This window comes from Schistocerca gregaria, chromosome 9 (genome assembly GCF_023897955.1).
Source record: "Schistocerca gregaria isolate iqSchGreg1 chromosome 9, iqSchGreg1.2, whole genome shotgun sequence".
Taxonomy (NCBI): Eukaryota; Metazoa; Arthropoda; class Insecta; order Orthoptera; family Acrididae; genus Schistocerca; species Schistocerca gregaria.
This window is the reverse complement of record NC_064928.1, coordinates 196,623,781-196,767,408: the sequence shown is the minus strand read 5'-3', so window position 1 is coordinate 196,767,408 and position 143,628 is coordinate 196,623,781. Positions and strand designations below refer to the sequence as shown.

At 41.1% G+C, this 143,628-nt stretch overlaps 1 protein-coding gene across 4 annotated transcripts; it reads right to left on the bottom strand.

Moving 5' to 3' along the window:
• Positions 1-22,064: 22,064 nt before the first annotated feature.
• On the bottom strand, positions 22,065-99,730 carry LOC126291640 (tubulin-specific chaperone cofactor E-like protein). Of its 4 annotated transcripts, none has more exons than XM_049985209.1 (9): positions 99,575-99,718; positions 98,705-98,957; positions 88,781-88,962; positions 68,827-69,191; positions 60,604-60,818; positions 58,266-58,426; positions 56,961-57,039; positions 33,950-34,146; positions 22,065-28,577 (listed from the first exon to the last, which is right to left on the bottom strand). In XM_049985209.1, exons 2-9 carry the CDS (start codon positions 98,945-98,947, stop codon positions 28,523-28,525), a joined length of 1,497 nt encoding a protein of 498 aa, XP_049841166.1. In that variant the 5' UTR covers positions 98,948-98,957; positions 99,575-99,718; the 3' UTR covers positions 22,065-28,522. The 4 variants fall into 4 exon arrangements, with proteins under 4 accessions (XP_049841166.1, XP_049841165.1, XP_049841168.1 ...); XM_049985208.1 differs by lacking the exon at positions 99,575-99,718 and adding an exon at positions 99,069-99,543; XM_049985211.1 differs by lacking the exons at positions 22,065-28,577; positions 33,950-34,146 and adding an exon at positions 53,167-53,291 and having other exon boundaries at positions 99,575-99,730.
• Positions 99,731-143,628: the final 43,898 nt, after the last annotated feature.

Below are 143,628 nucleotides of genomic sequence, written 5' to 3'. Positions count from 1 at the left end.
ACAGTCGTGTCCATAGACCACACGTTGCATTTTATAAGACATGTTTCCTAGAAACGGAAAAGCTATAAATCTAATAAGTTCCTCCTTGCGCCCATTATAACAGGTAGTGACGGAGGACATACGGTGCCATATGTAATTTTACTTACGTTCGAAACAGGCTTCTGTCTGTTGAAGTTATTTTATTTGGTTTCGACGCCGCCGCTGGGATAAGACATTTTCCAATTATTAGTGTGTAAGTAAATAATATGTTATCACTTACCTAATTTTGAAGTTTATGTGCTAGGTCTTCGACGTGGTAAATTACGTACTTGCCATGTTTGTTTGCTACCGTACAAATTGAACAGGCGATTCCCTGGAATGGAAGAAAAACATTAGCATGGTGAGTACTGCGATGTACTCAAAATAGTTCCAAATTGCTCTACAGGTTAGCAATCTCATTTCTATAGGGGTCCAATAAAGAAGAGACACAAAATAGTTATACCTAAATGGTTTCTTCTACATACTCCCTTCAATGTGGCATACTGTGGAGATACTGAGATATACCAAAACCTGCAATGCACTGAAACAGACACCGAACTTAGTATGTAAACTACATTTAAAATGTCTGAAACTGTATGCGCTTTATATCAGTTTCCTGGGCATGGAGCCTCTCAATATTGTAAATAACTGTTGAAGTCGATTCAGAAAGGGCCCTTCACAAGGACCAACAGAGGCCCCACGAATCGGATGTGTGTAGCTGGTTTTGGAAAAGGTAGGTTGAAATTGTCTTCACACAGTGATGTTCCTTGGTTATCAACATTCTGGATTGTCGGCGAGTGATTACAGTTCGAACTTAGTGTAAATGGATTATAAACAGTGACTGCTGGAAACTGGGGAACTGTCGATGAAAACTAATTGTTGTTGTTGTTGTGGTCTCAGTCCTGAAACTGGTTTGATGCAGCTCTCCATGCTACTCTATCCTGTGCAAGCTTCTTCATCTCCCAGTACCTACTGCAGCCTACATCCTTCTGAATCTGCTTAGTGTAGTCATCTCTTTGTCTCCCTCTACGATTTTTACCCTTCACACTGCCCTCCAATACTAAATTGGTGATCCCTTGATGCCTCAGAACATGTCCTACCAACCGATCCCTTCTTCTGGTCAAGTTGTGCCACAAACTTCTCTTCTCCCCAATCCGATTCAATACTTCCTCATTAGTTATGTGATCTACCCATCTAATCTTCAGCATTCTTCTGTAGCACCACATTTCAAAAGCTTCTATTCTCTTCTTGTCCAAACTATTTATCGTCCATGATTCACTTCCATACATGGCTACACTCCATACAAATACTTTCAGAAATGACTTCCTGACAAATCTATACTCGATGTTAACAAATTTCTCTTCTTCAGAAACGCTTTCCTTGCCATTGCCAGTCTACATTTTATATCCTCTCTACTTCGACCATCATCAGTTATTTTGCTCCCCAAATAGCAAAACTCCTTTACTACTTTAAGAGTCTCATTTCGTAATCTAATTCCCTCAGCATCACCCGACTTAATTCGACTACATTCCATTATCCTCGTTTTGCTTTTGTTGATGTTTATCTTATATACTCCTCTCAAGACACTGTCCATTCCATTCAACTGCTCTTCCAAGTCCTTTGCTGTCTCATACCACAAAAATAATTACTTGTGTTTTTGTGAAGCACGGATAGAAACTATTAGCTACATAAAATAATCGGTTCAAAAAATAACTGGTCTGGTCGCCTTTACGATATTCTTTCCATTGTTAATTAACGTACTATCTTCTTATTGACACATTAATTGTGAAGCTATGACTTGAAACCTGAGGGGCAGGCTATAAATATTAGAGATGAAGAGCGAGCAAGGCAGCTGGAAGTGTATTAATGAGAGCACAAACCGCGTTAATTATTAGGAGGAAATCCTATGTAAAAATTGAGCTGTGTCGTATAAACACTGAGGACGTTTTTGGGAGCTAGGTTATGCAAGACAGGGGCGGATGAGAAGCTCGGAGGCATCAACACTTCTCGCGTCTGACGGCCGTCGTAATTTAATATATTATTATTCTGTTGATTGTTGCCTTCTTACGTGGTGGGCCTTAATGAAACTGATATTTACTTTAATTTTGGTTTACAATTAAATGCTTTTGTGAAGTTCTCCTTTTTAACAATTTAATCTTCAGTATAAATTATTTTTTACGTTAATGAACGGTAGACTCACTGAATCTTAAAGCATGACCATATAAGTCGAACAATGGAATTAACTTTTAATATAAATTTCCTCGGCTAGTCAGTTAACTTTAAAGCAAAAAATCTTCAGTTATTAATTACAATTGCGCCCCACGTACGCGCGAGTTATTTCGTCTTACCTCCGTTAACCATTGCATTATAGTCGGAGTCCTCGCTCTGGTTCTCGGCTGTGGTACTGACGGCGGGGGAGGAGGGGGGGGGGGGGGGGCGGCGGGCGGTTGTTTGGGGAAGGAGACAGCTAGGTCATCGGATTGGGGAAGGAAGGCGGCCGTGCCCTTTCAAAGGAACCATCCCGGCATTTGTCTGGAGCGATTTAGGGAAATCACGGAAAACCTAAATCAGGATGGCCGGACGCGGGATTGAACCGTCGCCCTCCCGAATGCGAGTCCAGTGTTGTGGTACTGAAAATAAGAATCTTAAAGCTACGCATATTCTGCAACGTCGGGTGGCTGTGGAGAAAAATGTATATTATGTTAATAGCGGGCGAGTTTTTCGCTTCCGCTAATTTTTATAAGTTAATATCTCCACGTAATGGCGTCGTCGGCTGCATCGGTCGCTGCGATTGTTGCACTGTAAATTACTCGAATGCAGGTTAATTCAAGGAAGGCGGACATGAAATCGGGATCACCTTTTACAAATTAAAAGTGAACAATAATATTAAATCGATATATTATCTGCTTAATTAGTGGCAGAAACGCCACAATACGCCTCAAGATTCATTGCAGTCGAACTTGGTTGTCCGCTATAAATACTATAAACGACTACTTATTCCGCTCCCAGTGTTTCTTTATATGTTGCCGGAAGTGCATGGATCGAAGCGTTGCTTCTTTCCCCAACATTAATCCAAACTGTTTAATCCTTAGTGCTGTTTTCTCCCGTTCCATTACTGTTACCTTCTAGATTTTCACATTATGTTTCATTTGTTTGATTCATCTGTAATTACAGTCCTGTATGTCACCCTTGCGTTCAAAGTGATTCCTGTAACATGACGCAACAGGCATGAAGAAAAAAAGCATTCACCGCGACAAGTCCCAGAGCCTTCAATAACACACACCTGAGCTTCAGGTGGGATTTCAGGAGGACCTTGAGTCATTCATGTTTCCATTTTCTTAACATCTGCCCATTTTTACTTGCTCGGTCAGTTCTGGTTCGGTTCTCATGGATGGAAACACAATTATCACATAATGATTTTGGATTTTCATCGTCGAGCAGATATGCAAAAAAATTGATAGCATATTTCCTCGAAACTGCTTATTTACAGAAGCGCCATTCGCTCAACTTCGGATTAAGTCATTTGCGATCTCTCCTCTCGTTGCCTTGCCTTATGCTCTGGTTTTTCAAAACTTTTGGTATCCCTTTTAGTTCGCTCTAGTTCCCCGAACATCACTGCATGCTGCTGCGTTTGCTGTTACCACAGTCCATTCAGCAAACAGCCTTATTCTTCACCAGGTTCCTGTCCAGCGGGCCATTTACCAAAAGTTTGGCAGGCACTGAGTCTCCTACTTCCCGAATGCCAGCACCGTTTGTTTCCCAATACTTACGTAATATTTGCACTTCCAATACCTGTTGTAGAACCATCACCTTGTCCTCACTTCACAACTCGCGTTCCTTCACCATCTAGTTTTTAGTCCTGTTGGTCTTGTTCTTCCATTTGTGCAACATGACGGTTGCGAAATATTTCTTCGTTTGGGGTTAGCAGTGGTTGACTTTGACACTGATGGGTTCTGCATATAAGGAAATATGACTTCCTCTACAACCATTTTTGTTGCCATGTGCGTATTCTTTTGTGGGAAATAGGTGTTGCATGTCACTAAATGAAATGTCAATCAAAATTCACTACCCCCTCCCTTTCATTTCCTGACAAGACACTAGCCATAACACATTAGCCGTTTTCCCTTGGTCTTACCGATAAGGCCATTCAGATCTCATGCTCGAACACTATTTCCTGCCAGATATATTGACGAATGCCTGCTCAAAAAGCCTCTTCCTGTTCACTTCCGCATCAAATTGGTAGAGAATAGGCACGATTTTAACTATTACTTCCAGACATAAAGCAATAGCTGTTGCAGTTACAGCTGTACTCAACAGCACTAAAGGAGCATCTGTGGCGCCATATACTGAGATTCGAACGATAGGCCTACTCTTCGCTTAGTTCTAAATAATTGCATGAATCTCTGATGCCTGTCAGGAGATGCTTACCTTTAGTAGCCACGTAACACGAACACTGAAACTTGCTTCACGTGCAGATATCGTCGGTAACTTCACAACAGTTCTGTTTGGTACTACCAGCATAACTCGGTCCATATCTTAGAGGAAGTACAAATAACATTTAATTTTGGGAGTACCTTTGATGAATAACGAGTCTACTTAATAATGTAGCAATATCGACGCCACAGAGTATTAATATAGTAGCTCCAAATCGTCAGTTTTGCAGAACAACAAAAACGAGCCAAAAATGAACAGTTATCGAGATACGGTCCAGTTTCAGTGAAATTTCACAGCTAAACAGACTCAAATAGATTTAAACGTCGTATGCTTATATCCTGTTTTCAGACACTTCCCTCGCTTAACGACGTTTTTCGCTGGAAATGCCTAAAACATATTTCCATGCCACGTTAAGCTACAATAGCTTCGACAAAAACTGACTGGTGTATTATGCTGTTTCTACACACAATATGTAAGAGATCTTCATTGACAAGTATGTTAGGGTGCACCGGTTTGTGTTCAACCAAGGGATTTGGTAAAACTGACAATCAACTGGGGTGCACTTGCTGTCCCATAAAGACGAGTGATCCTTCAGTTTCTGTTCGCTGATCAGCAGGAAATCCTGACACGCTTGTTCGATGATGTAGCAGTGTGACAGGTGCCATTCTCTAGATCGCTTCTGGACAGGCGTACTTCGCTTCTTCCTGGTTAAGTGTACTTGGAGCAAACTTTGCATGGTCGTCCTAAGACAGCTGTTTCCATTACTTGACTCCACCTTATCTTCATTGCCCAACATCCCCCTGTTCCCTCGGCACCGCTTTGTTGAAGTTGTATATCAAGTTCTGACTCATTTTGATAAATATGTGTAGGTTGCCGGTGACTCCTCTCCTTCTTGTTGACGCCACTGATGCGAAATCAACAAAGGGCTGATTCTTCCTTCGATCAGAGTGTGCACTGAGTTACCTTGATCTAGGAAGAGCCCTGTTCTAGCAGGCGGTGTGTGGCTGATACTCTCATATAATAGATGGAATCGCAAACGTAGAATACTGATAGATAACATAGTCTTGAAATTTTTCATCCTGATTAAATCACATTTCGGATCTGTTCCCTGCTAACATTTTTCACAAGTCGACAACCGAATTCTGTGTTATGACGTCCCATTTGCCCAAACAGTTCCAAAATATCGTGCATATTGCTGGGTTAACTTACTACATTTCACTCGGCATCAGTTGGATCACATCCAGGCTTGATTAACCAAGCTCGGTTAATAGAATTCTTTCGGCTTTGGCATATCCTACCTCTGTTGAGGAATTCAGTCACTTACTCACATTGACATGAGGACTGATTCCTGCTCTTTTTATGGGTCACAGTTCATTACTTGCCAATCGCCATGTTGTGTCCGGTGAGGAGCTTGTTCCATTACGTTCCGTTGTGGAGGTCGGTGAAGAACCGTTCATGCATTAAATTGCATGTCAAATGCTATGACAAAATCAGCATCAGCCATAGCCGTTATCATCCAAACATGAGGAACCAATAATTTTCGCGCTCTTTCCTGCTGTCGTCATATCTTACACTGCCTTCATACAACAATGCCCATGAAGTACCTCCGTAATCTGTCATTCTGATACGAAATGCTTTCTTTGGACGTTCATTTGGAAACCAGGTACTACAGCCTCCGGTAGAAATGGGAAACCGTTGCCTCTTATTAAGCTGCCTCTCGTGTAGAACGAAGTAGATGGCTTCAAATTATAATAGATGTGACAAGTTATACACAGTTTAAGAACTTTTTCATAATTTAGTAGCTGCATAGTTCTATCTACAGAATTTAAGTCCTCTTACTACCAATTTGTTTAAAATTCTCTGTACGATATGGTGTATCATCATTGTTAATAAGAGAGAAAATGGGTATTCACGTTAAACATCGTTCACTGGCTTGTGAATAATGCTCACTATTTTTGATGTTGAACTTCACCACATAATTACTTAAGAACTTAATTACTGATACCAATTACAATAGTAGGGAATTCGGAATCCCGGCGGAGGTTCGAGTCCTCCCTCGGGCATGGGTGTGTGTGTATGTTTGTCCTTAGGATAATTTAGGTTAAGTAGTGTGTAAACTTAGGGACTGATGACCTTAGCAGTTAAGTCCCGTAAGATTTCACATATTTGAACATTTTGGAGCTCCGAAACCATGCACACAAAAGTTTATAAATTGTTGTTTCTTAGGGCGGGAAACCACAGCCAAACTTGGACTTTTTTCAAAGACAATTCCGCACTGGCTGCATGAATGGTATTTATTAAATCTGCGACCGGTTTCGCACCACTTATCGGCGCATCCTCGGGCAATCTGTACAAAAAAGAATACAATAAGAGCTCATATAAACTAGTAGATCGCCCAATTCTAAGGTGTAAATTAAACTTTTTAATAGCCAGTTTTCGAATGAAGCAAGAAAGTACTCACATACGCTATTTATAACGTAGTAATCATTCATACAGCCAATGCGGAATTTTCTTTGAAAAAAAAAAAAAAGTTTGTAAATTGTTACTCTACGGTCCAGTTGCAAAACCTCAGGATAAATCCAGGGATAGGTGACAGAGGAGTAGGCGAACTAAGGGTAAACTTGGAGTGTTGGTGTTATTATTTCGTTTTTACTCCTGGAATAGATACCAAGAACTGAAGAAAACATTGGGTCGTTTCGCGTACGTCATTCCATATTTATTTAGTAGTTACCTGCAGAAATAGTTTTTATCGCGAGTGATAAGTGTCCCAGACTGCAAAACTACTCTGTTGAGGATACTTTCAGACTGGTCGATACTATAAGTGAGGTACAAATCGTAGTACAAAGAACGAAAACTGGTGCCGTCTCATGCAGTCAATAGATTACTGCAAAACATTTAACTAAGGTTTTAATGTACTTCAGTGTGTAACTGAGCGATATGTCTTTAAATTGCTTAAAAGGTCAGTTATTTATTGTTTGGCCAGGAAGAGATATTTATAAAGCATACCCAAGTTTGTTCACAGCCAACTTCAGGTACATCAGGTAGAACACATGCAAATGTCCTGCGAGAAATTTACAGATTTGTGGTGGACAGTACGAAGAATTTGTTTCAGATTGTGTACAACAAAATAAAGGATTTGATTAAGGTGTTAATAGGACGCCAGTCACCTCAGTGCAGATTTGTAGACGAAATAATATTCCGAATGTAGCTACGTAGTCGACGATAAATTTTAAACAGGCGCCTAATAAAGCAGGAGCTGTCAAATGTGGTCTGCTTTGTGAAATAGTTAATCATTTTAGTGTCTGCAACAAACTGGACTACAAAGGCATCAGGTCGATCGGTTCGACTGACAGTTGAGAGATGTGTTACTGGCTAGCTTGCTGTTGTATTGACGTCTCGTGACAACACCAATTTGTTTTGTACAGAAAGTACCTTTGCTGAATTACTGAACATCATCATTTGTGTATCCTCTTCTGCAGTTCTTGGACATATATGGATCCTATTGCTATGATGCTACGATTATACTGGGCGCATACATGAGGAATAAGGTGCCAACATTTACAAGGAACAAGCTTAATCCTTTCTATGTTGCTGAAGTAGAAATGTACGTATGCTGCACAGCCAACCTGGAGTAACGTGTTACTGTATCTCACAACAAATGTTTCAGAAATAGTATTTCATACACTATTTTTGATTGTGCAATCATGTAATAGTGGAGCAAAGGGGAAGTTCAAAAAATGGTTCAAATGGCTCTGAGCACTTTGGTACTTAACATCTAAGGTCATCAGTCCCTTAGAACTTAGAACTACTTAAACCTAACCAACCTAAGGACATCACGCACATCCATGCCCGGGGCAGGATTCGAACCTGCGACCGTAGCGGTCGCGCGGTTCCAGACTGAAGTGCCTAGAAGCGCTCGGTCACAACGGCCGGCGCAAAGGGGAAGTAACTGGAGACATGATACCTTCGCTGTGCTCTTTCTTTTTTACAATTATAGCAGCTTAAAACTGCCAATTTTTAGCAGAAAAATAAGTATTCTATAATGAGAAAGAAACAGCAGAGTTGCTAAGGGTGTTGCTTCAAAATTAGCATGACAGGAACCTGAAAAGGGAGGAACTACATCACTAAAAGAGAAGGACATTAACCTCGAACATAGCAGTAGAGAAAATTAAATTAAAACGACTGATATCAGAACAAAATATATTAATATATATACATTTCTTTCCATTACAACAGAAAACAGAAGTAAAAAAACTCTCTTGTCCATGTTGTTCATAATCATACACATGCAGAAATAATCTTGCAGGCATGGTTCGGTTTGGCTACAAAGTCTTTCGAGACAGAGTCAAGTTCTCGGTTTACTTGCCGCGTCAAATTTGGATAAAATCCCAAGCTTTCGATGATTACCACCGTCATCTTCGTCAGGGGTAAAACGACCGTTCTTTTTTTTCCATTGTCATTTCGACACCTTTACAATAAAGGTAGGCTGGCAGTGGCATATCTATGCCGCCCTTTGGCCACACATAACACACAGTATAAAGAGAGACACAAAAGCAAACCAAACACAGGAGATAAAAACGGTGGACAGATATATTAAAACACTCCAGACCCTTCACAGGCGCGCTGTCCTAATAAAAAAACGTTCATCATCGTACACAATTGGAGGAGACAGAAATTACACATGTGTACGAAGAAGCACAAACGGAGACACACTAAAGCACTGATGTGAAGACACACATAAGCACTGGCGATGATCTCCAGCGCACGAAGATTCACTGTTCATGCACAAAGCTGGGGACCTGCCAAATGAAAGAGGTGCAGGTAGGAGGGAGAGGGGGAGGGTGTTGATGCCATTGGCAGAGCAGAATGGAGGGGAAAGTATGGGGGGTAGGAAGCTTGGGGTGGAGGGAGGGAGGGAGGGAGGGAGGGAGGGAGGGAGGGAGGGAGGGAGGGAGGGAGGGAGGGAGGGAGGGAGGGAGGGAGGGAGGGAGGGAGGGAGGGAGGGAGGGAGGGAGGGAGGGAGGGAGGGAGGGAGGGAGGGAGGGAGGGAGGGAGGGAGGGAGGGAGGGAGGGAGGGAGGGAGGGAGGGAGGGAGGGAGGGAGGGAGGGAGGGAGGGAGGGAGGGAGGGAGGGAGGGAGGGAGGGAGGGAGGGAGGGAGGGAGGGAGGGAGGGAGGGAGGGAGGGAGGGAGGGAGGGAGGGAGGGAGGGAGGGAGGGAGGGAGGGAGGGAGGGAGGGAGGGAGGGAGGGAGGGAGGGAGGGAGGGAGGGAGGGAGGGAGGGAGGGAGGGAGGGAGGGAGGGAGGGAGGGAGGGAGGGAGGGAGGGAGGGAGGGAGGGAGGGAGGGAGGGAGGGAGGGAGGGAGGGAGGGAGGGAGGGAGGGAGGGAGGGAGGGAGGGAGGGAGGGAGGGAGGGAGGGAGGGAGGGAGGGAGGGAGGGAGGGAGGGAGGGAGGGAGGGAGGGAGGGAGGGAGGGAGGGAGGGAGGGAGGGAGGGAGGGAGGGAGGGAGGGAGGTGCCCTGGGAGAAAAGCACAGGGGGAGGAAGGGGAGGATCAAAGTTGGTAGGAGAGGTAGGTAGAGGGGATAAGGGCATCATCAGGTAGGGGAGTTGGCGGAAGCTACCTTGAGCAAGGGTATGGAGTGTAAAAATGGGGTGTGGGTGGGATGTGGGAGTACAGGCGTGGCAGCGGACGGGGGTGGGAAAGGATGGGAGAGACAAGCAGGTGAGTGGGATCAAGTCTGCGGGAGGTATAAAGGATCCATATCCATTCGAGGAAAAGGAGGAGGTGCGGGAACAGAATTACGTCATACAGGATCCGTGTAGGGGAGGGGTGACAGATGCGATAAGCGAAGCAGAGCGCATGGTGTTCCTAGATTTGAAGAGATTTGTAGAAGGTAGGAGGGGCGGAGATCCAGGCGGGATGGGCATAGCAGAGGATAGGGTGGATGAGGGATTTGTTGGTGTGGAGGATGGTGGAGGGGTCCAGACCCCATGTGTGGCCAGAAAGGAGCTTGATGAGTGTGCCTTGGCTGGGATCATCCCGAGATGAGGGTTCCAGGAGAGGGGACCATCAAGGGTGACACCAAGGTACTTGAGGGTGGGGGGTGAGGTTGATAGGACGGCCGTAGATGGTGAGATAGAAATTGAGGAGACGGAAGGAAGGGGTGGTTTTTGCTACAATTATCGCATGGGTCTTGGAAGGATTGACCTTGAGCAACCACTGGTTACACCAAGTTGTGAACCGGTCAGGATGGGATTGGAGAAGGTACTGGGAGTGTTGCAGGGTGGGGGCAAGGGCAAGGAAGGCAGTGTCATAAGCGTACGGGAGAAGGTGTAAGGGAGGTGAAGGCAATGGCATGTCTGCCATGTAAAGAAGGTAGAAAAGGGGGTAGAGGACAGAACCTTGGTACACACTGGCAGAGGGGTAGAAGGTGTAGGAATCCGTGTTATGGATGGTGACATAGGAAGGACGTTGGGAAAAAAAGGAGGCAATCAGACGGACATAGTTAACAGGAAGGGTGAAGGTTTGGAGCTTGAAGAGGAGACTGGAATGCCATACACGGTCATAAGCACGTTCGAGGTCGAGGGAGAGGAAGATGGCAGAGGGACAGGAGTTGAGTTGTTTGGAGAGGAGGTGAGTGAGGTGAAGGAGAAGGTCATCGGCAGAGAAGGATGGTCGAAAGCCACATTGGGTAGGGGGACGGAGGCGGTGCTGGCGAAGGTGCTAGTGGATGCATTGGGTGAGGATGGATCCCAAGACCTTGCTGAAGACCGAGGTAAGGCTGATGGGACGGTAGGAGGAGACAGCGGACGGGTTTGAGGAACATCGGAATCTGGGAGGTTTTCCACAGGTCAGGGTAGAAACTGAGGGACATGACCACATCATATTGTCTGGCCAGGGTGGAGAGGAAGGAGGTGGGAGCTTCACAGAGCTGACGATAGGTAACACGGTTGTGACCGGGAGTGGTGTTGCGTTTCATGAAGAGTGTAAATATGATATCCTGAGTAGTGATCGGGGCATTGAGTTCAGTGTGTGTTATATTGTCGCTGGAAGCCAGGAAACCAGTGGAGGGGCAGAGGTGTCAGTTCAATCACGAACATCAGGGAAGAGGGAGTAATCGAACTGGGGTTCGGCAGGGAGGGTAAAGATATTGGAGAGGTTAAAAGCAAAATGATTGGCCTTACTGAGGTTATCAGGAAATGGGTGTTCACCATGAAGGAGAGGGTAGTAGAGGGGGGTTTAGATCCAGTAAGACGGTGGAAGGCTGACCAGTACTAGGACTAGTTGATAGGTAGGGTAGCATTAAGATGGGTACATCTCTGTCGCCATTTGCTGGTGCTGTCGTAGTGTGTCCTGGTCACGCGTGTGAAGGAAGGCATGGTATAGACGGCGGGATTCACGTAGGAGGATGGCCTGTGGGAGTAAAGTGGGATGGTGCAGGTGGGTGGTAGGGATGTGGGCCTCCAAGGCCTCAGACAAAGTCTGCTGGAGTAAGGAGGCAGCATGGGTAACGTCATCAGTGTGGTGGTAGGCGAGGGGGTGGCTATCGGTCCACATCATGAGGATATCTCGGTAGGCATTCCAGTTGGCATGAGAATAATCATGGACATATTTCGGGGGAGGGACAGAGGCGACGACTGTCTGATATGGTGATGAGGACAGGGAGATGATCACTGCCAATCAGGTCAAGGACGTCCACCGCTATGCAGCCGAGGAGATTAGGGGAGGCCAGGATGACATTGGGAGTGGTATTGGATTTGGGGCGGGTGTGCTGTGGAATGGGAACGAGGTCACCTTGGAGGGTGGAAAGGAACCGATGCACCAGGCATATCTGGGTGGAGGAACGACTATGGATGTTGGGGTTGGTGGCAATCGTGTAGGAGGAGAAGGTATGGTCGATATGGTAAAGGAAGTCAAAAGGAATAGGGGCAGAAGGGCGGCCATAGTTGGTGGCTCAGGTAATGGTAAGGTCAGAGAAGAAGGGACTGAGGATCAGGTGTTCCGTGGGGTCGGGAAAGAGAGGTTGGAGCCGAACAGGGATCTGATGGTGGTGGCCAATGGCTACTCCGCCACACGCTATAGGGAGGGGTTATCGGAGTGGTGGAGGTGGTAGGACGATGTGTGGACGGTATGTTGGGGCTGGAGAAAGGTTTTGTGAAGGAGGAAGGCATCCATGCAATGGCACTGTTAGACTTTTTCCTGTTTCCACAGCTGAAGAGCACTTGGCTGGTAAACACCTTACAAATGAAGGCGTGAGAATGCCATCATGACTTGGTTGAATAGCCAGATGGCCACATGGTATGAAGAGGATATACACAAACTGGTGCCAAGGTATGACAAGTGCCTTCATACCAAAGGCAAGTACTTGGTAAAGTAGACATAGTATGTGCCAAAATCTGTGTATTAAGTTTCTGCATTATTCTAATTTTAAAACATTTTGGTTATGTGAAACATTCTTTACTTTCTGTATGGCCCATATAGGTGGGATTCAACAAAGTATTTTAAGGATTAGGAGGAGAAAGTTGGGTGATTGAAATAGACAACACAGTGGTCACAGATGGTACAGAATTAGCAAACATACTTAATAATAACTATAGCAGTGTAGTAGAAAACTTAAAATTGGAAAGAAATAGTCAAAAACAGAACAGTATTAAGGTACCAAAAAGCTCATGCATTACCATGTTATTAGAACCAGTCATGGAAGATGAACTACGGAAAACTATACAGAAAAAATCAGCTGGTGATGACGAAATATCAAATCATGTAATAAAGCTGGTAAGTGAGCAGATAATAACACCACTGCTGAACATAGCAAACTGTTCTTTCAGAGATGGAATTTTTCCAAACAAACTGGAGATAACAAAGGTGGTGCCAGTGTCCAAGAAAGGGGATAAGGACCACCCCAACAACTACAGACCAGTTTTCTCGGAAATCCTAGAAAAGCTTATGTATACCGGATTAGTTAATTATTTGGACAAACATAACATTCTCATACCCTCACAACATGGATGCAGAAAAGGTAAATCTACAGAATCAGCAATTGCCAGTCTAACAGAATACATTTTACAGTCCTTAGATGAAACAAAGGTTGTCTCTGTGATGTTTCTGGATCTTTCAAAAGCATGTGACACCATTGACCATGTAATGCTGATACAAAAATTTGGCAATTATGCCATTCGAAGGCAACCAGGTGAATGGATAAAATCATACTCGTGCAACCGCAAGAAGTATGCATTATTAGGAAACAATAGCAATCAGAAACCAAACCCATCACATATGTAGTGCCACATGGTTCGGTAATGGGGCCATTGTTATTTAATGTGATTGTTAGTGATATAGATGTTGAGGAGGAAGAAAAGAAAATATTGTATGCTGATGACATGACAATACTAAATAGTGAACAAAATACGGAACAACTTGAGAGAAGAGCATACGTATCTGCAAATGTCACAGCTCAATGGCTGTTGGAAAATGAACTGGTTATAAATCTAAAAAAGACTATGAATGCAGTATTTAAAACAAGGAGAAGGCTGTAGACATGGATTTAGAGTGTCTGGAAGAAGTAGAATCTACTAGATTCTGAGGTATTCTTGTGGAAAATGAACTGAAATATATATATAAAAATAAAATAGAAAGAAACTTCCACATGGGAAAAATATATTAAAAACAAAGATTCCAAGACTTACCAAGCGGGAAAGCGCCGGCAGACAGGCACATGAACAAAACACACAAACACACACACACAGAATTACGAGCTTTCGCAACTGGCAGTTGCTTCGTCAGGAAAGAGGGAAGGAGAGGGAAAAAAGAAAGGATGTGGGTTTTAAGGGAGAGGGTAAGGAGTCATTCCAATCCCGGGAGCGGAAAGACTTCCCTTAGGGGAAAAAAAGGACAGGTGTACACTCGCGCACACACACACACACATATCCATCTGCACATACACAGACACAAGCAGACATCAATGCTGTGTCTGTGCTTGTGTCTGTGTATGTGCGGATGGATATGTGTGTGTGTGTGTGTGCGCGAGTGTACACCTGTCCTTTTTTTCCCCTAAGGGAAGTCTTTCCGCTCCCGGGATTGGAATGACTCCTTACCCTCTCCCTTAAAACCCACATCCTTTCTTTTTTCCCTCTCCTTCCCTCTTTCCTGACGAAGCAACTGCCAGTTGCGAAAGCTCGTAATTCTGTGTGTGTGTGTTTGTGTGTTTTGTTCATGTGCCTGTCTGCCGGCGCCGGCAGACAGGCACATGAACAAAACAGACAAACACACACACAGAATTACTAGCTTTCGCAACCGATGGTTGCTTCTTCAGGAAGGCCCTTACTCTTTGCCTTTAAATATGTCTGCTTGTGTCTGTGTATGTGCGGATGGATATATGTGTGTGTATGTGTGTGCGAGTGTACACCTGTCCTTTTTTTCCCCTAAGGGAAGTCTTTCCGCTCCCGGGATTGGAATGACTCCTTACCCTCTCCCTTAAAACCCACATCCTTTCGTCTTTCCCTCTCCTTCCTGAAGAAGCAACCATCGGTTGCGAAAGCTAGTAATTCTGTGTGTGTGTGTTTTGTTCATGTGCCTGTCTGCCGGCGCTTTCCCGCTTGATAAGTCTTGGAATCTTTGTTTTTAATATATTTTTCCCATGTGGAAGTTTCTTTCTATTTTGTATATATATATATATATATATATATATATATATATATATATATATATATATATAAAACACATCCTTTCATTTTTCCCTCTCCTTCCCTCTTTCCTGACGAAGCAACTGCCAGTTGCGAAAGCTCGTAATTCTGTCTGTGTGTTTTGTTCATGTGCCTGTCTGCCGGCGTTTTCCCGCTTGGTAAGTCTTGGAATCTTTGTTTTTAATATATATATATATATATATATATATATATATATATATATATATATAATGTCTGTAAGAAACTGAGCTCTGTCATATTCTTAATGATGCAGCTATCACAGTATTCAGACAAGAACTTTCTGTATACAGTGTATACAGTTGAACCATACTTACAGTATGGTGTGACTGTGGGGAAACTCAAACAAACAAGAGACAAAACGAGTGTTCACATTACAAAAAAACAATTTGGACCATTTTAAGAAGAAAGACCTCTGACATGTGCACAAACTGTTTCAAGAAGTTAGGTATCTTAACTTTTTCATGACTGTATATATACAAAACAATAATGTACATCACAAGAGGTAGTGAGGACTGGATTACAAATGCTAGTGTACACACCCACAATACAAGAAGGAAGTACAGAGCATACCCCACCGACTGTCAATGCTAGAAAAAGGACTCCAGTACTCTGATATCAGACTACTATGAAGTCTGCCCAAAAACCTGCAAGATAGTGTACTTGACAATGACGTTCCAAAGAAACTTAACGACTATCTCATTGAAAAAAAGCTTTACAGTGTTGCAGAATACTTATGCCATTAATTTGTATATATTATTATTCATTTTCAATTATGAAAAATGTAAGCTAAAGGGGTAGAAAAATAAGTAATAATGAATGTTACTATTTTGACATGTCCTATATTACACGTACATGTACTGTACACAATGCAATCTTACAGGATCAAATAAAATTCAGTTCAATTCTATTCAACCTCACAGTGTGCTTGCTTGCATGAATGAATGGCAGGTATTTCTTATTTTCTGACTGAGGCTGTGACTGAAAGCTTTGTGTAAGTGTCTTTTAATTGCACCTGTCTGTAGCTTAATGTGTCATCTTTATGGTAAGCAGCAATCTATCTTTTTCATATGTTGTTGATATTCCTACCTTGATTTTCTATTGTTTGATTTTATCATAGATTTTAGAACATATTTCTTTCCAGGGGAGTAAGGAAGGTTAAAAAGAAAACGCAGGCCACTTAGACCCCATGAGAGGAGGCAATATGTAGTAAACACGAGAGTTGGGTCTTCTTCATAATGGCCACTGAGTGGTCTGCTGAGGAGTAACATTTAATGTAAACTGGCTTTCCTTTACCTTCTATTCTTAGCCATTGTGCCTTTTGGTTTTTGTCAGACTACAGGTCTGCCTGTTAAGAATTGGGACACCACATTTATAATCTTTACCAAATAACTTCCTTTTTAGCATTAATAACTTGTTTATTCTCTTCACAAAACATACAGTACCTTGTTTACAGCTACACCTTCTTGGTTAAATATATAATGTCTGAATTCTGAATCAGAATCAGGAAGAGAGACAAAAGATTATTTAAATGTCTCTTTCCTTAACAAACTCCAATTGTTTCTCCGTACACACTGGAACTCGGCTGGCCGGCGATCCGTGACATGTTTATTTCTGTGTCCCAGCAGGTATTTCCTTCCACAAAGTCACTACCATCGCCATCCCATCTTGAAGACACATCATCCTTTGACAGGGCTTACAGTGTGCAAATAAAAATAACAACCCCCACACAATATCTGCTCTTTTTACGTATGACATATAATTTTATAATTCTCAGTTGTGAGTGTCATTCGTCACTAAGAAGGGATAGAGGGGTATTCATGAACCCTCTCGATTGATACAAATCATCACATTGCACTTCCCTTTTCCCTTTAACATGGAGAGAACCAAACTTCAGATAGCTATTTTAGTGATACGTATTTTTACTTTTATATGTTTGTGTTGGCAGTTCTGAAGATGAATACTGTCCTGTATACTCTCTCTCTCTCTCTCTCTCTCTCTCTCTCTCTCTGCTACTGCTGGAGTACTGGTTATCCTTCATGTTTTACTGTCCTGTTGAAGCATACTGACAACTGAAATACTGCACTAGACTAAAAGGGGACCAATCTGTTGAATGGGCAGAATTCCAAAAAAAAATCTTGGAAACACTAACAGTTCCCATTGAGACACAGCATACACATGAAGCATGCGATGGGTACAAATCGTTTGCACTGAATCCATTGAGATACTGAAAAATGAAACTGCTGATATCTGCCAGAACACCAGAGATAATTTGTCTCAACTCTTCAGAGACTTACTCCATAAATGCAATTCCGCAATATTTCTGTTTCATGGGAACAGGAAGAAACTGAGTAAAAATGTATTTAAATTTACATTTTTTAAAATGTTGTTCAGGGCTTGAGTAACATGCCACATGGAACTTGGCTTTATCTCAACAATAAAATGTTTTGTTGAGATAGGAGGTATCCATTGTCAAATTGTCTTGTGAGGATTTGAATGAAGTACACTAACACCAAATTCATGTAAAGAAGGTGTATTTATGCTGCTCATATACACTGAAGAGCCAAAGAAACTAGTACACCTGCCTAATATCATGTAGAGCCCCCACAAGCACACAGAAGTGCCGCAACACGACATGACATGGACTCGACTAATGTCTAAAGTAGTGCTGGAGGGAACTGACACCATTAATCATTCAGGGCTGTCCATAAATCCATAAGAGTACGAGGGGGTGGAGATCTCTTCTGAACAGCATGTTGCAAGGCATCCCAGATATGCTCAATTACATTCATACCTGGGGAATTTGGTGGCCAGTGAAAGTTTTTAAACTCAGAAGTGTGTTCCTGGAGCCATTATGTAGCCGTTCCAAATGTGCGGGGCGTTGCATTGTCCTGCTGGAATTGCCCAAATCTGTCGAAATGCACAATGGACATGAATGGATGCAGGTGATCAGACAGGATGCTTATGTGTATCACTTGTCCGAGTCATATCTATGTGTATCAGGAGTCCCATATAATTTAAACTGCACATGCTCCACATCATTACAGAGCCTCCACCACCTTGAACAGTCCAGGGTCCATGGATTCATGAGGTTGTCTCCATACCCGTACAAGTCCACGTCCATCCACTCATTACAATTTGAAACGAGACTCGTCCAACCAAGCAACATGTTTCCAGTCCAATGTCGGTGCTGACAGGTCCAGCAAGGTGTAAAGCTTTGTGGTGTGCAGTCATCAAGAGTACACGAGTGGGCCTTCGACTCCGAAAGCCCATATCAATTTTGTTTCATTAAATGGTTCACACGCTGACACTTACTGGTGGTCCAGCACTGAAATCTGCAGCAGTTTGCAGGAGGGTTGTACTTCTGTCAAGTTGAACAATTCTCTTCAGTCGTTGTTGGTCTTTTTCTTGCAGGATCTTTTTCCGGCCGCAGCGATGTCATGGATTTTATGTTTTACCACATTTCTGATATTCACGGTACATTCGTGAAATGGTCAAAGGGGGAAATCCCCACTTCGTCTCTACCATGGAGACGCTGTGTCCCATTGCTTGTGCGCTGACTATAACACCACATTCGAACTCACTTAAATCTTGATAACCTGCCATTGTAGCAGTAGTAACTGATCTAACAACTGCACCAGACACTTGTCTTATACCGGGTGATTCATGAAGATATAGAAATATTTTAATATATTATTCTACAAGTAAAACTGAAAAAAGGTCATTTAAACATAGGTTTGCAAATGTTTAGTTACAGAGTTATGGATAATAAAAGATTTTGCCTGAAATTGACCAACTTCGCTAATATGGAGCCATCGCAAAACTGTACGAGGTAAAAGTAAAGCATGATTCCCATTTATTGTGTTGTTATTGGTCAGCTGAATCTAATAAAACATGGAGCAGACGTGTATCTGCAATAGCTTTCCAGAACACCCAGAGAAGCAAAGATTATTCTAAAAGTAAATTTGTTTACTTTCCTTTAAGAATGTAGAAACATTTATGTCATTGTTGGCAACCATTAGTGAGTAGTTTCAGTTGTTTCCTAACCTGGAAACTATTTAGTTTTCTGTATTGTTCAATGATAGAACATAATAACAACAGTGTATTTAAGTGAAACCACACAGTAACTGTCGTAATTTGTAGATTATTTATGAAATAGGTATGCCTTTCAAATTTACAACAGAGGAATATGCCAATATGGTGTTTATTTATGGCAGATTTGATGGTAATGCTACAGGTGCAATTAACAAATATCACATACATTATCCAACTAGGATGATTCCAAATGCAAGAACCATTAGCTGAGTACTTCGAATGTTACGGGAGACATGTTCTCTACCTAGCATTCATAATCAGTACGAGCTCTCGATACGTGAAGACGATGATAAGGATATTATGAATGCTGCACAATGTAGCCCGGGTATCATTTATTGTGAATGTATTGTGAAATTGTATGTACACTGTACAACTTCCTTAACACTGAGCTTTGTTTTTTCCAGTTTAACATGAATTCACATGTGCTATGGTATTAATAACAGCAGATTATCTGACACATTCATGCAGTTTCAGTTAATGTTATTTCCATCCTTTTTCCAAAATTAAATTCTCTACAACTTCTGTTGAAAACTTTGTGCAGTTGCCTGGAATTAAAAAAAAAAAAAACAATTGCGCAAAGTAGTTAATAAATTAAATTTTTTTACAAAATTATGTCTTTGCTTCTCTGGATGTTCTGGAAAACTACTGTAGATACATGTCTGGGATGCATTTTAATAGATTCACCAGACCAATAACAACAAAATAAATGGAAATCACGTTTAACTTTAACCTTGTACAGTTATGCGATGGCCTCATATTAGTGAAGTCAGTAAAACTTCAGGCAATAGTCTTAACTCCATAACTAAACATTTGTGGACCCTTGTTTATATGAAGTTTTTCTTTAGTTTTACTTGTAGAATAACATATTAAAGTATTTGCATATCTTTGTGACTCACCCTGTATAAGCGTTGCCAACTGTAGCGCTGCCTGTTTCTATATCTCTGTATTTGAATATGCAAGCCTATACCAGTTTCTTCATATGCTTCAGCATATTTACAATGTCAATCTGTAAATGTTAGTTATGTATACAATGATAGTTACTGATTAAGAATTTGATGGTGTGGTACTAACTTACGCAGAATCCTTAAAGAGCAGCAAGACTTGCCACAAATACTATATTGGCACAACGGAGAGGCTGCAATTCCATTTGAAGAAAACAAATTTGATACACCGGTCTCGGCCATGCGGTCTGAGGCGTCTTGCCACAGTTTGCGCCCCCCCCCCCGGTCACAGGTTCAAGTCCTCCCGTGGGCATGGGCGTGTGTGTTATCCTCAGCGTAAGTTTTAAGTAGCGTGTAAGGCTAGGGACCGATGACCTCAGCAGTTTGGTCCCATAGAACGTACCACCACACCAGTCTTGAAACTGCATTGGTCATTTGTTTGTGAATATTTGGTGATAAGTGGGATCTCCACACTTATATATTAGGTAATAAGTAAGATATATGATTTTATTTGTAATTTTTTATTTTATTTTTATGGTAACTAACAACAATAACAAAGACTTCACAGACAGACTAGAATATTTGTTAGTCTACAATTAATGTAACAAGAGTATGGAAAAAAGCTGATTATCACATGACAACATACAGTGAGAGCAGCACTAGGTATCTACCCATCACCATCACATAATCCACTATTGAACTTAGCTTTACTGTATACTACAAGGATGTGAGTTGTGTACTAACTCTATATAAGGTGTTCATAAAATTGAACATATTAAATAAAAGCTGATGATTTAGCATCAGATTTGAAAAATATTAACATACTCATTTATTACTCTTTAAAATCTGAATATGTTAATTTCATTCCAACATTTACTTTCTTATATGTTATCTGCTATTTCTGAAGAAATATACAATTTATACCAACTTTTATTTACAACAATAAAACTGGCACAGTTTCTTCAAGTCTACATTGGCATCTAAACCACCACACTGATCGAAAGACTCTTTGACTAGCACAATCATACTTTCCTGTCTTGGAAAAGCATAATCCACAAGTCACACAAATTTAATATTTTAAACACCTGTTTCTCTCTCCCCATTCGTTACTAATTCAAATTACAATTGCAAAGAGATTTAAGAGTTCTCTCTTCTAAAGAGAGGTGACTAATATGTGCACTATTTTTGTATTTTTATCACATTAATAATTCTCTTTATAAAGCTATACAAATTATTTATTTTATCACAATCTGTCTAAACTTGAAGTCTGGACTTAACAAAAGGCGATTAAATTAGTTAAACACTAAAGGATACTGTCCAACTTATTACATATAAAAGTGTGAATACTGCAAGTACTGAAAATTGTGCTAAACACTTTTCCACTGCTCCAGGATGGAACCTCAATACTAAAATTTTGTGTTTCTTTCAGAACAATGCTTGCCAAAGCACAGCAATGAAAGTAATGCAATAGCAATTTTTCCTTGGTCTCTGAGCATTCCAAGAGCTCAGTTTGACTGAGCACAAACCTTTTTTAATATACAGACATGCCTTGAATGCTCTTTACCTTCAAACATTAGGCAGCAGTGCAGTAATCAGCTGCCATTTCATTACAATTTCAAATGGTTGGAAAAGAACTATATGGAACCTGTCCAACAATGACACTGTGGAATAGATTCAACCTTTGCGTCATTTGACCAGATACAATGTACTGTTGCACTGAGCACAAGGGCCATTTTTCAAATAGTCAACCGTTTTCCCATCGGATAGTAGGTATTAGTCACCAAACAATCCTCATTGGTTCATTTCTGCAATTGAAGCCAATGTGTGCTGACATGTTGCATTGGATAAGACAAAATCATTTTTCCATTCTCTCTCTCTCTCTCTCTCTCTCTCTCTCTCTCTCTCTCTCTCTCTCTCTCTCTGGTGTTTCTCCACATTATGCACTGATGTAACAATGCTTTGATGAACAATTTCTCAAATATTGTATTTATTTGATACTGATAACTGGCGGATTTCCCTGCTAGAAGCTCTAATGTAGATGTTCTTGGTTTTACAAAGCGAAGTGTGGGCAAATTGTTCATCCTAACAGATTGATCACTACTATTGACGAACGAGGTCCAAAAAATACGACAATAGTGATTATCTTCAAGTGTGTATGGTACACAACAGCAAATAAAAGCAAGAGGTTCTTTAAATGTGTTCTCACATTGTCTGCAACTCACTCATATGGGGCACACTGTACATGAATTGTTATGAAACCACAGCTTAATCGATCAGTGCAATGCACGTTTTAAAGCTTAGCGCTGGGTATCAAAATTATCTTCAATAGATGATACAATGTGTCCCAGGAGAAACAGTGAATGTTCTAGAAGGATTTTTTTATTTTTTATTTATTTTGGAGGTGGGGGGTAGGGGGGCGGGGTGGGTGGGAGGAGGAGGGTGAAAGGATATACACACATTTACTGTTATGAACTCCTTGTGAAGTACAACATATTGGGGGTCATACTGAAAGTCATGAGCAACCCTTTTTTACAACTGCAATTCCAATAAAAGAGGCTTCATTATCATAACCTATGAACTTTATGCTATGTGTTGGCACATTCTGGCATCATAACTTGTATTGCGAGATCACAGGCTGCAATTTCAAAGCGAACAACATTGATGATTTGTTTTAACAGTATGCTATCACCGAATTCCTTGAAACGTGTTCCTCGAAGGAAAACTTGTTGGTGAAACTCATCACAGACTTCCATTTGCATAAGGAGATGTATGCAGAGGTGCTGACAATATCAGAAGGTGTAAACTCGAGTATCCTTTGCGCTGCCTCCACAGTACGCAGTGAGGAAAGAGTGAGTTCACTGGAAAAGACAGGTGTGTTACTGTGAATCAACTTGCAGTATGACAGTGTAATGCAGGAAGCGATTCAAAACTTGAGTAATAAAAAAATTAGTAATTTATGTTTAAAGACCACAAAATTCAAATAACAATCACATCTAAAGCCTTCTTCAGAGACTTTGAAATGAAAGCTGCTTCCCTATTCACGAGCCTGAAACGAAAAGTCAGAGTTTTGAATTTGGATTTGCCACTGAGAAACCTATGAGCCACAGTTTTCTGGGATGCGGAGGGCCGTATCTGATCAATTTTCTTTGAAGCTCTGCCATGCATTGCACAATATATGCCCTGAGGGGTAGATAATCCTCCACTACGATAACAGCCACCCTGATATGAACAGGGAGATTGAGAGCCAATACAGCTGACATTATGGCACTTCTCACTGGAGGTGTATGTGGTGAGGTTTCTGGCTGACATTACAGGTTGGGTTCCACATCTTATGTCTTACAGAATACTTGCACACTAATACTTCTGCTGAATCCTTAAGTTCATGGCACAGTTCTCCTGCGAGGATACTTCTTTTGTTGGACACATGCGGAATGCAAAATTAGTATGCAGCATTTTTACATTTTAGAAGTAGAAGAGCTGCAAAGGAGGTGGCATGGCAAAGTGCACGAATGAAATTTATTACGCTCCACAAGTACTTAGAGACAAAGATTTATTCTAAATAGTAATTGCTCATTGCTTCTGGTCTTTAGGGAAGAAAGCACTGTGATGGGGCACCCGACAGAAGTCTCTGTATAGGAGTGCTCAGCAGAAAAAATACAAAGCTGCTAGTTATTTTGGAGCTAGTTTCATGAGCCCTAGGGAAGCTGCTATACTATTCTGGAGTTCTATCACAACGTATTACACCGACAGCATTGTCAGTGAAGAATTTCAGCAGCTGATGTAATACCAGCCCTCAGTCCACACTGCTTCAAAACTTGTCTTAACACACAAGTCTTTGACGAGCTACCACTTACTGTTTGCCTCTTTCTGACTATAGTACTTAAATGGGTGATAGCTGCTGGATTGCAAAAAATAATTTTCTGCTAAAAGTGCTCAATATTTGGTGAGGTTTTACGAGACGTGAATCAATATAAGACCCGTATGGGAGAATCTAGATTGTAGTTAGCAGTACCTTATTTTGTCCAGGGCTCCCAAGATACACAAAATTTATGCCAACTGGACACATGTCAGGGATTATTTGCATTGGTTTGGGTCTGTCTGCTTTGGTGCCAGGCACAAGGGTAACTGATGAAGTGCTTTCTTCTTATGTACCATTTTAGGAAGCTACTGATCTTCTAAGTAAATAGTGTTGATTTTTAAAACTACTTTGATTGGTCCATCAGTAAAAATCCTTTAGTAACAAAAGCACCTACTTCCCTTATTTCACATGTGTAATGGAGATAGCGGCAAACAATAACAGATAGGTGTTGCAGAGCTCTAACCCTCAAGTCAGTGGTGTGATATGTAATTTCAAAGTAAGTGTGTTTAAGAAGAAGGTGGGGATAGGCGTTTTATTCAGTATACCTCACAGGAAGGGCACAGTCCCAACACTACACTCTCTGATTACCATTTTAAAAGTAAAGTTGTTGGTATGCTCATCCAGGAGACCTGAAGGGGTAGGTTCGGATGCTGTCTTGGATAGAGCTCTTGTTGTGGACAATGGCCTCCTCCTTTGAGAATATGTGGTAGTGTCGCATGTGTAACAGTAGGTGACCATATAGTGTGAAGCCCAATGCCGACACACACAGACTACTCCCCTTCAACAGCAACGTGGAGGCAACGAAGCATAAAATAGCCACCTGACGAACAGATCACCATCGACAGTGTCACATGCCCTCACTTGATGAGAGACAGTGTGGAGCGGTTTGGAATTTAATCTGTGACCACAGTGCAAAGACCGGCGAGCAGGAACTGTACACCACCACCTTTACTCCCTTCGTCAGCTAAATCCTGACAATGAATATATCACCCACTGCGAGGACTCAAACTGGCTAACCTCAGAGTCAAGTACCACTCAGGCACTCATTAACAAACTCAGTTAAGGAGGCAGGTACCATCTTATAGAACAGCAGTGGAAGGACTGCTAAAATTAATCACTGTCTACTGGCATGCAAAACAACTTTACCACAAGGGAATTTTCTGGACAGTGCAAAAATTGTATGTGAAAAAATGGAGACTGCTAGAAAAGTCTGTAGATTAAAATTTATGTACATATTTTGTTTTAAAGAATTAAAATCAATATTCATAACAATGGGTTGCTCGTGACTTTCAGTTATTATTATAGAATTATTCAAAATTACTGCCAATGCAAAGAAGTGCACACATGGCAACACAAAGAATCCAAATAAATGTCTCTCTCATTTGTGCCATGTGGTAAGCGAAATACTGTTTGTGCCACTCTACAAGTTAAGTGTTGAAGTTGCCACTGGGAGAACATCCCAATTGAAGACTTGAAATAAAAAAGGGCTCCAAATGCCATAATAAAGAAATTTGAAGTTTTGTGTAAAATGGGATCTATATGCCATGATGAAAATGTACCAAAAGCAATCAACAGATGGCATGAAGTTTAACAGCCACTGTTGTTAAAATGCGAATGGCATTATGTTCCACGCTCTTACTCCTCCCTGTTAGATAAAATAGAAGAGGTTTGTAATGTTTTCAGTGGAAAGATATGATGAATTAAAAGCAAGGTACTGTGGCTGCAATGAGGAAAAAGCTGAAAAATGGAGGGAATAATAAATGTATTCCTTTAAAAGCTCATCCGGCGGAGGTGGTTAAGTCTCATTACTGTTCGCTAACCTGCACTGTACCTGGACAAAACTTTTATTCTTGTTCTTGCAACAGTAAGGTCTAACTAAATTATAAATTATGTTGATTGAGGGGGAGTAGGAAAAAAAAAACAAAGGTTGTGAGGTGTATTTCACAGGGTTCTCCTCTTTGAGCATGCATGTATAAATGCGAGAACCTCAGCTGTGAACTAGTCTGTTTGAAGATTTTTATGCCCTGGAAGATACTGAAAGGCAGGGGAGTTACTTGAAGGGGTTGATGCAAGTATCATGTTAAGAGAAGACATGATGGTACCTACGATGGCACTTCACAGAGTGGGAAACAGCAACTGTTCATTAAACTGTTCCACATTCGCAAACTCACTTAGTCCAAGTAGGCAGAGGAACATTAGCTAAAACATTTTTGCTAACTAAGAAGAAAATCTGGGTACTAACTGAAAAGAAGAATAAAAGCCTTACCACTTAGAAGAGGCAATAAGACAACACAGAAAATTCTGTGTCGAAACAGAATATCAACTGTTACAGAATATACAATCTTTTCCACGAGAGCAAAACCATTACAGCAGATGCAAAACTGAAAAGGAATATCTATGCCCTGATCTCACTGTACATCAAATGTTGAGTGCCTTCAAGAACATCAACCATGATTCACACAACATTTTTGTTAAGATACTTTTAGGAAACATTTCCCTAAGCTCCTTTTTCATCATCCTTGTTCAGACACATGTGGCAAGTGTCACCAGTTACATGCACGGATTCTCATTAATCATCATGAGGAAAAGAACTGACAGCTTATCTAGAGTTACATCAACACACGGCCAAAAATGCTATGACTACGATGAAACAGAACAAGTCTGAGAAACCTAGTAGTGTAATTTGTACAACATCCAATGATTTGCAACAAGAGCTGTTCGTTCCATCTTTGACACATAGTCAAATGTTTTACCTCATGCACAACTTTGGTGTGCAAATTCCTGATAATGATGATGTATACATGACTCTGTGGCACAAGGGTTTGACAGAGTGTGGTGCTAATGAAATTGCTGCATGTTCTCTCTCTCTGGATGTACCTAGTTATAATCAGTGTTTGTGAAGAAATAAACCATAAGTTCAAGGATCATGTCACTTCTTAGTGGAAAAGAAAAATAGGTACTAAATGTATTGTTCCATAAGATGTAAAGTACACAACACCGTAATAAAGACAAAGCCATTTATGGTCAGTAACATGAATGCATCTGACTTAATAAAGTTCAAGAAAGCAGCAGACTGTAGTATAAACACAACAAAACTAAACATTTCCAAAGTACAGTAGTTATGGCTGGACAAACATAGGCCTCATGTAGTTGAATCCAAATGTAAACGAGTGCACAAGATGAAAATTCAACTATTTGCTTTGGATATTACAAGCCACGTCTCTGAAGAAAAATGAAAAATTTGGCTAAAATATCCACAGACAGTTTTACAAAAGTATTGCAGAATGAACTTTTAGTGTATGAACAAAGGACATTTTTGTTTCAGTTGTTTGTCCTCTTTACTAGCCTTCTGCTGAGTATTGAACTAGTGCACTCAGAGCTCCCCATAACATTTCCACATTCAGTCAGTTTTTTTATACAATTACATCATAATGTTTGTAATTTCTTTTTGAAACTAGATCCATACTATGCCTAACTTTCATATAACACACATTAATACTGCAATCAAATGAACATTAGTCAGCATACTCAAAATTCATTTTCCTCAAATTCACGATTTCAGCCCTTAGAGGCTTTTTTTATTTCAAGTCTTCAATTGCACCTACAGGTATAAATAAATAAAAATATCTCTGTAACCATTCTGAATAGAACATATGTCTATATGAACTTTTTAGCTTCAAATTCCTATTCTGTCATCTTCCAAATAGTTGGTCATTTCTACAAGAACATCCTCTGTAAATGGAAACACCCACAGTATGATTGTGGCAAACTATGCATCTACTGTTGGAGACACTGTATTTTTTCCAAAATATCTATCAAAGCTTTGTTACTTTATGTAAAATGTCCTGAGTGGGCCAAACTAAACCAATCCTGATACAGGAGATGATGTTCAATGTAGCTACACTTTTTGTCATCCACTCAGGGAACTAAGAACAAAGCTCAAGTTGTACAAGTGATTTCCATCTTTGCTCATATATTCATTACTTTGGTTAGACTTATCTTGTACATGTGGACACAGGAAAAGTCTCTACTGTTGCCTCTGGCGATGCCAAAGAACTAATATAGTCCATTAATTCTCACTTTTTCACATACTGTATGACTGGATTCCCGTCTGAGATCATATTTTTCAGGAGGTAACATAATGCTGACAGCATAATGAAGCAGAAGTGCTGCACAGCCCACAGAGGACAGAGTGACACCAAAGCAATGCTACATGTTTATTTATGTGCCCACAGGCTGGGTCTCCACTGTAGTTTACATCGGTGACCTGCACCCTGTTAAGTAACCTAGTATTGTAACCTTTCAGTACCCACAGCCATTCATTACATGCTCACAGAATATAAACAATCAAACATGAACAAGCTGATGCCAGAGGGACAGCACGGGAGCTCTGAACAGGGACTGTGTGAGCCCCGGAGCGTGACCTCCTGGGAGACTGGAAGATCGCCGGAAGAGGTGTGAGCTACTTCATAGCTCTATTTGCTGAGCTGCATCTGAAGTTTGGCATCAATGAGTATCTCATCCCCTGACCTGGAAAAAAGTCAAAGAATTGCATACTGTCATATTTCTAGTTTCTCCATTGTTTTGAGTGTTGCTGTTCTGCAACTGTGTAATGAACTGATGGATATTTACTCCTGTGGCTAAAAAATAAATAAATAAATAAAAGTTAAAAAATCTTTATTTTACTCTGTGACCAATATTAGATTTTATATTGAAGCCATTTTGTAGTGAGATCTGAAGCTGGCATTATAAATGCCAGCAATGGTTGAACATAATTATACAACGAATATTTAATTAATTCCCATTACAGGAATCCAGGAGCAGCGCACGCTACTACAAAACATCAGTTTTCCAGATGTATGCCACTCCAAACTTATAGCTTCGCTTAAAGGCAATAGACGTTTTATGGCTGCATTTAGTTGTTAGTGAACATGACCTTATATTGTATGCAGTCCATGTTGCAACCATGAAATTCCAGCAGTCTTTACAGTTTCCTGTGTTCTAACTTTCTCTCTCACACACTAGACGATGTAAAATTATGCTTGCAGTGGTTGGTACAACCAGACCAACAACTTTAAAATTTAATTAAATCTGAACAACAGCTACCTTTATCTTCTCACTGATAAAGCCTGTAATTTAAAATTTATAAGATTTCAAAATACACTGTTTCTATAACCAAGGAATGACCATTTTTTTCTACAATGTTATTGGGCACGTCACTTTTAAATCTATCTGACTGTTTCACCCAAGCACAAGGTAAGCTGTATTTTTCTGCACTTATTCTGCACATGCATAAACTTAGTTTTTTCGTGTAGAAACTTTTATACTATTGTTACACAAATAATTATTCACTTACAATGTCGCTTTCAGATTCCACTAGAAAATGGCTTAAGCAGTAATGCCGAAACTGGTCATGGAGTACAGTAAAGAACTTTTAATCAACTACGATATTTTTACTCACGCATGTGTCCCTATAAATAATTGGGATGCGAACACAATTACAGAGGAATATCACTACTAGAAGTCAGCTACAAGATCCTGGTGTATCTCCTCCTGAAGAGAAGAACAGATAGAAAAGTACTCTTGCAAACCATCAAGTGAGCTTTAGGAAGGGAAGAGAAGGTTATAGAATAGATTTTTATCCTCAAAGAATAGCTGGAACGCAGCTCTGTAAGATCCTAACAGATGATATTAGCCTTTGTGTACTCCACAGAAGGCATATAATTTCACTTGCAGACAGACTCTTGGAAAAACCAAGAAGAATGGAGGACTAGACTGCATTACATGAGTACTGTTAACAGAAATTGTCGGAAGAATGTGAAATCACGACTAGTGTCAAACAGGGTAACATACTGTCACCAGCTTCACTCAAAATAGCACTGGATGAACATATGGAATAATCAAAGTGCATTCACAATGCATCTTAAACAACAAACATACATCCAAGAACATTAATGATAAGCTCCAAATCCTTCACCATGCAAAGAAATGGAAGAAAATGAATATGTTAGAAGACAGAAAGTTTTTTTGTTATTTTAAAATCAGCTCGGTACTCTTATCAATGAAAAAAGTATCTCAATAACTTTACTCTAAGTCTGCTTATAGCTAATCAAAATCAAATCAGCAATTACATTTGTATTTTTCACACTGACAAGTAGGAGCATTTAATTTGCTATATTACAAGTGAAATTTTTATTACTTTTTTTCTGAGAATACATGCATACATCTGAAGCACAATGTGTGAACACACTACAATTTTCACACGTTTGGTCCTAAAGACATCAGACAGGTATAAAATCCAAATAGTTCAAGCATATGCAGCTACTTGCAGTCATTCTGATGAAGAGACAGAGTCCTTCTATGGATGCCCAATAGAAACCCGTGAAAAAGCAAGGCATTGTTTACATAAATTCATAATTGGTGACAAATGCCAAAGTTGGAACACACAAGGAACGTGATTCAGTTATTGGCAAATATGGAATAAATGACAGAAATGACAGGTGAGAAAGAGGTCAATTTGCAGAATGAGTGAGAAAGAAAATATATGTCAAAAATCTCAAAGAATGGAAAAAGGAATTTCAAGAAAGAATTATGGGAAAATTAAAAGAAAGGGAAGAAGAAGCGGTAACAAAGGTACTAATCATAACAGCTGAAACAGTGGGAGGTTTATGTAGATCTCAAAATCAACCAAATAAAATGATACGGTTGATGGACAAGAAATGAAAAATGAAAGGAGAAGCTACGATAAGGCAGAATACACAAAACTGTGGAAGACTCTGAGAAACAGCATGAAGAAATACACAATTATGAAAAAGATATGCTGAAAAAGCCAGTTATGAAAATAAATCTAGTTTAAAGACAGTCAAGCAAAAGCTTACCATTTGAAAGAGACAACTAATAGCTATAGACACAAATCAAGGCTGAATTAGAGAAAATGCAGAAGTACTCAACTATATCGGAAATTTTTATAGTAACCTGTACAGCCAAGTCAGTGATGATACCTTAATCTTAGAACAACTGGGTGCATCTGCAAAATCCCAGAAATACTCCCCTCAGAAGTAAAACATGCTACAGGCAAGATGAAAAAAGGAACTGCCTCAGGTAGTGATGAGCTGTCAGCTGAAGTTTTAAAGCTGATGAATGAACAATCTATGAAGAATTTAGTTAAAATATTTTCAGGCTATTCACACACTGGAACACTGCCAAGAAATTAGAATAAACCCAAAATAATCATAATACTTAGGAAAGCACGCCGTACAACATTTTCATGAGAATTTTGAATACCAGAATTGATACTACGCTTGACACGACTCAGTCCACTGAACAAGATGGGTTTAGCACGAGATTTAGTTACACTGTGATGTCTCAGCTTTATTGCAAAGTGTGGTTACCTCAACATTAGGATTTTAACTGTGGCAAAGCAGACACAGTACATTGTACCTAATCTGAAATGGTATGAGGATGGCTGTAAGACACCAAAATTGTTGACCGACTGAACTGAATCAAAGCTGTGATGGAAATAAATAAATACATAAATAATTAGCAACAAATCTTACAAAGGGATGTTAGAAACTGCTTTGCCCTGTTTGATTTTCTTCGCACTTACAGGATTGAGGGTCAATGTCTGGACATCAGTTTCCTAAAGCAATACAATGAAGTTCTCAGAAAACGTTGAAAATATAACCTCTAAAGACGATTTCAGTGTGCTGTTAAGTAGAAAACATTTCTAGCTTATAAATCTATTCATTGGTAGCTCAGTGCATAATATCATAGATTTGTAATTTCAAGTTCCCTGTTCAAATCTCACTAGTAGCAAACACTTTTATTTAAATTTTATATTAATTAACAAATAGAAATCTTGATCAACAAGTACTGAATTATAATTTCTTAATATTAATATAACATATTTACTATATTTTTATTTTTAATTACTGGTTGTATGAAAATAAATTAAAATTTGATGTGGACATGCAAAATGCCTTTTGAACAATGGCAACTCCAGATAGGAATATCAACAATGTATGCAAAGAGAGTGCTGTGTACTGTAAAGATAACATGTTAAGTTGCAGATAAGCACAATTAAAAGACACTTACACATAAGCTTTCAGCCACAGCCTTTGTCGGAAAAAGAGAAATGTGCACCATTCATTCACACAAACAAGAGCACCTCACACACATATGACTGTGAGCTCCAGCAACTCAGGCCACAATGATAATGGCAGTCTGTGTGCGTGAGGTGTGCTTGCTTGTGTGAATGAATGGTGTGTGTGTGTCCGTCCCTCTTTTCCAATGTAGGCTGTGGCTGAAAGATTATGTGTAAGTGTCTTTTAATTGTGCCTGTCTGCAGCTTATCATGTTATTTTTACAGTAAGTAGCAATTTACCTTTTCCTACAGTGTTGATATTTTATTTTCTGGTTACGTGACATTTAACAACCATTAAGTAGTAGGAGAAAAAAGTGGCACACTTTAATACCTGACACACACACACACACACACACACACACACACACACACACACACACCTGATATTTATTTGAATCTCTAGAAATTAAAAGTATTTTATTTTCTATTTGATGTTTTGCATTTATATGGCAACATTACATGTATTGTGAATGCTTGCATTCCCACGTAAACAGTAAAAATTCAAAGATTTCATTTTTGCTAAAAATTATAATTCTATATCCATGACTTAACATTTTTGTTTGTTAGTAAATACGGACTTTAACATAAAAGTGAAAAAGTATGCTACTGTGAGATTCGAACTAACAATTTTATGATTACAATCATATTATGCTATGCATCCATGTACTGGCAAACACATTAATAATCCAAAAATGTCTTTTGATTGTGCCTATTTGCAACTTAACATGTGTTCTTTAAGGTAAGTAGCAATGTGTCTTTTCCTACATTGTCGATATTCCTACCTGGAGTTTCCATTAAATATAAATGTAGGCTTCCACAGCCATTGTCACATTAAATAAAAAATTTCCGGGATTTGTGACCACAATGTGAATATATATAAAACTACCAACGTTTCGGTCCCTGTTGCAAGCGAGCTCCTTCAGGGTGTTTTTGTTTACTGCTGAATGCGAAAACTTTCTTTCTTATATACTGCAGACATGGCTGTTACCTAATTCTGATAGGTTGTTACGGATGAGGGAAAGGAATGTTAGAAGTCTTTATTGGTGTTTTTATTATTTCTTTTCATTGGTGGAAACCCAACTGTTTGATTGGTGATTGCATTACTGCTCATGATTGGTGGAAATCGGCAAATGGAAAACCAGGCGGCAGCTGTGATGTGGCGTTGTTTTCCTTCTTCCTAGCACTGGCCGAGGCGCGCCAGTACTCTATGTACCAGTGGCTGCTGCAGTCGCCCACGTGCCTGTATGTGTTGCTTCACATGAGCTATTGTCACTTAGTGCTGTTATTGCTGGCCGCCACACTGTCAGAAGTCGGTACCCATCCTCTCCGTTTAAAGGCTTCTAACACCCCTCCCCTTCATCCTGAACAACCTATCAGAATTAGATAACAGCCATGTCTGCAGGTATATAAGAAACAGTTTTCTCATTCCGTAGTAAACAAAAACACTCTGAAGTAGGTCGCTAGTAACAGGGACAGAAACGTCGGTAGTTTTATATATATTGAGAATGCGGTCACAAACCCAGAAAAATTTTATTGAATGGAGTTCCCATTGTTCGATTTTATCTTCAAAGATGATTTTCTTGAGGTTTTTTGAGAATTACACTGTTCTGCTTTCAAAAGTTGACATCTGTTATCAAAGAGGACGGATCCACAAGGTCCCCGATTTAGCTTTTGTCAGTAGAGTTGATACACGGCCCGCACAAGCGAAATAACTCTAATGTCAGAGTTGTTCGTACAGTGAGGTCCACCCAGTGCTTACCTGATATTGTAGGAGTACAACCGCTTATTGGGGTAGATCATCTCCTCAGGGGTGCCAATGTCTTGGTCGATGTAGAAGAGCCGCATGCGGCCTGGCGTCAGCCCGCAGAAGGAGGTGAGCTTTTGCTTGAGCTCGCACACCGTCTGGGTGACCAGCATGCTGCGCACCTCGCTGCTCTCGCCGTGGGTCACTCGCACCTGTCAACAGTTGCAAAAGTTCTCTTTCAGATGCAATCCGAGAGAAGACGGTGGCCAATTCCCAGCTAAACAGAATTCTGGAATAAACTAGGGTCCTCCAAATGGTTTGACACAGTTTGCAACTATTTCCTCTCCTGTGCCAACCTCTTCAATTCAGAGCAGCCCTTACCCTTATCATAGTGTTACACAACACTATGTGATCAAAAGTATCCAGACACTCCCAAAACATAAGTTTTTCATATTAGATGCATTGTGCTGCTACCTACAGCCCGGTACTCCAAAGCAGCAACCTCAGTAATCATTAGACATTGTGAGAGAGCAGAATGAGGCACTCCGTGGAACTCGTGGACTTCAAACGTGGTCAGGTGATTGGGTGTATGTATGAGAGATTTCCACCCTACTAAACATCCCTACATCCACTGTTTCCGATGTGGTAGTGAAGTGGAAACATGAAGGGATGGGTACAGCACAAAAGCATTTAGGCCAACCTCGTCTGTTGACTGACAGAGACCGCCAACAGTTGAAGAGGTTGTAACGTGTAACAGACAGATCCTCACAAAGGAATGCCAAAGTGCATCAGTATCCACTGCAAGTACTATGACAGTTAGGCAGGAGGTGAGAAAACTTGGATTTCATGGTCAGGTGGCTGCTCATAAGCCACACATCATGCCGGTAAATGCCAAAAGATGTCTCGCTTGTGTAAGGAGCATAAACATTGGATGATTGAACAGTGGGAAAATGTTGTGTGGAGTGAGGAATCATGGTAAACAAAGTGGTGATTTTATGGCAGGGTGTGGTTATGGCGAGTGTCTGGTGAAAGTCACCTGCCAGCGTGTGTAGTGCCAATAGTAAAATTTGCAGGTGGAGGTGTTACGGTGTGGTCGTGTTCTTCATGGAGGGGGCTTGCACTCCTTGTTGTTTTGCGTAACAGTAACACAGCACAGGCCTACATTGATGTTTTAAGCATCTTCTTGCTACCCACTGTTGAGGAGAAATTCTGGGATGGCGAATGCACCTTTCAAAACAGATCTAGGACCTGTTCACATGCAGGGCCTGTGGCAGAGTGGTTACATGACAATAACATCCCTGTAATGGACCGGCCTGCAGAGTGTCTGACCTGAATCCTACAGAACACATTTAGGATGTTTTGGAACACCGACTTCGTGCCAGGCCTCACTGACTGACATCGACACCTCTCCTCAGTGCAACACTCTGTGAAGAAGAATGGGCTGTCATTCTCCAAGAAACTTTCCAGCACTTGATTGAACGTATGCCTGTGAGCAACAGTGCGGTTTCGGACTGAAGCGCCTAGAACCGCTCGGCCACAGTGGTCAGCTGATCTGTTTGGTTACGGCCCCCTATTGCGCTTAAGAAAATGCTACAAGCAGAAGGATAGAAACACATTTTACAGCTCGTGCACTGCACACAGCAATGGAACAGTTTGGAGTCTGTATTAGTACAACAACGCACCCAGTCATACAGCACCATGTGTGAGGAAATGGTTTGTGGACAGCAATATTCCTGAAATGGACAGATCTGCCTAAAGTCTAACCTGAACCCAATGGAACACCTTTGGGTTGAGTTAGACCATTGACTTCATTCCAGACCCCAGTGTCCAACATCACCACTTTCTCTAGTTTTGGCTTTTCAGGAAGAATGGGCTGCCATTCCTCCACAGACATTAAACACCTCACTGAAAGTATCCCCAGCAGAATTCAAGTTGTCATAAAATAAATAAATAAATAAAAAGTTGGACAACCCCCCCCCCCCCCCCCATATTAATGACCACTGAGAGTGGATATGTATCTGGATACTTTTGATGAGATACACTATTTATTATATGTGCGGCTGATGAGTAGGGTTGTTTCTTTTGGGGGGGGGGGGGGAGACCAGACAGCTAGGTCACTGGTCTCATCGGATTAGGAAAGGATGGGGAAGGAAGTTGGTGAAGACCTTTCAAAGGAAACATCATGGCATTTGCCTTGAATGATTGAATGATTTAGGAAAATCACAGAAAACCTAAACCAGGATGGCCGGACACAGGATTGAACCGTCATCTTCCCAAATGCAAGTCCAGTGTGCTAACCACTGTGCCACCTCGCTCAGTTTATTATATGTATTTTTATCTCTATCTTCTCCTCCAATTTTTGCCTTTTATAGCTCTCTCTGGTAACAAGAAAGTCATTCCCTGATCTACTTTTATGTTCATACTTAGCAAATCACTTAAGCACATGACAGCGTATTCCTCATTGCACAAGTTTCTCATTTCATTTACATATGAAGTGGTTAAATGCCTCTGTAAGCTGTCTAATCATATGCTCGCGATTCTTATAGGGAGCAATAGGTGGTAGGTGGTAGTATATTCCTAGATTCATCACTAAAGCTAGTTCTTGAAACTTACTAAGTGGGCTTTCGTGGGATGTTTCACACCTATCTTGAAGCCTTAACTAGTCCAGCTCTTTCAGCATCTCCAAGATGCTCTCCTAAGGGTCAATAACACTGACAACAGAAAACAGTGTCTCACATTGTGTGGGAATCACAGTAATACAATGTGAGTATAAGGGAGAGCAGACACCAGGGCAAATAGAGATTTGGGCTCCTCCTGGAAGTGTACTCAGATAGCCGAAGTGGTTAAGGTGACTGCTCGCGATAATCAGGAAATCTGGCTTCTAGTCCCATTCCAGGCACAAATTTTCTACAGCTTCATTTTTAAACCTGGTACCATTTGTGCTGCCCTTTTCTGCATATGTTCAATATGCTATTAGTGCAATTTGGTATGGGGCCCCACACATAATAAATATTCTAAGATGGGTCACATGAGTGCTTTGTAAGCAATCTTCTTTGTAGACTGCGTGCATTCCTGTAGTATGTTACTGTGGGGATAGACACACTAGTCTATCAATGGACTGACGTCTGCCCCCTGCCTTAACTACGACTGAACCTATGAGTGTTCCATTTCATATCCTTGCAACTTGTTACACCCAGATATTTATGTGAACTGATGAATTCTAACTGTGACTTATTTACATTATAAGATAATACTATTTTCTAGTTTTCTGAAGTGCCAAATTTATATTCCAGTCCCGTTCCAACACAATTTCAGAGTTTAATAGACAGATGTTTTTCCATGATATCTTTTCACCCTGAATCTAAATCCCATTCCTCAAACTGTCTTTTCTTGATTCTTTAATTTGCAGATTGAATAGCAGATGAAAAAGACTGCATCCGTACCTTAGCCCTTATTATTTCCAGGCACTTCTTCCTGTGTCTTACATTAGTATTGTTCTCTGTTCATTCTTGTACTGTAGTACTTTACCTGTCTTTCCTACACTGTTTTCTAAGGATCTCAACACTTTTTGAAGGTCAGCAAATCTTATGAAAGAACCTTGTTTGTTCTTCCAGCCATGCTTCCCCTCTTAAGAGTATTGCTGGATTGACTCTCTGGTGCTTTTACCATAAATGCACGATGCGCCTGACACAATTAAATAAAAACCTTTCATAAAGTGTACCTTCTTTGCCATCTAACATATCATCAACTGAATGTTTGGCAGTCATTTATGGGGTGATGATCTTTTAGGATGTATACTCACTATATTAGTTAATCTGAGTAATTAAGTTATGTTTGCATTGAGTTATGACCTTGTGCACTTGCTTATTAATCAGCCATTTGCGGAATTATGAAAGGAGACTTGTGAATTTTAGTTACACAACCCGCAGAATATTTAGTTTATTGACCTTTGTAGTTAACACTATGCAATTCATTGCAAAGCAAGTCGATCATCAATAGTACTTAACAAAAATAAACACACACGAAGAGAAAATTACTCTCAATGTTGTCACGCACTTGACAATTGTTTAGAGTAATTAGTAAACACCAAAACAAGACTGTTGAGGAAGAAAAATCTACAAGACTTATGAAGCACAAAACAAGCTGATAGGCTTACAAATGTAACTGGTAATGGCAATACACACTTTACATAATAGTAGCTAAGGTGGTTATTTACTAGTTTATTTCAGATTTAAACATGCCACTACTTGCTCCACTGTCTACATTGAGTGAGCACTGCACTCCAACTGCCTCATCTTCTGTTCCCTACTGGCAAGCATCACATCGTGTGTAATAAATATAAAAACCGCCATAAACTCCAATTTATTTTATAGGCTATCAGTTTCGGCAATATAATGCAGTCATCAGGCCCTCTATTCTAGATAGTGGCCAAATTTTTGAGTGACAAAATGTATGTACATCATACACAGAAAATAACCAGTCTTCGCACCAGTTTACGTGTGCATGACTGTAGCAATCAGCTAGCTGTTGAAGTGTGCTAAAGTTGTGCTTACATAAAGTGGTGCGAAAGTTGGTTATTTTTCACATATGACGTACATACCATTTGTCATTCGAGAATTCAGCCACTATCTAGAACAGAGGGCCTGATGACTGTGCATTATACTGCTGAAACTGATAGCTTATAAAATAGGTTGAAATGAACTTACAGCTGATGGCTTTTTTGATATTTGGTACCTACATATCAGCTGTTGTCCTGCCATTCAACATAGCAAGAATGGATGCACATATCACATCATGTGTTTCATCTCCACCCAACCAGCAGCTCACTGACATATCCCCACATTCCCTGTGCACCTCAGTAGGAGGAAGACTGTAGAAAGGTAGTGGCCTCCATCACATGACAATCACTTTCCAAAGCTTGAACAAGTGCTACTGATATTGCTTAGGAGTTTCATTTTCTTTCTCGTTGTGGCCACGAAAATCGTCAGCACCCAGTGATATCTACCCCACAGCTCTATCAGTTGTGTCATTTTAGGTGAACCAACCTACCGACGCTAGATTATGTGTAAAATGGGTTAAAGACTGAACTGACCTATTTTTAATTGATCCCATAAAGTAATGGTGGGAGGCTGGTTGGCTGACTATGTGTAAACAACTCTGTGACCAATGTGATGCCACAGATATGTACAAGTGACTGAGGATTGGAAAATATAGCATTAATTGTTGGTGAAATCAGCATTTTTTTGTAAAAATGATTATATTTACATATTCAAAAGATTGTCACACAACTTTCCCAAAGACAAAATTGTTCGTAAAGGAAAGTGGATATTGGAAATAAAATAATAATAAAAAGAGAAAAAATACTTCTTATTAAGAGCTTGTCAAGTGGAATTTTTTTTCTTTTCTTTCTTTCTTTTTTTTTTTTCTTCAAAAAGTTCAACAGTTTTTTCCCGAAATGGTATTAGCTTATTTTTTTATTTTGGCAATATTTAAGCTTGTAAGGAGAACCAATATCTTTGACGTTGTAATGTATTGCGCTCCTTTCTTACTGCTGACATCTGGAACTTTTGAAGTTGAGCACACCTTTTATCTGCGTGAACACTGTCTTGCTGTATAATGGCAACAATGCAGTAGTGGTCAAGGGCTGTCTTGGTGGAGGCAGGAGAATCACCGTTGGGCTTCAGCATGGAGTGGTCGAGCACAGCCACATTGTATATAAGTAGTGTGATGAATTTGCTAGACAGTGTAATTAAGAATTGAAAGTGTTATGTCTCTTTATATACGAAAAGTGTTTCAGTAATTCAGTCATTTCGTGGAAATGTGTGCTGCAATAATGACGGATTCATGGAGAGGCATCCTGATATAAGAATTTAAATCAGAAGACTTCCATAACCAATGATTACCGGTTCCATTAATGTGGAAAAACAACATATACCAATGATTACTTCAGAATGATTGCAAAACAAGCTTAACTGTTGACATAAGACTAGGCGAGTTTAGACAATGTTAGGGAAGTGTTTTACGTGGTAAAGGAACAACAAAACGAAGTACTCTGACTTGTACTGTTATTAATTCAAAGTGACTTTCTTCAATATTTGAAAAGTATAAGGGACACGTATTTGTATTAGGCACACGGTCAGGTTTATTCTGGACTGAAGCGTGTTCTCTACTAAATTTGCCATACTTGAGTCTGATAACTGCAAAGATTAATCTAAAATTAACAGAAGACACTGAGGAGCTTTACAAGCCTTTAACAAATGATTCTGTTGAGAAGTAGCAGCATTTTCTTGCCTGTGAACAGGGCGATTCTCTGATTTTTTCTTGACATTATATTCCTTTTCCCACTCAATTTGGTAGGTACAAAATCTGCACAACTCTGATTTTGAATCTGCAGCATATGAACCCAGATTAGCATACTGCAGAGTGCTGAAGATACAACTGGAAAGATAATTAAGAGCAGAAGTTGAACCGAAACAAGTGCTGCTTCACTCTCGTAGGGCAGCCAGCCTGTACCCTTGTTCTACATTTCTGCTTAAGCAGAACTGACACACGATCAGATCACAGGGATTATTGATCCCTTCTGGTGAAATGAGAGTTGTGCTCTTACCCGACAGACTGAGGATAACTTCCTGGCAGATCAAAACTGTGTGCCAGACCGAGACTTGAACTTGGGACTTTTGCCTTTCGCGGGCAAGCACTCTACCATCTGAGCTACCCAAGCAGGGCTCACACCCCGTCCTCACAGCCTTACTTCTGCCAGTACCTCGTCTCCTACCTTCCAAACTTCACAGAAGCTCTCCTGCGAACCTGTAAAGTTTGGAAGGTAGGAGACGAGGTACTGGCAAAAGTAAGGCTGTGAGGACAGGGTGTGAGTCGTGCTTGGGTAGCTCAGATGGTAGAGCACTTGCCCGCAAAAGGCACAAGTCCCGAGTTTGTGAGTCTTGGTCTGGCACACAGTTTTGATCTGCCAGGAAGTTTCATATCACCACACACTCCGCTGCAGAGTGAAACTCTCATTCTGGAGACGGAAGATAGTCTCTCCACTCATTTCACGAGAGGTAAAGGAAACAGTGAGCAATGCACACCCCAAAACAAAGAAGTGCACAATGCACTCAGCAATGCTTACAGTGCAATTGCTTGCTGAGGTTGGTGGTAGCTCAGCCTGACTTCTACCGGTATCCAATGTAACCATAGGTCAAAATTCCACTGCCACCGAAATCTATCACATTAAATGTCTGCATAATACTAACTTGGGCTAGCATACAAATGTGTGTGTTTTTTGGTTCTCAGACACTAGGTCTCATAGCTGTGTCCTATGTTGCCATACATGACGTTTATCTTATAGAAACCATTCAATCCCCCGCAGCTGACACTGAAGCGGAGCAGGACTTGCGAGCGCAGTGACGCGTTGCTGCATTCGTAAGTAGGTGTGCTCTTCATTTTGCAAATGCAGTCTTAGGCACATTCTCTTCCCAAACTGGCTTCATCACTTGATGGGCAACATCACCTATATTTATATGCAATAAATAAAGCTATTTCAAACTATCTTTGATAAAATAGTTCATCTGGATTCAGTTCACTACGATATAACATTTATTATGTAAATTCACATTTTGAGACAGAATTCTCATCAACAGGGTGATGCAGAGCTAACGTTCACATTTCAAATGTAAACAGCATGCTGACAAGGTGCCACAATAGCTAGTCATAATTGGGGACGGGAAGGGGGGAGGGGGGGGGGGGACGACGACAATGCATGGTAGAGGAGTGGGGAGATTACGTTTCGTGACTTGTGCTACCACGGTATATCAGTTGCAGTGGAACGCTGGAATGTGCCACGCCTTTCTACCTTCCGTTATAGAAGTGCAGAGTGTCTATCAACAGCAGTTAAGATATTGGTCAACACAGACATGCACTGTCTCACAGTACCATATTGGCTTGGGTAAAGAAATTTGAAGAATTTGATAGCATGGTAGATATGAAATATTGAGCTCCAGAACAGTGTGGATGCCACAGAACCTGCAGACAGTGAGGGAAGCTTCTGTACAGTCTTTGCTGTTCGGCATGCCAGCCATCTCACATTTTAGGCATCAGTAGTAGTAGTAGTTTAAATATAATGCTAAAAGTAATAAAATTTCAGCCTTTCGAACTCCAAGTTGTGCAACATGTTAACAAAAGAGACAAGGAAGTGAGACTTCCTTCTCATGATGAGTAGTTTTTTAAAGGAAAACCCATACATTCTGAATAATTTGCCAATGACTGACAAATGCACATTTTCATGTTTCTGGCTGGGTAACCAAACAGAACGTGTGGTGCTGGTCACCAGTGAACCCTAAGGGACACCATGATGACCCCTTGCACTCTCTTAAAGAGGAGGTTTGGTTTGGTGTTGGTGCTTTGGAAACTGTAGGCCCGTATAACAAACAGTGATGGTTGATTCACGTAAGTCACTATGTTGGGAAGCTTTGTTGACAAAAAGTCACAACAGCTTGGCAATAAAACCTATATTTCCAGCAGGATTGAGCAACAGCACATGCCATGCAAAACAGTATGCCTCTGGTTTGTAAAATGTCAGGAACTGTTCTCTCTCATTTTAGAGACATCGCTTGGCCAGCTCAGTTGCCTGACATCAGTGTGCCAGACTTTTTCCTGTGGAGGTTCCCGAAGACACTATGTTCCAGAATGCATATCATGAGTATTCAAGAACTTAAGCGAGCCACTGTTTGCAGCCACTGATGCAGAGCTATGGAGCTGCATGTATGACAACTTCAAGAAATGTTTGCAACAACAATCCACTGATGTAAATGGAGGGCATCTGGCTGATTTAGTTTTCAAAACATAACCTTGTAATTGGTAGCAAAGAAAGGGTATACATGGTCATATTTACAGACAATTTTATTTTTCCCCTGCTTCCATATGAAGTACATGAGTTTAAAAACGTCAGTTGGATCTGCACCACACTACATATTCGCATTTATTGCGAATGCAAATTTTTCAGGTACCTGTTGATGAGGGATTATACCACTGGCCATGAGGGATATGTAGCTGTTCTCTCCTAAGAGTAAACCCCCCACCCCCACCCCTGATTCTTGAAAAAATCAAATTCTCATGTTTATAACAGCTGTTATGAAATCATATACCCTAAACTATGTGTCATACAGTGATATAATTTTGCACATACATTCAATGGTATTTGTGAATACAGTCTGAAAAATGTGTTGCGAATAGTAGTATTAGTAGTAGTAATGTAGGCCACTTTTACAAGGATATTGGACATGCCTTGGTATTACAATTAAGATCAAATACCATCATATAATATTTGTCCAGGATGGGTGGAAACAGTATGAAAAAAATGAAATGAAATGTGCATGTGGCTAGGGCCCACAGGTGGATGGACCGTTCCCTTAGTAACACTTCAGTGACTTGCATGTCGATGAGGATGAAATGACGAAGAAGACAACAAAACACTCAGTCCCCAAGTAAAGAAAATCCCCAACCTGACCAGTAATCAAACCCGGACCTCTCGCACAGCATTCTGCCAACCTGAGCACTCAGCTAAGGAGATGGACATAGTCTGAAATGCTTGTAAGAATGTTGCATTGTAGGGGTTGCACTGAGAAATAATTGTTAAGAAAAAATATATATGATATGTTGTGCTGTTTCTGAGTTAATTAGCATTGAAGTTAGCCTATCAGGCTGTTGTGTATGCAAATTAAAGTGCTGTTTATTATGAAAACTGTATTCATTTAGTTATGTTCTAAGGTACTTTGCTCACTGTTTACGCATTTTGTAATGAAACAAAGGTGCCAGTGTGTACTACAGTGCCCTCCACTTTACCATTTTAATTTTACTTGTCGATACTTTATTTCAATAGATGGATTTCTCCATATACAAATGTATCATACATGGTTGCTTCTCTTTCTCCATGTAATATAACACATTATTGCTGCACTGCTTAGCCTTCACCTGTGTTATCCCTTATCTTTTACCTTAGGTTTGGTTTTTATGCATCATTATTTTCTAGATTCAGAATTTTGTAATGATGTATTTATGGTTTTTGCTGTATAATTTGACATTACTGTCAAACATTTTCGCACCTTTATCTAGCTTGTCATGTGTTCAAAAATGTTGATTGATTTTTAACTTTTGTCAATTTTATTTTTTTGCTTTAAATAAACTGGTTCTTCACGGCTTTTTTATCCTTTCTGCAGAAGATCAGTTTACTCGAAACACATAAATAAAACTGAATTACTGAACGTCAAGTGACTAAAATTTTTTTTCTCCAGTGACCATAATAGCTGCATTTAAAATCTGTAATTTCATAAAATGGTCACAGCGTTTCATGTGACTGCATGTCACACCTTAAATTTGGTTCAACGTGTTGTGGAATTACCATATTTAATATAAACATGAACATTGGGAAGGAAAGAAAGTGGAAATGATAGGTGAGAAAGGGTGATGGCTAGCCACTCTGGACATTGTGGTAATGCAATGGCAATGGCAATAAACATGAACAAACGAGGCAGTGCTGACCCTACAACTTCTCTTATAAAATAAGTTAAGGAGAAGCAAACTCATATTTATAGCATTTGTAGACTTAGAGAAAACTTTTGACAATGTTGACTGGAATATTCTCTTTGAAACTCCGAAGGTAGCAGGGGTAAAATAGAGGGGGTGAAAGGCTATTTACAAGTTGTACAGCAATCATAAGAGTCAAGAGGCATGAAAGGGGCACAGTGATTGAGAATGGAGTGAGACAGGGTTGTAACCTATCCCCCAAAGTCATTCAATCTGAACACTGAGCAAGTAGTAGAGGAAACCTAAGAAAAATTTGGAGCAGAAATTAAAGTTCAGGGAGAAGAAACCAAAACTATGAGGTTTGCCAATGACGTAATTCTGTCAGACACATTGAATGACTCTGAAGAGCAGTTGAACGGAATTGACAAAGTCTTGCAAGAAGGATAGAAGATGAACATCAACAAAAGCAAAACAAGAATAATGGAATGTAGTTGAATTAAATCAGGTAATGCTGAGGAATTAGATTTGGAAACAGACGAGTTTTGCTACTTGGGCATCAAAATAAGTGATGATTTCTGAAGTAGAGAAATTCCCTAACAGCGAATATAGATTTTACACTTTGGGTTGCAATTTATGGAAGTGTAACATAGATGAAAAATAGTTTAAACATGAAGAGAACAGAAGCTTTTGAAATGGGGCGCAACAGAAGAATGTTGAAGATTATATCAGTAGATCATGTAATAATGAGGAGATTCTGAATAGAATATAGGAGACAATAAATTTTTGGCACAACCTGAGTAGAAGAAGGCATCAGTTGATAGGACACATTCTGAGACACCGAGAGATCACCACTTGAATATTGGAGGGAAGTGCAGGCGGTAAAAACAGTACAGGGAGACCAAGAGATGAATACAGTAAGCAGATTCAGAAGGAAGTAGGTTTCAGTTGTTATTCGGAGATGAAGAGGCTTCCACAGGATAGAGTAGCATGGAGAGCTGCATCAAACCAATCTTCAGACTGAAGATCACAACAACAACATCTAACCAGACACTTTTATATTTTATTTAATAGCTAGTCTTGATCAATAATGATCCATAGGTCAGTCTCTTTTAATAGAATGGTACTGCCATTAGCCAGTGGTAAAAGCAGTGTGGCGTAGTAGTCAGAATTGTTGCCTGGTTTGCTGCAGGTTGCCAGTACAAACTCGATCACCAGCAGTTGTTAATTAGTACTTATCATTTCTGGAAGAGTCTTTAAATATCTAATGTTTGTAATGTTTGTATGAATATACAAATATACAAATATGAATATACAATATCTGATTATCGTCAAACAGCAGCACTCTTCTTCCCAAAGTTCAGTTTTGTTCTGGCTGTACACTACTGACCCTGCTTTTGGCTTTGGTCTTGATTCTGGTTCCAATGTGACAATATGAAAAAACATGCTAAGATTGGCAGTGTCAAAAAATATAATACATGATAAAACTGTAGGGCAAACACTGTATGTGAGTAATGCAGTGTGGGCAGCATATGCAACATGAACAGAAGCATGTTTTATGCTCATGTATTGTGATCTATCTGGAGACCACAAATGTCTTCTGTTCAACTTGGATTCCACAAAAAAATGATGTTGACCAAAACTCTCTTTGCTCTGTTAGTCCATAAGACCCAAAAAGGCTGTATATTTCAGCACTTGGGTTGATACTGCACTCCTTGGCTTCTAACAGGTGTTCGATATGTTTGCACCTACACTGATGCCTAATGAACAAACTACCAGTGTACGGAATATAAGGGCAGTTTTGTGACTGGATTGAAGAGTTCCTAACAGATTGGCCACATCATGTTGTTCTTAATGGATAAAATTTTCTTGCATATCATAGCTTTGGGCATATGCCCAGGAAGTGTTATAGGTTTATCACAGTTCACAATATTGGATAACATAGGAAGCTTCACGAGGCTGTTTTTGGATGACATTTTTGTACACATAGAAGTCATGGCCCTTCCATACGATCAATGCTTAACAGAGGGATGAGTAATTTAACCACAACATTATAGTGTAAGATGTGATTCTTCAGAATGACATGTTCCTCTCTCATCATCTTAGACTGACAAAAGATATTTGTGAGAGCTGAAAACTTAGTTTAGATAGTTGGAAAGGGTAAAATATCCCAATTTGTGGGCAGATAAAGCATAAGTCACATCAGCTCTGGACATGAGAAAGCGTGACAGTGGATAAACCTCTCCACCTGCTGTGACAGTGTGTGTGCTCATTGGATGTCAAGAAACAGATATATACGCTCAACAATGTAACCGAGTGGAATCAAATGAAGTATGTTCCATCACTTACATTTGATTGCTAATCTCATAGTAATACACATGTCTGTTTCAAGTAGTCTGTCATGGGCTACAAGATCTGTACACCAATCATTGTAACTGAAGCTGGGGGCATAAATTACAGAAGAATTACTACCAAGCTGTTTACATCATTTAGTAACTTTGACGGATTACAGCATTCTTCCAGTAACAATGCATCAGTCCGAGAGAACAGTCAGATAGCAAAGAACAGCAGGACCGCATAGGTAATTAACCTTGAGAACGGTGCCTGGAAATTACTTAAGAAGTAAATTGGCATACACTTACGTAAAGTGCAATGTAGAGAGTACTTATCATTGTACCAGTTCTTAAGTCTCCTCCTCATTCTATTCTTATCGAGATCCAGTTCAGTATTGGTGCACAGCATTCTTCAGTTAGTACTTAACTGTCTCATCTGTGAAAAGTCTGAGGTTACTAAAAATATTGCCTGGAAGATCATTAATATATGAGTAAAACAGCGAGGGCTCCAATACACTTCTCTTGGGCACATCGAAAGTTACTTCTAGATCTGGCAATGACTCTCCATCCAAATTAACATGCTGTATCCTTGCTATCAAGAAATCCTCAATCCAATTACAAATTTTGATTGATACCTATGTGATAGTACTTTTCATAAGAAGATTAGGTAGTGTAATGAGTCACGTGCTTTTTGGAAATTGAGATATACTGCATCTACATGACCGTCCTGATGCATGACTTTTGAGATATCATGTGAGAAAAGTGCCAGTTTGGTTTCACATGATCTATGTTTTTGGAATCCATGCTGCATGGCCTGTGCTTTGGAATCACTGGGACCTGTTCTTTGTTTGGAGGATCTTCAAAATATTGTCGTTAAAAGAAGGGCTAACTCAGCTGCCAATTCACTATAGAATCTGGTAGAGATTCCATCTGATCCTGGAGATTTCTTCAATTTTAACAGTTTTAGCTGTTTTATATATGAAGATGGTATCTCTTCTTTCGGACATGTCCAAAAGAACAGATACCATTGGTGATATTGCACCTCTTGAAGAATGAAATTACAATGAAATCCAGACTATTAGCTGCTTACAGGCATTAGAACATATCAACGGGGCAGTTGAAAATGTGTGCCCTGACCGGGACTTGAACCCGGGATCTCCTGCTTACTAGTGTGATCGCAGAGACTTATCTCTGGCATGCTCCCCGTGAGACCCACATTTCCAACTTATACTCATTACTTGCGACAGTCAATCTACTGATTCCCTTAAGAGTTTGAGCAAGAAGATCATTGGCTGGTAAGCCTTATCTATATGAAGATGGTAGCTGTTATTTCAGACATGTCTGAAAGAACAGATACCATTGGTGATCTTGCAGCTCTCAAAGAATGAAATTGCAATGAAATCCAGACCATTAACTGATTAGAGGGGTTGATGAATATCAACTGGGACAGTTGAAAATGTGTACTTTGACCGGGACTCAAACCCGGGATCTTCTGCTTACATCGCAGACGCTCAATCTGACTGAGCCATCAAGGACACAGAGGATGGTGCACAACTACAGGGACTTATCTCTGGCATGCTCCTCATGAGACCCACATTTCCAACTTTCTGTCCACACACTACATTTGTAGTGCCCCTATACTCATTACTGGCAGCAGTCAATCTACTAAATCCCGTAAGTATAGTGGGCGGGGGATAGAGTGTCTGTCATGTAAGCAGGAGATCCCAGGTTCGAGTCCCGGTCAGGCCGCACATTTTCAGCTGTCCCCATTGATATTTATCAACACCTGTAAGCAGCTAATTGTCTGGATTTCACATTTCAGCTGTTGGTCAACACTACTGATGCTAATATCGTCATTGCCCATCTTTGTAGTGATACAAGAATTGAATTAGTGTAATACTACTGATTTTTAATTTTTAAAGAAACATTTGAAAACAGATTTTAGGATTTCTGCTCATCATGAGTGTCTGGACACTAACTTGGGTACCACTGATAGCCTTTACCTAGGACCATAATTTTTTGTGGTTTTTAGAAAGAGATCTTTCATTAATATTCCACCTATTGAAGGCTTCATGCACTGCTGTATCGACAGGCGAATGAGTGAGTTTCATTTAGCATCTATAGCCCTATATTCTGTTTTACACAAATTATGTAATAATCTCTGCTTCTTTAGATGTTTCTTTCAGTGCATTTTTAGAGTGTCCCTCCCATTATGAACTGTTCTATTAGGTACATCAAGTTTATAATCAACTAATCTTCTAAACCTGTGCCACTGTTCTTCTACACACCCATCTCCAAAGCTAAATGTTTCAACTTCTTTATATGGTCATACTACTTTTTTATCTGATTTTCTAAACATGTCAGCCTTCCTACTTTTTTTGGTTTTCTTTTTGACTTCTGTAATTACTGTTGCTACAACTGCCTTGTGGTCACTGATACTAGTTTCTATGTGGACATCCTCACAGAGGTCGGGCCTATTTGGCGCTGTTAGATCCAACATATTTCCATCAAGAGTGGGTTTCTGCAAAATCTGTTCTAGGTACTGTTGAACTTTGTTCTTCTCTTAAGTTTTTGGTTTAACGTGGAGGTGAGTGTGGAAGGTAATATATTGATCCTATTATCAGTTTATTTCCACCCTCGATACTGGCTCTTCCCTATATAAATATGGCATGCAGGTCAAATTCTATCTCGGCAGATTTGAGTTTCTCATTTACTGTGACAAATACACCACGTCTGTTTACAACTACCCTATCATTTTGAAACATGCTGAAATATTCCCCCAAAAAAATCTCACTGCTACCAATTTTGGATTTTATCCAGCTTATTGTATCTAATATTATGTGAACTTCACTGCATTTTTAGGAGTGCTTCAAATTCTGGCATTTTGCTGAGAATGCTCTTACAGTTAACCACTAGGATTTTTTAAATGCTCTCACCTGTTAGAGACATTTCTTTGAATCTTTTACTGATATCTCTCGGTCCCTTATGCCATCTTTATCTGCAGCTTATAGAGAAGAATCTATAAAAAAAACCTTATGTGCAACCCATAAATTGCCAGCTATATGTCTACCAGCTTCTAATGTATAGTACACATCTGACCCATTTTGGGGGATTTATAGTTCTCAACCCTACAACATAATTACAGGAAGTTGATGTCCACTTACCCACAGAATTTTGGAAATCTCTTGTTCAGTCCTTCCACTTGACACAGAAACAGGGCCACAATCAGCTCTGGTAGTAATGCTGCAAATTGTAAATTTCACTGAAACTCTCTTCTCAACCCCCTCTGCCAGAAGTTGGAATGATCCCAAGAGTGACCTCAGAGTACACAAGGAGAGGTTCCCAGGGGTCAGACTGGCTTTTGAAACTATCTGGTATAATGATGTAAGTTAGGATCCCAGGTATCTCACACTGCAGCAAATCACTCTGTTGAACCCACATTTGCAACAAATTTTTTGTTTTGTAATTATGTGTGAAGTTCTAGAGTCTTAAATTTGACAATAATACAATTAGTGATATCGTAGTGTAGTGGTAAGCCTATGAGAGTGACATGCAGGTTCAACTCTCATCAGGTGCCCCAACTTTTTTTTATTTTGAAATAGTTATCATAATGACTTTGGTCACTATTTTTAGTCAATTGATTGGTTTAAATGTAATTTTTTAAAATTTCTAATCCTCTGTTATGTCATTTTAATCCACTTAAAAAAAGTTTTTCACTTGCTCTTTTTTTCTTCATATCATTTTGTTTTCATGTGGTATCTTTGTGCATGTGATTTTAATATTTTCTTTATAATTTCCGTTAAATTGTCTTATACTTTTGTATGTGTTATTGCATTCACTATTTCTATTCCTCAATTTGCACATTTATTTATAATCTCTTCTTTTGCTTAAATCTTCATTTTGTCCATAGTGCATCGGGAATGTGTGTTTTAAATGTTTGTGTGACAATCACCATCCAAAATTTTTTACATGAAAAATACATTTTGGACAGAGTTGTGCATTCAACATAAGCAGATTATTTTGTTATTTGTTTTTTAACCAACAGATTGGGATTTTCAAATGTTTAAATATTGTGATAGATAAATAAAGCCAGTTAAAAATCACATAATGTTTGAAAGGAAAAAAATAAAAGAAATGAAAAAAGTAATATGATGGTTAAAATGGCATGAAAGGATCAAAAATTTAAAAAAATACATTAAACCAAATGACTGAATAAAAATAATGATCAGTCATTTTAATGAAAAAGAAAACAGAAGTACCTGACAACACTTGAACCCTCAACCTTCTGCAAGTGTATGTCAGTCTTTTATGCCAATCGCTGTGCTACAACACCACTGAACATAATGGTCAATATTAAGGGTCTAAAATATCATACTTTTTTAACATTACTTGAAAATGAGGGCCAACCAAGGTGACTGGCTGGGACCCAAATTTATTTCACAGTTTACATGGTTTCAAAGAGACGATTGTACCCCTGGGGCCATCTCCTAGTCAGATGACACACACCGTTTATTCTAACATGCATCACAATCAGCAGATGATTGTACCCTGTTTCCTCAATGGCCACCAGATCAACCTCTTCAACATGCTGAATGAAACCTCTAGACCGACAACAAATGCATCTGATGTTCCTTACCATCAATGGCTGTTGTTTGCCAAAAGGGGAACCATTATTATTTGTACATTTGAGCTGATGATCATTACTAGACCCCTAACATTTTGCATTTGCTTCCTCTTGACACAGGAGACAGTAGGTTTCCCAACACATGAAGTGAGTCTCACTGGTCAGTTTCAGTTTGAGTGGAAGCCGTCACCTCAAAATTGTTGGTTAGGGCAATAGGCATAACACCCTAACTTCTTCCTTGTATCTGTCTCCCCTGTGCAGGATGCCTAGACCTACCACTGACATGGCACTCACAGTCAAGTGGAAGGAATAGATCATGTACCTCCTGTAGAGGAGACAGGTTCCATGGGACAGAATGGTACTTCAGGTACCTTAGCTACACGACTCTTAGGAACCCCTCCAACACATTGACCAACCATATTTGTGTTGGATGCATGGCAGAATCTCACAGACAATGAGACATATTTCCTGAGGCTGAACGCCATGTCAAATAACAAATTCTCTTGCTGTGGTGTCGACACCTTTCCTATGCTGACCTTCAAAGCCAAACAGTATCCCCTGTGTCACATGCCACCACTTTATCCATTTCAGCCACTTTTCAGCATCTCGTCAAATGAGGCAGGTAATTAAGGCAATCCAATTCAAGAACGAGACCAGTTTCTCTGGATATCTGAAAACTGTTCACAACTGCTTACAGGATGCTGGCCTTAGAGCCTATGGGCTGCCAATAAACAGGCCCTCTGTGAAGATCACAAACTTCAAAGGTTTGCCTTCACTGTATCAAATGTAGAATTTTGGGTCACAAATTTTCAATGGCATTCAAATCCAGCCCTCTAACAGGCCAGGTGATCAGGTCGACATCAGACTATTGCAAAAATTGATATCAGTTTGTTGCAAAAATGTTTACTGAATAATATGACTCATGTGAATTGGTGAACGGCCACCTGGAAACAAATTACTGCAGTGGGATAGTGGGTCCTCACATTCGACACTAAGGTATGTTTCATGGTGCCCACAAACTGATTTGCAGCAAGATGACCACAAATTTGATGAAGTGCCCTTGCCCCATCATACTGAACAAATGACAGTATGTGTTATAATCAGTGTTGAGATGATATATTACTTTGTACAGTGTTTAGTAGGTATTAATTTCTAGTTTGTGCATAGAACATCTCACTGGTATGATAATATGTTGCCACTGTAATCCAACATGAGCATGAACAGGGTGAAAGTGTTACCACGATTTGTGATGTGGCTGTACAAGAGAGGCATTATGCATCTCCGTGTGGATTACGGTCGAAATTCTGGGAACTGAAAAAAATGGACTTTGAAGAGCAGACGATTTCTGGGTGTGCTGTTAAGAACAAAATAATTTCCTCCATTTCTCAGGACTTGCTGGTAGCTGCACATGCCGACAATACCTAATGTGGGACATAGCCATTTTCCACTGGAACAGTTTTGTTTTGTCAACTGTGTTTTCTGCATGTTATTCATGCACACAAGTCATATTTGATTTCAATTTGCCTCTTAAGGTGAGTAGCTTATTTCAACATATTTCAGAGGTAACTATTTTTCCATATTTACACATACCAATTCCTAGAGGAAAATTGAGGTGGATCCCATCTGAAAGGTATCCCAGAACCTCATTAATGGTGATGATCAAACAAACAATAAGCATTTCTAACATTCTAACTAATCCCTAAACAACAATAATAAAATGTCTGTGACACAAATAGGTCACTTAAAAATAAGAAAAGACATGCTTTTAACTGTTTTGGTTTTTATTATCATTTTATAGTGCCACAAAGTAGTCCATATTTCTGTATCCTTCTTCCACGAAGCTTAATGGTTTATCAACAACTGTTCTTCTGTGACAGATTTGTTCCTACAAGGAAAAGAAATTAGTTAGCAACACGAATAAACAACTTTGTTAGCTACCAGTGTGCAGAGGTATGTTTCTTCTCTGCCACATCCAACTCATGAGATATATATATATATATATAGACACACACACACACACACACACACACACACACACAGATTTAAATTTGTACATGCTTTCACAGTTAGTGGCTCCTCCTCATGGCAGAAGTAAATCTCCCATGACCCGTGGTTCTGGGTGACTTTCCTGAACTGTACCCCTTTCCCTAAACCTCCCCAATCCTTTTCCTTCACCACTCTGCCTTCTTCAACCCTTTTGCGAGGAGGAAGAGCCTCTGGGTACAAAAGCTTGTAAAAATTTAAATCCTTTTGTGTGTGTTACTCTGCCGCCAATTGGTGAGTAGAATTTTACCTATCCGATTTTATTACATTATCAATAATATATTATTTTCATTATTTTTACACACACACACACACACACACACACACACACACACACACACACACACACACACACACACACCAGAAGCGAGTGTATACATTACTTAACTTTAAATTAAATAAAGAAGAATGAGTATAAGAGCCACATTTGAATTATTTGTACTTCACAGTATCTCTTCCTTGACTGTTTGCTTCATTGTTAGGGTCAAAGAATCATAAATGAAATTCTTAATTTTTAGAGGTCACAGTTTGCTTCCATTAGTGCTTTGCTCAGTTCTCACTTTGTTTAACTTGTTTAGAGAAACAACTTGTTTCTCTTGTTTAGAACAAATACATCAGAAAGGAGACCGACAAAACTATGGAAAGTATCACTGGTATTTTTAAAGACTGAATTGGGCCACTTTATACCGTACAGCTGTGACGAAAGTACTATTACCTTATTTGTTAACAATTTTTATCTATCTATATTGATCAAATTTGTTGCAGAAATTCTTTTGTGTATAATTTTAGCCATAGCCAATTGCGATCTGATGGATAACTAGCATTAAAGAGTGAACTTTCATACTTATTTCTCTCACCACTTGATATAATACTGTTAAGGCATGACAGCCTTCTTATTAGCTTATCACTTGTACAAAATATTTTGTTTATCTTGATGGTATTAGCAAATGTGCATTTGGTTGTTATAATCCTAAATCAATACTGATCATCATATCATCATCACTGACTCACAAGTCGCTGAAGTGGCGTCAAATAAAAAGGATTTGTAATACGGCAGCCGAACTTCCCCGCATGGGACCTCCCGGCCAACAGTGCCATATGATCATTTCCTTTCATTTCAATACTGATAGTTTCAAAAATTAAAATCCTTATGCCGACAGTGTTTTGGGAATCATGTGGCCTGGGAGTATGGTTTATAGACTTTACACTAGAAACTCCAGATTGGAATATAAACAATATTAGGGAAAGAACAGATTGTAACTCTATGTAAAGATGACCCATTGAGTTGCACAAAGGCAAAGGCTATTACATATTACAGCTTTCAGCCAGCCAGTGCATTTTTCAGTTGGAGCAGCCAGTGGTAGCCGTCATGTGCGTTGGACTGTGTGATTTGTGAATTTGTATGTTTTCTTTGCCGTATAAAGCTTTGGCTGATAGCTATAATGTGTAACTGTCTTTTCATTGTGCCTGTCTGCAGTTCAATATGTCATCTTTAGGCTGAGTAGCATCCTTTTCCTAATACTGTAGGCTTTACACTGGCTTTGGAGCCTCATACTTCTATAGCAGATACCCCAAATACACTTTCAGTGTACAGAGATTTAGATATGATAAGGGTAGTAAATTTTGTTTTAAGATCATTACTGACTGAGGAAGCAATAAAGAAATGAATGCACACTCTACTTTGGCTGTGTTTATTTTGACCTTTTCTTCGTTTCACAACTAATACCAATTTTTAAAGTTATTATCAAGTGTTTAGTTAGAAAAAAAGGCTGTATTTATTGAAATGGCAGCATATTCACATAATTTGCTTCCATCTGTTTTGTTTTACAGGATACATTGCTATTCAACAACTATCCGGCAAACAATCAAGATCAGTGAACATTTTAAACCAAAACAAAGCACATTATGTGAGTATAATGCCATTTCCATAAGTGTGGACTTTTCTCTAGCTAAACATAAGATATATTAATTTATTCCCCATAAATAAATACAAATTTTTTGGGACTGCTCCCATAACTTTAGAGGAACAATAAAAAATGCTGTATATCTCTATTATTAGCACTGAAAAATACTACTGGCACAAATGAAAGTATTCTACTCTTCTGAAAGGAATTCCTTAATACTGTAAAAACATTCATTGGTAAGAAACTCCTTCAAGGCCATTTCAATGCAGCTTCTACTTGCACTTTTTAAATTCTTTCGAAATTTGTTATAAAATTGTGACAGAGCCTGATGTTTGCACATTTTCTGTTATGCCTTTTCAGACGATAGTCACTCCCAGTACTATACAAGTGTGCATCTCTATTTGGTATTTTAAAAGTAATTAATCAGTTTTCTAACCATGTACTGATAGCAATTTTAGTAAAGTTTTACTTTTGAACACCTCTTCACATAACTCCCTATAGCCAAGCTTGCACAGAAGCCTTACAGCCTCTTCTGATGGATAACCGACCTATTTGTATGCCTGGCAGCAGCAAATTCCATGCTTCAATTCCATAAGTGAGGTATGGGTGTACTAATTTGCTCATAATTTAGCAATTGCCACAATGCTCTCATTTTGTACATTGATTTTCTTAATTTTTGGCATAAATGATCATTGTGATGCCTATCTGATCATCATCAGGGCATTTGCATCATGCAGTTTTTTTTTTCTGTACCGTCATCAGACACAACATTCCATTGTACTCCATCAGATGTTTGGTGTATTTGAAAGTCCATTACACTTTATTTACTGGAATTTAAGCTTGAGCAATTGTTTTGTTGGTAATTTCTCAAGTCAAGTAAGCCCCAGAACAATTCAGGGCCAGATCATTCTCAATGGGCACCCACTTAATGACTGGTGTATCATCTGAATAGTTAAGTAGCTTGCTATTATGCACTGCGGGTAGAACAGTAAAGGCCCCAGAACTGACCCTTGAGGCACACCACACTTGACTACAGCTGGAATGGAGCTGCACTTCTTCATGATGTGACTCACTTTAAGTGTAACTCGTGTAACCTGATATTGGCCTTGTAAGTTTGATAGCATAAGTTTCAGTTTATAAAATAATAGCTCATAAGACACTGTGCCAAGTGCACATGACAAATCTAGGAACATACATGCCATGGTATGAAAATTCTAACTAATACTGTCAAGTGGAAAGAAAGCCACATTCATTTCATAAAATTATGGTTGTAGTGCCTACTATGAGAAACGTGTGTGACAAGCACTAAATATGTGTTGCACTAAATATATGTTACTGGTCAGTCCGATTAATGAGAGAACGTTAGAAAAATGCTTGGTGAACATTAAAAGGGTGTCCTTGGAGGGTAGAAGACACATTTTGATGAATTTTAGAGACTCAGAATTTGTGCAGTTCAGAACCAATACCAAACAACATCTCTTTCCATTAACATTTTAAGGAAGCATACAGTTTATGGCTCAGATAACATGTGAGGTAGATTGCTACATCCACTTCATATTTCACAACAGGGAAGCACCATAAAGGAATAGATTTTTTTCAGTTCTTACCTTCACTTTTTTCTCTGGACTGAGATCAATTTGGACAAGAGGGTCAAGTTTCCCATGGACTGCTACTAAGTCATTGTACCTGGAAGAAACAGAAGGGCAATTAATTACATCTAATTAACAATCAATTTTTGAACAAAAAAAATTAAATGCACTGTAACAGAGATAATTATCACAAGATTGCTAGAGTGGGTTCATCTGTTTCTGTTCTGAAGTCAACAGTCTCAATTAGCAAAGTTTCTTGGAAAGTTCAAAGTAATTATTGTTGAAGTAACACAAAAGATTTACAAATGCTGAAAAGGAGAAACAGCTTAAGAGCCTAAGGCAATGCTGTATGGTGGAGTGAAATAGAGATAGTATCAAGGTGTGGAGCTGCTATAAAAACAAATTAAAAATGGCAGAGACTTAATTATTAACTGGGGTCAACTCTTGGCCATGTTAAGCTCTGTTGTTTTTGGCAGTGGGTTTTTGTTCTGAAGCTCCCCCCCCACACCCCTCCCAAACACACTGAATAAATTTCTTCCTTCTTCGTGAGTTTTGTTTGTAGTCTTCTGTCCATGGGATAATGCATCTTGGTTTTGGTTGTTTGTCTCAATTTATTCCATGTGCTGCTACCTTTTTATGGGTGAGCTGACTATAAAACTGACCCCATCTTTCACAGATCATTTCCGTGAGTTTTCCTACTTTATAAATGAAAGTTTTAATGAATGGTATTCTTGTAATTGGATTCATATTAACTCCTGAAATTTCTATTTTGAAATCTAAGGAATGTATGAGACACACTAGGAATTCCACCTTGAATTTTGTATGTCACTGTGGCTAATTATGACCAGCATTTTGCTGCCAACCCTCAATTCATTATGGATATTTAACATGATTTCACAGTCTGTCGAGCTGAACACTTTCTTATAGTTTGCTCTAAATTGGGTCAAATCTAAATTGTCACAGAAGAGATCAAATTCACAATTCACATAACAACATAAGACTTGAGTATTGCAAACCCTATTTGAATAAATTGTTCGGTTTATGTTTGAAAATCTGAGATTATTAAAAAATCTCACTTTTTCCAGTCTGAAAAGCGAACCTGTATAATAGCGTTTCTGCACAGTAGTTAAGGAAATGTTACCCAACAGTATATTGTTTCCTGCTGAGGTTCACTGAGTGAATGCTGTAGTTCCCTTTGGAATGAGTCCACATAATCAACTTTAAATCTCACATGTAAATATATGTGCCAGGATGGCAACTTGACACTTCTGAGGTGTTTGGGAGAGATTACTTTAGGACAGTGGTTGCTGATACAACATGTACCGTTCAGGTCTGTCTGCTTCGGGCTTGTCCATGTAGTAACGGATGAATGCCCGTTCAGAGTCTTCTCTCTCCTCGTAGCTGATGACTCCTCCACCGTTCAGCGTCTGGACATTTGGTAACCGGGCGATGAGCAGCTGCCGCCGCTCATGTTCCGTGTAGTCCTGTAAATTATAGCATTTTTAGAAATATTAATTCTGTCAGTTAACGAGAAAAATGGCATCACAATAGGCAATTTACAATGGCGAACTCAATTCTTTGGGAATATCCACTACATGTAAGTAACAGACATTGTACTAGAGCCCTAGCTGTTCTTGTGCAAAAAGACCCTACTGCTAAATACTGCTGTTTGTTTAGTCTTATTCACTAGTGATATATCTGCCTTAATTGAAAATCATGCCTCACGAAAAATTCCAGGCAGTGTGAACAAGTTTTAGAAAAGCTTGAAATGTGGTTTCTTCTAGACTGTCTATAACTGAGGGTCTCTCAGACTCACATGAATCAGCATAGAAATAAATCTTCAGGGCTCTGTTTAAAACCAGAAACAAGTTTGTGAGATTCCACGTATCATATGCAGTAACTGGTTTAATGAAGCACACGACATAGGCACCACCTCAATTTTTATGTTTGTTAAGCTTATGGCAGTTTTCATATTTACACTTGCATGTTATGAAAATATGCAGTTTAATTGTGCAGTCTAGAACAGATCTCTCCCAAACATGTCTTTTAGTACATGTTCTGCAAAAGTGTCAGGAAATGCGACACTGATGGAAGTTAAAACAGCCTGAAGATGGGTGCACTGTTGTCAAAAAGGAATTTGTGAACTGAAACCAACCAGCTTCGAAAAACACGATGAAACACTGAGACAAACTGGGTTGCACCTTTGAAGTGGGTTGCCAACCTTATGGGCACAGATCCAGGCAAATCTTGTGTTCACAGCTCTAGGTTCTTGTTTCAAACCTTTCATGATAATAATAAACTATATAAATGCTGACATGTTAAAGAGGTATATGCATACCTGAAATGACAGGTCACTGCACTATAGATGTCCTTAAGAGATACAAATAAATTCGTTCAGTGTATTGAAAAATGGAAAATCAATTTTTCCTAACAGCGGGAAACGCCTACCCTGTCAAATTTCTGCAGGCCACATATCATTATAATCCACTATTTACTACCGTGTCCGTTGCTCGTGGTAGCGTTCTTGCTTCCCGAACATGGTGTCCCAAGTTAGATTCCCAGTGGGGTCAGGGATTTTCAACTGCCCCGAGATGACTGGGTGTTTTTGTGTCATCTTCATTATAATTATTCATCCCCATTACGTTTGGAGGAACGCAATGGCAAACCACCTCCATTAGGACCATGCCTAGTACAGGGGTGCAAGTCTCCCGCATCGTTCCCCTACACGCTGTCAAGAAGCATGGGACTTCATTTCCATTTACTACTGTGGTGCCGAAGGCAATTTGGTTTCCATGTCCAATACAGACTCAGAGTGGCTATTTTTTCTCTGTAACAAAGCTTAGAGAGAACAGTTGCATAATCTTTCTGAAGAGAACTGCTTAGTTTTGACAATTTTTCTTTTTTTTTATTGGGGGGGGGGGGGGGGGGGAGGATTCAACAATGATTAGATACAAGTTACTTTTCCTGTAATCAATTACATTTAAAAGTTTTAACATAAACATTTCTTTTTTCAAATAACCTAACATTAAACAATATCCAAACAGGCTTTGGGAGGACTAACATTACCAACTGACAGCCGTGTCATCTGCAGACTATAGGTACCACTACAGATTTGGAAGGACACATGGTCAGCACATGACTTGCTAAGTTCTCATGACTGGAGTCACTACTTCTTAGTCATGTAATTACTCAACTGACCTCATGTCAGCTGACTGGATCTTGCTTGCCATCAGCACTGGGCAGACCCAGACTGTTACCCATCCAAGTGCTAGCCATGTCTGACAATGCTTACATTGGTGATCTGACAGGAACCAGTGTTACCACATCAACAAGGTCATTGGCTCTTTTTTCCAATAATGGGTATAAATGTGATGTGTTACTTTAATAAATATAATGTAATTGATAATTATATTTCCATTTTCAACACAACACTGAAAAATAAGTCACCAGGAAATAACATCAAAATTGGCAATAAAAGATTTTTTCTTATCTCTGACCAATAAGAAAACTCATGAATAACAAATAAGAAAATGAGATGCTCTTTACCAGATGTAGGCAAACAAAACTTGGCACATAGACTGAGGGAATTCTGAATACAAAAAAAGAGGAAAAATGGAATAATAAATCTCAGAATTTCATTTGACAGCAGTAGCACAATTACCTCGAACAGTGGGCAGCCAGAGATGCGGAGGGACTGAAGCTGGGGGAACCGGCTGACCCGGTCAATGTCGCGCCACGAGCGAAGGTGCGTGCCCGTCAGGTTGAGAAAGCGCAGCTGTCGGAAAAAGGTGTGCGGCTGTTCACCCACTCCAACTTTGCTGCCACACGATTCGCATTCGCTCTCCTCTGACGAGCCGCTGTCTGAGCCGAAGTTTGCTGCAGGCACAGACATTGCAGTGAATACTCAGTGACAAATTCTCAATATTCTCTAGTTAACAAATTGCATGCATAATTATTTAACACAGAAGAATGAGGAGATGCAACCAGTTCTCTATAGGCAACTGCTGGCTGGCACACAGACACACACAACAGCATGGAGACTTTTCTAGATTTTTAGCTAATGATGGTTTTCTAGTGTAAGTACGCGCACGACCCCCCCCCCCCCCCCCCCCCCCCACACACACACTACTCTTCCCTTCACCCCCCCCCCCCCCCCCATTTTTTCCACATCAGTACAATTAAAACTGTTGAAACATTACAAAAATCATAGGTTTCTCCCTTTAAAAGTATACCAGTTTTGCCAAATTTGACCAATTTCCTTCAACTTTATGATAGGCATGTGTTAACCATTTAAACAATGACTGATAAATCTGTTATTCTTCTGTTAGCTACATTAATTATCTCATGACAACACACAACAAAATTCTCACATCAATGCACCAAATTTGCAGAACTCTACAACATGCCACAAATCATACATATATCTTAATAAAAACCTGTAAATTTGGCGCAAGAGAAAAGTTTTAGAGTTGTGAATTTGCTATTGGGGAATAACTCCCTCTCTTACATCCCTACAGAATATCCCTACCTTAAGTGTAAGGGAACAGTTATTGTCCTTATAATACTGATGATGATGATGATGATGATGCCCTTGAAGAACAAGGGTTAGATCCAAAATCCCTTAATCTCATGAAGGAAACACTGACCGATACTACCTCCAAGGTGAAATTCACAAGTAAAATATTTAAGTCCTTCCTGATCAAAACTGTCATCTGACAAGGTTACGGTCCGTCTCCTCTCCTATTCAACCTCATTCTGGACAAGGTCATCCGCGAATGGGAAAAGGTATTGAAGAATAAAAACTACTGGAAACCTTTACAGATGGGGTGAGTCAAGGATGACATAAGAATTTCATGTTTAGCTTTTGCTGACGAATTAGTCTTACTAGCAGATGATGAGATCACAGCAATCAAACAGGTTGAAACCCTTAAAGAATGTGCAGAGAAAGTTGGTCTGCAAATATCTTTCCTAAATTCTGAGTTCATCGCCACAAAAACCAACACCCAAAACTTGATGACAAAACACGGTCATATCAATAGTGTCCCATATTTTAAATACTTAGGTGAAGTTCTTAAACCTATGGGGCGAGAGAAAGCAGCACAAAACATTCGCCTCCAAAAACTAAAGAGAGCCTATGGAAGAACCTACAAGGCGTACAATAAAAAATGCTTGCCCAAAAACACTATAAAATCAGGCGCTATAATACAGTATTAAAAAGCCTGGAGTCCTGTATGACAGAGAAACACTGACAGTTCACATAAAAGGTGACCTAGAAAACTTATTAAATGAAGAATGTAAAATCATCAGAAAGACAACAGGGCCAAAGACAACAGAAGAGGGCTATAGACTACAATCTCGTCAAACAACTGAGAAATTGTCCAATCTTACAGAAGACATTAGAAAAAGGTGATTAAAATTTTATGGGCACGTCTCTAGGTTTCCCAAAACAAGACTTATACACAAAATTCTTAAATAAACACGAGGACTTAAAACTATACTGTGGATACAAGAGGTCAAAAATCTCAGATATATTATTCAGATATTTTGAACAGAAAGGTATTTAAGCAGAAAGTTGACAGATGGGAAGCTACGTCAGAATCTAGAAGCTTCGCGTGATCCAACAGGGTATAATCGCAAAACAACAACAACAACAACAACAACAACAACAACAATAATAATAATAATAATAATAATAAGGGTGACCTAGAGAAGATCCTCACAAAGGAAAGAAAAATTATCATAAAAATTATTGGACCAAAACTCACAGACGAAGGACACAGGCTTCACTCCAGAGACACCACAGAGAAGTTGTACAACCTTGCAGCAGACATAAGAAAAAGGCGACTAAAATTTTATGGCCACATCAGCAGACTCCCACAGACCAGAGTCACCAACAGAATACTAAGATTCCAAGACTTACCAAGCGGGAAAGCGCCGGCAGACAGGCACATGAACAAAACACACACACAGAATTACGAGCTTTCGCAACTGGCAGTTACTTCGTCAGGAAAGAGGGAAGGAGAGGGAAAAATGAAAGGATGTGGGTTTTAAGGGAGAGGGTAAGGAGTCATTCCAATGCCGGGAGCGGAAAGACTTCCCTTAGGGGAAAAAAAGGACAGGTGTACACTAGCACACACACACACACACACACACACACACACACACACACACACACATATCCATCTGCACATACATGTGCGGATGGATATGTGTGTGTTTGCTAGTGTACACCTGTCCTTTTTTTTCCCCTAAGGGAAGTCTTTCCGCTCCCGGGATTGGAATGACTCCTTACCCTCTCCCTTAAAACCCACATCCTTTCATTTTTCCCTCTCCTTCCCTCTTTCCTGACGAAGCAACTGCCAGTTGCGAAAGCTCGTAATTCTGTGTGTGTGTTTGTGTGTGTGTTTTGTTCATGTGCCTGTCTGCCGGCGCTTTCCCGCTTGGTAAGTCTTAGAATCTTTGTTTTTAATATATTTTTCCCATGTGGAAGTTTTTTTCTATTTTATTTACAACAGAATACTAAGATACATAGAGAGACTCAAACCCGCTGCACGTTGGATGGCACAAGTAAAAATTGATCTGGAAAAATCACAGGTAGATTCAGCAAAAATCACAGACGAAAGTGTCTATAGACACAAAATACACAAGTGGGAAGTAATGTCAGAACACAGCACCTAAAGACCAATGTGGACCAAAGAGAGGAAGAGGGTCTTTAGCTAACGAATAAAAGCATATTGGAAGAACAGGAAGAATAAGTGGTCATAAATGCTTCGTGTGGTCTGATAAAGGCCTGTAATGTTTGTAATAATAAGGGCAACCACATGGCTTGCCATTGTTTGTTGGGATACAGAGGCTGTTCAAGCATCACCTCAAAGAAAATGATGCCCTTCAAGGATATGGAAGTAAAAAATTTATTGTTGTAACACTGTGCTATTTGAATTTGTGTATTTTGTTGCTCAGCTGGAGTTTTGAATTGTAACTGGGTGTAGTAACATCACTATGAGACTGCATGTGTCCTATTTCATTATGTTCATATAGTAAATAATCAGAGGATTATGGGCTGTGTGTTTCAATGCTTTACCAGAGAAAAATATTTAGCAACAAGAGAATTAATTTCATTTGGTAAACATGGACTTAAGTATTTAATAGAAAAGTTGGAAAGCTTCCTAAATAAGGAAACAAAAAAGGAAAGTATACACAGTGAGTGAGGAATACTTGTAGCCATGATTTTTTACCCACATACTGTTGTCATAGAAGAAATGCTCCATAATGGACTTTTCCAATTTTCTGGATTCCACTCCAGTAGTGTCTTTACTCGGCACATCTGCTGTTACCACAGCAACATTGATTTCTTAAAGCTTTACAAAGAAAAATGGAGCAGAAAGATTACCTCGTAAGTCAAAAAAGATCATTAAAAATGGGTAGAAATCCTATGTAACTGGAGTGTTGGGAGCACACACACCTCGCAAAGAATTTATTTTCTTTATTAGCCCTACAGCAAGTTAGTTTAATTTGTTAAACACCACCTCCTAATGGCTCCACACTTTACTATTTGGTCTCTTTTACTGAGCAAAATTATGCTGAACTGTAACTCTCGCCTAGAAAACAAGCAAATGATCAATGACCACATATGGAAATGCACTTGCAAACTGTTACAAAGCTTTCCACACAGACCGAACAACTTTATTGTTCAATAAGGATAACTGACTCATGACTCCGTACATACAACACACTTTTAAAACATCAGCTATGTCTCAAAGGAGCCACACCTTGGCTGACATCCTTGCCAGGATACTGGCCGACATCTCATTCTGCGTGCTCCACAGACTTATTTTAATGTTAGTTGAGCACTTGTCATTACCCGAGTATGTATTTATTCCAATCTTCTATTAGTGCACCTCCTACAATCCCATCTCTCAATCTCCCCTTCCTCTTTCAATCTGCTCACTTTTTCATCTCCTCCTACCCCCCGCCCCCGTGTGTATTGTCGTCTTCCCTTTCTCTGCCCACTTCCTCCTCACCCTATCTCCTCCTTCCCCCTTCTCTATCCATCACCATGTTATCATCCCACCCTAATAGGGGGTTGGAGGTTCTCACCCACACAGTAACATGTGTATCACGTTTAGCTGAAATCAATCCAGGAGTTTAGGAAGAGCTCTTTATCTGTGACTTTGGCCACATTTACATGTCACATATATTTCACCTGATTTAACATGTTTCATACATGTTTGCATACACACACACACACAACACACACACACACACACACACACACACACACACACACACACACACACACACACGTCACTTATACCTATAGCAAATTTTGCAAAGCAGTTTTGTTATCATGCAGCTCTATGTTGATGACATAACATCTTCTGAACTACTCATAATATTATCATATAATTTTGTAGGTACATTCACTGATATGCATAGATGTTTGTGAAATGTCTAGTGAATAGAGTTAGTAGTCAAAAAGTACTAAATTAAAACATCATCATGCTTAACGCAGCAGTATTACTGCACAATCAGTGAAATGTAGTAAGTGATAAACTTTTTCCCTTTCATCATTCTGTGGCAGCATCAGCAAGAAAAGTCTTGTAAAAGTTTCAAATTATCCATAAAGTTTGTTGCAAGTCACTAAATGCGCTCATTCTCAAATACTGGATGAATACAGTCCGGCTATATGTGCCTCAGGAGATGCACTTCGTGTCAACCTCATCCCTTTGAGAGGTAGGTGGTTTTAAGAGGAGATGGGAACATACACACAGCAATTTTTGTAATATGTATTTATAACGTATTTTATAACATGTATTTCAGCCAACTGGCCTTGGAAAAGAAATTCAAACTTTTACCCTGGCCACTTCCAGCTCCCTCTACTAGTACTCAACAGAGAACTGCTCACTGCAGGGACTTTTCAAAATACATTTACAAGAGGTGGTGGAAAAATCCACTGTCATAGACAGTCACAAATCCATAAGCCAGTGTAGTGAGCTCAGACTACAACCCATTTAGAGAGATTAATGGGAGACCAGCCCATTCTCTCCAACCACGACAAAAGCTTGCTGCTCTCATATACTGGGTCCCGCCACAGAATGAGCCAACAGGTGTCACCAGAAAATTATAACTTACAGCTGTCTGTTTCCATCAAATGAAGTGCTGACTAATGAACTACTTTCCAACATGATGAAACACATGACAAGCAATAACAATGTGATGTGGCCGCATGCACATTTGCATTTATATGAAAAATTAATACAGAATCAGTTACATGCCACTGTTTCTACTACGGCAATATAGAAGAAGAAGAAGAAGAAGAAGAAGAAGAAGAAGAAGAAGAAGAAGAAGAAGAAATTATTGAGATAAAAGACTCCGCTAAAGTGCACTTATGGTGTTAGCCACTCTTGCGTTGTGTGCTGATGATGATAATTTGTTGACGTAAGTTGTAGTCAACCGGGTGATAGTATACAGTAGCCAATAAGAATCACAAAAGGCTAATGATTTCTTTTGGCAGAAAATTCAAAGTGATTATATTTGTTTTTATATGGAGAGAGCCAGACTAGCTTGCTGATATACAGGGTGGTCCATTGATAGTGACCGGGCCAAATATCTCACAAAATAAGCATCAAACGAAAAAACTACAAAGAACGAAACTCGTCTACCTTGAAGGGGGAACCAGATGGTGATATGGTTGGCCCGCTAGATGGTGCTGCCAAAGGTGAAACAGATATCAACTGTGTTTTGTTTTTTTGTTAATATAGGAACCCCCATTTTCTATTAAATATTCGTGTAGTACGTAACAAAATATGAATGTTTTAGTTGGACCACTTTTTTCGCTTTGTGATAGGTGGCGCTGTAATAGTCACAAATGTATAAATAAATGGTATCACGTAACATTCCGCCAGTGCGGACGGTATTTGCTTCCTGATAAATTGCCTGTGTTAAAATGGACCATTTACCAATTGGGGAAATGGTCGATATCATGTTGATGTATGGCTATTGTGATCAAAATGCCCAACAGGCGTGTCCTATGTATGCTGGTTGGTATCCTGGACGGCATCATCCAAGTGACGGACTGTTCACCAGATAATTACGTTATTTAAGGAAACACGAAGTGTTCAGCCACATGTGAAATGTCAACCACGACCTGCAACAAATGAGGATGCCCAAGTAGGTGTTCTAGCTGCTGTCACGGCTACACATCAGTAGCAAACAAATTGCGTGAGAATCAGGAATCTAAAAAATGTCGGTGTTGAGAATGCTACATCAACATCGATTGCACCCGTACCATATTTCTATGCACCAGGAATTGCATGGCAACGACTTTGAATGTCGTGTACAGTTCTGCCACTGGGCACAAGAGAAATTACAGGATGATGACACATTTTTTGCACACGTTCTATTTAGCGATGAAGCATCATTCACCAAGAGCAGTACCGCAAACCGACATAATATGCACTATTGGGCAACAGAAAATTCATGATGGCTGCTACGAGTGGAACATCAGTGACCTTGGTGGGTTAATGCATGGTGTGGCAATATGGGAGGAAGGATAATTGGCGCTCATTTTATTGATGGCAATCTAAATGGTGCGATGTATGCTGATTTCCTACGTAATCTTCTACCGATGTTACTACAAGATGTTTAGCTGCATGACAGAATGGCGATGTACTTCCAACATGATGGATGTCCGGCACATAGCTCGCATGTGGTTGAAGCAGTATTGACTAGCACATTTCATGACAGGTGGATTGGTCGTAGAAGTACCATACCATGGCCCGCACGTCCCCTGATTTCTTTCTGTGAGGAAAGTTGAAGGATATTTGCTATCGTGATCCACTGACAACGCCTGACAACATGCGTCAGTGCATTGTCAATGCATGTGTGAACATTACGGAAGGCGAACTACTCGCTGTTGAGAGGAAAGTCGTTACATGTTTTGCCAAATGCATTGAGGTTGACGGACAGCATTTTGAGCATTTGTTGCATTAATGTGGTATTTACAGGTAATCACGCTGTAACAGCATGCGTTCTCAGAAACGATAAGTTCACAAAGGTACATGTCTCACATTGGAACAACTAAAATAAAATATTCAAACGTACCTACGTCCTGTATTTTAATTTAAAAAACCTATATGTTACCAACTGTTCATCTCGAATTGTGAGACATATGTTTGTGACTATTATAGCGCCATCTATCACAAAGCGAAAAAACTGGTCCAACTAAAACATTAATATTTCTTTACGTACTACATGAATATATAATAAAAAATGAGGGTTCCTATTTTAAAAAAAACACAGTTGATATCTGTTTGACCTATGGCAGTGCCATCTAGCGGGCCAACCACAGTGCCATCTGGTTCCCCCCTTCAAGCTAGACAAGTTTCGTTCTTTGTAGTTTTTTCGTTTGACACTTACTGCATGAGATATTTGGCCCGGTCACGATCAATGGACCACCCTGTATATATGAGACTGACTAGAAGTAGTTTGACATCTATGTTAGGTTGACATGCGAGCTGGCAAAGCCAACAAATCCCAACAGAAAAATGTGATTGTCATAACTTAGTGATGTGTAACAGAGCCTGAGATATACAATCGTCATTGTAACAATGTATCTGTATGTCTTATTTCGAGTTTTCCCAAAAATTTTGATGATGTGGTTGAATTATAACCTAATACAACATAATACCAGGTAACTTTATTCACAAAGCATAGGAAATTACGAATAAGCATTGTGTCTGACTAACGACAAATGACTCACAATTTGTTGTATTCATCTCTCCTTGTTAAATGTGCAAGTTGTTACTGAGAAAGAAATGCAATGAGAAAGCGGCAGACACAGTAAGAAATCTTGTCGAGATTTAACTTCGTAACACTTTACTACCTGTCCCCGTGTCGAGAGACTCTAGTGGGCAGTCTGCCAACACGAGTGATTCGAGCTGCGGGAACGCGCGTCCCAGCTTCGCCACTTCCGACCACTGTGTGATGGGGTTGCCCGTGAAGTGGAGCCTCCGGACACCGGTGAACTGGTAGTGTGGCGGCAGGCAGGGCGCATCGTCACTGGGTGCCGGCACGTCGCCACGCAGCACCACCTGCGGGTCCGGGTGAGGGTGCGAGCTACCGTCCTGTTGCTGCAGTCGGTCTTCTCGGTTGTCGACGCTGGCGCTGCCGTTGCTGCTGCCGACCGGAGAGGTCGCTTCCAGGTCCACGTGGCTGTACTCGTTCAAACTCAGGTGCAGCTCTTCGAGACTACGAGCACACAAAAATGTGCAAAAGACTGGGAAAACAGGTAACATTTATAATGATTTCAAAATTTACCATATTACATCAGAACACAACCAAAATTAAAATTAATGAGCAACAGAAATAGGTAAAACACAATTACTTTTAGTTAATCACATCATTCATTCACTCACGAAACACAGTTTGCGCTATTCATACATGACTTCCTGTGGACAATAGATGCATGTGAACAGGTAGATTCCAACTTCCAGGATTTCAGAAAGGCATTCAACACTGTACGACTACTGAGGTATGATAATATGCAATTATGATCACAAATATGGGAATGACTCGATGAATTTTCTATTAATGTTACCTAGTATGTCACACAGGACAACACATGTTCCACAGAAATAAAAGTTGCAGTGGATATGCCCTTAGAAACCATAATAGGACCCCTACTCCTCACAACATGCATAAGTGATTTACTCAGATGACAAAATTCATGGGATACCTCCCAATACTGTATCAGACCACCTTTTGCCAAGCGTAGTGCAGCAACTCAGTATGAGGTGGTCTCAACAAGTCATAGGAAGTCCCCTCATAAATACTGAGCCATGCTACCTCTATAGCAGTAAAAAATTGCAAAAGTGTTGCCGGTGCAGGATTTTGTGCAAAAACTGACCACTCGATTATGTCCCATAAATGTTCAGTGGGATTTGTGACAGGTGATCTGGGTGGCCACATCATTCGCTCAAATTGTCCAGACTGTTCACAAAATCAACTGTGAACAAATGTGGCCTGGTGATGTTGACCATTGTCATCCATAAGAATTCCATCATTGTTTGACTGCAAATGGTCTCCAAGTAGCTGAACATAACCATCTTCTGTCAATGATTGGTTCAGTTGGAACAGAGACCCAGTCCATTCCACATAAATGCAGCCAAGACCATTATCAAGCCACTACCAGCTTGCACGATGTCTTGTTGACAACTTGGGTCCATGGCTTCATGGAGTCAGCACCAAACTCAAGCCCTATTGTCAGCTCTTACCAACTTAAAATGGGACTCATGCAAACACACCATAGTTTTCCAGCTGTCTAGGGTCCAATAAATATGTTCATGAGCCCAGGAGAGGTGCTGCAGGTGACGTCACGCTGTTAGCAAAGGCACTCACATCAGTTTTCTGCTGCCATAGCTCATTAATGCCAAATTTTGCTAAACTGTCCTAATGGATGTATTTTTCATATGTTCCATACTGATTTCTGCAGTTATTTCACAAAGTATTGTTTGTCTGTTAGCACTGCCACCTCTACACAAATGCCGCTGCTCTCTTTTGTTAAGTGAGGGCTGTTGGCCACTTTGTAGTCCGTGGTGAAAGGTAATGCCTCAAGATATTCTTGACACAGTGGCACTCTGAATATTGTATTCCCTAATGATTTTCCAAAATAGAATGTTCCATGCATCTAGCTCCAATCACCATTCTGCGTTCGCAGTCCCTTAACTCCTGTCATGCGGCCATGCGTCACGCACATATCTTTACACATGAATCACGTGGGTACAAATGACAGCTCTTCCAATGCACTACCCCTTTATACTTTGTGTGCATGATACTACCACCATTTTTGTATGTGCATATCACTATCCCATCAATTTTGTTACCTCGGTATATACACAGTCCAGTCACATTAACGCGACCACCACCACCGCCTATGTACGATGTCAATGGGCAGTAATCCATCACAGATGGCAGTACTAGCAATGGACAGTACGTTAAGTGTGTCAGAGGGGAATAGGGGACATGAAAAACAGTGCAGTCATTGTCATAATGTGAAAACAGCGATTTATGCGAAGTCCAAAACAGCATTTTCATTGGCTTTCAGTTCAAGGGTAGAAGCAATTCTGAGACAACTAAGTTTGTAAATAAGTTTGTATGCTGTTGTGTTTGAAGTATACCACCCACGGAAAATGGCACTATCCAAAACCTGTGCCAAAGCAGCTGCAGGGCACTGTGAACCACAGATGAAGGGTGAACTGTGGCTGTGGATATGTTTAAAACACACGTATCTATTGTTAGCAACTGACTACCCAGATGAATCGAGGGACTACCATCAGCGTCTCCTCAATTACAGTTCAGCTAGCGTTGATGCATATGGGCCTCTGCAACAGGCACCTGGTTCGTGCAGCCATGCTAACTGCTCTTCATCAGCAATGAAGGCTGGAATTTGCACACCAATGGCACGTCCACCGAGTGGCAGCAGCTGGCCTTTTCAGATGAATCGTGTTTTATGCTCCACTAGACAGATGGCCGATAGCATGTATTGCATGAAACATCTGAAACTAAATACCCCACAACAATTGTCAGAAGGGTGCAGGTCCGAGAAGAGATCAATCTGGTCTAGGGAATGTTGGTGTGAAATTCCCTGGGTGACCCTGTCATTCTGAGAGGAACAACAGATCAACACAAGTATGCACCTATCTGTGGGAACCATGTCCCCCATACTTTCAGTTTGTTTTTCCTTGGCACAATGCAACATGTCACACAGCTCGTCGTGTATGTGCATGGTTCAATGAGCACAAGGACGAATTACTGTATTCCCCTGGACACCAAACTCCCCGAATTTAAACCCACGGACTTGCATTTGGGAGGACGACGGTTCAATCCTGCGTTCGGCCATCCTGATTTAGGTTTTCCGTGATTCCCTAAATCGTTCCAGGCAAACGCCAGGACGGTTCCTTTGAAAGGGCACGATCTACTTCCTTCCCCGTCCTTCCCTAGTCCGATGACCTCGCTGTTTGGTCTCTTCCCCCAAACAACCCCAACCCATTTAAACCCAATTGACAATCTGTGGGACCACCTCAATTGGGCTGTTTTTGCCTTGGATCCTCAAACGAGAAATATAGCACAGTTGGCCATGCCATGACACCGTATCCTTGTCAGTAGCTTCCAAAACCTCGCTGACTCACTCCCTGCAAGCCTTGCAATGGTCTGTGCTGCAAAAGGTCGTTATTCATGCTTTTGGTGGGATGCCACATTAATGTGACTGGTCAGTGTATGATCATCAGCACTGTCAGACTTTTTTCCCCATGTTACTGTTACGGACAGTAGAGTATCTTTGCTGGCTGATCTTAAGGAATTGTACAAAGACTGTGAAACTTTCTTCTGGTGTAATAATGTCAGATTGTTTTCCCATGATATTGTTATGGAGAGTAAAGTAACACTGCTGGTCACTCTTAAGGAATTGTACAAAGACTGCAAAACTTTCATTTGTTGTAATAATGACAGTTCTGTTTGACCTATACCCTCAAATTTAATCTTGTCTACCCTTACTTCATACATTTCATACTTTTCGTGATATTTCTCATGTGCTAGGGCATATATTTGTGATTTTTTTTGCGGACATAATTCCATGTTATTTAGGTATTTTTACAAGTTTCTTTATCCACCGCCACGGATCCTTGCTCCTTCCATCTGTGTCAGTACAGAAAAGTTTCCTTATCCCTGGCTAGAACACAGTCCCACATGTTGTTCTGCATTGTTGCTTGGTTCATGGAATCCCCCCAAATGGCCTCACCATCAAATTACCCTTGCCTGGCTGCCACCCTTCCTTCCACAAAGACCCCTCTCCTATTCAGATTCTGCCAATCCTTACCCCTCATTAATTTAGTCCTGCAAAACCATATCAATCAGGCCCAAACTTCCTTGCAATACCTTCTCTCCATCTGTAGAATTCTCCTGCTATGCAATCCCATATTCCTTGATCCCCTAATACACATTTAAACTCTTGCCAACCAGGAACTAGAGCAACAAGCACAACACTGCCTCAAAAAACTCTCCAACCTGATCACTTTCTACTCCTGCCTCAGACTACCACGTCCACCAGCCCTACAACAACCTCCAAAGCCTCCCCCACGTCCTCTCATAGCTGACAACTGACAAACCTTGTCTCGCTGATCTACATTTACCCCACCCTCCAAAATTCACTCTTACTACCACACAGAATCCAAACAGACCTGAAACACAGTCATGAACCTTTCCTTCAACAGCCTTAGCCCCACAGAAGTACCAGTCTTTTACAAAGGCCTCACCTTTCACCCCACTCCCAAATTCAATCATGGAGGTCTTGTTAAAGACCTTCTCTCTTTCTCCTGGTCCCTACAGTGGAAACACTTTTTTGCCACCAACCGTACCAATCAGGCTCCATAAAAGACCAATGTTGAATCCTGCCTGACTCTGTTCACTCCTCCATTCTACTGTAAGCCATCCCTACTGCCCCCTAATTACCCCCGTTAAGTTTCCAGAATTTCTTAGCCACAAACCTTGCTTCACCGTCATTCCTCAATCCCATCTACAGGCAAACTAACCTTAAATCTGCAGAAAGAACTGCAATCCACCACCTACAAACTGACCCTGACCTTATGATCATACCTGCTGCCAAATGCTCTTTCCAATCTACACGGATACTCTGCAAGTCACAGTATGGTGCTTGGCGGAGGCTAAACTGTACCATCACTTCTCATTTGTTTTCTTGTTGCACTCACAAATAGAGCAAGGGAAAACATGACTATCTGTATGCCTCTGTATGAGCCTTCACTTCTCTTCTCTTATCTTCATGGTCCTTACACACAACGTATGCTGACGGCAGTAGAACTATTTGGTAGTCAGTTTCAAATGCCAGTTCTCTAAATTTTTTCAATAGCGTTTCTCAAAAAGAAATTCGCCTTACCTCCAGGGATTCCCATCCGAGTTTCCTAAGCATCTCCGTAACACATGTTGTTCGAACCTACCTGTAACAAATCTACCAGCCTGCTTCTGATGGTTTGAACTGGAAGGACTACCTGGCAGAAGGACTCTGCCAGCTGTCAGATTCATCCACCTACAAACTCTGCTACAGTGACCCCTTTCAGAAATCCAGCAGGACCTCCAGTCTCTCCTCAAATCCTTCGGTCCATCACAGAACCTCTCCCCGGAGTCCATCTCTCTACTCACTCCTACCTTCTACATGGTTCCTAAAGCTCATAAACCCAATGACCCAGGACACCTCATTGTGCCTGGTTACTGTGCCCTCACTCAGAGCATCTTTGCTCTCATAGAGCCTATTAGCCGCAACCAACCTTCCTATATAAAAGACACCAACCATTACCTTCTCTGACTCTCCAAAGTTCCTGTTCCTTTAACATATGGTGCCCTGCCCATCATTATTGATGCCACTTACCTTTACACTGACATCCCTAATGCTCATGGCCTTGTTGCTATTCAACACTACCTTTCCCAATGAACAAAGGATTCCAAACCAACCTTTTTCTTAGTCGCCATGACCAACTATGTCTTCATTCACAATTACTTCTCCTTTGAAGGCATTAACTATAAACAAATCTGGGGTACAGCTGTGTGGCACCATTCTGTGCCAACCTATTCGTGGACCATTGGCAGAATGCCTTCCTAAACATCCAAAACCCCAAACCCCTCACCTGGTTCAGATTCACCGATAACATCTTCGTGATCTGGATCGAGGCTGAGGATGCCCTACCCGCATTCCTCCAGAACCTCAGCAGCTTCTCACCCATTTGGCTCACCTGGTCCTACTCAACCCAGTGAGCCATTTTCCTTGTTTACCTCCACCTCAATGGTGGCTACATCAATGACTTTGTCCATATCAACCCTACCAACCACCAGTAATACCTCCACTTCAACAGCTGCCACCCATTCCACACCAAGAAGTCCATTCCATTAAGCCAAGCCACCTCTTGCCGTTGTATCTGTACTTATGAGCAGCCCTCTCGAAATATACCGAGGGTCTCACTGAGGCCTTCACAGACTGTAATTACCCTCGCAACCTTGTACACTGGAGCAAGGGAATTACATTCTCCGTTATGGTTTCGACTACCTCTTATTGCGCCCCGAAATGAGAAATGTCCTACCCACTCACTTCCCACCGCTCCCACATTGATACCCTGCCGCCCACCAAAGCTACACAATATCCTCACCCATTCCTACACATCCTCTGCTCCCAACCCCTCGCCTCATGGCTCTTATCCCTCTAATAAACCTAGATGCAAGACTTCTTCCACCACCATCATCTACTCCAGTCCTGTGACAAACATCACCTATCCCATCAAAGACAGGGCAAACTGTGAAAGGAGTCATGAGATCTATAAGCTAAGCTGCAATCGCTGTGCTGCATTCTATGTGGGCATGACAACCAACAAGCTGTTTGTCCGCATGAATGGCTGTAGACAAACAGTAGCCAAAAACAAAAAACAACTGGACCACCCCGTTACTAAGCACATCGCCCACGACAACATTCTTCATTTCAAAGGCTGCTTCAGAGCCAGTGCCATCTGGATCCTTCCTACCAGCTTTTCTGAATTGAGCAGGTGGGAATTCTTCCTGCAATATATCCTACATTCCTGTATCCCTCCTGGCCTCAACCTTCGTTATTCCTGACCCATCTAGCCCCTTCCCTGTTCCCATTCCAGCACTACACAAGCCCACTATTCCATCATTCCATCAATGCACCCAATCTTTTTACTTCTCATCTTTTCTGCTACACCCCCCCCCCCTCCCCCCGCCCCCACTCCATGCTGTCTGTCTTCCCGTGCCCCCGCCCCCCGCCTAACCTCTCTACTTCATATAGCTGCCCTAACTTCTCTCCACCTCATCCTTGCACGCTCCTGCATCAGCACTGGCCGAAAGCTTACTGTGTGATTATCTTTTTGTTGTGCCTATCTGTGACTTGGCGTCTCCGCTATACGGTGAGCAGCAACTGTCCTTTTCATAATATTGTTACATTCTGTTCTGTTTTCATTGTTTTGTCAGGGAAAGCAGACAGAAGACTTACAAGGGAATGGTCCATTAAGACATGTTGTAACCTACCCCGAAAACTTTTACATAGGAAAAAGACAACAAAAGAAATTCACTCAAAAATTTTAGCTGCTAGGAGGTGCTATAAGTATTTTGTAAAAATTTTGAAGTTACACATTTTTGCCGTGCAAAGAACAGTTTATAACAGCAGTTTGTACAGCGTGGCCCACCTAAAGTGTGGCTCGGCATTCACAGACATCAATTTTAAGCACATAAAGCCTGGTTTACAATGGAGTGAATGGAAGCAAACACGTGCGAATGAGCATTTGCAAAAAAATTCACTACTATTTCCTTGTATATGCAAAGAGTCGTTTATATTAGAGGGAACGGAAGAGAATGCGAGGTAGCGAACATTGCCTATGAACGCTGTGTCGTTAGTTTTTGGTATTTGGAGGTAATATAGGACACAACTATATTTTGCATGGCGAGCGGACTGTCCTTTGACTGAGTATGCAAATTTGCACAAGCAAGGAAGAACATAAGTGTCTCAATTTGTATGGAAGCAAAACATGCATGGACATCATGCACTTTACATGGAATTGCATCTTCATCTCTCCTTAGTGCTGGTCCAACATTTTCCATGTGTGTCGGCTCCTGTTTTTCCCTAGCTTCTCATTAGCATTGACGGAAAATTTATAAACAGTACACTAAATACAGAGATCAAGCATCATCTCAAGAGCTAGCAGTTCCACAATGTATGTAAGGTCTAATAGTCACATTCTTTTCTTTTCTCAAACAAAAGTGGTCTAGTGGTAAAGCACACGCTCCATGATCAAAAGAGTGCGGGATCAAATCCCGTTCGGATCACAACTTTTTCACTGTGATTTTTAACCGAGCATTCACTTCTCACATGTGTTGGAATGGTCATGAAAGACGTGTAGTTCAGATTCCACATTAAACTGCAGGCCTCTATTTCCTGATTAGGTAACTGGGAAAGGTTAGGGATATGTAAGTAGCTCCAGCGGTGTCCAGTTGTAAGACCTGCAAGAGGTGTACCGGGTACGCCAGACAGAATTCTCTTTCACTCTGGCAGGAGACAGGCCATTGTAGGGTTAATGCCAATAGCAAAGAAGATGACACTCAGGACGGAACCCTGGGACATACTGGTTTCCTGGATAAAGGTGTCCAACAAGGCAGAACTAAGATGCACCTTGAAAACTAGGTCTCTTAAAAATTCCTGAAGGAAACAGGGCAGGCGGCCATGGAAGCCCCAGGTGTAAAGAGTACAGTGGATACCAGCTCTCCAGCAGGTGTCGTAGGCCTTCTCCAAATCGAGAAACACTGCCACTGTCTGGGATTTCCGCAGAAAACGATTCACGAGATGGGTGGACAAAGTAACGAGATGGTCAACTGTAGAATGCTGCGATCTAAATTCACACTGTGCATTCGTTAGCAAATTAAGAGACTCGAGCCACCATACCGGTCGGGCATGAATCCTACATCCCATTACCTTGCAAAAACAGCTGGTGAGAGAGATGGGGAGGTAGCTAGAAGGAAGGGTTTTGTCATTACCAGGCTTAGGTATCGATATGAAGGTGGCTTCATGCCAACTTCCAGGAAATGTGCCTTCTGCCCAGATGCAGTTGTATGTATTAAGCAGAAAGTGCTTGCCCACAAGAGAACAGAGATGGAACAGTGTCTGGTCCAAGGGCGGAGAATCGAGGTGAACTGAGAGCATGATCCAGCTCCCTCATAGTAAATGTGGCATTGTAGCACTCACGATTCTGAGGAGAGAAGAGTATCGCCCAAGCTGCCTCCACTCATTTCCGATGAAGAAAGACACAGTGATAGCGGAAAGAGCTAGAAATTTCCGCAAAATGCTGGCCCAAGGTGTTGGAGATAGCAATGGGGTCCACGATGACATTGTACACTACTGTCAAGCTGGAAATTGGAGAATGGATTTTGGTCCCAGAGAGCTGTCACAGGTTGGTTCATATTAAAGAGCAAGGGGTGGAACTGTTAAAAGAGCTAGTGAATGAAATCCAGTTAGCTTTTCTACTATCCTGAAGAATGTAACGACACTCTGCATGCATCTGTTTATAATGAATGCAGTTTGCCACTGCACAACAATGGTTAAAAAAGCGGAGCACGTCTACGCGCGAATTGCATCATGACATGCCTCAGTCCACCAAGGGACTGGGACGTGGTGTGGTAAAGAGGAAGTGCGAGGAAAGGAACATTCTGCGGCAGTAAGGATAATGTTTGTGTGATATTCCACCTGGTCATCACAACTGGGAAATCATGTTCTCCGAATATCGCCAGGGAGGAGTAAAGCCACCAGTCACACTTAGTAAGCTGCCATTTGGGTGTGCACACAGGTGGCGTAGGAGTCAAAAAATGGATAGCATATGGGAAATGGTCACTCGAGTAGGTGTCACAAGAACCGGACCACTCAAGATGATGGGCAAGCTGGGCAGTGCAAAAGGATACATCCAAATGGGAATAGGTGTGCGAAGAGTCGGAAAGGAATGTGGGTACTTCAGTGTCAAGGCAGAAGAGGTTGAGTTGATTAAGAAGATCAGCCAAGAGGGCACCTTGCTGACAAGTTCTGGTAGAACCCCAAAGGGGATGATGTGCATTAAAGTCATTGAGTAGCAGAAATGGATGAGGTATGTATCCAATAAGCTGAAGGAAGTCTGCCCTCGTGACACTGAATGATGAAGGGATATAAACAGTACAAAGGGAAAACGTCAGGTGAGGAAGGAAAAGGCAAACTGCAACAGCATGGTCGGTAGTCAGGCACATGGGTTGACTGTGAACAAAAAAAATGGCTCTGAGCACTATAGGACTTAACTTCTGCAGTAATCAGTCCCCTAGAACTTAGAACTAATTAAACATAACTAACCTAAGGTCATCACACACATCCATGCCCGAGGCAGGATGACTATGAACATCATGAGCATCATGACACCTCCATGAGGTGGGATGCCAACCTCAGGGGGGGAAGGTCAAAATGAGCTGGGAGGAAAAGCGAAATCTGAAAGTGCTCGAGGACACAATTTTGTTTCCTGAAGGCAGAGTACAAGGGGATGCTGCGATAAATCCTCTTTGTAGAACCTAAGGCTACAAACGTTCCACTGGAGGAGAGTCATGAGGAGGAAGAAATGAAGGGGTGTCACCTCATCAGTTGCCGGGTGACAGATTGCGAAGACACGCTGCTACAAGTCACAAAAGCAGGAGGATCCTGCTCCATGGGGTCCACAGAAGTATCGGCTTGCTTGTGCTGTTGGTCTGTGGAGTCAAACACAGAAAAACTCTTGGTGGTGCGCACCAGCAACATGGAGGCAGGCCAGGCTGAGGCATCACATGGCAACACCATCAAAGAGGATCTTCGAGTTGGCGAAGGAGAAGACCGTTTGCCTTTGTTGGACTTCTCCGAGCCTTTCAGGTTAGCAGAGGAAGACTCAGGTGTTGTTTGGCTGAAGGGACGTAGGAAGTCTTCACAGGAGTACCCCTTCTGTCCTACCGGTTGTGCAGCTGGTGGCTTCGCTCCTTAAGGCGAGAGTTCGATGGCCTGTTGAACAGCTGGACGGAGGAGGGGGGGGGGGATGGTGATGTACCATGACACTGCACTGGGCAATTTCACAACCTCAAGAGCTGAATTTGAGGTCACATGTCTGTCTGTGTCCTTCATGGAGCAAGAGGTAGCAAGAACAGAACTTTAAGTGCCAGACGGGAGATTGCAGGGTTTGCAACAAGCCAATAACATGTGGGTGCCTGGGTAAGGCACTTTCTCCTTTACCTGGATCTTCTGGACAGCCCTCTCATCACGATACATGGGAAAATCCTGAGAGGAGGCAGCATGGCTGCCATTGCAGTTGATACAGTAGGGAGGAGGCGATGGACAATTGACCTCGTGCGCATCCCTACCACAGGTTACACATTTGGTTGGGTGTCAACAAGACATAATAGTGTGGTTGAAATGACGACACTGGTAGTAGTGTATCGGTTTCTGAATGTACTGTTGGACTGTGATAATTTATAGCCTGCTTCGATCTTGGGTGAAAGCACCAGTCTATCAAAGGTGACTAAAAATGTTTGGGTGCGAACTGAGGACGAATCTACCTTTTCCAGTACCCGATGAATGGCAATGACACCCTGATCAGAGACATATGATTTGATTTTGGTCTCAGTCAGGCCACTTAGCAGCCTGGTGTAAATAACACCACGGGAAGAATTCAGAGTTCTGTGGACCTCGGCAGTTCTATGGACGTCGACTAGAACAGAATGATTGTGGAGAAGTGAGGTGGGAAGTATTGTTGCGCTTGAGAATCAAAAGTAGTCTCCAAAAGCAAAGTGCCATTCTGTAAACGAGAGCAGGATTTCTCAGGGCCGACAATGGCATCAACATCTTTCTGAATAATAAACAGATTTACCATTACGAATGACTGACCAGCTTCAGTATGTAAAACCACCAGAAACTGTGGTAAGCTGGAAGGGTCTTTGAATCATTAGCCTCATTCTGTTTACACTTTGTAGACGGTGATTGTGAAGATGCTTGGCTCATCGCGAGAAAATCTCCTACAATTGCCAGCCTCTCTGATGGTGCACTCCTTCCAACAGTGGGCACCTTCCACAAAGGGGCGCATCCACCTTAGGTGATTATTCACACCTCAGGTCATACCTCCTGGACACCTGACAGAGGGACGAATCGTCAGTTTGGGAAGGTAGCAGCTCAGGCAATCACCCATCCCTGGGCCTGGCCTACGCCAGGGTGTAGGTGCGAACCCTACCTGTTGACCCAGGGCTGGGAGTTACACATTACCCAGTCACCTGTTACAAATCAGACGCTTGAGCTGGCTGTCAGGAGCACACAGGAAGGAAGAAGAAAAAGAGGAACCTCAAACGCCGAAGTAGTGGAATGAGAGAAGGGAAACAAAGGAAGGAAAAGGAAAAAAAAAAGACAGTGATAAAACTGTTCATATGTCAGCAACAGACAATGCAGAACATTCCAATAACACCCCAGACTAGGGAGAGGAAAAGGAGTAGCAAGGGGATTGACATGCAACACGGAAGGGAAAAGGTGCTGCAAAGGCTGGGGTCCCGTGGTAGCCAAGCACGAACCTGCCAAAGAGTGGTGAGTCCCCTAGGGGGTATTAAGGCTGTAAGAGGTCAATATAGTCCACACAAAAGGGTAGCAAAAATGCTCGGTGAACTTTTAAGGGTATCCTCAGAAAAAAGGCGATGCAGTTCTTGTGAATCCCTATTGGATACATGGAGAGAAATTGTTTTATGCTGCCACCTTGGTGATAATGAAATGTGTCATAAAAATATAATAGAGAACATAATTAGTCAATTAGTTAATAGTCAAATATGGTATGTCATTTTCTCCAGAGTAAGATAAGAGAGATTAGGGTATATACAGTCAGTCTTTTATCCCCCTCGCTCATGTATCTGAAAAGAATAGATAAGATGAATAATAATACTGGTACAATGTACCCTTTACCACACGCCATACAGTGGCTTGCGAAAAGAGTCTCTCTCTCTCTCTCTCAAACAAAGATTCCAAGGCTTACCAAGTGGGAAAGAGCCGGTAGACAGGCACAATAAAATAACACACAAACACACACACAAAATTTCTAGCTTTCGCAACCAACGGTTGCTTCTTCAGGAAAGAGGGAAGGAGAGGGAAAGACAAAAGGACGTGGGTTTTAAGGGAGAGGGAAGGAGTCATTCCAATCCCGGGAGCGGAAAGACTTACCTTACGGGGAAAAAAGGATAGGTATATACTCGCACGCCCACACACACACACACACACACACACACACACACACACACACACACACACACATACATCCATCCGCACATACACAGACACAAGCAGACATATTTAAAGGCATATTTTGTCAACAACAGATGGCGCTGCGGTCTGGGAAACTCTATAATACGATATTTTCGACATATCCACCATGCGTAGCAATAATATGGCATAGTCTCTGAATGAAATTACCCGAAACCTTTGACAACGTGTCTGGCGGAATGGCTTCACATGCAGATGAGATATACTGCTTCAGCTGTTCAATTGTTTCTGGATTTTGGCGGTACACCTGGTCTTTCAAGTGTCCCCACAGAAAGAAGTCACAGGGGTTCATGTCTGGCGAATAGGGAGGCCAATCCACACCGCCTCCTGTATGTTTCGGATAGCCCAAAGCAATCACACGATCATCGAAATATTCATTCAGGAAATTAAAGACGTCGGCCGTGTGATGTGGCCGGGCACCATCTTGCATAAACCACGAGGTGTTCGCAGTGTCGTCTAAGGCAGTTTGTACTGCCACAAATTCACGAAGAATGTCCAGATAGCGTGATGCAGTAATCGTTTCGGATCTGAAAAATGGGCCAATGATTCCTTTGGACGAAATGGCGACCCAGACCAGTACTTTTTGAGGATGAAGGGACAATGGGACTGCAACATGGGGCTTTTTGGTTCCCCATATGCGCCAGTTCTGTTTATGGACGAAGCCGTCCAGGTAAAAATAAGCTTCGTCAGTAAACCAAATGCTGCCCACATGCATACCACCGTCATCAATCCTGTGCACTATATCGTTAGCGAATGTCTCTCGTGCAGCAATGGTAGCGGCGCCGAGGGGTTGCCGCATTTGAATTTTGTATGGATCAATGTGGAGGCTGGCCGTGTGGCGTCGCCCGCTCTGCCTGTGAGTGGACATGTGGCTGCTCCTTCAGCAAGGTCCGAGCAGGCACACGGGGGGAGGGGTTTATTAGTTATTGGGAGCTCCAACATTAGGCAGGTGATGGAGCCCCTTAGGGATATAGCGGAAAGGTCGGGGAAGAAGGCCAGTGTTCACTCTGTCTGCTTGCCAGTGGGTCTCATACGAGATGTGGAGGAGGCCCTATCGACGGCGATAGAGAGCACTGGGTGCACCCGACTGCAAATTGTTGCTCATGTCGGCACTAATGACTCCTGCCGTCTGGGTTCAGAGGTCATCCTCAGTTCGTACAGGCGGTTGGTGGAGTTGGTGAAGGCGGAAAGCCTCGCTCGTGGGGTGGAATCAAAGCTAACTATTTGTAGTATCATTCCCAGAACCGATCGCGGTCCTCTGGTTTGGAGCCGGGTGGAAGGCTTAAACCAGAGGCTCAGATGATTCTGTGGAGAGCTAGGGTGCAAATTTCTCACCCTCCGCTATCTGGTGGAGAAACGTATGGTCCCCCTGAATAGGTCAGGCATGCACTACACGCCGGAAGCGGCTACGAGGGTAGCGGAGTACGTGTGGAGTGCACATGGGGTTTTTTTAGGTTAGAGAATTCCCTCCCTAGGCCCGACAAGACGCCTCCTGAGACGCGGCAAGGCAGGAGTAGGCAAAATGGAACAAGGAATAAGAATATTAATGCGCTAATAGTAAACTGCAGGAGTGTCTATAGAAAGGTCCCAGAACTGCTCTCATTAATGAACGGTCACAACGCTCATATAGTACTAGGGACAGAAAGTTGGCTGAAACCACATGTAAACAGTAATGAAATCCTAAACTCAGATTGGAATGTATACCGCAGAGACAGGCTGGACAGTGAAGGGGGAGGAGTGTTTATAGCGATAAGAAGTGCAATAGTATCGAAGGAAACTGACGGAGATTCGAATTGTGAAATGATTTGGGTGAAGGTCACGGTTAAAGCAGGATCAGACATCGTAATTGGATGTCTCTATAGGCATCTGGGCTCAGAGAATATGCATTTGGAAAATATTTCGAGTAGATTTCCCCACCATGTTATAGTTCTGGGTGGAGATTTTAATTTGGCGGATATAGACTGGGAGATTCAAATGTTCATAACGGGTGGCAGGGACAAAGAATCCAGTGAAATATTTTTAAGTGCTTTATCTGAAAATTACCTTGAGCAGTTAAACAGAGAACCGACTCGTGGCGATAACATATTAGACCTTCTGGTGACAAACAGACCCGAACTATTTGAATCAGTTAATGCAGAACAGGGAATCAGCGACCATAAAGCGGTTACTGCATCGACGATTTCAGCCGTAAATAGAAATATTAAAAAAGGTAGGAAGATTTTTCTGTTTAGCAAAAGTGACAAAAAGCAGATTTCAGAGTACTTGATGGCTCAACACAAAAGTTTTGTCTCAAGTACAGATAGTGTTGAGGATCAGTGGACAAAGTTCAAAACCATCGTACAATATGTGTTAGTTGAGTATGTGCCAAGCAAGATCGTAAGAGATGGAAAAGAGCCACCATGGTACAACAACTGAGTTAGAAAACTGCTGCGGAAGCAAAGGGAACTTCACAGCAAACATAAATGTAGCCAAAGCCTTGCACACAAACAAAAATTACGCGAAGCGAAATGTAGTGTGAGGAGGGCTATGCGAGAGGCTTTCAACGAATTCGAAAGTAAAGTCCTATGTACTGACTTGGCAGAAAATCCTAAGAAATTTTGGTCCTATGTCAAAGCGGTAGGTGGATCAAAACAAAATGTCCAGACACTCTGTGACCTAAATGGTACTGAAACAGAGGATGACAGACTAAAGGCCGAAATACTAAATGTCTTCTTCCAAAGCTGTTTCACAGAGGAAGACTGCACTGTGCTTCCTTCTCTAGATTGTCGCACAGTTGACAAAATGGTAGATATCGAAATAGACGACAGAGGGATAGAGAAACAATTAAAATCGCTCAAAAGAGGAAAGGCCGCTGGTCCTGATGGGATACCAGTTCGATTTTACACAGAGTACGCGAAGGAACTTGACCCCCTTCTTGCAGCGGTGTACCGTAGGTCTCTAGAAGAGCGAAGCGTTCCAAAGGATTGGAAAAGGGCACAGGTCATTCCCGTTTTCAAGAAGGGACGTCGAATAGATGTGCAGAACTATAGACCTATATCTCTAATGTCGATCAGTTGTAGAATTTTGGAACACGTACTATGTTCGAGTATAATGTCTTTTCTGGAGACTAGAAATCTACTCTGTAGGAATCAGCATGGGTTTCGAAAAAGACGGTCGTGTGAAATCCAGCTCGCGCTATTTGTCCATGAGACTCAGAGGGCCTTAGACACGGGTTCCCAAGTAGATGCCGTGTTTCTTGACTTCCGCAAGGCGTTTGACACAGTTCCCCACAGTCGTTTAATGAACAAAGTAAGAGCATATGGACTATCAGATCAATTGTGTGATTGGATTGAGGAGTTCCTAGATAACAGAACGCAGCATGTTATTCTCAATGGAGAGAAGTCTTCCGAAGTAAGAGTGATTTCAGGTGTGTCGCAGGGGAGTATCATAGGACCGTTGCTATTCACAATATACATAAATGACCTGGTGGATGACATCGGAAGTTCACTGAGGCTTTTTGCAGATGATTCTGTGGTGTATCGAGAGGTTGCAACAATGGAAAATTGTACTGAAATGCAGGAGGATATGCAGCGAATTGACGCATGGTGCACGGAATGGCAATTGAATCTCAATGTAAACAAGTGTAATGTGATGCGAATACATAGAAATATAGGTCCCTTATCATTTAGCTACAAAATAGCAGGCCAGCAACTGGACGCAGTAAATTCCATAAATTATCTGGGAGTACGCATTAGGAGTGATTTAAAATAGAATGATCATATAAAGTTGATCGTCGGTAAAGCAGATGCCAGACTGAGATTCATTGGAAAAATCCTAAGGAAATGCAATCCGACAACAAAGGAAGTAGGTTACAGTACGCTTGTTCACCGACTGCTTGAATACTGCTCAGCAGTGTGGGATCCGCACCAGATAGGATAGAGAAGAGAGAGAGAAGATCCAACGGAGAGCAGCACGCTTCGTTACAGGATCATTTAATAATCGCGAAAGCGTTACGGAGATGATAGATAAACTCCAGTGGAAGACTCTGCAGGAGAGACGCTCAGTAGCTCGGTACGGGCTTTTGTTAAAGCTCCGAGAACATACCTTCACCGAAGAGTCAAGCAGTATATTGTTCCCTCCTACGTATATCTCGCGAAGAGACCATGAGGATAAAATCAGAGAGATTAGAGCCCACACAGAAGCATACTGACAATCCTTCTTTCCACGTACAATACGAGACTAGAATAGAAGGGAGAACCGATAGAGGTACTCAGGGTACCCTCCGCCACACACCGTCAGGTGGCTTGCGGAGTATGGATGTAGATGTAGATAGAGGTGTAAACTCTGGCGCATGAGACGATATGTGGACGTTGGCGTCATTTGGACCGCAGCTGCAACACGGCGAACGGAAACCCGAGGGCGCTGTTGGATCACCTGCTGCACTAGCTGCGCGTTGCCCTCTGTGGTTGCCACACGCGGTCGCCCTATGTTTCCAGCACGTTCCCAGTCCGTTGAAATTTTTCATACACATCCTTTATTGTATCGCTTACCGGTCCTTTGGTTACATTAAACCTCCGTTGAGAACTTCGTCTTGTTGCAACAACACTGTGTTCTAGGCGGTGGAATTCCAACACCAGAAAAATCCTCTGGTCTAAGGAATAATCCATGTTGTCCACAGCACACTTGCACGTTGTGAACAGCACCCGCTTACAGCAGAAAGACGACGTACAGAATAGCGCACCCACAGACTGGGTTGTCTTCTATATCTTTCACATCACTTGCAGCGCCATCTGTTGTTGAAAATTGTAACTACTGTAATTTCAAAAGTTTGTCCGCCTGAAAATGTACTGTTGTCCCAAGCATATTGCAACAAACGGTGTATTTCTATCACTGCTTGTTTAGTTTTTATTGCATATATATATATATATATATATATATATATATATATATATATATATATATATATATATATAGCCAGCTTCACATATCCGTCCACATCGAACCCACCAACAAGCAACAGTACCTCCATTATGACAGCTGTCACCCATTCCATATCAAACGGTCCCTTCCCTACAGCCTAGGCCTTCGTGGCAAACGAATCTGCTCCAGTCCTGAATCCCTGAACCATTACACCAACAACCTGAAAACAGCTTTCGCATCCCGCAACTACCCTACCGACCTGGTACAAAGGCAAATAACGAGAGCCACTTCCTCATCCCCTCAAACCCAGAACCTCTCACAGAAGAACCCCAAAAGTGCCCCACTTGTGACAGGATACTTCCCGGGACTGGATCAGACTCTGAATGTGGCTCTCCAGCAGGGATACGACTTCCTAAAATCCTGCCCCGAAATGAGATCCATCCTTCATGAAATCCTCCCCACTCCACCAAGAGTGTCTTTCCGCCGTCCACCTAACCATCATAACCTCTTGGTTCATCCCTATGAAATCCCCAAACCACCTTCCCTACCCTCTGGCTCCTACCCTTGTAACTGCCCCCCGGTGTAAAACCTGCCCTATGCACCCTCCCACCACCACCTACTCCAGTCCTGTAACACGGAAGGTGTACACGATCAAAGGCAGAGCCACGTGTGAAAGCACCCATGTGATTTACCAACTGACCTGCCTACACTGTGACACTTTCTATGTAGGAATGACCAGCAACAAACTGTCCATTCGCATGAATGGACACAGGCAGACAGTGTTTGTTGGTAATGAGGATCACCCTGTGGCTAAACATGCCTTGGTGCATGGTCAGCACATCTTGGCACAGTGTTACACCGTCCGGGTTATGTGCATACTTCCCACCAACACCAACCTATCCGAACTCCGGAGATGGGAACTTGTCCTTCAATATATCCTCTCTTCTCGTTATCCACCAGGCCTCACTCTCCGCTAATTTCAAGTTGCCGCCACTCATACCTCACCTGTCATTCTACATCATCTTTGCCTCTGCACTTCCGCCTCGACTGACATCTCTGCCCAAACTCTTTGCCTTTAAATATGTCTGCTTGTGTCTGTATATGTATGTATGGATGTGTGTGTGTGTGTGTGTGTGTGTGTGTGTGTGTGTGTGTGTGTGTGTGTGTGTGTGCGCGCGCGCGCGCGAGTATATACCTATCCTTTTTTCCCCCTAAGGTAAGTCTTTCTGCTCCCGGGATTGGAATGACTCCTTACCCTCTCTCTTAAAACCCACATCCTTTCATCTTTCCTGACAAAGCAGCCGCCGGTTGCGAAAGCTCGAAATTTTGTGTGTGTGTGTGTGTGTTAATTTGTGTACTTACTTTATTTATGATGTTAGGAAGAAGTGTGAAGATACAGATATTATGAAGACAATGTAAATTTGTGTTAATTTCAAGTTTTATGTTAGGAATCTGAAATAGTTTTCTTATGGTAAAGCCCAGTAGCATCTTGGAAAATATCAGTTAGTTGTAAAAATAAAGTAGTACAAAGAGGCAAGTATTCAGCCAACCAGCCAAGAGCAATTGCTGACATTCATAGTAAGAATTTGTAAGATTTCTATTTTTACAAGCAAATTGTTACATAGCCATTAATAGGATAAAATGACAAATTGCTGCAGCATGGCTGTGACAAAATAGTGCACAGCAATTGTTAACAGCCTTTTCTGAAGTAGACAGATCACGAAAAGTGGAAGGAAATTATTTGAGGTGAACTTATTCAATTAGACTCGCAAAAACCTAAAAAAAAATCCAATAAAAACAATAAGGTGGATTTTTCATTTTTTAAAAACATTAAATGCCCACTCTAAAGCAACATCTTGACTGATTTCTCAGCTGCCATCATTTTAACAGGAACAAATTTTTAAATGAGAGTAATGTCATACCTTAGTGGCACCATCTAGCAGAAATTTGTGATAAAAAGGGTGACATTTGCCCCAAGAATTACACCTGTTTATGTCTGAAACTCAGCACGTTAAGCATCCCCAAGGCTAGGCTAAGCTGTGGCCTGCCTTACCTGGGAAGAATCTTCAGCAGGCTGCGAACGCTCTTCCAGTCAATGCGTGTGCCATTCAGCACCAGGTTCCGAAGAAAGCGGAAAGAATTGTTGTTGTCCAGGAACATGAGGTCCTCTCGGAGGTCGTTGAAACTCAAGTTGACAAATCTGATGCGTGGCATCTGGCGCAGTATGCCGAAGATCTGAAATCAGCGTGAGAATGGCTGTAGCAAAGTGAAACATCGAAGCCTTGACATGAGGCTAACAGCAAGAATTATATTGACGTGAGAACTGCCAGATTCTTAGCCAGGTGACTGATCAGCTGTGTAAAACAACATCCTCTCTCAGTTAACTTGTTTGCCACCTGGTAATCCTGAAAGACAAAAAGGGTCATTCCATGTCAATTCAACCAATTTGAGAAAATGTTCCAGCTGATAGTCTCAGATTTGGCTGAAATGTACCACACCAATGCTATTAAGTGTGGAACACTCATGTACAAAGTTTTAAGTTCCCCTGACAATTAGTTCCAGAATTATGGCTTGTGAAAGAAGGTGGCATGACCTGGAAATTGCAACCCGGTGAAATTTTTACAACCGAGTGACATCCACTTAGAGAACACACTCGATGAATCAAAACACCAACAACATATTCCTGAGGGACTGAGGGAAAATAAAAAATTCCAAAAGGTGATTAAAAAGATGTACTATGTTAAAAGGTACATATTGTAGGATTGTAGGTGCCCTCTATGCCAAATGATGTAATTCACTCAAAAAGGTTTTTTTTTTTTTTTGTGGTGAGCTTAATGTGGCCTAAACACACACAGAACTCCTTTTGCCCATGTCAGTCAAAAATTACCTGAAAAAGATGGATTTTCCAAGTGTGGTAGCACAAAAGGGACAAGTGATATCCAAGCCAAATTTCAAACACTGCATATTATTGCAAGGCATTTGTGTACAATAAAAGTTGACAGATGTATTTGGTTACGTTTCTTTTAACACGATTTAGCAAGTAATAGTGATGATGCAGACAGCTTGTTTCAGATAAAGCTGCAGCAATTGTTGGGAACCATTAGGCAACAGAAAGTTAAACAATGGTAGTTTTCAGGGACACAATGAGTCATTGTTAGGCAGGAACAACAAAGGAAACCTGCAACAATTACAGGTACTCATGTTTTTAAGATTCCAGTTCAGACTGGTCAGTACTGTAGTGGAAAGTCAGTAAGGAGGCAGAAGAGTGTACTAGTGGTGCTTTTGTTCAAACATGTTGCAGTATTGGTAGAGCACAAGCATCTGAATGTCATAAAACAACATATGGAACAAAATGTTGCATTAGCTTTGTACTGTATGATCTAGATGAATCGGAGCAAGATTTGTTGCTATGGAGATCCAGGATACACTCTGTGGGCACAAGAAGTACAGTTCCAGGAAACTTTAGTGTTTGTTATAATCATATGAAAGTGTTTCTGGATAAGTATTCTTTCCTACAAAGAAGTTGTTTTGATCCATTTCAGATTCATAAGAAGACAGGGAAGTGTAGCCTCAGAGAAATTGATATAAAATCAGGATTGAAAGCGAATCAGTGCATGGGACTTAACATGAAACCAGGGCAAAAGTTATGTTCCAGGTGTGTTACACTGCTAAAAAATGAAGAATATTCTGATAATTTACATGACAGTGATGAAGAGTATCAGCCACCTACAACCACAGCGGATGAGGAATTAAATACTTCGGTGACTGCTCTTGGTTTGTCTCCCATGAAGACACACGAAGTTGTGGAAAAGACAGGCCCAACTATGGTAGAAAAAAAACTACAAGAAGCTCAAATGGAATTAAAACACAAAATAGCTGACACACTAATGGTGGAAGAGGAAGAACTATCTGCTACAAAGAAACAAAAATCATGCCAGAAATGCCCTGATTTTGACAAAATTGTGCATGATTTGAAAGAAAAATGTGCCATATCCACATTCCAGAAAAAAAGTAGCTATTCTTATCCTTGCACCTTCCAGTTGGTCCATTGACTACATTGCAAAGGAATTCAATGCTTGTACGTGTATGGTAAAGCAAGTTAGGAAAATAAAAGCAATCCAAGGAGTGCTTCCACAGCTTCAGGGTAAGCAAATGAGTTCAGAAATAAAGGTGCTAGTGTCGGAGTTTTATGAAAATAATGACTACAGCCGGATAATGCCTGGAAAAAATGACTATGGGAAATGTACGTGTACAGATGCAAAAAAAGACTGTTGCTATGCAACATATCAGAACTATATGTAGAATTCAAGGAAAGTACCCCAATACCAAAGTAGGTTTATCATCTATTTTCAATCTTCGGCCAAAATGGGTTGTGCCTGTAAGTGCAAGGGGCACACACAATGTTTGTGTATGTGAGACCCATCAAAATGCTAAGCTGATGTTTGTTGCTATAAAGGATTCCCATCTGGATTACAAAGGTGCAATGAAGCTGCTAGTGTGTGACATCAGTTCCTACCAGTGCATGATACACATGTGTGAAAAGTGTCCTGGTAAGGCAAATCTTGCAGAACACATGAATAATAAAGTGTATGGGGAACTCCTTATGGATGATGGTGAACTTGTTTCTTATAAACAATGGACACACATGGATCACCCAAGTCTTGAAACAAAGGAAAGGGCAGTGGAAGATTTTTTTGAAATGTGTTGTCAAAAAATGGACAAACTGACCACACACAGCTTCACAGCACAATCGGCTTATCTCCAGTTTTGTAAGGATGATTTGAAACAAGATGAAATTATAGTAATACTAGACTTTTCTGAAAATTATGCATTTATAGTTCAAGATGCCATCCAAGGATATCATTGGGACAACAGTCAAGCAACTCTCCAGCCATTTGCGATTTACTATAGAGGTGAATCAGGTGACGTGTCTATCATGAACCTGTGCGTTTTAGTGACTGTTTAATTCATGATGCCATTGCAGTTCATGCCCACATTCGCACTGCCATGGCATATTTGAAAAACAAGCTGCCTCACATACATTTTGCGAAATACTTCAGTGATGGGGCAGCTAGTTAGTACAAAAACTGTAAAAATCTCAAAAATTTATGCATGCATCACCATGATTTTCAGATTAATGCAGAATTGAATTTTTTTGCAGCAAGTCATGGTAAAAATGCATGTGATGGTATTGGTGCTACCATTAAGTGCATGACATCATGGGCTAGTCTGCAGCCCGCTACAGAAGGTCACATTCTAACACCTCTTCAATTATTTACCTGGGTACAGAAAAATATCTCTGGCGTACAATCATTCTATGTTTCGAAAGATGAGGCGAAATCAGTCAAAGAGTTGCTAAAAAGCAGACTAGCACAGAAGGTGATGTATTTGTGAACTTCATGGCACCAGCAGGACCAGCAAGATCATTTCATTGGTCACATTTGGCAGACAGGTGTTGGATTCCTTTTGGACATATTCTTATGACAGTTCCAGTTCCTACCACAGTGTCAGGAAGACAGTACAATTCGCCACTCAATGTACAGAGTACAGTAGCTAAAATGTGGGAGAACTGTTCGAAGCACATTTGACTGGTTTTTAGCAGTTAAGGCGCAGTAAACATTAATGATAGGTTGTGTTAATCTGTCTATGTTGCTGCTTAGTGATCAAACAGTTGTGGGAGAGGATAAGAAGGGGCAGAACAGTTTACAATGTGTTTTTACAAAATTGTGTTGTAGAACAATGGCCACATCACCAAATACATCTGTCAACTTCCATTGTACACAAATGTCTTGCAATAACATTCTGAAATTTTGAGATACATATCATTATGGTCTACTTATGCAGTGTGTGGGATTTGGCTTGGATACCACTTGTCCCTTTTGTGCTACCACACTTCGAAAATCCATGTTTTTTCAGGTAATTTTTCAAATTTTTGTATTTTCACGTGTATGTAACTCAGTTTTTGTGTCTGATATGGGCATGATGAGTTCTGTGTGTGTTTAGGCCACATTACACTTAACATAAAAAAATTTATACCCTTTTATAGTGAATTATAGTTGTCATAGAGGGCTCCTACAATATGTACCTTTTAACATACATTTTTTAAATCACATTTTAGAATTTTTTTATTTTCCCTCAGAAATATGTTGTTGGTGTTTTGATTCATAGAGTGTGTTCTCTAAGTGGATGTTACTGGGTTGTAAAAATTTCATTGGACTATGTGGAATAGTTCCAAAGTTATAAAGACCTAAAGTTGGGTCTGCAGATAGATTCCCAGATGCAGGTTGCAATTTCCGGGCCACGTCGCCTTCTTTCACAAGTCATAATTCTGGAACTAACTGGTAGGGGAATCTAATACCTTGTACATGAGTGTTCCACACATGGTAGAATTAGTGTACTGAATTTCAGTCAAATCTGAGACTATGAGCTGGAGTCCCTGGTTGAACTGACATGGAATGACCCAAAAGTGGACTACACAGGACTTAACTGACAAGTGAGGAAACCTCACTCAAGAAGGCAAACAAGACTCAAGTCACATGAACATCAAAAACAACTTTCAATGTATATTGTCCACATCGTTTAAGGTTCACTAAGGATGTGGAGTCATTTAGTATACCTACTGTCCAATCCCTATAAAAACTGTTTCATTACTCAACGGAACCTTTGGATCATGTCTGTGACAAGAGGATGAACTTTATTCTGACTTCCAGCTTTCTGTTGGTACTATGACTTGCCTGTGAGTATCAGTCTTTTAATAAAGTACATATACTTTTGTGCATCCATACCTCAGATTGTTACTAACAGTAACACTGTCCACAAGATGATTTTGCTGGCATTTTGGCCTAGTATATTCCATTTTAACTATGTGTGGCACTGTTAACCTGATTTGGAGTGCATATTTGGACACTACTACTATGGCTGAATTATAATGGTGCATTTTAAAAAACAGAACTGAAGATGGTCATCACTGACAGAAACCAGTAGTCCGAGGAAAAATAAAAATCCTGATAATACATGGAAATATAATTAATTTGTTCTAAAAAGCAAAGTTCTTGTTTTCTGCTTCTGTGTTTAGTACTTTCTGTGGTAGGGACTACATTCCAGGACAATACTTCTGTATTTTAACAACCAATACCAATGTAACTATAACCAATAAAACTTGTTTTTACTCTTCTCTCATAACACACAATATCAAAATACTCTTCATATGAACTCTGCCTGTCTAGGGAAATAAATAAAAACAAATAAAGAAAATTAGTTAAAAGCTCACCTGTCTAGCTATGTCTTCTATAAATTATCCACTTATACGCATACTGCATTATCAAATTCCAACTAGCACTATAGGAAACAATTTGCAAGATAAACACACTTCCATTATCACTAAGAAATTGGTAGCTCTGTTTTTAATGTAATGGTATTCTTCTAATTTTTAGTTATCAACATAAGCTACAAGAAATTTTACTGCAGCTGTCTCTCTGTGGTAATGTATATTTTCATTTGTCACAGATCCCTGCGGATTCCTTTTAGTGACAGGGTCTAAGGAACATAACATGTAATAAAAACAGTTGCTTAGCACAAGTAAAGTAAACTACTCCAACACTGCAAAGCTTAATTCCATTACTTTGACAAAGGTTTTAACTCAATACAGAGAGACACAACACACAAGAGGAAGAGAATAATAAAAGAGATAAGTACGCACGACTGAGGTTAGATAAGTGCTAGTTTTTCCATGGAACTCTGATATTCTGATTGGTACCAAGAAATCGGTTGAGAATTAATGAGGTGTCACTTACACACAGAGGTTTCTACAAGTAAATGATTCCTAACCCAGAACATCGACTCAACAGCAATGACTATCTTCGCAGTAACTCTGTGTTAAATGAAAATACTAACACATTTCTAAGTGAATAGTACAAACTGAAATTAATTTACCACCTAACCAGCACAACATATGGCATATGCAAGAAACAGTGCTACCAGAGTGCAAAATTTCCGAGAATACTGAATACTGTTTACTAAAACGTTTGCAGTTCAGTCCCAAAATTGAAAAAAAATGTAAGTCTTAACTTGAAGTTGTGTTTTAGCACACAATCATTATTTGTTCTGTATAACTGTGTTTCAAATCACAGACTTGAAATATCCCATAACATTGTTCAAACAAGCAAAAGTGATTCCAAGAGAGATGAATATGATTGCACAATCGATAATTGAATGACTTATTTCTATGAATGAATTCCAAGCTTTTACCAAACTTCTCAACAGTAGGAAGCTCTTAGAAGTGAACTCCAATTTAGCTCCTTGCCAAAATCCAATAAAAGTTGCTTGACTTGCCGAAATAATGTGTATCATAGTTTTTGAAGCTGCTTGTATTTCACTAATGTCACAATCAATAGCATGTGGGAGAGTTCACAATGTGATGTCTATAAGAGCTGCTCGAGAGAAAGCCACTTTTGAGTTCGTTAACGAATTTACTGCTGAGTCAAAGACAAAGAATGTCTTCATGGCATTTGCAGTTGAAATCATTTATGGCTATTACACACAGCAATAGTTACATGTGGTTCCAAGTTCTGATTTTTCAACGAGCTGGTAATACTTTAGTTAATTTTGTTCTTTTTTATAATGTTAGAGACTCTGTATCATTATTTGTACTGTTTTCCTTGTATATTTCTAATACAAGCTATCAATATTAATTTTTATATTGAAATGTGGTGTGTTGTTATACAAGGTCAGTTTTCCAGAAGCACAGTCTAATATTATGTCATTAATGAGATTGACTTAATACCAGAAAACAGGAAGTAAGTGTTCATCTTAACAGTTATTGCCACAAGAATAATACTATTCCCAATTATTAATATGCTTTATAAATTATGTTTAGTGCTACAATTTAGAGCATGCCATTTACTAACATCATATTAACGAAGAAATATATTACAAATATATAAAATTACATTCAAGAAGTTATCTATTATGTAGGAGAAATAGTCAAACAAACAACTTTCAGATATGAACAGTTTCTGGAGGAAGGAAAATTTTTATTTATGTGATATAGCTCTTAGGTGATTTTTTGAAAGATTTTAGATGCAAGATATATTAAAAAATGTGTACCCATTACAAAACATACTTTGCACACTTGGCTTCATTTTATGGACTAAAACAACAAATAAAGAAATATTCTCCATTAGTTTTACATGGTAAACCAAACAAGAATTTATAGTTTGAAGTTTTTACAAGTCCGAAAATTTATCAGTCCCTCTATTATTTCTTGAATGCAAAAAATTCACATAAAACAGCAACAAGAAATAAGCCAAGATCGGCCCTGTGGAATGTTCCACGTTAATGGCTACAGTGTGATATGCCCCCCCCCCCCCCCCCACTCTGTGTCTTCCTCAGATAATGGCTGTGGTGACAGATGGATCTGAAGAGTAGCCTGAGGTCTAGGTTAAATCTGCAGGGGATACTTTGATTTTGAGCTGGAGAAGCCAATGAAAGTGAATGTCAGATAAATGTTGTGATTGACCTGCAGCATAGCCTAATGTTTACATACATGCCATATTTAAAGCAATCTCGCCATCAAAATTAAAACTGCAAACTCGGCACACATATGTAGCAACTTATCACTTAGGCAAAGAAATTGATCAGAATTATATGTGGGTAAACACATGTACATTCTGGAAACGACTGTTTCTGTAATTGATAAATTTGTTGTCAATAATACACTATAATACACTATACTATAAGGAAAAGTGATCTGTGCTTCCCTCTAGTGAACCTAACAGATAGGAGTGCAATACTCGGCTATAAAACTCGCTCCACTCATGCTGTAGTGTACAGTAAGGTGTCAAAGTTGAGTGACTGTAGGAAGATAGAAGACGACCAGACAAAAATTTCTAATTGGAAAAATTTAAGTTAATGTGGATGAGTAGGAAGAACAGGACTGCAAGGTTCGGATACAGTATTATTAGTGTCCTGCTTTACATCGTCAAGTCATTTAAATATCTAGGTGTAACACTGAAAAGCGACATGAAATGCAACGAGCATGTAAAAACTGTGGTATGGAAGGTGACTAGTCAATTCAGTTTACTGGGAGAATTTTAGAAAGGAGTGGTTCATTTGTAAAGGAGACCACACACAGGACTTTGGTGTGACCTATTCTTGAGTACTGCTCGAGTGTTTGGGAACCATACCAGGTCAGATTGGTTTTTGGCTGGCTGATTTCGGGGAGGGGACCAAACAGTGAGGTCATCGGTGCCATCGGATTAGGGAAGAATGGGGAAGGAGGTCAGCTGGGCCCTTTCAAAGGAACTATCCTGGAATTTTCCTGAAGCGACTCAGGGAAATCATAGGAAACGTAGAGGATGGGCAGATGTGGATTTGAACTGCCGGTCCTCCAAAATGTGAGTCCAGTGTGCTAACCACTGCGCCTCCTCCCTCAGCCCCGGTCGGATTGAAGGAGATGTTAAGCAATTCAGAGGTGGACTGCTAGATTTGTTATAGATAGGTTTGAACAACATAAGTGTTACGGAGATGCTTCAGGAACTCAAACGGGAATCCCTGGAGGGAAGGTGATGTTCTTTTCGAGAAACACTATTGAGAAAATTTAGCGAACTGGCATTTGAAGCTGACTGCATAACGATTCTACTGCCACCAACATACATTGCACGTAAGGACCATGGAGATAAGATACAAGAAATTAGGGCTCATATGGGGGCATATAAGCATTTTTCCCTAATGCTATTTGTCAGTGGACAGGAAAGGAAATGACTTAGTGATACAGGGTAGCCTCCGGCACCTGCCATATGACATGGCTTGAGGAGTATTTATGTAGATGTAGAACCTCATACACACAGAAAACATAGAAGACCTGTACATTTTACCAACTCAGTGTGTACAATTCAGTATGTAAACATACACAGAAACAATATGCAATAGTTGTATTAACAGAAACCTTCAATACTGCTTCACAAACTTAAAACCAGACTGTAATCTATCAACCTAACTAGACCACAACTAAAATTTGACATATTTCTTGGGTTTGCCAAATCAAATTGTCACCTTTCAAGCGACCAACATTCCAAAATATAATACAGATGCAAAAAGAAACATTATCGGTGTTCTGTCATCGCATGCCAGAAATATTGTTAATGAGATCAACCAAGCATCTTATGGGTAACATGCCAGCACTTAATTTATTTTTCCATTTGGCTTCATTGCTGGCATTTCATGATAAAGACAACAAGAACTAAAAATGTAAGGAGAAGATGATATATCATGTATTGATCTCATTCTTTTCTGTTTGTGTAAAATGTTCTTTCATCTCACCCACATACAGGGACACATTTAAGTTTCCAATAATCTGGGCTACAGATTGATACTGCACCCTTCAAAGAAATATTGACTAACATTTAGTTTAGCCTGAGGTCTTGATTATGTTGGAAGGTGGTAATCTGGTGGTGAGCTGATGTAGCCAACGAATATGAATATCTAATAGTTGTGGTGATAAATTACTCTATATAGTAGCCTAATATTTACATTCCCCCATCATATTTTAAGTACTAAAACTCAAAGGTAAATTGAGAAAACCTATATCACAACATGGGAAAGTCTCTGACAAAGAGGTTATTTTGATGTGTATAGTGTAGATATATTGTACATTAACTACACAAAGTGCAAAATGGGAGGGAGGTCTCTCTTATTCGATCAGACAGTTCCTGGCATGTACCATAACAATATCATTATGTATGAATAGGCTGTTGGAACACTTCAGTAAGCACAGAAGTAACACTGTTCATGTGGCAGATTCAAACGCGTTGCTACACAAAATCTTACACCACAAAAAAGGGCAAAATAAAAAAAAACTGTCATGTGCGGCACATCACACCTTGGCATATATATTACTAAACGAAAATAATAATCAGAATAGCAAAGAGCACGGAGTTTTTCACTTTCTGCGGGATAAGAATTACAGATAACAGCTTACCTCTCTCCATCTGGACAGCCTGTTTTGAGCCAAGTCTAACTCCTCTACACCATGACATTTGAGTCCAAGCTGGTCTTCATCTCCGGCTGATTCAATATCACAGTCGTTTAGCACCAACAGGGACGGGATACACCTTCTGGGTCCTTTCTTCGGAACGTAGATTGCTATGGGTACGTCCAGGTCCAAAGTGTCATCTTCCTCCTTCCCATACTTTTTGTCTAAGGCCTCTAGAAGCGATGGCATTTCATATGATCTGTAAGAGGAATGGCCAGGTTACGCTAACTGAGCACTAAACACTGAGAACACACACACAAACACACGCAAAGGGCCTGCAGTCAGCGTTTTCAGAGGTACACGGTATTACTGTTTAGATCCGCGATCTATTTCGGCGCAGCTCCGCCGTCCCTGGCGTTCATTTCGCAACTGTCGCTGTATCGCTCGCTCGCTTCTTTGTTTGCCCCTCCGCCACTTTCACTGCGCCGTTCGCCTGCTACCAGCTGATTACGACGTGTTGGACAAGCGTCTGCGTCACAGACAGAACGCCACCCACGCGGCGGAACACGGAACCAAAACAAAAGGTCTAAGTATTACTTGTTTTCTTTTGTTTTACAGCCTATTCGACAATTCAACATCAAATTTTATCCACACGCGCAGGCAGCACAAATCTTAAACGGTACGGAAAACTTGAACCCTCTGCCGTTACCACATCGCGAATATAGTGTTCTCTGAGATAATTTAATCGCTCTGTCAAAGAAGTACACAAAGAGCCTGATGTTTCTTGGAGAAAATATACTCACTTCGAGCAACAGCACTTCCCTCGTTATCGCATCAAATTGAGAGTAGTTATCCGCATTTCACAATAACACTTACATCTTATTTTCCTTCCGAAATGCGAAGAAACAAACAGTTGTCTGTTCCACATAAGAGAAATATGCTGAGCTTTGTTTATTTACGTCCGAACAGCTGTGTTAGTTCCTCGCTACTGGCACAGGTTTCGCCACTTGCACAAGGTCGCCTACTGATTTTTACGTTTTGCTTTGTGCCAAGTCAAGAACCAACATATGGTAACTTAAGCATTAAGGCCACTGCAATCTTCTATTTCATTTGATACTAGTTTCAAAATACATTCGGTATCTTCCATTTGTAATAGCTAATCATCACTGACAATTGCACTTTTTAACAGGTTTTTTTATTCAGAATGTGAGGAAATGTTTCCGACGACAAGAGCGGTTATGTTGGCTACACTGGTCTCTGCAGAGAGCAGACAAAGAAAGCGTAACACAGGTCTAGCATCCCAGTCATTGTGCAAGGGATGGTGTATTATTGACAGAATACTCGCATACATGCATATGTATATACATGCTCACATATTTTAGACGCGAAAGAAATAAAAACAACTGACCACCTTCGTATATTTCTCGTTAGAACTCAAGCTTTTCAGAATTATTCGAATTATGTCTTAAACTCGTTCCGATTGGGTGGCCGCTAACGATTTTTGGTGCGTCGGTAATAAGCCACTTGTGGAACCATTTTGCGGGCTGTAGCGAGAAAGTTCTGGAGGTTAGTGGCCGTAAGGCCTATGGAATAAGATTCGAATGTCAAATGCACTAACACACTTCAGCGAATAATGAAAAAATTTACATGTATGACTGACACGTTCAACTTCGCTCTTTAGTGGTTCGTAAACTACTTGTGACCATGTATTGTATTTCGGGTGGCTGGCACCCAGAATTCAGAGATGGTTGCTTGGCAATATAGGTCAGCTATAAGCAAATGTTGCGCCTTGCAGAACAGAAATAGAGTTGTCCTACATACATGGGCGCCCAAATTAAGAGCGGTCACCATTTCTTAAAACGAAGGAAAGTTGCAAGGACGTACGTATTTCATTAATACTGAGTGTGTTTTCATGTTACGTAGCATTTGTGTGGAGGTACGGTCTTTATTCTGAAAGGTAAATTTTGTTTTCCTTCAAGTACAGCCCCGTAGCAAAAATTCTTACGAACCGGCGATGGTATTCAGTTTCCTTATGCTTTTATACCAACGGTATCTTATTAATTTCAAGTGAGGTATTTTCACATCTTTTACCAGTAGCAACCTGCACAATCCCCGAGTGTGATGTTGAGAGAGACACACAATAACTTCCCGATAACTGTAACGAGTAGAATCCAAATTCTTTGCTTATTTATTGAAGGCAGAGAATGGAGAGGTACTCATAAATACAAAATTTTAGTTTCATATTAAAGTAGACGATGTTTCAAATTGTCTACAAAACGCAGTTTTTTATTTATTTATTATTATTATTTTTAAATCGACACAGCCAGACTGTCGTTGAAACTGACTGGTATACGTACGTATGCAATTAGGTCTTAATGATTTGGAATCATTGTATAAATTATTTGTGAATCGAATATCATTTTAGCGCTTCATTCACCCTGTGCGAGCACACTATGACACTTCTAAGTACAAAAAGAATCACTTGCACATCGAAACTGCTTGTTTGCTTGGAATAAACAATATGAGTAGGAGGAGGTAATAAGCGATATCATTGAACAAGCGTAACGAAAAATTACGTGTGGAAATTCGACCACAGAAGAAAAAAATGAGGATCCGTTTTATTGGTTTCAAACTTTGAAGGGACGAAGCCAAAAATTTCCTATTCCAAAACCGCACATAGAAAAGTAGCTGTATTCAGTGAAGATTTAATAGGTAAAACGATTCCCACGCTACGTACTATTCCCATTCTACCTACGTACGATTACAAACGCAGAAATTTTTATTCAAACGGGCACGTTCTATTGTACGTACAAACATAAATGAAAAGGCTGGAAACGAATGAGTGTACTGATCTGTTTGTGTTAACAGAAATGTCTTTTTTAGTTACAGTCCTTATGGCACATCTAGGTCTAAGGAGAAATAAATAACTACGGTACCCTATAAAATAGCAGGAAAGCAAATGAACGCCGTAAAAGACAAAAAAGGGGTCTATTTCCAGACATACACTCATTATCGAATAGGTAGAGTTGCAAAGAGTGCAAATGTCGACGATCATTTCAGTTACTTAATGTGAACGCTAGAATGAAATCTTTTATAAAACTATGGCCGATCCCCCCCACATCCTTCCTCGTATCTCTCCTTCTCGAGTCCCATGTGCATCCAAATCCTTAACCGAGAAGCATTATTTTTATTCCTGCAATTGTTTTTACGTGCTGTTTTTAATCAAGAGCTACAAAGTGGAAACATGGCCGCTAATAGCCCGCTCCGGGTGGGGGAGGAAGGGGTAAATAACGGCTTTTTAAAAGAAATCTTTTGGAGCAGTCTATCGTAAGGTGCTTTTAGCACGAAAAAAGAAAAATATTTCCTTTAGGCAGAAACGACATTAAATTGATTTGAAACGTCATAGTAAATTGCTGTCATGGCTTCTTAGAATGCCCTTAACTGATTTAGATGGGGCAAATAAAAAAAGAGAAAAGAATCTCGTGCAAACCAGTCTTTTAGAACAATGTTTTAAGATGAAATGCAAGATAAGCAGAAGACATTTTCGACTGCTATGACCAGTCAAAAAATCGACATTACCCGTGAAATTGTTTTTCTGTTTATTTCTTATAGCAGATTTTTATTTTTCTTTATTCAATATGCACTCCGGGGATCGATGTGCAGAGTATCATTCGGTAGCGGAATGTGTAATTTGTTACCTGTACATTATATATTGTTAAACACAGATACGACTTTAGATCCAGATTTCTACAGCAATAATTACCACGAGTCAATTTTATGCGTTGTTGTCAGTGTTTATTCCGTAACTGCATTACTTTCGTAAAATAAAGACCAACGGCCTTAATTCAAAATCGTGATTTTAATTTAACGCATGACGCACTTCGAGTCCTGGGGCTTATCTTCGGATGCACTGACAGTCTATATCAGTTTTTTTCCGGAGCAGGATTAACCTGAAACTGAAAAAAATGATTTAGATTGACTAAACACTTGAAGATCAGCTCACAGGCTCGAAATGCATTGTGAATTCAAAATAATTACCAGTGATCAGGTATTAAGTTAATAAAAATTACAAACGTTTACAGAACACTGCGAGGATTCCTTACAACTAATACATAATCTAAGATTTTACGTTCCTAGCACGTACTGTATTTTACAAGGATAGTGTGAGGTTTATTACCACATAATGTGTACAAGTGTTCAAGTAATATTTTGACAGTACTTACTGGTAGGGCATTGTATATATTGATATTTGAGTAGTGTACACCTATGTGATTCACGCTGAGATATTTTTCTCTCTATCTAAATCTTCCATCCATAAACCATGGCCCTTGCAAAGGTGGATTGGCATGCGTGCCTCAGCGAAACAGATGGCCGCATCGTAGGTGCACCAAAGGTGTGTTTGGCGTATGGGGGGGGGGGGGGGGGATGTTATGAAGTGAAGAGACCAAGACAAAGCCGTGGTCCTGGTGAAAAAAAAAAAAAAAAACTGATAGCCCACCGAAGGTGCAGTTCTCAACAGACGCAGCAGTTTTTTTTAGTTAGTTACAGGGCAACAATATGATGATTGGTAGTGGTTGGCAACATTGCGCCAACGAGATCGTTGTGAATTCTGCTGTCGTAAATGATTGCACAAATAAGAGATTAGAAGCTACTTTTAACGGTTTCTAGTTGTTATAAATACTGGTGTAATCAATAATCCATTACGCCGCGAGAAGTTGAAAATGCACAACCGGTGTAATCACATTAGTGCTAGCCTCACGTGGAAAATAGAAAACGGTGTAAAAAGTGTATTTTTCTCATTGCGTCTACAGGGCTAATTTTACGCGTGAGAATCGTAAGAAGAAAATAACATTTTTTTCTTCTTTCATTACATGTAGCACTAAAATCAATCAGCTATGTGTGATAAGTGTGGATATTGTTGCAGATTAGTTGAACAATGAGTATTTTGCGAAAAGTGTAGGTTATAGTTCTGTCGGGGCTACTGTAGGGAGAGAAAGGGGTGATCAAGGGCTCCCTTCCATAAAATTGTAGTTTATGCCAGAAAGATGCGAAAATCGAGAAACTGTAGGTTTGTGGCCTTCAGGCAGAGACAGAACATTCTAAATTTGAATTACGACATATGAAGGGGGAACACAGAGGAGAGCTGTTGGGAAAAGGTGGAAAGCAGGGGACAATTTTGTTAGCAAATTCTAAATTCAGCTGAGCGATAGATTTCGCTCACTACCAGAATCAGAGAAGAAAGAGCATCACAAAGATGCAGAGAAATGTAGAGTGCAGCAAAACGGTGCTAAGAAACTTAAAGACAAGTTGGATGGAAATCAAAACAGGAAAATAAGAGTTCTGTGCTAGGCATAACGTCAAAAAAAAAAAAAAAGTTCAAATGTGTGTGAAATCTTATGGGACTTAACTGCTAAAGTCATCAGCCCCTAAGCTTACACAATACTTAACTTAAAATTATCCTAAGGACAAACACACACCCATGCCCGAGGGAGGATTCGAACCTTCGCCGGGACCAGCCGCGCAGTCCATGACTGCAGCGCCTAGACCGCTCTACTAATCCCGCGCGGCAATAAGGTATAAGTCATGGGAAGGATGTAAACTAGTATCCACAGGAAAAATAAGGTGTAGAATATCAGGTAACAAGTTCTGTGAAACCAAGTGTTAGTCCCAGACAGGTATAGAAAACTTAGGACAAATGTTTTAAAACTTTAGCAAAGGAGGTGAGGTGTTAATAGTTGGGGGAGCTGGAAGCAGCCTGGCTAAAAACGAAAAACATAGTATTAAGGGTGACCTGGACAAGATAGGAGCATATGCTGATCACACAAGTGTGGTTTTTGTGGAGTTCTGTGGCACCATGACCAGTCCAGAGTTGACTCTACTATGTTGTTGTTGTTGTTGTCTTCAGTCCTGAGACTGGTTTGATGCAGCTCTCCATGCTACTCTATCCTGTGCAAGCTGCTTCATCTCCCAGTACCTACTGCAACCTACATCCTTCTGAATCTGCTTAGTGTACTCATCTCTCGGTCTCCCTCTACGATTTTTACCCTCCACGCTGCCCTCCAATGCTAAATTTGTGATCCCTTGATGCCTCAAAACATGTCCTACCAACCGATCCCTTCTTCTAGTCAAGTTGTGCCACAAACTTCTCTTCTCCCCAATCCTATTCAATACCTCCTCATTAGTTACGTGATCTATCCACCTTATCTTCAGTATTCTTCTGTAGCACCACATTTCGAAAGCTTCTATTCTCTTCTTGTCCAAACTAGTTATCGTCCATGTTTCACTTCCATACATGGCTACACTCCAAACAAATACTTTCAGAAACGACTTCCTGATACATAAATCTATATTCGATGTTAACAAATTTCTCTTCTTCAGAAACGCTTTCCTTGCCATTGCCAGTCTACATTTTATATCCTCTCTACTTCGACCATCATCAGTTATTTTACTTCCTAAATAGCAAAACTCCTTTACTACTTTAAGTGTCTCATTTCCTAATCTAATTCCCTCAGCATCACCCGATTTAATTTGACTACATTCCATTATCCTCGTTTTGCTTTTGTTAATGTTCATCTTATATCCTCCTTTCAAGACACTGTCCATTCCGTTCAACTGCTCTTCCAAGTCCTTTGCCGTCTCTGACAGAATTACAATGTCATCGGCGAACCTCAATGTTTTTACTTCGTCTCCATGAATTTTAATACCTACTCCAAATTTTTCTTTTGTTTCCTTTACTGCTTGCTCAATATACAGATTGAATAACATCGGGGAGAGGCTACAACCCTGTCTCACTCCTTTCCCAACCACTGCTTCCCTTTCATGCCCCTCGACTCTTATTACTGCCATCTGGTTTCTGTACAAATTGTAAATAGCCTTTCGCTCCCTGTATTTTACCCCTGCCACCTTTAGAATTTGAAAAAGAGTATTCCAGTCAACATTGTCAAAAGCTTTCTCTAAGTCTACAAATGCTAGAAACGTAGGTTTGCCTTTTCTTAATCTTTCTTCTAAGATAAGTCGTAAGGTCAGTATTGCCTCACGTGTTCCAACATTTCTACGGAATCCAAACTGATCTTCCCCGAGGTCTGCATCTACCAGTTTTTCCATTCGTCTGTAAAGAATTCGCGTTAGTATTTTGCAGCCGTGGCTTATTAGACTGATAGTTCGGTAATTTTCACATCTGTCAGCACCTGCTTTCTTTGGGATTGGAATTATTATATTCTTCTTGAAGTCTGAGGGTATTTCGCCTGTCTCATACATCTTGCTCACCAGCTGGTAGAGTTTTGTCATTACTGGCTCTCCCAAGGCCGTCAGTAGTTCTAATGGAATGTTGTCTACTCCGGGGGCCCTGTTTCGACTGAGGTCTTTCAGTGCTCTGTCAAACTCTTCACGCAGTATCGTATCTCCCATTTCGTCTTCATCTACATCCTCTTCTATTTCCATAATATTGTCCTCAAGTACATCGCCCTTGTATAAACCTTCTATATACTCCTTCCACCTTTCTGCCTTCCCTTCTTTGCTTAGAACTGGGCTGCCATCTGAGCTCTTGATATTCATACACGTGGTTCTCTTCTCTCCAAAGGTCTCTTTAATTTTCCTGTAGGCAGTATCTATCTTACCCCTAGTGAGATAAGCTTCTACATCCTTACATTTGTCCTCTAGCCATCCCTGTTTAGCCATTTTGCACTTCCTGTCGGTCTCATTTTTGAGACGTTTGTATTCCTTTTTGCCTGCTTCATTTACTGCATTTTTATATTTTCTCCTTTCATCAATTAAATTCAATATTTCTTCTGTTACCCAAGGATTTCTAGCAGCCCTCGTCTTTGTACCTACTTTATCCTCTGCTGCCTTCACTACTACATCCCTCAGAGCTACCCATTCTTCTTCTACTGTATTTCTTTCCCCTATTCCTGTCAATTGTTCCCTTATGCTATCTCTGAAACTCTGTACAACCTCTGGTTCTTTCAGTTTATCCAGGTCCCATCTCCTTAATTTCCCACATTTTTGCAGTTTCTTCAGTTTTAATCTACAGGTCATAACCAATAGATTGTGGTCAGAGTCCACATCTGCCCCTGGAAATGTCTTACAACTTAAAACCTGGTTCCTAAATCTCTGTCTTACCATTATATAATCTATCTGATACCTTTTAGTATCTCCAGGGTTCTTCCACGTATACAACCTTCTTTCGTGATTCTTAAACCAAGTGTTAGCTATGATTAAGTTGTGCTCTGTGCAAAATTCTACTAGGCGGCTTCCTCTTTCATTTCTTAGCCCCAATCCATATTCACCTACTATGTTTCCTTCTCTCCCTTTTCCTACACTCGAATTCCAGTCACCCATTACTATTAAATTTTCGTCTCCCTTCACTATCTGAATAATTTCTTTTATTTCATCGTACATTTCTTCAATTTCTTCATCATCTGCAGAGCTAGTTGGCATATAAACTTGTACTACTTTAGTAGGTGTGGGCTTCGTATCTATCTTGGCCACAATAATGCGTTCACTATGCTGTTTGTAGTAGCTTACCCGCATTCCTATTTTCCTATTCATTATTAAACCTACTCCTGCATTACCCCTATTTGATTTTGTGTTTATAACCCTGTAGTCACCTGACCAGAAGTCTTGTTCCTCCTGCCACCGAACTTCACTAATTCCCACTATATCTAACTTTAACCTATCCATTTCCCTTTTTAAATTTTCTAACCTACCTGCCCGATTAAGGGATCTGACATTCCACGCTCCGATCCGTAGAACGCCAGTTTTCTTTCTCCTGATAACGGCATCCTCCTGAGTAGTCCCCGCCCGGAGATCCGAATGGGGGACTATTTTACCTCCGGAATATTTTACCCAAGAGGATGCCATCATCATTTAATCATACAGTAAAGCTGCATGTCCTCGGGAAAAATTACGGCTGTAGTTTCCCCTTGCTTTCAGCCGTTCGCAGTACCAGCACAGCAAAGCCGTTTTGGTTAATGTTGCAAGGCCAGATCAGTCAATCATCCAGACTGTTGCCCCTGCAACTACTGAAAAGGCTGCTGCCCCTCTTCAGGAACCACACGCTTGTCTGGCCTCTCAACAGATACCCCTCCGTTGTGGTTGCACCTACGGTACGGCCATCTGTATCGCTGAGACACGCAAGCCTCCCCACCAACGGCAAGGTCCATGGTTCATGGGGGGAGGGACTCTACTATATTGCGAGTAAACCGGGAGTTGAGAGGGATCCTTCAGAATTTCAGGTGGATGCAAAATATCATATTGCAGCTGTTCCAGTAATTGATATCGGAAGACAGTTTTATGGTCCTCATGGCATACACATGAACAGGAGGGGTAATATAAAGTTGCAGACCTATTACCAGAAAACATTTGGGAGGTCACCAGCACACAAAGGCAAATCTCTGTGGTTACTGGGTCAAAAGGGAGGAAGAGTAGAGTTTAACATCCCATAGACACCGTTGTCATCAGAGATGAAGCACAAGCTCTGACTATGAAAGGATGGGGAAGGAAATCAGCCTTCTAGTTCTCGAAGGAACCATCCCAGAATTTACCTGGAGTGATCAGGGAAATTACAGAAAACCTAAATCTGGATGGCCAGACAGCAATTTGAACCACTGACCTACCGAATGCGAGTACAGTGTGCTAACCACTGCTCTGCCTCATTTGGTGAGTGGTTTTGGTATCAGAAGACACACTGACAATTCAAAAGCAGAGTCAGCATTCTCAAAAATAATGGAAGCAATTATGAATGACAGATTAATGAATTACATGAATAGATACAATCTTTTAAGCGAATCACAGTTTGTTTCCGGAAGTGGTAAAAATAGCCATAGTAGAATTCACAAAAGTTGTACTTGATGCTCTTAATAAAGATAAGTGTGTCACAGGCATATTTTTGGATTTTTCTAAGTCGTTTGATGCAGTCGACCAAAAGATCCTATTAAATAAATTACAAGATTAGGAATAACAGGGGTAGCTAATGACTGGTTTCGATCATACCTAGCAGATAGAGTACAAAGAGAAGGGATAACACATACTTCAAATAGATCTAAACATTTAGTAAAACACTTATCAGAACCAAAATACATTAATATAGGGGTTCTGCAAGGTAACATATTAGGACCAGTACTACTCCTGATATACATCAATGACTTTCCCACTGGTGTTACTCATGTTGAAAAAATTCTCTTCACTGATGACAGCAATACTATAGTCACTGAGAAAACAAGAGAAATCCTTGCTGAGGAAGCAAATGAAACTCTCAAGGAAGTTTATGATTGGCCAATAAGCCATAAAGTGACATTGAAATTCATGGCATTAGTTTTCTTTATGTTCAGTTTGAAGAGGAAAAATGACCATGTTAAATTAAATGTAGATGGCACCTCTATAGACTGTGTAAGAAATCCAAAATTTCTAGGAAGGAGTATTGATTCTCAGTTGAAGTGGTGTGAACACACAAAGGTACTTGCAAACAGAATGTCATCAGCATGATAAATCCTTAGAATCCCATAATCAGTGTGTAGCATACAGCGTGTTTTAGTTACACATTATTCATATGTACACTCAATTCTTAGCTATCGCGTTATTTTTTGGGGAACAAATGCACAAAATATGAACACAATTTTCAAACTTCAGAAAAGAGCCAAAGAATAATAACCACAAATACTAGTACTAGTTGAGCTAGTTGTAAAGATCTGTTCAAAACACTGGGGATTTTAACTGCTCCACGTGAATACATTTACCAGTCAGTTATACACATAAAAAAATAACATTAGTAATTACTGCACAAACAGCTCTGTCCATGACCATGCAACAAAAGACAGACAACTAACATTTACCAAGAAAAAATAAACACAAAAATGAAAACAGCATTTTCTACCAAGGAAAAAACTGTACAATAAATTACCAAAAGAGATTAAAGAAATTGCAAAAATACACTTATTTAAAAAGGCATATACAAGTACATATTATGCAACACATTTTATACATTGCAGGATTACTTAGATAAAACAGAGTAGGGGTTTGATAAAAATGTTGTACAAATAAATAATAATAATAATAATAATAATTATAAAACATGGAAAACATCCAACATTCCACATAACACCTTCACTTTATGTTTTTTCCTTCTTTTTTCCTTTCTATAAATACTTACCCCCAAGCTATGTATAGCAAAATACTAACACCTCTTCCTCTTTCTGAGTTCAACATCTCACTCATTATGGAGGGATGCTGACTCAGTTTTTCAGGATAGCAAATGGGAAGTTGCGGTACACAAAATGGACCAGAGATCACCAGTGTGTGTGTGTGTGTGTGTGTGTGTGTGTGTGTGTGTGTGTGTGTGTGTGTAGTGAGTGAAGCATTATGAAACAATGTGTGTATAGTGTGTGCAATGACTGATAGTGAGATATGAGTAAACAGTGTGGCATTACATTATTTAATAAGTTATTTGCAAAAAAAAGTATTATATACCAGGAGTAAATATAATGATTATGTCTGACTAGAAGTCTGTAAATATATGTGCATACGAATTAGCTTATTTTAAATTGGTCTACACTTTTAAATACTTTGACATGTCCTACATCCTTGCAAAAGAGATTTACTAATGAATAAAGCTACTACTACTACTACTACTACTACTACTGATCAAAAATGACAGAGATTCGCATTCAGCTTATAATAAAAGATCAAGTAAAATCAGCTTGTTTCATCAGAATATAAGGTGTTTGTAAAAATAAAGCAAATGACTTATGGAAAGCTATGACCGCCATTTGACTGTATGATATGCTTTATTACACGATCTTAGCGAGTTTCATGTGGTGCAAATGTCATAAGTAATCTGACTTGTGTGAACCAAGTCATCGCTAAAATACTGGGCGATCAAAAAGTCAGTATAAATTTGAAAACTTAATAAACCATGGAATACTGTAGATAGAGAGGTAAAAATAGACATACATGCTTGGAATGACATGGGGTTTTATTAGTAAAAAAAAGTTCGCAAAATGTCCGACAGATGGCGCTGGACAGCAAAACGTCAGTGACTGCACATCACAATCACCATGCTTGGCCTCCCAGGTCCCCAGACCTCAGTCCGTGCGATTGTTGGTTTTGGGGTTACCTGAAGTCGCAAGTGTATCGTGATCGACCGACATCTCTAGGGATGCTGAAAGACAACATCCGACGCCAATGCCTCAGCATAAATCCGGACATGCTTTACAGAGCTGTTCACAACTTTATTGTTGAGGAATGATGGTGGACATATTGAGCATTTCATGTAAGAAAACATCATCTTTGCTTTGTCTTACTTTGTTATGCTAATTATTGCAATTCTGATCAGATGAAGCGCCATCTGTCGGACATTTTTTGAACGTTTGTATTTTTTTGCTTCTAAGAAAACCCCATGTCTTTCCAAGCATGTGTGTCAATTTGTACCTCTCTATCTACATTATTACGTGATTTATTCAGTTTTCAAACTTATACTGACATTTTGATCACCCAGTATGTATCGTTCGTTGTATAAACCTGTACAGTTTGGATTAGTGAGACTGATTAATGAGAAAAGTACTGAAAATTTTAAATAAAGCTTAAAAGATGTTGACTGGAATGAAGTATACATTCAGTCTAATGTTAACTGTAAATTCAACATATTTCTTAATGAGTTTGTATCCATTTTGAGAGTAATTTTTCTGAAATGATAATTAAGTGTAATAACAGCAGGTCATTAAAGAAACCTTGGATCACTACAGTTATCAGAGTCTCTTCACAATGTGAACAAGTACTTATACAAATTGCCAGAACAAGCAATGACCCAGAAATACATACCTATTATGAACGGTACAGTAACATACTAAGAAAAGTTGTAAAAAAATCCAGTAGTATTCACATCTTGTTTGAAATTGAATCAAATAATAAAATCGAATCAATAATGAATATTGTTAAAAGAGAGACACGTGAAGAATCCACAGAAGATGATATTATTCCTGTTAAAAAGAATGGGAGCATTGTAAAAGTCAGTTCATCTGCAGCAGATGTGTATCAAAATTACTTTTGAAAAATGGATGAGAAAATTGGTGCAAGAAGTTTAGAAGGCGAAGCAAAACAGTTCACTAAAGAAGTAATACAGAGGACATTTTGTGAATTAGAGTAATCTCACATCCCTTTCTGAAATAAAGTTCCTATGGGGTGAATAATATCTCCAGTAAAACACTAAAAAGTTGCAGCCCTATAACATGTAATGTTCTTAGTCACTTATGTAATGCATCATTAACGCAGAATGTTTTGTCAGAAAGACTGAAATATGCTGTGCTAGGTGTCTCTACAGAAATATTGCATGTTAGGTCTCTGTAAAAACCGCCCTGTGTCACTCCTTAAATCATTTCCTAAAATTTTTGAGAAGGTAATGTAATTCATGGTGTAGTTATGGGATACTTGGCCAGTCGCAGTTTGGATTTCAAAAGGACCATTCTACTCAGCTCTTTATAAAGTTACTTAGCGCATAATAAAATATTTAAATGATAAAATTTCACCGATTTGGATTTTCTGTAAGTTATCAAAGGCATTTGATTATGTCAACCGTAATGTTCTGTTGGAGAACTGGAGTTGTTATGGAATATGTAGTCCAGGAAGTTCTGGGAAAGCCTGCAACTGTGTCCTTCATGATTTAAATAATGAAAACGGCACCAGTTATATGTCTTTTGTCTCTTAGTAAAGTAGCTGGTGTAGTTTTCATTATTTAAATCAGGAATACTTACAGTTGCCCTAGACCGTTCGAGTAATACAAAGAGAGATACCACAATCCTGTATGGGGAGAAATTAAAATTGGTTTCTCACAGAGTTAGTTCTTGCTTTGAGTTAAGGATCTGCCATTTTATTTAAATAAGGAGGCAGAAATTGTCCGGTTTACAGATGATACAAAAATTGCTATGAAGCTGAGCAAATAAGTATCAACAGAGAAAATGGTAAAAGATGTTTTGCGGAAGCTACCGCATTGTTTTGTGGAGATGACTGGCCTTAAACTTTGGAATAGAAAATGCAATTCATTGAGTTTTGTGCTGTCAAAAACATCCCATTTCATATTAACCTAGTATATCAACAAGAAACAGTAAACAGGATACAAAACTATAAATTCTTAGGTGAGCATATTGATAAAAGTATTAAACTAGAAAAAAAAAAGATAGCGGGCTGCTAAAACGTTATGTTCAGTTACTTTTGCCGTAAGAATAATTGCCAATTTCCGGATATGAAAGTCAGTACGTTAACATATTCTGCATATTTTCATCCATTGGTGTCTTATGGGCTAAAATTCGGGGGTAACTCCTTGCTTAGGCAAAAATATGTTCATTGCACAAAAGAAAATAATTAGAGTTATGTGTGTAGTTCACACGCATAAATCTAGCACGCATCTGTTTAAGCAGCTGGCAATATTAACCACAGTCGCACAGTAGATTTATTTACGTATGAAATTTACTACAAACAATCCATCTAAATTTGAGAGTTACAGAGATATTCAACACCAGGACAAGTGATCTGCATTACCTTCTAGTGGACACAGTCTAATATGTACAGTGGCGACACTCACTGCTGTGAAAGTTGTTACCATTTGACAGTTCAAGTGACACTAGCGCCCCTAGCGGCCAGAAAGCTCGCCTTCCTCTGACGGCAGACGCGACGTAAAAATAATGGTTGTTTTAATTCGTTTTGTACGTAATTTACAAAACAGTTAGTATATTTTTGCGTCACAAGTGTTAGGAGAACAGCGAGAGACATAAATGATCGTGAAATATAAGTAAACAGAGCACAAACTATTCAATGAAGTGACATAAGCTGCAACATATTCTTGAAGAAATACTTAAGAAGTAGCATACAATCGCACTTATTCCACTGTAAGTAAGAGAATACACACTGTATATCCCACGCATGAAGTATATAGATGCTCTTCCTTGTGTAAAAATGAAGCAACACATCACTTTTCATTACGTTCTGCTTTGCAGGAAGCCTGCTTCCAAAAATACAATTTCCATCTTATTCTTTGTGCTATCAGGTTATCTCAATAAAAAGCATGACTGTTTTAAAACTTTATTATATCCCAATGATACATTTACCGAAAATAAAATCAAACGAACTCAGTGAGTTTTTTGACAACTTTAAAGAATATGCGCGTCAGATGGGTGGCTCCTACTGGTCCTTTGGAGAAATAATATACCAATGGCTGAAGATGCCGTTAATCATTATAACTAATGCAGTATTGGCAACCACAGATGTATGTATGAAGCCCATGTCTTCAATTCCAATAACACGATCCCTAGAGCTGTCATATATCAAATTTTCCATTAGTGACATCTCATCCATAGAAAAATTAACAATTACATCAGCTTCTGATAACTGCTGCACTTTCTGCTTTAAAAAATGAAATATTTAATTATTTATCCCACAGCTTAATTGTATATCTTCCACATACTTTTGTAAGGTACGTACCGGTGGAAGGCTAAAGCAGTGTGATAAAAAACTGCATGCCTGAGTACTACAATACAACAAATTAAATGCAAATAATTTAGTTTCATCTTTCCATCTGGCACCACGTTTGCCATTCAATGGTATACTGATTTGGCTTATCAATAAATCGAGAGCATCTTTTTTCAAGTACTTGGAACCAATACTTTTTAAAATGACCTTGTCCTTTTGTACTTGTGTCCTGAGACGTTGTGCTTGCAGTTTATTCTTATGATGGGCACTTTCCTTGTCACATAGTAATTTTGTACGAAGTTTAATGATTTGCACGTTTTTACATTTCACAGCGTTTACCAACATGCGAATAATTTCATCTTCAAAAGATGTCTGTGTTGCAGATTCCGTTGTTAGTGATTTTTTATATGTCTGTCGTGTAGTAACACTTGCGGTAGCTGTTTCTTCTGTGTCAGGAGAGTTTTATTGTTTTTGCAGTAACACTTTCACGTTTGTATGGCAATTTCCTCTTCAACGTCACTAGTTGTGGCTTATTCGGCACGTCACATACCGTAGGAACTGCATTCCATACCAATCTCTTCTTTTTCGCGCTAATGAACTCGTTTGACTCGAAATGTAACACACAAAACTTCACGGTATTGTGCAAATAAAGGGCATCTTTTTGCAGCAGGTCCTGTATTCTACTATTTATCAACCACTTTTTGCTCCTAAAAAAGAAAAACCAATTCAGTAATTCAATACAGTTTACAAAAAAATCGTAAATAAATAGCGCTCTAATGTGATGCTTCGTACCTCTCAGAGACCTTAGGAAACCTGAAGAATGACAAATGTGGTGTCTTCTTCCTATTGTTACTACAACTGATTGCGCTACATACGCTGCCTTTCGTAAAAACCATGTTAAAAATGAATATAAACGATACTGCTCACATTTACTGAATACCGTATTCAGCAGCGTAGCTTCTCCACCGCTTGGGGCGCTGTTGTCGCGGTGTATAACAAAAATCAGCGAGAGTGTCGCGACTGTATATATTAGACTGTGTAGTGGATCTAACTTTGGTACAGAAAGGGGTGAAATGCGCAACTATAAAATTCTTTGACAATCTTCCCACGGAAACAAAATGTCTCATAGATAACTGAAGCGTTTTCATATGTAAGTTACAGACGTTTTCCTTGAGAACTCCCTCTATGCAATTGAGGAATTCTTAAGTAGAGATAATTAGTCATTAAGAAATCCTATAACCGGCCAGCTTGTAGCCTAATAAATATTAATATTTATTTTCTTTTTCTCTTTAATTGTATATAGGTGTTCCATGTTTGTTTTGTGCACAGATTTCACATCAAAAGCCTCATCTTGAATTTGATAACTGGAACGAGGAACTACGTAACTGACTTGACTGATCTGGGCTTGTAACTTAAACTAAGATGGTCTTGCTGTGCTGGTACTTCGAGCAGCTAAAAGCAAGGGGAAAATATAGCTGTTATTTTTCCCAAACGCATGCACTTACCGTGTATGATGGCATCCTTTTGGGTGAAATATTCTGAATATTTTGGAGGTAAAATAGTTGTCCCCCGTTTGGATATCTGCTTTTGCAGCATGGAACACTCCCAGACGTTCAGGAAGAGGGTCAGTGAGGTTCTGGAAAGTACTGACAGGGATTTGGAGCCATGTTGACTCCAATGTTGTGGGCACTTGCGCTAGGTTTCTCAGCTGAGGATCCATGGCACGAACAACCCAACTGAGCCGGTCCCACAGATTCTCGATTGGGTTTAAATCCCGGTTGGAGGGGGGGGGGGGGTAAATTCATCCTGGTGCGCTTCGAATCACAGACGTAAATTGCGAACTGTATGACACATTGCAATGTGCTGCTGGCATATGCCATTGCGCCAAGGAAAAATGTGGGAATAGATGTAGTCTCCAAGGATAGATGCATACCTGTGGTGATCCACTGTGTCTTGCCCAAGTCCGTCGGAATGTACAAGGGACATGAAACGATGCAAGTGATAAGACATGATGCTTCCGTACGTGTCATCTGTCAGAGTCCTATCTAGACATATCAGGAGTCCCATATCAGTCAAATTGCACACCAGAGCCTCCACCAGCTTGAACAGTTCCCTGCTGACATGTAGGGTCCATGGATTCATGAGATTGTCTCCATACCCGTACAAGTCCATCCGTTAGATACAATTTGAAACGAGGCTCTCTGACCAGGCAACATGTATCCAGTCATCAACAGGCCAATGTCGGCGTTGACGGGCCCAGAGGAGGTGTAAAACTTTGTGTCGTGTAGTCGTCAAGGGCGCACGGGTGGACCTTCGGCTACGGAAGCCCATATCGATGACGTTTCGTCGAATGGTTCGCATAAATACACGTGTTGATGACCCAGTATTGAAATCTGCAGCAATTTGCGCAAGGTTTGCACTTCTGTCACGTTGAGCGATTCTCTTCAGTCGTCGTTGGTCTCGTTCTTGCAGGATCTCTTCCCGGTCGCAGCGACGTCGGAGATTTGACGTTTTACGGGATACGTGAAATTCACGGTACACCCGTGAAACGGGAAAATCCCCATTTCATCGCTGCCTCTGAGATGCTGTGTTCCATCACTCGCGCGCCGACTGTAACAAATGGTTCAAATGGCTCTGAGCACTGTGGGACTCAATATCTGAGGTCATCAGTCCCCTAGAGCTTAGAACTACTTAAACCTAACTAACCTAAGGACACCACACACATCCATGCCCGAGGAAGGAGTCGAACCTGCGACCGTAGCAGTCGCGCGGTTCTGGACTGAAGCGCCTAGAACCGCTCTGCCACCGCGGCCGGCCGACTGTAACACCACGTTCAATGTAACTTGAATCTTGATAACTTCCATTGTAGAAGCACTAATCTATCTAACAACTGAGCCAGACACTTGTTATCTTAAATAGACGTTGCCGACCGCACACCGTATTCTGCCTGTTTACATATCTCTGTGTTTGAATACGCATGCATATACGAGTTTCTTTGGCGCTTCAGTGTAACATTGGGACGAAGTTAAATAAATTGGTTCAAATGGATCTGAGCACAATGGGATTCAACATCTGAGGTCATCGGTCCCCTAGAACTTAGAACTACTTCAACCTAACTAACCTAAGGACATCACAAACATCCATGCCCGAGGCAGAATTCGAACCTGCGACCGTAGCAGTCGCGCGGTTCCGGACTGAGAGCCTAGAACCGCTCGGCCACCACGGCCGGCGGGACGAAGTCGATGTCTTAGTTGATCGCACACGTATTCTATCGCTTAGAGACCAGGGGGTCTTAATGGCCACGGGAATGCTTCAGAGTGCACAGAAACATGTGTAGTGTATGGACGAGCGTTCTCCTGTTGGAAAATGACGCCACCACACTGTCATATCAGACGTAACACATTAGGATGGAGGATGGCCGCGGCGTACTGTTGGGCCACCAGAGATCCCTCAGGCACTGCCAGTTGTGACCTGAAGTCATACTCCACTGCTCCCCACACCATAATGTCAGAAATAACACCGTGGTACCTCTCCAAAACATTGGAAGAAGAGCTCTACCCTAGGTTGCCATCATGTTTCTTGACGATAGTGAAACGGAACTTGTCGTCCCGTTGCATACTTTACTCAATAAACTCCCGTACAGGACAACACTAGCGAGACTATTTCTACTCTGCTGAAGTAAATCGTTGAGTAACAAGCAGGAGAGAATGGACCAAGCGGTGTTTATTTATTTATTCATTGAGTTTTATTTCGTGTGTGTCACGTTTCCTTGCATTCTTTCCCTTGTGCGACCGGGACTGTATGAATGAGATATTGTGTGAAGTAGCAGAAACAATTTGGTCAGAGATCGTAGCATTGCATGAGTAGAGTGGTCCTGTGGCAGGATAGTACCAACCCCTATACGGGAACAAGTTGGGAAAACAAAGTGGGCAAGCCAGGTCAGAAAGGTCTCGTAGGCACGAGTATTAACTCTTTTAGGTTGGCGAACCATCCCTTCCACCATCTTTTGAACGAACAATGGTTAGGCGATGTGGCCTCAGGTCCTCTTGTTCCTGGGTAGCGGCGATCGACAGACGTGGAGACTCAGCTCTCAATTTTGGTAATGTTAACAAAGCTATTACAATGTTTCAAATCTGCCCGTTAGTAAGGTCCAGATGTTGAAATCAGGTGTGAGATTACCACCATTCCCCCGTAAGGGAGTTTATTTTCATAATTTAGTCAAATTTCAGTAAGAACTTTGTGTTTGTGCCTTGCTCAGACACGAGCCATGGGCCTTAAGCTCACCGTCGTATTATTGCTCTGTGCTTAACAGAAGTTTACTCATTTAATGTATTTTAATGTGGTCTTTCTTTTACAGTAATATTTTGTTTTTTTAAAAATATTTTTTCAGATGTTTCCTTTGTGTTCTTGCTTTCCCACCACGTGGTCGGTTCAAGCAACTGCCACATTGGTAAAGTGCAGTTTCGGTCTGAAAATGTGTAGTAGATGAGTAAATACCCATACGGTAGTGGGTGAGTGTAAGACAGAGAAGGAATGATCTTGTGTGTCCGTATTTTTTGCATTTCCGTTGGCTATCTTTACTTGGCCACGTGTGTGGAATAGTATTAATGTGATAATTAGTTAATGTTTCTTGTTCCTCCAGTAACTATTTGATTCGTTTACAATGAAGTGCGAAGCTCTTATATCTAGGAAAGTTCAGATTTTAATGCCCATCGGTGGAATAAAGACTTGAAAAATTTTCCCGCCATATGATAGTAAATTCCCCCCCCCCCCCAGCTCAGTAATGTGGTGTTGTTTCTGAATGCAACGTAAAATGAAAATAGGTAGTCACAGAGAAATGCACCACTTGTTACCTCCTCTTCAGCTTACGTTTTTAAAGAAAATTTAAATATTTAGGCAGACACTCTTTCGTCCTGACCGTGTTCGCTTGTAGTGTCCTTGTTGAACTTCGTGACCTTTAGTAATTGGTTGTAATAATCATGGGTTTAGGTATAACTGTGTGCCTGCATAAAATGCCATTGAAGCCAGGTCTGCGCTCCCCTCTCCCTTTCCATCATTACGTTGTGAAAGTGAATCATGTTAACTAGAGAAAACAGTTGTGATAATGTATATTCTAACAGATACACGGCTAGTTGTTGAAATGCCATCGGTATTCAATAAATATCAATTAATCTATACCCTCTACTGATTATTTCCTCCCTTCATCATAAAGAATAGGTGAAAGTCAGTATCACAGACGAATGCTGTGTCATGAAAGTAAATGAAGGCTCTATGCTGCCTACTAAGCCGTGCATAGGTGAGTTCCGTAGTGATTTTAAAAATATTGCGTTATCCGTTGCGTTCAAATTTTTACCGGTTGGTTAAACCCTACCGCTATAAATTATTAATAACCGGCAATAACTCGCAGGGGCCTGTAATTTCGTGGACCACACGAATTTCTCAAACCATTGCTACAGAGGCTAGAATGAGATTTTCACTCTGCAGCGGAGTGTGCGCTGATATGAAACTTCCTGCAGATTAAAACTGTGTGCCGGACTGAGACTCGAACTCGAGACTTTTGCCTTTCGCGGGCACGTGCTCTACCATCTGAGCTACCCGTGCACGACTCACGCCCCGTCCTCACAGCTTTACTTGTGCCAGAATCTCGTCTCCTACCTTTCAGACTGCCAGGAAGTTTCATATCAGCGCACACGCCGCTACAGAGTGAAAATCTCATTCTGGAAACATCCCCCAGGCTGTGGCTAAGCCATGTCTCTGCAACATTGTTTCTTTCAGGAGTACTCGTTCTGCAAGGTTCACAGGAGAGCTTCTGTAAAGTTTGGAAGGTAGGAGACGAGATGCTGGCAGAAGTAAAGCTGTGAGGACGGGGCGTGAGTCGTGCTGGGTTAGCTCACATAGTAGAGCACTTGTCTGCAAAATGCAAAGGTCCCGAGTTCGAGTCTCGGTCCGGCACATAGTTTTAATCTGCCAGGAAGTTTCATTACTACAGAGGGTAGCTTGCAGGATCTATAGAACATGGCAAGTGACGGTAATCTTCCTAACAGGTCCGAGTTTTAACATTAACTATGCCACCGGTAGTAGAAGGTTACGTTGCAATAGTCATCCAGACTAGTGCAGAACCGGTATTCATTGCTAAACACAATGCGGCCCCATTCGTCAGCAGTCGATACTTCCTTGTCGTGGCACCCTCCAGACGCAGCCCTTCGTGTTGTGGTGTTAATGGCAGCCTACGCATGGATGGGACGACCATTCCCTACTCTGGCTGTATTGCGATCTTCCCTTGTGGTGGTCAGATGAGGTAAAACCGCAGTCGTGACACTGAGTATATGTGCTCTCACGTTCTCATGCGATGTCGGACCCTGTCACTTCCGAATGCCCTTCAGATCTGGGAATTGCGTCGTTGGAGCAGCCGGCCTAATGGAGACGCCGCCCTTTTAAACTTTGTCAGGTGCTGATAACGCCGTCTCACACGAGCACTCGGCAGCTCCGCGTCCTTCGCAAGTACTCTCAACATCTGATTCTGTTCACACCCCTTCAACACCCTGCCAGACTTGGGAACAACACTAAGCACAAGTAACACCATTGCATCCAGAATCAGTTTCTACTCTGCACCGGAGTATGTACTGATCTGAAACTTCCTGGCAAAGTAAAACTGTGTACCAGACCAGGAGTCGAACCTAGGATCTTTTCCTTTTGCAGGCATGTGCTGCACCGAGTGAGCTACCCGAGCACGGCTCATATTCTTAATCCGTCAGGAGGTTTCAGATTAGCGAGCACACCGCTGCAGAGTGAAAATTGCTTTCGTAAACAATCCCTCAAGCTGTGGATAAGTCCTGTCTTCACATTATTCTTTCTACCAGGAGCGCCAGTCCCGCAAGACATGCCAGGTAACTTCTGTGAAGCTTGGAAGGTAGGAGACGATGTTCTGGCGGCAGTAAAACTGTGAGGCTTGCTCGTAAGTTGTGCTTAGATCGCTCAGTCAGTAAGACACCTTCGCGCCAAAGGCAAAGGTCAGAGTCCCAGCTCAGTAAAACTTTTTTTCTCGCCTGATTTTTGTAGAAAAAAATGAGGAATTTACTGTGGGATATCGTGGCACATTCTTCTTCAGCCCCTGTAGTTTCACAAATTTCCGATGGATGGCGGCGCTAACTGTAGTCTTCAAAATGGCATCTCTAGCGGAGGTGCGTCCCAAGCAGAGAGCCGTAATTCAGCTTCTTTTGACAAAAAATCGCTGATATTCATAGGCGCTGAGAGTGGACAAAATCACGTTGAGTAGTTGGGCGGACAAGGTCGAGCAAACCTTCCGATCTCCTGCTTGCCAGATGGCCGGACCCAATTGTGACTCCTGCAATGTTGGAACGTGCGGACACTCTCTTTCGAAGACTGGGATTTGCACGCCGATACCTCAGCTGGACGTCCACTGGCTAACGACACGTGCAATTTCAGACAAATCACGATTTATTCTGCATCAGATGGCCGTTGGCGTGTACAGCGTGAAATGTCTAAAAGCAAAGACCCTGCCACAAACTTGAGAATGGTGCAGGATGGAGGAGGGAGCGTTAAGGTCTGGAGAATGTTTCCGTGGCACTCCTTGGGCGATCTCGTGATTCTGTAAGACACAATGGATCACCATAGGTATGCATCTGTCCTTGGATACTACATCTATCCCTGCATTGTTTGTTTTTCCTTGGCATAATGGCAAATGCCAGCAGGACATTGCAATGTGTCGTACACTTTGCAGTGTACGTCCGTGATTCGAAACGCACCAGGAAGAGTTTAACTCCATCGCCACCAGACTCTCCGGATTTATACCCAATCGAGGATCTGTGGGACCGGCTCAGTTGGGTTGTTTGTGCCATGGATCCTCAACCGAGAAACATAGCGCAAGTGGCCACAACACTGGAGTCACCATGGCACCAAATCCCTGTCAGTACCTTCCAGAACCTTACTGACCCTCTTCCTACATGTCTGGGAGTGGTCCATGCTGCAAAAGCAGAGATCCGAATGGGGGATAATTATTTTACTTCCAGAATATTTCACCCAAAAGGATGCCAACGTATGGTAGAACAGCATGCCCTTGGTAAAAATAACAGCTATAGTTTCCCCTTGCTTTTAGCTGCTCAATGTACCAGCACAGCAAGGCCATGTTGGTTTAAGTAACAGGCCCAGATCAGTGAAGTCAGTAACATGTCCAGAATTGATACAGAGTGGCTCCAGGAACACTCTTCTGAGTTTAAATACTTCCACTGGCCATCAAGCTCCCCAGACACGAACATTATTGAGCATATCTGGGATGTTCAGAAGAGGTCTCCACCTTTTACTCCTACGGATTTATGGACAGCCCTGCAGGATTCATGGTGTCAATTTCAAAAGAAATGTGGTTCAAATGGCTCCAAGCACTATGGGACTTAACATCTGAGGCCATCAGTCCCCTAGAACTTAGAACTACTTAAACCTAACTAACCTAAGGACATCACACACATCCATGCCTGGGGCAAGATTCTAACCTGCGACCGTAGCAACAGCGCGGTCCCGCACTGAAGCGCCTAGAACCGCTCGGCCACAACGGCCGGCTTGGTGTCAGTTCCGTTCAGCACTACTTCAGACATTAGTCGAGTCCATGCCACGTCGTGTTGCGGCACTTCTGCCTGCTCGTGGGTGCCCTACATGATATTAGGCAGGTGTTTCAGTTTCTTTGGTTATTCAGTGTAGTTTAAACTATCTAACATAATTAGAAATTGGAAAACATCTGTCAAAGCATAGATCAAGATGTACAAGTCACGCTATCCGCCAATTTTAACATGGATCAGAAAATTGGGCTTGGGTAAAGAGAGATCTGAGCAGAATACAAATAACAGAGATGCGCTTTGCACTGGGGATCCTATGTAAGCTGAGAGGGGACAGGGTAAGAAACGGAACAATACGGAACACCCTACAGATCAAGCCTCTAAAAAAACCCGTGGAGAAAAACAGGCTTAATCGGTTTGGCCACATTAGAAGAATTGGATCAGAAAGACTTCCGAGAAGTGCCCTGGAATGGACAGCATCTGGAACAAGACCGACTGGAAGACCACAAACGACATGGAGAGACGAGGTGAAGGATGATGTGAACCGAAGAGCACTGTAATGGGAGGACATGCTAAATGATTTGACTGAGGGAAAAAAGAGAAACTCAGAAAAGGCTCTGTGAACGGCCTGCATAAGCAGAAACGTTTTATGAAGAAGAAAAAGAGTAGAAATCGAGTGACAGAAGCCAATATGAGGGTTTTACACAAGCAACAAGAGACATACTGAAGATGACAGATATACGTCGAAACAAGGGCATGTGAATAATAAGAAAAATTATTGCGTTTTATAGAAAATCGAATTATTAAAAACCACATTGGATTTGCAGATACAAGAAACATGGTGGTAAGAAGTTACATCACCAAGATAATTAGGTGAATGTGTTGGAGAAAGTACTTCGCATTTCTTATCTAGACCATCGCTCTCTTCTCAGTACTGAGTCACACCTTATCTGCTTACCTTGTGCTTAACTAATGATCTGAGTCACCTGACCAAAAGTTATATAACGTGAAACTGCACTGTTCTTTACTCTGTATTTTGGAGTAGTTTTCCACCAGTGATAAGGTCCACTCCACGAGGGCTTCGTTTCTATTTTCGGCACATACATTGACGGGAGAAGCAAATATTACACCTTGAACATCTTCACCGAAAGCTACCAAAATATTACTCCGGCATTTCAATGCCTGGAGGCTATGTTGACATAAGGGACGATGAGAAAGTTTTCGTTAGAAGGCAGCGCAGTCCAGAATCGGCATGCCAATCGGACAAAATCGCCGCGAGCAACGAGGTAATCATTCAACGACGTATCAGGTTGAGGATATCCATTTTGCAAAAGACTGCCGTGCTGGATTAGCCGAGCGGTCTAAAGCGCTGCAGTCATGGACTGTGCGGCTGGTCCCGGCGGAGGTTCGAGTCCTCCCTCGGGCATAGGTGTGTATGTGTGTTTGTACTTAGGATACTTTAGGTTAAGTAGTGTGTAAGATTACGGACTGATGACCAGTTAAGTCCCATAAGATTTCAAACACATTTGAACATTTTGCAAAAGACTGTGTCCCGCTGCGTTAAGAGGTCCGTAACTACCGCCGACTCTTCAAGGCCCTTTATAAGGGACCGAAGGCTGGATAATCACATGGCGAGAGACCAGGGCTATATGGTAGATGCTCCCATGTCTCCCACATGAGTTATGTTACTGCGTTTGCGGTATGGGGAGGTGCATTATCACGAAGCAGCACAGAACTCGGGGCACCATTCCACAAAGGTGATTTTCGACAGATATGCTGCCCCACACACATTCTTCATCCTTCTTTGATGGATGTCTACCGGTTCTTTTGTTTTGGAAACCAAGAAAAGAGCACAGCACGTTTATTCTGTTTGGACGCATTCGGTAATAACGTCGCCATAGCGCACATTTTCACCTTTACCACACTTACACCGCCAGTCAAAAGTTTTAGATCACCTGTCACAACTATGGGCTTTTGGTTCAAACAGGGATTTCATTTTCAATATTCTACCCCTTACCTAGGTTGCATTTATCATGAATCTGCCGCCCAGCACAAGCGACTGGAAAAAAGCGCAGGTGATTCCAGTATACAAGGTGGTTCATTGATAGTGGCCGGGCCAAATATCTCACGAAATAAGCGTCAAACGAAGAAACTACAAACAACGAAACCCGTCTAACTTGAAGGGGGAAACCAGATGGCGCTATGGTTGGTCCGCTTGATGGCGCTGCCACATGTCAAACGGATATCAACTGGGACTTTTAATAAATAGGAACCCCGATTTTTTATTACATATTCGAGTAGTACGTAAAGAAATATGAATGTTTTAGTTGGACTACTTTTTTCGCTTTGTGATGGATAGCGCTGTAATAGTCACAAACATGGTATCACGTAAAATTCCGAAAGGGCGGACGGTATTTGCTTCATGGTACATTACCCGTGTTAAAATGGACCGTTTACCAATTGAAGAAAAGGTCGATATCGTGTTGATGTATGGCTATTGTGATCAATATGCCCAACGGCGTGTGCTGTGTATGCTGCTCGGTATCCTGGACGACATCATCCAAGAGTCCGGACCGTTCGCCGGATACTTGCGTTATTTAAGGAAACAGGAAGTGTTCAGCCACATGTGAAACGTCAACGGCGAACTGCAACAGATGATGCCCAAGTAGGTGTTTTAGCTGCTTTCGCGGCTAATCCGCACATCAGTAGCAGACAGATTGCGCGAGAATAGGGAATCTCAAAAAAGTCGGTGTTGAGAATGCTACACCAACATCGACTGCACTCGTACCATATTTCTATGCACCAAGAATTGCATGGCTACAACTTTGAACGTCGTGTACAGTTGTGCCACTGGGCACAAGAGAAATTACAGGACGATGACAGATTTTATGCACGCGTTCTATTTAGCGACGAAGCGTCATTCACCAACAGCGGTAACGTAAACCGGTATAATATGCACTAGTGAGCAACGGAAAATCTACGATTACTGCGACAAGTGGAACACCAGCGACCTAGGCGGGTTAATGTATGTAAGTAGGCTGTTTAGGTTATTTTATTGGTAACGCCGCCGCCACGTAGCGCTCTGTATAAAAATCACTGGCTGTGCCGTGTGCAGTCTGTGGCTGGTTTGCATTGTTGTCTGCCATTGTAGTGTTGGGCAGCGGCAGCTGGATGTTAACAGCGCGTAGCGTTGCGCAGTTGGAGGTGAGCCGTCAGCAGTGGTGGACGTGGGGAGAGAGATGGCGGAGTTTTGAAATTTGTAAGAATTGGTGTCATGAACTGCTATATATATTATGACTAGTGAGGTAAATACATTGTTTGTTCTCTATTAAAATCTTTCATTTGCTAACTATGCCTATCAGTAGTTAGTGCCTTCAGTAGTTTGAATCTTTTATTTAGCTGGCAGTAGTGGCGCTCGCTGTATTGCCGTAGCTTGAGTAACGAAGATTTTTGTGAGGTAAGTGATTTGTGAAAGGTACAGGTTATTGTTAGTCAGGGCCATTCTTTCGTAGGGATTTTTGAAAGTCAGATTGCGTTGCGCTAAAAAATATTGTGTTTCAGTTTAAGCACAGTCGTGTAAAATTTTTCTAAGGGGACGTTTCATGTATGGCGCGGCATTATGGGAGGAAGGATAATTTGCCCCCATTTTATCGATGGCAATCTAAATGGTCCAATAGATGCTAATTTCCTACGTAATGTTCTACCGATGTTACTACAAGATGTTTCACTGCATGACAGAATGGTGATGTACTTCCAACATGATGGATGTCCAGCACATAGCTCGCGTGCGGTTGAAGCGGTATTGAATAGCGTATTTCATGACAGGTGGATTGGTCGTCGAAGCACCATACTATTGCCCGAACGTTCACCGGATCTGACGTCCCCGGATTTCTTTCTGTGGGGAAAGTTGAAGGATATTTGCTATCATGATCTACCGACAACGCCTGACAACATGCGTCAGCGCATTGTCAATGCATGTGCGAACATTACGGAAGGCGAACTACTCGCTGTTGAGAGGAATGTCGTTACACATATTGCCAAATGCATTGAGGTTGACGGACATCATTTTGAGCATTTATTCCATTAATGTGGTATTTACAGGTAATCACGCTGTAATAGGATGCGTTATCAGAAATGATAAATTCACAAAGGTACATGTATCACATTGGAACGATCGAAATAAAATGTTCAAATGTACCTACGTTCTGTATTTTAATTTAAAAAACATTCCTGTTACCAACTGTGCGTGTAAAATTGTTGAGCCATATGTTTGTGACTATTACAGCGCCAACTATCACAAAGCGAAAAAAGTGGTCCTACTAAAACATTCGTATTTCTTTACTTACTACACAAATATGTAATAAAAAATGGGGGTTCCTATTTAGAAAAACGCAGTTGATATCCGTTTGATCTTTGGCAGCGCCATCTAGCGAGCCAACCATAGCGTCATCTGATTTCCTCCTTCAAGCTAGACGAGTTTCGTTCTTTGTAGTTTTTTCGTTTGACGCTTATTTCGTTAGATATTTGGCCCGGTCACGATCAATGGACCACCCTGAATATTTTCTCGAGAAAATAAATGTGCATGCTCTGAAATGTTTGGATGAAACTTCTATTTTTTCAGTTCTCAGAGTGTAAAGAATTTACCACACAACCTTTCACAATAAATTCCGTTATGGATTCTGCTTTGTCTATTAGTAAACTCTATTGTCATTGCTTGTTCCTGCAGTTTGTTACTACGTGGTATAGTCACATTAATGTCACCGTCTATGTTCGAAGTCAACATGCGACAACCACTCACAGACTGCAGGTGACAGTACTGGCACTGGAGGGCACATAAAGAGTGTCCTGGGGGACGCGGAAAACAGTGCTGGCATTGTAATGCAGAAAAAAAATGTGGTACGGTCTTATGGGACCAAACTGCAGAGGTCATCACTCCCTAAGCTTACGCACTATTTAATGTAACTTAAACTGACTTACGCTAAGGGCAACACACACACCCATGCCCGACGGAGGACTCGAACCTCTGGCGGGGAGAGCCTTGCGGACCGTGACAAGGCGTTATAGAGCGCGCAGCTACCCCACGCAGCAGTAATGGAGAAATGAAGTGTTTTTACCACGTCCAGAAGGGCACGATCATAGATTTTTGGGCCAAGGGTGGAAGCATTTCCGAAACAGTTAAGTCTCTAAACTATCCGCACACCACAGTATACCATGCGTTTCAAAATGGCTCTCTCCAAAATCGACGCCGAGGCAACTTTGTGTGCACCATGGGCCGTAGATGACAGGGCTGAACGATGGCTGCAGGGATGTGTACGGACGAATAGATGCGCAACTGTAGGGCTACTGACTGCCCAGATGAACCAACGGGCTACTAAGAGTGTCTCCTCAACGACCATTCAATGAACATTGCTGCGTATATGTCTCCGCATCTGGCACCTGCTGCATTCACGCAAGCTAACTGCTGTTCTTCGGCAACAAAGGCTGGAACTTGCAAGTCAGTAGCGCAACTGGTCGCCCTATGACATGAATCCCGTTTCAGGCTCCATCAGACAGATGGCCGTTGGCGTGAAACGTCTGAAAGCATAGGGACCAAGCCAGGGGAGGGTGCATTATGGTCTGGGGAAGATTTTCGTGGCATTCCCTGGCTGTTCTCGTCGTTCAGGAAGGCACAAAGGATAAACACAAGTATGCATCTTTTCTTGGGGACCTTGTCCACCATACAAGCAGTTTGTTTTTCCTCGGTACACTGGCGTCTACTGGCAGGACGCTGGAAAGGGTCACCCAGCTCACAGTGTATGTGCGGGGTTCGAAGAGCGCCAGGATGAGTGCCACCAACTCCTTGGATTGAAACCCAACCGAGAGTCTGTGGGACCACCTTGATTGGGTTGTTCGCTCCACTGATCCTCAACAAAGGTAACTAGCGCAGCTGGCCACAGGACTGAAGTTAGAATGACCCCACATCCTTGTCGATAACCTCCAGAAGCTCACTGATTCTCTTCCTGCAGGTGTCATGTTGAAAAGTGTATGTGTGGGGTTCGAAGAGCGCCAGGATGAGTGCCACCAACTCCTTGGATTGAAACCCAATCGAGAATCTGTGGGACCACCTTGACTGGATTGCTCACTCCATTGATACTCAATGGAGATAACTAGCGCAACTGGCCACGGCATTGATGTTAGATTGGCTCCCCATCCTTGTCGATAGCCTTCAGAACCTCACTGACTCTCTTCAGATTTGGCAGTTGGTCACATCAATGTGATTGCACAGTGTATAAGTCGAGTTTTTTTTCGTGAAGAGGCTATTCCCTCATGGCTTTGACCACTCGAAACAGCCGAGACTCAGTAGTGGAGTAAAACGCCGGCTGTGCTGCAGTAGACTCACTTGTCTCGAGTAGTCCTTCCGGCAGCCTGCGGCCACATAGACAGCAGCGGTTCGCAGTTGCAGTGGCGGCTGTTCCCCAGGCCAGAGTCGGGGCCGCTGTCCTTGAACGGGCTCTGCGTGACGCGCGCTGGTTACTGGTTGGCCTCGCGATCCCCAGCCGCCAGCTGCGCAGTTATCGCTCGCGGCGCCCCTGCTGTCGGCGAAGCTAGGCCGGTACATCACGAGTGATTAAAGCTCGGAAGTGCGTCTCGTATTCGGTCCATATCACAGTCTAACATAACAGTCGCGACCTTCGACCATAGATACTAGTAGACTGGCCTTGCTGTGCAGAAGCTATAGGGCTGGTCTGGCTCCAGCATACACCACGTGACTGATCGCAAAACGTGGCGGGATTTCAAATCAGCTGTCTGCCATCCTATGTTTGTATCGTATTTCCCCCACATTTCTCAATTGACTGCCAAACGCTTCCAACAAAAATTACTTTTTTATTTGCGAAAAATTATGCCAGAACTACATTTGACTTGGATTTGCTCACAGTACCATTTATAAAATCTAACAAACACACCGAACGCCACTCTGGTGGGCAGCGGGACGAAATCACTGTAAACTATCAATTAAAGTAAAATGTCGTTAAAATTCTTTTAAACAGTAAGAGTGGGCTCGTGTCAAAACTTTAAACATTGGAGTCGCCGCGTTTTGATCTCTAGTCACTTATAAAAGAAAATGGTATATGGGAATTATGTCAACTATAGGTGCCAAAATTGTCGACTTTACGAGAAAGTCCATTTTAGAGTATCAATTTTAGGTGCACATAAAACGTTCAGTTCCCACTATTTTTAAAAAAGTTTAAACTATCAGTTCTTTTTAAAAAAAACGTAACGTGCTACAGTTCTATTCTAATACAATAATTTACTAACTCGCAGTTATCAAACACATTCTAACAACATTCAGACTTACAGGCATTGGAAGCACAGATTTCAGAAGACGAGGCATCACCTAACGAACGCCTTCTAGTGTGTGATTTACGGAGCTTAGGCCTCTTCAATTTCATATGCTCCAGAAAATCAAAAAGTGTCGGGATAGCATCACTACTGAGCCAGTTTCCTCCAGTCTTAGCCGTATAAAAACATCAGGATTGAAATTGACACACACTGAATATATAAATTAGAAACATACATTGTAAATAATAACTAACCTATCAAAACACTTCCCCTCGAAGTGCTTCGAGCAAAGGCGCGTATGTGCAGATGGCTTGAAGTTTTATCCGTTTCAGGGCCTGTATCCAAAGCTGCCTTCGGTTTTCATCCTTAGAGAAACTATGAGTAGGAACGAGAAACAGTTATACTTACTTCTGTAACCGAATTATCACAGATACTTTCCAAAATGTAATATGAGTCTGACTTCACAGGCATCACTTTGAACACTTTAATTTATGTGATACTCTATTTCAAGTGTAAAAAACATATAAAAGTCACTTTAGCAGATTTCAATAAACGCATCTGCACTATCACAGAAACACTTACACGTGAAATGCAATGCCATTTCCCCCGACAAAACGGTAAGTACAGCCATAAGCGCAACACGAAACAACCATGTTTTGCCAACATTCACGTGACTTCAGCCCAGAGATGATGGAGCCACGAAAAGGACGTCAGGGCCAGTTTATTATATTTATGGTCGAAGGTCGCAATACTCACTGCTGCAAAAGTTGTTACGTTTGACAGATGGAGCGACACTAGCGCTCCAAGCGGCTAGTAACGTGAACGCAGACGCGTCGTAAGCATAATGTTTGTTTTGAATCCATTTCCTACGTAATTTACGAAATATTTGAGTTACTTTCTTGCCTCCAAGGGTTTGTGTAGTATCAGAAGGCATATATGAATCGAGTGGCAAGCTACCACACATTCGTAAAGAAACACTTCTGACACTGGGTAGAATTGCAGCTTACCATGTTGATATCAAAAGTACAGTGTGATCAAAAAGTCAGTATAATTTTGAAAACTTATTAAACCACGGAATAATGTAGATAGAGAGGTAAAAATTGACACACATGCTTGGAATGACATGGGCTTGTATTAGAACAAAAAATTCACATAATGTCCGACAGATGGCGCGTGATCTCTTGGCGGGCGTCGTTTTGGTGACGATCGTGTGCTCAGCCGCCACTTTCGTCATGCTTGGTCTCCCAGGACACCAGACCTCAGTCTCAAGTGTATCATGATCGACTGACATCTCTTGGGAAGCTGAAAGACAACATCCGACGCCAATGCCTCACCAAAACTCCGGACGTGCTTTACAGTGCTGTTCACAACATTATTCCTCGACTACAGCTGTTGTTGAGGAATGATGGACATATTGAGTATTTCCTGTAAAGAACATCATCTTTGCTTTGTCTTACTTTGTTATACTAATTATTGCTATTCTGATCAGATGAAGCGCCATCTGACGGACATTTTTGAACGTTTGTATTTTTTTGGTTCTAATAAAACCCCATGTGTGTCAATTTGTACCTCTACATTATTCCGTGATTTAGTCAGTTTTCATATTTATACTGACTTTTTGATAACCCGGTATATAAACAAAAAGATTCACACGTAAGAAGCACAGACATGTACCTCTACATGCAAAAGTGATCGACACCTCATTTATCGTTCTGTAGGGCTACTGTGTTTGTCATTGTCCCCTGTTGCCACAAATACGACATTCATCGTTATATTATTCTAAGTGGGACAAGCAACTGCCAAACAGGAGGAGAAATATGTTGAAAACATTATAATGAGCTGATTACATTACATTTCACGCAAAACCAAATATTTGAATAATTTTCAACAATGTGCTAACAAAATAATGTCATCAAACGAAGGCAGCAAGGAAAATGAAGTGACCTACAACAGAAGTTAACGAAATACATACCAAACATTATGCTTTTGTAAGACACGAATAACTGCGCTTAATCTAAACACTTCATCGTCAAAGCAGGTCTGTGTTGTCGAACCTAGCACTGATACATGGAGAGTTGAAGTGGCTGCTTCTGTGTCATAGGACTGTTTTACAGCTTTAGATGGATTGTCGAATCATTGTGGCAGTTTCCTCTTCATCGTCAGTTGAGGTGGCTTATTTGGGATGTCAAACAGAGTGGGTACTGCATTCCACAAGAGTTTATTACTGTCTGCGTTCATGAACTGGTTTTGTTCGAAATGTAGCATACGAAGCCTAATATTATTACACAGGTAAACTGGGTCTTTTTTCATAAGGTCTTCTCGTTTACTATTAACTAGACATTTTCTGCTCCTAAAAGAAAACATTAATCATTAATACACATGTAGTTTGCAAGTGAATCCTGACGATACAGTTTAGTAACATGATGGTATATACCTCTCAGGATCCTTAGGAAACCTAAAAAAGTCAGCAGCGGTGTCTTCTTTCTGTTGTTGCTGCAATTTATTGCGCTACAAACGCTCCCGCTTGTGAAAACCATTGTAGAAATCAAAATAAACAACCACTATTCGCTTTCACGATCATGATGATTCACAGTTTAACTTACAGGCCGCTTGGGGCGCTGCAGGTGCTGTAGGCAACAAAATCGAGGCGAAGTGTCGGGACTTTTGTGTTAGACTGTTGTTGAAATCGGGAAGCGGTCACAAGGTTTCCATCACTCCCTACCTTTGAGACGCCATATAGGCTTCATCGTATTTCGATTGTTTCCGTATTACGGCTTGTACATTATGACAGTACGCCGATTTAATGCAAAGGCGCAATGAAGATTTATCACTCTATCTATGCTTCATTATAATTAAATGCCATAAACGACACATATTCTATGAAAGTCCTAAGAAAACTGACGATCAATAATTTTAAAGCACTACCCTTGACGTGTTTGTTGTGGACCTGTGGTTAGAGAAGTGTTCAGTAGAAGGAACTGGTCTGAACCTGGGTACATGCTAATATTTCTACATCTACATCCATACTCCGCAAGCCATCTGAAGGTGTGTGGTGGAGGGTACCTTGAGTACCTCTATCGGTTCTCCCTTCTATTCCAGTCTCGTATTGTTCGTGGAAAGAAGGATTGTCGGTATGCCTCTGTGTGGGCTCTAATCTCTGTTTTTATCCTCATGGTCTCTTCAAGAGATATACGTAGAAGGGAGAAATATACTGCTTGACTCCTCGGTGACGATATGTTCTCGAAATTTCAACAAAAGCGCGTACCGAGCTACTGAGCGTCTCTCTTGCAAAGAGACCATGCGTCAATTCGTCGCAGATCCTCCAGCATTTCAGTAGAATTTGTTACAACTTCTCGATTACTAAATGATCCTGCAACGAAGCGCGCTGCTCTCCGTTGGATCTTCTCTCTCTCTTCTATCAACCATATCTGGTCTCGATCCCACACCGCTGAGCAGTATTCAAGCAGTGGGCGAACAAGTGTACTGTTAACCTACTTCCTTTGTTTTCGGACTGCATTTCCTTAGGATTCTTCCAATGAATCTCAGTCTGGCATCTGCTTTACCGACTATTAATTTTATATGGTCATTCCATTTTAAATCACTCCTAATGCCTACTCACAGGTAATTTATGGAATTAACTGCTCCCTGTTGCTGACCTGCTATATTGTAGCTAAATGATAAAGGATCTTTCTTTCTATGTATTGGCAGCACATTACACTTGTCTACATTGAGATTCAATTGCCATTCGCTGCACCATGCGTTAATTCGTTGCAGAACCTCCTTCATTTCAGTACAATTTTCCATTGTTACAACCTCCCGATATACTATTTTTTTTCTTCGTGTTTGTAACACATTCTTGGACCTCCTTATTCATGTAACAGAAGTACACAGAGGTGACAAGTCATGTGACACCACCTACATCTACGCAATTACTCTGCTATTCAAAATAAAGTGCCTGGCAGAGGTTACAATGAACCACCTTCATGGTGTCTCTCTACCGTTCCACTCTCGATCGGCACGCGGGAAAAAAGAGCACTTAAATTTTTCCGTGCGTGTCCTGATTTCTCTTATTTTTATCGTGATGATCATTTCTCCCTATGTGGGTGGGTGCAAACAGAATGTTTTCGCAATCGGGGGAGAAAACTGGTGATTGGAATTTCATGAGAAGATCCCGCCGCAACGAAAAACGCCTGTTTTAATGATTGCCACTCCAATTCACGCACCATGTCTGTGACGCTATCTCCCCTATTTCGCGATAATACAAAACGAGCTGCCCTTCTTTGTACTTTTTCGATGTCATCCGTCAGTCCCACCTGATGCGGATCCCACACCGCACAGCAGTACTTCAGAATAGGGAGGACATGCGTAGTGTAAGCAGTATCTTTGGTAGACCTGTTGCACCTTCTAAGTGCTCTGCGAATGAATCGCAGTCTTTGGTTTGCTCTAACCACAATATTGACGTGTCAGACTTCCTTTTGCCTGGCACAGTGTAGCAGTTTGACATGACATGGGCTCCACAAGTTGGAAGTTCCCCGCAAAAATACTGAACAATGCAGCCTCTACAGCCGTCTGTAATTGCGAAAGGGTTGTTCAAATGTTCAAATGTGTGTGAAGTCGTATGGGACTTAACTGTCGAGGTCATCAGTCCCTAAACTGACACACTACTGAACCTAAATTTTCCTAAAGACAAACACAGACACCCATGCCCGAGGGAGCACTCGAACCTCCGCCGGGATCAGCCGCACTGTCCATGACTGCAGCGCCCGAGACCGCTCGGCTAATCCCGCGCGGCGCGAAAGGGTTGCCAATGCAGGATTTTGTGCACAAACTGACCTCTCGATTACGTCCCATAAATATTCTATGACATTCGTCTTGGGTGATCTGAGTGACCAAATCATTCGCCTGAATTGTCCAGGAAGTTATTCAAACCAGCCGGCCGAAGTGGCCGAGCGGTTCTAGGCGCTACAGTCAGGAACCGCGCGACCGCTACGGTCGGAGGTTCGAATCCTGCCTCGGGCATGGATGTGTGTGATGTCCTTAGGTTAGTTAGGTTTAAGTAGTTCTAGGTCTAGGGGACTGATGACCTCAGAAGTTAAGTCGCATAGTGCTCACAGCCATTTGAACCATTTTATTCAAACCAATCGTGAACAATTATGGCCTGTTGACATGGCACACTGCCATCCATTTCCATCACTGTTGTGAAGTCAATGAATGGTTGCAAAAGGCGAATGATCGGATCTTTTGGACTACAGGGCCTAGTTCGCCCCATGTAAACGCAGCCCACACCATTATGGAGCCACCACCAGTTAGCACAGTACCTTGTTGACAACTTGGGTCCATGAAGTTGTGGTGTCTGCACCACACTCGAAGCCTACCGTCAGCTCTTAGGCCAGTATTAAACTATCAAATATCTTTGTCAATTATCTTTGTCAAAGAAATTTGATAGATTAATAGGGAACTTTGTCAAATCTCGCCTGTTGTTAAATAAATTTGATCAGATCTATGTCCTTGCTGTAGGTTTGACCAAAGAAGTCGCTTGTCTTCTGTTCACTGCAAAGTGACATTTTACCACGTGAAGCGTTTGTATCGCTGCAGTGCCCTGTCATCTGTAGTATTTTTATAAACATTGCCAGTATATAAAATTGCTATGTACCGACAACTGCAGAAATAATAGAGCTGTATGAAGCTGATGAGGCGTTTTACAACGTGAGGCACCCTGAATACTGAAACTCTCGCCGGTGGTGTGACGTTATAATTTCCATGTTTACTTCGTTACAAGTAACATGCTTCAGATAGCGTATTTCGTGACTACAGTCGTTTACCCCCCTGAAGTAATCACTGAATCTCTGTTTTCTTTGTGCTTAGTTGTGGTTTTAGGTAATTTGAAGCACCGATTAATCTCTTCGACTGGGAAAACTGATTCACCTGCAGATTTTGCTTTGCCTATACCAAGTACACGCAAGATTTTCGGTTAACATATTAACTTGACTGAGTTTTGCATTTCTCACAGCTTCACTTACTGTTTCGCTTCTGCTTGCAAGCAATATGATTTTCAGGCATGGGGCACAGTTTGTGTGCCCGATCTACAGCATCTATGAGACTCCTGAGTTGTTTTAGTTCTTCAGTTACCCAAGGTGCATGTACCCTTCTTACTTTTCTGGTCTTTAGGGGAGCATATTTGTCATAAGACGAGTAAGTTTGTTAACAAATCGGTGAAGTTTTTCGTTTATGTCCGAGAAGGAATTCTCCAAATTATCTCTTGTGCCTCTGGTGCAATTTCAGGTAAATTAATGCTTCTCAAGTGTCGGTATACATCAGTCGTAGTTTCTCTGAGACATTCCGGCAGTTAATCATGAAAATTACTTCATGGTCAGACATGTCAGGTGCAAATATTAGTCCGTATGATGGGAAACATCAAGCTGAAGTAGCAAAATGTTTGAAGAAGAAAGCATCTCCCTAAATTTTGGAAGCCCTATTATGTAGAAAATTTATGTTAGTGTAACCAGCTACAGTTACATGCTTGTATATCGATTAGAAACTTTAAAGAGCCGTTTAAAAAACAGGCACACCAGTCTACTTCGGGGGGTTTGTAGAGGAAACACATTAGGCACATTCTGTTAAGGGATTTGATCTCTATGAACACGTGTTTCACTTTTCTATGTTCATTATTGTTGAATGTGTAGCACTGCAGGTGATTAAATTTGAGCCTATGTACGCCGCTATCCCACCCCCTCATCTGGTGCATCTGTCCAATCGTCAAATACTGAATCCAAGCTGGATTCTTTTTTTTTTTCCTCGTCACAACTCGTGTTAAATGGCAAAATGGCTAGCTACCTCATTTGCGTGGCATCATCTGTCCAATAGATTAAGAAGATTGGAGACCTAACCTAAGCTAACTCTCTCCTTGAGCAAGGAATCAGAGTGTTACAGTGAGCCTGTCTTCTGCATATATAGCAGTTCTTAAGTGAGTATTGTGCTTTGTGATATGAGGGTACACTTCACTGAGCACATACAGAAGTGTATGCTTATCCATTCTTCAGTAATTGATGTACGACTTGACGTCCTCCACTATAAGCTCATGTAACAAGTTTTGTTGAATGCTTTTATCGTGTCGTCGTAAAACCCGCGGCTACACCCAGGTACACTTCCTTTTTTTCCCCGCTCCTCTTCCGCATGTGCAAACAATGCAATTGTAGTACATGCAACTGCTGCGGTTAATAACAAGTTGTTGTTGTCAGCCATCTTGAATTTTGGCGAAAAATGCGATGACAGTGTAATATCCCTTTTTAGCGCCACATCAAAGATCTTTGTCAAATATATTTGACGAATATTTGATCAAATCTTTGACAAAGAAACTTGATAGTGTAATACTGGCCTTAGTAACTGAAATCAGGACTCATCTGATCAGGTCACTTACCCAGTCGATATAGCCCAGGAGAGGCGCTACAAGCAATGTTGTGCTTTTAGTAAAGACAATCGTGTTCGTCATCAGCTACCATAACCCATCAACGCCAAATTTTGACGCATTGTCGTAACGGATATGTTAGTCTTAAGTCCCATATTGTTTTCTGCTGTTATTACAAGCAGCGTTCCTTGTCTTTAGAACAGACAAATCTATGCAAATGGTGCTGCTCTCGGTTGTTACGTGAAGGTTGTTGGCCACTGCGTTGTCTGAAATTAGGGTTTTTCAGCACACCCTTGTCAGTGTGGATCTTGAAACATTGAATTGAAGGCCGCGCGGGATTAGCCGAGCGGTCTCGGGCGCTGCAGTCATGGACTGTGCGGCTGGTCCCGGCAGAAGTTCGAGTCCTCCCTTGGCCATGGGTGTGTGTGTGTTTGTCCTTAGGATAATTTAGGTTAAGTAGTGTGTAAGCTTAGGGACTGATGAGCTTAGCAGTTAAGTCCCATAAGATTTCACACACATTTGAACATTTTTTTTAATTTAAGACATGCGCGGAAAAACGGTCTAATGCTCAAATGTAAAAGCATAAAGATAGTGTTGCCATCTGTTGCTGGGTACAGGAACTAACACAATTAACATTGGTCTCACCCCTAAATATCACATTAGGATGTGTAGGAAAGAGACCAAAGTCAATTTTGATAGTTCCCATACCCAGCAAGAGATGGCAACACTTATCTCTAAGTTTTTACATTTGAGGTCTGGACCATTTTTCCGTGCTTGTTTTCAATTTCCTTACGATTGCCGAAATGAAAAGTCCCATGCGTCTAGCGCCAACTACAATTCCGAATTCAAAGGCTGTCAATTCCCGTCGTGCGGCCATAATAGAGTCGGGAAGCTTTTAACATGAATTAACAGAATACCACTGAGAGCTCTGCCAATGCACTTCCCTTTCATGCCTTGTGTAAACGACACTACCGCCATCTGTATATCTGCATACTGCTTTTGTCACCTCATTGTAACATGAGTATGTTGTGCATATTCGATATTATTTCTACACTACATAGGAGTGTATTCTCTGGGTGATGAGTTCCTTCTTCACTACTGACATTAAAATTGCTACACCACGAAGATGACGTGCTACAGAGGCGAAATGTAACCGACAGAAAGAAGATGCTGTGATATGCAAATGATTAGCTTTTCAGATCATTCACACGAGGTTGGCGCCGGTGGCGACACCTACAACGTTCTGACATGACGAAAGTTTCCAACCGATTTCTCATACACAAACAGCAGTTGACAGGCGTTGCCTGGTGAAACGTTGTTGTGATGCCTCATGTAAGGAGGAGAAATGCGTACCGTCACGTTTCGACCGAGGCTGCGGTTACGCTTGACGCTGCATCACAGACAGGAGCGCTTGCCACGGTGTACTCAACGACGAACCTGGGTGCACGAATGGCAAAACGTCATTTTTTCGGATGAATCCAGGTTCCGTTTACAGCATCATGATGGTCACATGCGTGTTTGGCGACATCGAGGTGAACGCACATTGGAAGAGTGATGGTAAGAGGTGCCCTTCGTTACACGTCTCGGTCACCTCTTGTTCGCACTGACGGCACTTTGAATAGTGGACGTTACATTTCAGATGTGTTACGACCCGTGGCTCTACCCTTCATACGATCCCTGCGAAACCCTACATTTCAGCAGGATAATGCACTACCGCATGTTGCAGGTCCTGTACGGGCCTTTCTGGATAGAGAAAATGTTCGATTGCTGCCCTGGCCAGCACATTCTCCAAATCTCTCACAAACTGAAAACGTCTGGTCAGTGATGTTCGAGCAACTGGCTCGTCACAATACGCCAGTCACTACTCTTGATCAACTGTGATATCGTGTTGAAGCTGTATGGGCAGCTGTACCTGTACGAGCCATCCAAGTGTCTGTTTGACTCAATGCCCAGGCATATCCACGCCGTTATTATGACCAGATGTGATTGTTCTGGGTACTGATTTCTCAGGATCTATGCACCCAAATTGAGTGAAAATGTAATCATATGTCAGTTGTAGTAGAATATATTAATCCAATGAATACCCGTTTATCATCTGCATTTCTTCTTACTGTAACAATTTTAATGGCCAGTAGTGTATTTATCAGCACAAAGGAGTTTACTTTCTGGGTGATGAGTTCCTTCTATTTTGTTACTCTACACATAGGAATGTAAGAGTACAGCTTAAACTGCAGTGAGGAAAACAAGGGGCAGTAGTGTTTATGATCTTGCTTGCCACCAATATGTCGCTGTTTATTCGAATATGTCGCGGTTTTTGAGGGCGTGGTTAAGTGGGAAACTAAGAGCACAACTTAAATTGGTGCGAATGAAATGAGCAGCAATTATAGTTACAGTGATGTCACCAATATTTAACTGCGATCCAATCATTATCAATGTTTTCGTAAATTTGACACTCAGGACAAGAATAGCACCACACGAGAAAATGACTTCACGTTATTGCTTTTCGGCCTCAGTCGAGTGCCAGATGCACTTCAGATACTTAGTCACTCTTAGCACACCAGGTTACAGCAAACATCATGGAATCGCACTGTGCCAACCAAGCACGGACACAGAGCTGTACTCAAATGGTGGCAGTTGACTTAAGTTTCCAGAAAGGTTTGTGACACAGACAAAGTGAAAAAATGACCAGTGAAAAAACAAGAGAGAAAGATGGTCCAAAAGATAACGAGGAGATGTACACTATGTGATCAAAATTATCCGGACACCTGGCAGAAAATGACTTACAAGTTCACTGCGCCCTCCATCGGTAATGCTGGAATTCAATATGGTGTTGTCCCGTCCTTAGCCCTGATGACAGCTTCCACTCTCGCAGGCATACATTCAGTCAGGTGCCGGAAGGTTTCTTGCGGAATGGCACCCCTTCTCACGGAATACTGCACTGAGGAGAGATATCGATGCCTGTCGGTGAGGCCTGGCACGAAGTCGGCGTTCCAAAACATCCCAAAGGCGTTCTATAGGATTTAGGTCAGGACTCTGTGCAGGCCAGTCCATTACAGGGATGTTATTGTCGTGTAACCTCTCCAACACAGGCTGTTATTATGAACAGGTGCTCGATCGTGTTAAAAGATGCAATCGCCATAAAACTGCTCTTGACCAGTGGGAAACAAGAAGGTGCTTAAAACATCAATGTAGGCCTGTGCTGTGATAGTGCCACGCAAAACAACAAGGGTTGCAAGCCCCCTCCATGAAAAACGTGACCACACCATAACACCACCACCTCCGAATTTTATTGTTGGCACTACAGACGCAGGCAGATGCCGTTCACCGGGCATTCGCCACATCCACGCCCTGCCATCGGATCCCCATATTGTGTACCTTGATCCGTCACTCCACACTACGTTTTTACACTGTTCAGTTGTCCAATGTTTACGCTCCTTACACCAAGCGAGGCGTCGTTTGGAATTTACCGACGTGATGTGTGGCTTATGAGTAGCCGCTCGACCATGAAATCCCAGTTTTCTCAAAAAATGGCTCTGAGCGCTATGGGACTTAACATCTTAGGTCATCAGTCCCCTAGAACTTAGAACTACTTAAACCTAACCAACCTAAGGACATCACACACATACATGCCCGAGGCAGGATTCGAACCTGCGACCGTAGCAGTCGCGCGGTTCCGGACTGAGCGCCTAGAACCGCGAGACCACCAGTTTTCTCACCTCCCGCCCAACTGAGATAGTACTTGCAGTGGATCTTGATGCACTTTGGAATTCCTGTGTGATGGTCCGGATAGATGTCTGCCTATTACACATTACGACCGTCTTCAATTGTCGTTGGTCTCTGTCAGTAAACAGACGAGGTCGGCCGGTAACCTTTTGCGATGTACGTGTCCCTTCACGTTTTCACTTCACTATCACATCGGAAACAGTGGACCTAGGGATGTTTAGGAGTGTGGAAATCTCGCGTACAGACGTATGACGCAAGTGACACCCAATCACCTGACCACGTTCGAAGTCTGTGAGTTGCGAAGAGCGCCCCATTCTGCTCTCTCACGATGTCTAATGATAGCTGAGATAGCTGATATGGAGTACCTGGCAGTAGGTGGCAGCACAATCCACGTAATATGAAAAACGTATGTTTTTGGGGGTGACTGGATACTTTTGATCACATAGTGTACGTCATTTCCACTACTCCTTATGTTCCTATCTCAAGTTTACAGGAAGAAGTCCAAAGTTGTCCCCATATGGGATGTGTTTCGCATCACGAAGCACGCCAGACGTGGTGTCGTGGTTACTGCTCGCTCTGAATAGAGCTCCACACATCTCACAGGATGTGCCCCTCATCCCTACTTGTGACCGCAGTGATCTCCAGCGGCAGTTGTCGGCTGTATCTGGTGTGCAAATCAGTCAGTTTCCTTACGAAAACGGGCGAGCATAAAATGATTGGATCCGCTCTGTTGGTGATCCTCGATGAACGGAGGTTAGGTTAGGTCAGTGTTGTTTAACATCCCGTCAACAACGAGGTCATTAGAGACGGAGCGAAAGCTCGGGTTAGGGAAGGATGGGGAAGGAAATCGGCCGTGCCCTTTCAAAGGAACCATCCCGGCATTTGCCTGAAACGATTTAGGGAAATCACGGAAAACCTAAATCAGGACGGCTGGAGACGGGACTGAACCGTCGTCCTCCCGAATGCGAATCCAGTGTGCTAACCACTGCGCCACCTCACTCGGTTCGATGAAGGGAGAAAATCGTGAAGGAGATTGTGGACTCACTGATGTCCCGAACAGCGAATTTCTGGTAGAGGAATGCTACATCTGCTGCTCAACGATCTGAGATAGCTACCAGTGGAGATTACTCATAACTCAACTCAATATAAATAAAGCATATTGTCTAATGTCAGATGGCGCATGTGTAATATCCATGTTCTTGATGTTGTATTGACTACCATCGGTCTGAAATAAAGTAGCTAGTCACATCCATTTCAGGATCGGGATTCGTTTTGTAATTTCATTCAAACGCAAGAGGAGGTTATTTCAAAGTTACTCACCGTCACTGAATAAAATATTTATAGCTAAGTTGTACCATAGACGTCATCTAATGTGCTACATTAATGAGTGGAACATGTCGAGCTAATGTAAAGATACTTTTTCTGTGTAATGTGTTCTTTAGGACTCAACAGTCTTCTGTGGGTGCTATATATACGCACATGGCCATGTGCACAAGGCGCTTTTTGATTGTACACATTTTATTTCCGACAACTCTTTGCGTAACATGGTACATTTCATCCACTAATATCATAACTTAAGACGAGGCCCTAACTCACAACGAACATAGTTTGTAACAAAAAAAAATTTCATAGATCAGGAAGTGATACAAAGTCTATCGAAGACCGCTGTCGAAAATAAATATTCATGCGATCTTCTCTATAGAAAGCTTTTTCCATGTAAAACAGATAGCTCCTTCTCATTTCTCAATGTGAGAAACTTCAAACAAGCATATGCTGTGTGATTACTCCATCTGCATAATATTTTTTATTTCAAATGTATGTGTGATGCCAAGTCTCTCACTCTTCGATCCGTTAAACAGCAAACCCCACATAATTTTTCTAAGGGGGGAGGGTGTATGTGGGCTCTCTCAACCTTTACCACAGAGCTCAGTAATTTTTTGGGAGCAGATGGTGCTGTGATTCTAACACTTCTCTTTTCTCTGATACAAACTTGTAGCGTTCTAGGAAAGTATCCTAGATGTCTCCACGCGTTTTAATCTAGTGCATATGCCACTAAGAATTTCGGCTGTTTCTTAATAGAAAGACATATTTGTATCATCATGCTGTATCCGAATTTTATGGTATTTTTGCCATTTTTACCATTTTTCTACATTTCTATGTTTTCCAATTTTAACATTATTCTGTATCTAAATGTTAAAGTTTATATATGCTCCTACTGCCTATGTTATGAGATGTCGATTGCTATTTTTTACCATCCAACTGTGATACAGAGCTGGCCGTGGTGGCCGAGCGGTTCTAGCCGCTTCAGTCTGGAACCGCGCGTCCCCTACGGTCGCAGGTTCGAATCCTGTCTCGGGTATGGATGTGTGTGATGTCCTTAGGTTAGTTAGGTTTAAGTAGTTCTAAGTTCTAGGGGACTGATGACCTCAGATTTTAACTCCCATAGTGCTCAGAGCCATTTG

Coding starts and splice junctions, on each gene's coding strand:
- LOC126291640 (XM_049985209.1), bottom strand. CDS start 98,947: ATGCCATCGCTTCTAGAGGCCTTAGACAAAAAGTATGGGAAGGAGGAA. Junction 69,192..88,780: donor CTGCTGAAGATTCTTCCCAG/GTAAGGCAGGCC, acceptor GTGTGCTCGTAG/TCTCGAAGAGCTGCACCTGA. Junction 57,040..58,265: donor GAAGCAGACAGACCTGAACG/GTACATGTTGTA, acceptor TGTTTCTTCCAG/GTACAATGACTTAGTAGCAG.